Genomic DNA, 144,179 nt, shown 5'->3' on the forward strand with positions numbered 1-144,179 from the left:
GGGAAAAATCCCACATTGTCAGAGTAATGCCAAACTCTTTTTGAGTGGGATGAGCAGAGCAGATGCCGCAATGAGATGCCAAAGCGGCTCCCCTTCCTCTGCGCCTTGGGTGCCTATAAATTGCTCCGGCGCGCGTTTGTCAGCCTCCTCTTCTCCTGGCAGGTGGTACCCAGGCAGAATTCTGCGTTCAGTCTCTCTCTCGCTCCGCTCCCGGCCGTGAGGCGCTCGCCACTGCTCGCCAGCTCCTCGATCCAGCCCGGAGCCTCTCCGAGCCGCCACTGGTGCCCAGCGCCGCCGCTCCGCTCACCCGGGGGGCGCCTGGCCCGAGCTCGTGCGGCCGGTGCGCGGGGTTTTGGGGATGCGCATCTATTAGAGTTCTGGTGGTTGCCGAGGAGGGAAAAAAAAAAAAGGCAGGAGAAGGGCGATCCCAGCGAGCGAAAGAAGAGAAGGAGGCAGAAAAAGGCAACTTCAGACGGAAAGTTGGTGCGAACTGGCGCAGTCGGCAAAAACGGAAAAGTCGATCGCAGGCGGCGGCATAAAAGTGTGAGCGGCCCGGGCGAGCGCGGGAGGCGGCGGCTGCTCTGCGCTCAGGGCGGCCGCGCCGGCGCCCCGGCAGCCACAGGTGCGAGGGCCTCGCGGGAGGCGAGAGGGCGCCCTGCGCACCCCTCCCCCGGCCCCCACCCCCAGCCGCACCCCCAGCTCGGGACTTCAGCTCAAGTCACTTGGCGTCCGAGCTCCCTCCCCAGCCGCAGCTGGGGGCAGAGCAAGAGCCCGCGAGGAGCTGCCGGCGCCCGCCCGCCCGGGGGACTTGGGGTTCGCAGGGGGTTGTTTTCGGCTCTGAGGAGGTCCCCGCCCAACCTTCAAAATTTTGTCCAAAAGCAGACAAGAGGATCGCCCCGCGCTGAGCCGGCTGGTGGGCAGCAGGAGGCGCCTGATCGCAGCCGGGGCGCTGGGGGTGGTGATGGTGCTGCTGCTGGTGATCCTCATCCCCGTGCTGGTGAGCTCGGCCGGCACGTCGGCGCACTACGAGATGCTGGGCACCTGCCGCATGGTCTGCGACCCCTACGGGGGCACCAAGGCGCCCAGCACAGCCGCCACGCCCGACCGCGGCCTCATGCAGTCCCTGCCCACCTTCATCCAGGGCCCCAAAGGCGAGGCCGGCAGGCCGGGGAAGGCGGGCCCGCGGGGGCCCCCGGGTGAGCCCGGGCCGCCGGGCCCCGTGGGCCCCCCGGGCGAGAAGGGCGAGCCCGGCCGCCAAGGCCTGCCGGGCCCGCCGGGGGCGCCGGGCCTGAACGCGGCCGGGGCCATCACCGCCGCCACCTACAGCACGGTGCCCAAGATCGCCTTCTACGCCGGCCTCAAGCGGCAGCACGAAGGCTACGAGGTGCTGAAGTTCGACGACGTGGTCACCAACCTCGGGAACCATTACGATCCCACCACGGGCAAGTTCACCTGCTCCATCCCGGGTATCTACTTCTTCACCTACCACGTTCTGATGCGCGGAGGGGATGGCACCAGCATGTGGGCTGATCTCTGCAAAAACAACCAGGTGAGAGCAGGCGGAGGGCGGGGAGGGCGCGCGGGAAGGTGCCGGCGAGAGGGAGGAGACCCCGGAAATGGGGGGTGGGAGCCCGCGGAGGAAGGGCGCGGCAGCTCCCGCTCCCGGGAGCTGCGAGCGAGGGGGGACGCTGTCCCCACCCTGGGGAGGCGGGAGTCGTATGCCGAAGAGCGCCCGGCGGCCTGGCGAGGGTGGCTCCCGAGCCCGGGCACCTGCGCTCGGTGCGCGAGACCCTAAGAAGCGGGAAGCAGGATTCGGTCCCGGGACAGTTCGTGCATCTCGGGCAGTCCCAGAGGAGAAAGCGACCCCCCGGCTGTGGGATGCTCACCAGCCGTGGGGTCACTGTCAGGTTTTGCCAGGAATTGGGAGGGCTGGGGGAGCCAGAAGTGGGCGTGCCAGCGTGACAAACCTGAGGGAGAAAGACCTGGGCCCAAAGGAAAAAATAGAAGGGGCGCTGAGCAGTGAGTCCGAGCGGAGGGCGCACCCGGGTCCAAGGCAGGACCACGGGCTCCGCGGTCGCCAGGCCTGGATAAACTCATAAGTAGTCAAATTCGAGATGCAAAAACTCTGGTTTAGATTTCAGCTGAAGAAGGGGGAGAGGCAACGAGTGCTGCTAACAAAAGGAAAAGTTGAGAATCCTGGGTTTGTGCCATAAAACACGCTCCCAAACACAGAGCCCAAACTCCTCTGGCTGGAGCCGGAGGACGCACAGGCGGGTGGTCTGGAAGCTGGCGGCCCAACCCAACCCAGGGGCAATGAGCCTCCCTGCCAGCGAGCCCCAGGGCGCCTTCGTGAGGGTCTCTCCAACCCAACCTTTTCCTCACAAGCAGCGGTGGCCTTGGCCTGGACTGTGAAATAGCCTCAGGTTAGCCCTCGGCCAGACGACTTGATCCCCTGAGCCAAGCCGTTGCGCGCTGCTCCAAGGGCCACTGGTCTGCGGTGTTAGGCTGGGGCCACTTTTACGTTGCATGAGAAATTCGCGGTCATTGCAAAACCGAAATGTGTCTGATCTCTTAGTCAGGGAAGGAGAATCATATTTGTATCTACCTCAAAGTGTAATCAGACCCTCTGCACACGTTAAATCAGCAGCCGCTGAGGGAGGCCTTGCAGCCTGCAGTCTGGGCTGAGTTCTTGGGTTTACCTTTGCTTCTCGGGTGGCACAAAGAGTCCCCCCTCCACCCCGCTCCCCATGACCCTGAGAGGGCCAACTGTGATGTAACAAGGATTCTCAGGCTTCAGGTTGCTTGTCCCTTGAATTGAGACCTTTCTAGCTATAACCCTGGTTTCTGTTAAGCCACATTAAAGCAGAATTTATTCCAAACACACAATTCACAGTGTCAGAATTCTTCCAAAGTGAAACACAAATGCTCTAAATAAATAAGAGAAAGGGCAAAATATCCTGTCCGTTCTGTTTCCTATCACCCCTCACTTCTAAAGGAATTCAGAAGTAAATGGCTTCAGGGACCCTAAGGTCGGATAGAACAAAAAAGAGGAAAAATGACCACCAGGAGGCACTGACAGGGTTGTTTATTATAGTTATTATGCATGAAAATAATATTAAGATAAATAAAAATTATTCACAGGGCAGTGGCTTCCTTATAGGTAAATGGCTAAAAAGGGCATGACTCATTGTACCAAAATAGAGCTATTGTGTCACCCTAACAAAATGATTTGTGAACAGCCCCTCAGTAGGCAGTGATGAGGCACCCATTTATTTACAAATTGGCTGCCTTCTGACTCAAAGATTAAGTCTAGCAAATACTGTCAGGCTGAAGAGATTGTTTTTAGAGGTATTAATTCAAATTAAAAAAAAAAGATTCAAGTTGTCTCAGCCAGAGTATAAAAACACACATCTTTAAGTCTCTGAAAATTGCAATTGCATGAAAAGCTGGGGAGCAGTACATTTAAATTAGTTTAAATGTTGATGCTGAGGCCAGATTTAGATTCCAGGAAAACCATGCCATATTTGTGTTCCATGTGCATTTTGTTTTTAAAATTATTTCATTGTTTGGAGTGTAGAAGGCTTCTTTGTATCAGCCTAGGATATGCATTCTGTGAGGCTCAGAAAAAAAAAAAAAGGCAAAACAGCTGACCAGATAATGTATAATGCTTTTCATTGGCATTATTAAGCTGCTGCTTCTATAAAAGGTGAGCAACAAGTTATTCAGAAAAACAAACACCGTAGCAAACAATATATTTTCGAATTCAGCAAGGACTGTTTTGCAAAATGGTTATTACAATATTAGTGTTAAGAAATTCTATCTCCAGAAGAAAACTATTTTGTAAAGTCTGGTCTGCAGGCATTATAAATGACAAATCTTACAAAATCTTTTTTTAATTAATATTAAAGAAAGAGTTGATCCTTGATTTTCAATTTTACTCTTGTCTGATCACTTCTTAGACAGCAGTTCCCTCTTCTGAGCTGACCTAATTTGTTTTCATAAAACAGAAACTCAAGAGATCCATGTCAGTGTAATGTTCTATGGATTAAGTAGATTTGAGAATCACAAAAAATTAAACTAAAAAAGCAGTTCGCTCTAGGATAGAGGAATGCCTCTGGACCGTAACCATACGAGAACCATTTTATTTATGCTTTGTGTTTGAATGCAGAATCACAGATGGAAACATCAAAGGCCAGTAAATTAACCTGATGCACCACTTAACCTTTTGTTTATGATTCCACAGAAGTACAATGAAAATGAAATTATGAGAGCATCAGTAGCAATTAATTAAATTAGCAAATGTTACCATAAATATTGTCTCTAATGATAAACCCTCACTAATAAGATAATGCTAAGGCAACATAACCTATTATATCCTCACAAACAGAGAACTAAAAGGACCATGATTCTCATATTCCCCATGAAACCATCAACCTAAATTTAATCTTACCATGTGTTAAAAGCCCATGACAGTGCATATTAAAGGCAAAAGTTGGACTCAAATAGCTTTAACAGAGACAGGAATTTTTTTTTTTTTAAGTTTGTATACTTTTAGCAGGAAACCTGAATAAAAAAATAGCTATTTGAGTCCAGTCACTGTAATACCACTATAATAAGCTACTCTAATTTTCTGGAAAGAAAAAAAAAGCTACTGTAATAAAAAATAAAACTGGCATAATATTAGAACTATAAAATAATTAAAGATCCATTTTTACTTTAAGAATTTATTAGTCATGGCACCAATAAATATGAGATATATTGGAAATAATGGACAGTTTGTGGGCTGGTATTAATTTATTAGCAAGATTCATGAAATGTCAAATTAATTATCTTTTTGGGGCTGTGAAACATGTAGTAAAGATCAGCAGAATCTAAATAGTTAATTTATAAGATGAAAAGATATTAGAGTACATTTAGGTAGAAATGGATATATGGGGCAAAGGAAAGAATGCATCAACCTCTCAGAGAAAATGCTGAAATCGGTGTACATTTTGGAACCTGAAAATAGTCTCCAGGGTAGATACATTACTTTCCTCAATAGTTTGATGGCTTAAAGGAAGAATTGTTGGAAGTTACTGGGCTGGATACTAGAGCTTGAAATTTCAAGTTCCATTATACCTTTATAGTATGATCAGGTGAGCAGGCATACAAAAATCATGCAGAGTACACTAGAATATGGCACATATTTAATTGGGACAGTATTATGGTACAGTGCAGGTTAAAATCTTAGAGAATCACTTTCATTAAAAAGCAATCACACTAGCTTTATCCAACAAAGGAAGTGAAAACTGTAAGGGTAACCTTCCAGTCTGTGGGATCACCCTAATGCATTTGCAGATTTTCATGGTAACACCTACTGAATAAAAATGGTAACATTTACATGGGTTTGTGGTTAGACCCCATAATGCAACAGAATAAAAATTGCATTATATATGTGTTTTTAAGACTGTTATCTCTAAATCAACTGATTTCGATAATCCCAGTTCTCAAATGCCCTCATGTAGAAAACAGTGTTAAAGCACAATACCCATAGAATTTCATACTAAATACCTAAAGGGCTAAAAAAAAATGTGTGGCTGATTATTAGGTGAGAAACCTATTATAGATTGATAATTCATATATTACTAATATGGCTAACTATTATTTTGTATTTTAATTTTTCTCACTCATTAAAAATCTACACATTAAAAAAAAAATTAAGTCCTAAGAATGCTGTCCTCCTTGTAGATTATTTTCCCCTGGAAATGTAATGACTAGATGAAATTAGTGAATCCAAGCATCCAACTCCTATAATCTAATGGATTAATTCCTAAGAAATATTATAACATTAAGTTGTATTTTTATTAATGTTCAAAACAGATCACTTCACTAAAGTGGTGTATACATTTGAATCAGTGCTTCTCAGCATAATTATATATTGCTTTTACTATATTAGTGTCAATTAGCACACTGTTGAACGATTCTAAATCTTTAAGCCCTTTTCTCCTTTTGCCATATGATATCCAGAAAGAAATGCTTAAAATACTACTCGAATTACAAGTTCAGCAGTGTCAAAGAGCCTTCTCCTTTTTTAACATTTCAGCATTACTGTGAGAACATACCACATGAAAATTTAATTTGAAAACCTATCATTTAAATTTTGAAAGAAAGGAATGGAAATGCTTGACTTATGTCTCATTTCTCTCATTTTGCCAAGTGATAAAATCCCACATATTGCACCCCAAGTCATGCATTATTACATAGCACAGGTTTACAAAACCACTAAATCACTCGCTGTGTTATTTGGGGAAATATCATTACAGTGGAATAGAAACAAGCCACAAAGTAGATGTTTTACTGAAATAAATCAAGTACAAGTCTGCCTATTGAAAAAAAATGTTTCCAAGGTAGACTCAAAATACAACTAAATGAATGTGAAGCCTACTTGGAGTTGAGAATGTGACAGAATGTCCATATTACTTGATATTATGGGGAACTGGACTGTTTGCAAGTGTCTGTCAGCTTTCTAATGAGATCACAGGCTCAACCTGAGTGGATTATAAGCAAAGCTCCATCCTCAGAGCAAACCACACATTTAGCATCACCTGAATATAAAAGGGTATTCCATGAGATCATTCAAAAATTCTAGAAATTTTAGAGACATCAAATCATGGGAATGTTGTTCCTTCTATAAGTTTTAGATGTATTGAAATTAAATAGTTTAAGTGCACACAAGTAAGTGATAAAAAGGCACAAATAGAAGTAAGAGCTATGAAAACTTTTAAACCGAAGATGTTTGATTTGGGTACAGGGGCTTTTCCTTGAATTAGATTTTGAAAGTCCCAAATCAAAAAGATTTCTTCTTTTTTTCTTTCTGTATAGTACAGTTAGAGGAGTCAGATTTCTCTGAGTCTGTACATACCATGGATCTCAATTTTCTAATCATCAGAGGGACCAACTGAAGTTTGGTTTGAACTTCTGTACTCATAGGCAACTGGTTATACTGCTGCTTGGTTTAAATTAAAATGCAAAAAACAATGGCCATTTCAGGAAGTGATTGGGCATAGAGATACAAGGAATTAGAAAAGTCCTGATTTAGGAAGAGAAGAGATTGGTATGCATTGTTTACCACATATAGTTGAAAAAAAAAATACTGCTACAATGACCGTCAGAAAAGCGCTATGTTCTGTTTTCCAATACCTAGTTGAAACCCTTGCAAAGATATCCTCATAAAGCCCCAAGGCCAAGGTGGACTTGGCTGTGCTAAATTCAGGGCCCTGACGGCCAGTCTATTTATGGTGCTGTGTGAATGGGAAAAAAAAAAAAGAAAAGAAAATCTTTTTTGCAGATTCTAATTCTTGTTTGTTTCACACAGGTGCGCGCCAGCGCGATTGCCCAAGATGCGGATCAGAATTACGACTACGCGAGTAACAGTGTGGTTCTTCACCTGGAGCCAGGAGATGAAGTCTACATCAAGTTAGATGGCGGGAAAGCCCATGGAGGCAACAACAACAAATACAGCACATTTTCTGGATTTATTATCTATGCTGACTGATCGTGCAAAAACTAAGCTTCTTGCTCTGAGTTCAGGCCTTGGATTCATGTGGCTAACGTCAGTGAACCGAGGACCCCGGGGGATGCCGGATGCAGGGCACCTCAGCTGTGTATATGATGTGGGGGATTCAAATGCTACCTGACTCACATCTGTGTACTCAGAACATGATGTAAAAAAAATATATATTAAAATCAAGATAAGCAGATGTGTGATCCACTACCGCCAAAGCAAATACTCCTTATTGTTAGTGTCCATGTGAATGAAGTCCTATATATAGATCACAAATTTTTATAGAAAAATCTAAGACACTGAATTATTTCTTCGATATATATGATACTTTGGTGTACTGTGATCTCGCTGCTTTTATCCATATGTCAGCTTTGGTTCCTGTGAGTTTATCTGCTAATTATGAAACTCGGGGTCCATTTACAGTGTCGAGAAGAATGAATTTTACCCTGCAGGAGAGGGTCTCATTGACACAATGCTGCTTTGTCCCCAAAGAAATCGTTTGCCTTGTATTCTTGTTAACTTTAGCTTAGACCTGGGAATGATTCAACTTCAAGCCTTAACCTGGAATTTTCTGGATTTGAGGGAATTCCTAAGCCTATGGTCATTTTCCACATTTCCTTTGACTTAGGAATCTTCTTTTCCTTTTGGGTGATAGTCCTTAAAAATAGAGATTGAACTTGTATCATAGGATTACCCTCTAAGTGTGTAAACGTGTAATTATGTGTGGTATTTAGAAAAATCCTCTGTGTCCGGTTTGTCAGTAGAATGTGTTTAGGTTTACTTGGACAAGTCAGAGAAATTTATTCTTTGGTGTTAATTCAGACAGAGGCTTCCGCCTTCTTTGAAACAAAAGATTATCCATAACCCAATGCACATAGGTTTAATTTGCACTGCTGCATGCGTCACCGAGGGGACACTAAATAAGGCCTTCAAATAGTTACAACAGGTCATGGCCTGAGGTTATTTCAAAACAAACCACTTCACATATAATCAATATGACAACAAAGTGTATATATTTTATACAAATACTGGCTACATATATATATGTGTATGTATATATATATATGTTAGATGAAATATATATATGGCTTCAGACCATAGGTACAGTGGCTGTATAGACCCAAAAATTTAATTTAAAAATATGTACATGTAGGCACAAACACAAACGTGCATAAATTACTTGACTTATTTTGGATTGAAATATATTTTGGAAGACAAAAATATATGGAGTAGCAAAATCATTCAGATGACTTCTAAGAGTGATCCAGAAAATTAAATTTTATCAGGTTAAAATGCCCCAGAAATCACATGTCTGTAAATTAAGCCTGTGGCTTCTTTATTACCATACGCCAATCAATACTTCCACTGCCTCCTGTGACTGTTACTGTTAGGATTGCAGAGACGAAGTAGCTGTCCTTTGCAATGTTTATGAATCATATGCATTTGAATGATCAATTTTTTCTTTTTTCTCAGGTGGCCTGAAGCTGACAGTAAGGTAGATTTTGAGAGTAGTGCAAATCCTTCCTCTCAGTTTAAAATACACTGCCAAAAGCCATCTCTTTATTCTAAGAAAACGATTTGAAATGCATGTTGATATATCCTAACTATCAGACTACTTCCACTATTACAATGAAAAATCTGTTCCACTCTCAGTTGCCTTTGAAGACTCTTTGACAACTAAATTTCAAAAACAGAGACTGAAAAATCTGTCTCTTTTACTGGTGAAGGGAATTTGCATTTTTTCATTTAAAGGAATTAGTTTGTTCTGGCTCCTTCCTCTTGGGTGCTTTCTGTTCTAATACACAGAAAGCTTGATCATCCTTGATCCACAGAAATATCTTTTATTTCACAAACCTCAACTTTCTGAATGAGTTACGCCTGGTGTTCCCATCTGAAGGTGCTGTTTGCTTGGTTTAAATGCCTTGGTCCGAGTAACTCTCGTGATTTACATGATTAGCAACACTTAGCCCCTTTATCAAGACTAATGACTAACTCTATTTGGCCTTTCTAATATGTAAGATAAATCATAAAGGAGTTGCAGTGGATTTTTTTTCCATTTAACAATATGTATTTATCGAAGCAGAATTAGCAGTAAGGGTTTGGAGACTTTTCTTTTTTAGGTAGAAAATAGCATAGTGAAGGATCCAACCAAAAGATTAGTTTATAAACAGCAGTATACATCAACTAAGAGTTTCAAAAACTGTTTTATTTACACTAAGCATCAGGTCTGGGTACCTTTTAAAAATTTGGCTCTAGAATCAGACTGTCATTTCTAATAGATCTGACCTTTTCTTCAGATAAATAAGCATTATTTTCTGTTCAGGCCGAAGGAAAGACAAATGAAAGGTAAAGAAAATAAAGGGAATATATATATATATAAGGCAAACATTTCTCTTTTTTTGCATTCTATATTATTAATTAAATTGTGGCCTTTGTTATTATAAATGTAATGATTCATTAAACTATATTATGTAATATGTTTTGACTTCTATGATTGAATTTTTATAATAGAATACTATGCTGTGTGTTCATATCCCCTTATATAAAATTTTCAAATCACAAGAAAATATAGGAAAACTGGATACCAGAAAGGCACAGGCAACAAAACTGATTTAAGTATATGAAGATAGGTAAACAGATATAATTAACCTTCCACAATATTTTTACTGTTGTGAATTGGTTATTGTATTACAGTATCCTTAAAATAAATGTCTCAAAATTTAGCTTCCTTTGCTGCAGAAGCTATTTTAAAGTGGGATATTATTCATTAAGCATTAATTAAAGAACAGCAGGATAATTAGTAGAATCATCAATATTACAAGAAACATTAGATAGCTCCAGAAGGGGGTAATTTAACTAAAAACAGTTTAAATTTTCTCAAGGAGTGCCTCTGATGGATTAAGAAAACAAAACAAAAGGAAGCAAAATTCTACTCAGGGGATCTAAACTGTAAATCATCATTTGGAAATGGCTACTTTTGTATTTATTTTGTGAAGGAAAAACAATAGGGCTTAATTAGTCTCTGCAACTCCCTAAAGGTACAGATGTAATAGCCAGTTTCTGAGAAGGCAAAAGTCTTCTACTTCTCATAAAAAGGAAATATTCTGTCATTAGCCCTCTGTGGCTCTGATTAATATCTCACAGTGGGTTTGAAATCACTCTCTGTTCCCTGGCAAGCTTTACACTCAAGGTGTGAATTCGTAACAACCATCCTATTTGAAAGTTAGCCATTGCTTGGGGTTCTCGATCAGTATCTTATCAAGTGCACCCTCAGTTATCCCCCTCAGCAACATTTTAGGAACAATGTTGGTGAGGATATGGGAATAGCCGTGACCTCCATATTTCATCAGCCGATTCTTTGTATGTATGTCATGTGCCATCAGAATTCGATCCTCGTAGCCCTCATCCACCAGAAGTCGCACCCTGTGAAAAAATGGTAATTCATTATATGGCACTGGTTTCACGTTTACAACATTCAGAATGCTTTAAACTTTTTCCAACTCATAAACCTATTGTGTTGTCGTAAAGATACCATCTTCCATTTCGAAGACACCCTTAATAAATATTGCGTGCTGATGCTAAAGATATTATCCTGTCGTACTAGGAAGAGGATCTTTATTCCATGCACACAGAAATTCCTAGCCTGTGATATTTATGATGATGCCTGGCAAGCCTGCATTAAAGATAACTTCTAATCAGATGTGCCAGTTTGAATAAATGGCCACTTTAGCATTTCCTTAAATAACTTTATCCTGAATTTGTATCCAGCTCTCCATTCTAAAATACCTCATCTAGTGAACCCATTCTTCAGATCTCAGTCTCTCTGTCTCCTAGTTTTGTTTTCTAGCAAGTAAAATCAATGACTATTTGGGATTAAAATAGCAAAATGATAGGAATCTTCGTACAAGTAAAATGTTCTGAAACTAAAATTGGTTGGTTTTAAAATGAAAAGCGTGTGATGCAGTAGACATCTTTAAAAAATATTTATTTATTTTATTATTTATTTGGCTGCACTGGGTCTTAATTGTAGCATGTAGGATCTTTAGTTGTGGCATGGGGGATCTAGTTTCCTGACCAGGGATCAAACCTGGGCCTCCTGCACTGGGAGCACGGAGTCTTAGCCACTGGACCAGGGGAAATCCCTTCGTTGTTATTTTTCTAAATTAATTTTATTGAAGTAGAGTTGATTTACAATTTGTGTTACAATTTGTGTTCATTTCTGCTGTATAGCAAAGTGACTCCATTATACATACATATTCTTTTTCACATTCCTTTCCATGATGGTTTATCACAGGATATTGAGTATAGTTAGTTCCCAGTGTTACACAGCAGACCTTGTTGTTTATTTATCCTGTTTCGAAAAGTTTGCCTATCTGCTAATCCCAAACTCCCAGTCCTCCCCTGCCCCAGCTCCCCTCCCCTTGGCAACCACAAGTCTGTTCTCCATGTCTGTGAGTCTGTTTCTGTTTTGTAGCTATAGTTCATTCGTGTCATATTTCAGATCAGTCATCATTTTTAAAAGGTCAGTTTCAGTCCCTCTGCGTTAGTCCTTTTGAAGCTGATGGGTATTTTGACTTAGTAGTAGTGTGGGAGCGTTGGATTAAATTGACCAATAAAAATTTACTCTGTCTTCCTTCTATGTCGAGGAGATTGCTATAAATAATGAACTGTTCCTTTAAATTTATAGTCAGTGAACTATATATAGAACAGCTTCCTGCCTATTGTCTAAACATCCAATCCTATTTGCTTTGTTAAGTGCTGTAATCCATAGTGTGAGTCAGTCCCCTCGTGACAGCCACCATCTGTGGATGTCTGGACGCTGGTCAGTGTCTGCCATGACTTCCATGGGTCTCTTAGGGCAGGACATGCAGCTTGGAGACCCTGGCTGTTCTTTGACCTTTTCTATATTATCTTGTTGGCCCCTAAATTCCCCAGTGGATCTAGATAGATGGGCAGCTCTTTCCTCCAAGGGCTAATTATTTGAAAGGTATCCTTTTTGCTTCGATAGTACTTCTTGGCATTCTAATGCATGAGTCATATTTAATAAATACTACAGTAAGCAAAGGGCTTCCCTGGTGGCTCAGTGGTAAAGAATCTGCCTGCTAGTACAGGAGATGGGGGTTTGATCCCTGGTCTCAGAAGAGCCCCTGGAGAAGGAGATGGCAACCCACTGTAGTATTCTTGCTTGGAAAATCCCATGGCTCCATGCCAGGAGCCTGGCAGACTAGAGCCCATTGGGTCTCAAAAGAGTCCGACATGACTTAACAGCTAACCAGCAACAGCAGTAAGCAAAATGTGGGTCGCTACAACAACACACTTAAACACAAAGCTTTGCCTTCTGAGAATGCTCATTTTATTTTATTCTTATTAATTTTTTCTTGGAGTATAGTAGCTTTACAATGCTGTGTTAGTTTCTGTTGTACAGCAAAGTGAATCAGCCACATGTATACATATATCCCCTCTTTTTTGGATTTCCTTCCCATTTAGGTCACCACAGAGCTTTCGGTATGGTTCCCTGAGCTATACTGTAGGTTCTCATTAGTTACCTATTCTATATGAAAACATACATTTTAAAACAAATTATATTTAAAGAGATGCCAGAAAAGAGCCAACCTGGGTGTTTCATGTAGAAATCTTCAGTCATACCACATGTACCCCAAGTGTGTTCTAAAAATACTTGGAGTGTTATCTGTGCTACCATCATTATTTGCTTCTTTATTTTTTATTGAAGAATAGTTGATGTACAATGGTATGTAAGTTACAGGTATACAGTACAGTGATTCACAAGTTTTAAAGGTTATACTCTGTGTATAGTTACTATAAAATATTGACTATATTCCCTACATTGTACAATATATCCTTGTAGTTTATTTTATAGTTAATACTTGTACCTCTTAATCCCCCACCTCTGTATTCCATGTACCCTTACCTCCCCCTATATAGGGGTAGGACATTGGTTTGTTGCTCTTTAAAATTTATATAATGTCCAAAAGTTCTGATCTAAAGTTGCTTTTGGAACAACCTCTCTTTAAGGGAATTACCTAATACAGCTATATCATCATTTATGAAGGAAGAGAAATATTTCACAGATGCATGCATAATGCTGGAACTTCGGATGACAAACCCTGCTGCACAATTAAAAAGGAATTTCCCATTACAGGAAATTTTAAGGTATACTTTCCCCCATGTGTTTTCTGAGCGTTTCTCAACATTTTTGTCTCTTTTCCTTGTCTGTGAAAAAATGATATCTTATTACTACAGAGGCATATCGTATAGATAAACAGGTACCTGTAAGAGGCCTGAGTCATATCCTGGAACACAAAGTTACTAAATTTTGCAGTAGCAAGAAAAGATACTCATTTGCAAATGAGAACCGCTAGAACTCAGTAAGTCAAGAAACTGAAGACTAGTTATCTCATGAGAAAGAGAATGTTCTGGTTCTAGAAACATAATTTTATCTTGACTAGCAAGAAAGCTGCCTGGCTGCTCCTAAGATAAGGGATCATCTCACATGCTGTGCCATCGTGTACAAGAACAGTAGTTAGAGGCTGCCAGAAGGAAGGAACCACTACAGATGAGAAGACAAAAAATCACGGTAATTATAGAAATACAAATGAGTTAGTGTTTTGCAAACAAATATTAGAGAGAGACTACAAAGTGTGAAAAGGCAGAGATATAATAAGATTTGAGAAATGGAGCAGAAGATTGAAAACAGGTGTTAGACACAGAATTTCTGGTGCTGAAAACCAGAGGTAGGCAGAAGCATGCTTCTCTGTTCACTTCAAAGCTTTACGATTCCTGAAGCTCGGAGAAGGACTGCTGAGGGGTGATGAAAACCAAGCACCCGAGAGGAGGGGACAAGGGAGTAAACTAGGGCATACACAATCCGAAAGGTCATTTCATAATCACCATGAGTTGTACTGGAGTCCAGTGACTTCATGCATGGCATTTTTTAAAATTAATTTTTGGTGGAGTATAATTGCTTTACAATGTATTAATTTCTACTGTACAGCAAAGTAAATCAGCCATACCTGTACATTTATCCCCTCTTCTTTGGACTTCCTTCCCATTTAGGTCACCACAGAGCATTGGGTAGAGTTCCATGTGCTATACAGTAGGGTTTCATTATTTATCTATTTTATGCATAGTAGTGTACGTACGTCAATCCCAATCTCCCACTTCATGCCATCCTCCCTTCCCCCCTTGGTGTTCATACATTTGTTCTCTACATCTGTGTCTCTATTTCTGCTTTGCAAATAATATTATCTATACCATTTTTCTAGATTTCAGATGTATGTGTTAATATGTGACGTTTGTTTTTCTGACTTCACTCTGTATGACTTATAATTTACAAAAGATTAAAGATACATACATATACAGACACATAGATATACACAAACACAGATGTGTATATATACATAAAATTTTTATGTAGTTCCATACATCTAGAATGTTTACATTTGGCACAATGAAAGCTCATATCTCCATCGATCTCCCTCTATGGATCCCCTCTTTTATTCCAGAAAGTCTAGGAGCCTTATGCAAAGCATAGGGGTAGAAAAGATACACCTCACTGCCACAAGGGGGCTTAGAGAAAGGAAGCGAACCCCGGGAGCAAGCTTCCTATTTCCAAGATGAATTGTAAAATATGTGCTTAGGGCATTCATCAGGAAGTCATGATTTTGAGATCATGAAAGATAAGAAAGATCTACCACACAGGCTTATCTTAAATTCTAGAGAATATTCACCTCTGAGTATGGTTCAAGCTAGTACGGTTTGCCAATATTGAATGGAACTTCTGGGCAAGTAAATTTAAATTATAAAACAAACAAACAATAAATCTGTTAATCAAAGAATTGGTTTGAGTAGTTGAAGAAAAAAAAAAAGACCGAGTGATACTAGTCAGGGCACTCAAGGCAGTTAAAAGATGTAGAGTGTCTCATATTTTTGTAATTACTGTGACATTGCTCAACTATCTTTCTCTAATGATATTAAACTGGAAGGTATTTTAATTAATGAGCTCATCAAGGAGGTATGTCAGTTCACGGGACAGCAGAAGACATACATGTAAAGATCAGCTGCCCAGGGGAAAGCCCCTAAAGCTGTTAGACCTTCCCCATACCCCAGGGTACATATGTACATATGGTCATAGAGGTATATGTGCTGCCCAAGCCTCACATTTTCTGAACATCACTTCTTACTACAATTTGGCTTACTCCCATTCCAACGAGTTTTCTATGCTCAAAACGCTATTCTGCTTTTGTCATCATGGAGAACTATAGGAGCCCGGCAGTGACCACAAGAGAGAATGGTTAAGGAAGCGGGGATGTGCCTGCAAACAGGACTCTCTGCTTGGGCAAAGCATGCTTGCAAACAGGATGTTCTGCCAAGAAGCCTGCACACAATATCCAAGGTTAATGGTCCGCTCGCGTACGAGGGAACATGCCCTCCTTAAAAATAAGGAAGAGGCTGGAGTTCTGGGCAGGCTTCTTAGTGAACATGCTGTGGTCACTTTCCCCCTTTGTTCCTCCCGTGCTTGAACTGTGCTTGGCTCTTTGTCCTTATTTGGTAGAAGAATGCATTGCTTAGATTTTGGTATGTGTCCAGCTACCTGGGTATAAAAATAAACCGCAAGGGGGCTTGCGCAGAGTTTTTTCCTCCGGCTGGAGTTGTGTGTTTGTCTGTCTTTTGTCTGTCCTGTCTTTGTGTCATTTCGCTCGCAACAGAGAACTACATCTCTGCTCAACCTTCTGTTTTCCACCCTGACCACAAGTTGCATCTTTCTACTTTTTTGCTCACCCTCTTGCACGTTCTGTATTCACTCACTTCCTTAAAGCATCCAGGGATTTACCCCTGCTATGTTACTGCTAGACATCTCTCCATCTTTCTCTATACTTTCTTCCCTCCAGCTTGGACCTCATGACCCTCATCTTAACCCTGCCCTTGTCCCCTTTGGATATCAAGCGTGTTCTTCAGACAGAATCCCAACCTTCTCTCTGTTTACATCTATAACTTCTACTCACAAAACTTTTTTGGCCCTACTACCAAAACACAAAACATTATTTTAGGAAAATAACCACCAAATTATGCAGCTTGGTGCTAACAGACAGTCATGCAGTAATGATCTCTGGCCTCCACTGGGTCTTCCATACAACATGTCCTGAGTCAGTACCTCTCTCAGTCACTCTTCATCCACTCCCAGCCTTCATCCTCTTATACAAGGTCCTGCCCTGAATCTATTCCTTCCTTCACAGGAGATGACCCTGTCTCTTTCATAGGCACTTTCGAGATCAAGTAGGACCATCTGTCCTCCATGTTCTGTTCCTTTCACCAAGACATTGATCTGCACTCACGCCATTACCTGCCTCGCCTCCTCTCATTTCTGTGGAAATAGCATACCTCCTTTTTTAAAAAATTGGTTTATTTTTAATTGAAGGATAATTGCTTTACAATGTTGTGTTGGTTTCTGCCATACATCCCCATGAATCAGCCATTACTATGGCTGATTTAACCAACCTTCTATTTGCTGCCCAAATTCCATCTCTTTGTCTCCTCAGGAGTCTTGCTCTATATCTCTTATCTGTCCAGATTTTTTTAAGTTAACATTGACTGATCACTTCCATAGTATACCCCAGACACTCAGCTAAAAACTGCATCCTTTATTTCATATAAATCTTATAACAACCCTATAGAATAAGCGCTAAGTCCCTGGATTCATTCTCTCGGTCTCCTAACAAAACCTTTCTTTGGCCCTGTCTGGTCTTCTTTTTATTTCATATTTATTTACTTATCTATTTGACTGTGCCAGGCCTTAGTTGTCGCATGCAAATTCTTAGTTGCAACATGTGGGATCTAGTTCTCCGACCAGGAATTGAACTGGGCCCTCTGCATTGACAGCATGTAATCTTAGACACTGGACCACTATGGAAGTCTCCGGTCTGGTCTTCTAGCTCTAGCTGTACAACCCTGCTTCACTTTACTACCAAGTTTCTTGAAAGAGTAGCTTCCATATTCTCTGTCCTCTTCCTCACCTTCTAGTCTTTCCTCAAGCCTTTTCTGCCAAGGCTGCACTTACTGACTGTGAAATGAAAACTTCCTGATTGTGAAATCCAATGAATACTTTTCCGTCTTTATCTCTCTTGGTATCTGCCACTTAGTACAAGGGTTCAAGTCCTTCTGCTTTAAGTATTCTTCTCCACCAACTTCCATAACAATGCATTTCCCTGATATTCTTAATGCTTTGAAGATTTCTCAACCTGTCCTTGAGGGACTGTTTCTGAGTGCATCCCTTAAATGTGGGTGGTCACCAGAGTTCTGTCCTCATTTGCTTCTTGGAGTGATCTCATTCATTCCCACGCTACCGACTGTTACATGCAAACCAACAATGTCTAGCTGCATGTCCAAGTCTCTGTTCTGAGCCTTACACCCTTTTCCCATGGCCCCCTGGGATAGCAACACTATATTCCCAAACTAAAGTCACCCTGCCGATCCCAAATCTATTTCACCTCCCAGGTTCCCTAACTTGGTGCATTCATTCTTCATATCACCAGGTAACCAAGGCAAACCAGGTAACCATCTAGTCTTGACTCTCAAAAATTTCCACTTGAGTGCAGAGAATGACTTGTACAATTATTTGTTTTCCCTCACAAATATTGAAAAATTTTGAGAGGCTGGACTTTATATAATGTTTGACCTTATAGCCTTTCAGTTGCAATTACCTCTTTAGTGAATATTTTTAATAAATATTTCAAAAATTCATTGCCGGAGGTTAGGACTTTGGTGTGATCAACCTGAGAAAGAAACAGCTTACTTCATTAGGAATAAAAACAGGGAAATGTCTTTTGTTCTTTTACTGTCAGAGTAGAGATTGAGTATTATCTATGTTTCTTATCAGCTGCCCATCTGCACTGAACTTCTAAGGCTCTGCTAAGCTTTTACCTACTTAGCTTGACTCATTTTCTCCTTGAAATAATATATAGAGATTTGCCTTCCTGAAACAGCATTGATATATTTTCCCTTGCAAGTCTCTGGTTCCGCCTGCTTATTGTTTTCTGAATCTTTACTAATTCCTACCCAGATATGAAAGTCCGGAAGAAATGGTAAAAGGAAATGCTGTGAGAGATTTCATCATATTTACCTTTTAATTCTTTTATTATCATTGGGCATGTCAATATCTGGGTTGAACTGATAATGAAAAAGTTCAGTACCAAAGAGATCATATTCCAAGTAACAGCCAAGTTGAGCAAACTCCAGTAGTTCCTTCTTATCAAGGATAGTCCTACAGACAAGAAGACAGACATATTGTTACTATCAAGACCATGTTTTCCACACATACAGATTAAAAGTGTTAAGCACACTATGTACTGGAATATAGTTGAAATCAAGTAAAAGAATTTTGGAGTTGGCTTTTAGGATGTAACTATAAAATATTAAGTTCAATTGTTACTAGAAATTAGGAAAAGTGAAGTAAAAGTGCTAGTTGCTCAGCTGTGTCCAACCCTTTGCAACCTGATGGAATGTGACCACCGGGCTCCTCTGTTGAAATTCTCCAGGCAAGAATATTGGAGTGGGTTGCCATTCCCTTCTCCAGGGGATCTTCCCAATCCAATCCAGGGATTGAATCTGGGTCTCCTGCATTGCAGGCAGTTATTTTTTTTTTTTCCCCCTCACTGTCTGAGCCACCAGGGAAGCCCAGAAATAAGGGAACATTCTCATCCAAAAGGGAGTTTTCTCGTCTCAAGGACTTCAAAACTATAGACATTTTAATTATGCTGCCATCTCAAAAACAATGTTGTAATTCTTTTCCAGAATTGTCTTCAGGGTAGGCTCTATATTCTTTTGAAAATCCTTAGTGGGACTGATGTGAACCATGAAAACTATCAGAAAGGAAATTTGGCCAGGACTGGAGAATTAGGTGAGTAATACTGATTTAGATAAAACATGAAGCCAAGGTAAGGCAACAGGGTGATTTTCTTGTGGCGATCATAAAGTGGTTCTAAAATTAATCCCAAAGCCTATGTGAATATCAGTGCAATTTTTTTAAAGGGGCAATGCTCCTATAGATATTTATGTTCTGGTGTGTTTATTTTTTAGATAGAATTTATTATTTTATACTAATTTTATGGGTATCTTCTCACTTCAGTAGAGATCATAGCAAAAATATCACTCTTTGTAAGACTATGTAAATGAACGGAAAAGGAGAAAAATATAGGATAAGTGCAGGCTTCAGACAGAAAAGTCAAGTCTGGAACAAGAGTAGATTATTTCAAGAAATTAAACTATAACATATAAAAAGGATACATAAAGTTAACCCCTGGAATGCAACAGTAGGAAGTCAAGAGATACCTGTAGTAACAGGCAAATTTGGCCTTGGAGTACAAAATTAAGCAGCGCAAAGGCTAATAGTGTTTTGCCAAGAGAATGCACTGGTCATAGCAAACACCCTCTTCCAAAAACACAAGTGAAGACTATCTGGATATCACCAGATGGTCAATACCGAAATCAGATTGATTATATTCTTTGCAGCCAAAGATGGTGAAGCTGTATACAGTCAGCAAAAACAAGACCTGGAGCTGACTGTGGCTCAGATCATGAGCTCCTTATTGACAAATTCAGACTTAAATTGAAGAAAGTAGGGAAACCACTAGACCATTCAGGTATGACCTAAATCAAATCCCTTATGATTATTCAGTGGAAGTGACAAATAGATTCAAGAGATTAGATATGATAGAGTGCCTGAAGAACTATGGACAGAGAAGTTCATGACATTGCATAGGAAGCCATGATCAAGACAATCCCCAAGTAAAAGAAATGCAAAAAGGTAAAGTGGTTGTCTAAGGAGGCCTTACAAATAGCTGAGAAAAGAAGAGAAGCTAAAGGCAAAGGAGAAAAGGAAAGATATACCCATCTGAATGCAGAGTTCCAAAGAATAGCAAGGAGAGAAAAGAATGCCTTCCTGAGTGATCAATGCAAAGAAATAGAAGAAAACAATAGAATGGGAAAAACTAGAGATCTCTTCAAGAAAATTAGAGATACCAAAGGAACATTTCAGGCAAAGATGGGCACAATAAAGGACCAAAATGGTGTGGACCTAACAGAAGCAGAAGATATTTAGAAGAGATGGCAAGAATACACAGAAGAACTGTACAAAAAAGATATTTACAGCCTAGATAACCATGAAGGTGTGATCATTCACCTAGAGTCAGACATCCTGGAATGTGAAGTTAAGTGGGCCTTAGGAAGAATCAATACGAACAAAGCTAGTGGAGGTGACAGAATGCCAGTTGAGCTATTTCAAATCCTAAAAGATGATGCTGTGAAAGTGCTGCACTCAATATGCCAGCAAATTTGGAAAACTCATCAGTGATCACAAGACTAGAAAAGGTCAGTTTTCATTCCAATCCCAAAGAAAGGCAATGCCAAAGAGTGTTCAAACTACTGCACAATTGCACTCATCTCACAGGCTAGGAAAGTAATGTTCAAACTTCTCCAAGCCAGGCTTCAACAGTACATGAACCATGAACTTTCACATGTTCAAGCTGGATTTAGAAAAGGCAGAGGAACCAGAGATCAAATTGCCAACATCCTTTGGATCATCAAAAAAGCAAGAGAGTCCCAGAAAAACATCTACTTCTGCTTTATTGACTATGTCATAGCCTTTGACTGTGTGGATCACAACAGACTGTGGAAAATTCTGAAAGAGATGGAAATACCAGACCACCTGACCTGCCTCCTGAGAAATCTGTATGCAGGTCAAGAATCAACAGTTAGAACTGGACATGGAACAACAGACTGGTTTTAAATTGGGAAAGGAGTACGTCAAGGCTGCATATTATCACCCTGCTTATCCCTGGTGGCCCAGAGGGTAAAGCATCTGCCTGCAATGCGGGAGACCTGGGTTCGATCCCTGGGTCGGGAAGATCCCCTGGAGAAGAAGAGTCCCACTCTGGTACTCTTGCATGGAAAATCCCATGGACAGAGAAGCCTGGTAGGCTACAGTCCATAGGGTTGCAAAGAGTCGGACATGACTGAGCGACTTCACTTCACTATTTAACTTATATGCAGAGTACATCATGCAAAATGCCAGGTTGGATGAAGCACATGCTGGAGTCAAGATTGCCAGGAGAAATATCAACTTCAGATATGCAGATGACACCACCCTTATGGCAGAAAGCTAAGAAGAACTAAAGAGCTTCTTGATGAAAGTGAAAGAGGAGAGTGAAAAAGTTGGCTTAAAACTCAACATTCAGAAAACTATGATCATGGCATCCGGTCCCATCACTTCATGGCAAATTGATGGGGAAATGATGGAAACAGTGACAGACTTTATCTTTTTGGGCTCCAAAATCACTGCAGATGGTGACTGCACCCATGAAATTAAAAGATGCTTGCTCCTTGGAAGAAAATCTATGACCAACCTCAACAGCATATTAAAAAGCAGAGACTTTACTTTTCTGACAAAGGGCTGTCTAATGAAAGCTATGGTTTTTCCAGTAGTCATGTATGGATGTGAGAGTTGGACTATAAAGAAAACTGAGCGCTGAAGAATTGATGCTTTTGAATTGTGGTGTTGGAGAAGACTCTTGAGAATCCCTTGGACTGCAAGGAGATCCAACCAGTCCATCCTAAAGGAAATCAGTCCTGAATATTCATTGGAAGGACTGATGCTGAGGCTGAAACTCCAATACTTTGGCCACCTGATGCGAAGAACTGACTCATTGGAAAAGACTGTGATGCTGGGAAAGATTGAAGGTGGGAGGAGAAGGGGACAACACAGGTTGAAATGGTTGTATGGCATCACCGACTCAATGGACATGAATTTGAGTAAGCTCCGGGAATTGGTAATGGACAGGGAAGCCTGGTGTTCTGCAGTCCATAGCATCGCAAAGAGTTGGACACAACTGAGCGAATGAATTGAGCTGAAAGTTAACCCCTATAGTATCACTGTAGAGATTCAAAAACAGAAAGAAGAAAGAGAGAAAAGAAGGAAGGAAAGAAGGGAGGAAGGGAAGAAGGATGAAGAAAGGAAGGATCCTACCAGAAGACCATATGGGAAAAAATAAGCAGGGAAAATAAGCCTTGTTAAGTATTGCGTGAAGTGAGTTAAGAGAAAAGAATAGATTGTTCAGATCCAAAGCTGGCCTGGAGAAGAAGTGGAACATCAGATAATCATTATCTTATTAGACTTTTTTCCATTATGATATTCTATTACTTTGGCAACATCAGGATGCCAGGATTAAAGCACTATTATATGTCTATAAATCTGCTTTTAAGAGTTCAGAAGTATTTTCAGAGCCTCTCTTCCAAACCCTGGGAGGACCAGTTAAGCCTCTTGTGTCCATGAGTGAGAGGATTCTGCTGTCCCGGGCTGCTTCCTGGGAGCTGGCTCTTGACTCTGATTCTGAGCAATCATACGGTAGCTGCAGCTGCTGCTGCTGCTAAGTCACTTCAGTCGTGTCCGACTCTGTGTGACCCCATAGACAGCAGCCCACCAGGCTCCCCCGTCCCTGGGATTCTCCAGGCAAGAACACTGGAGTGGGTTGCCATTTCCTTCTCCAATGTGTGAAAGTGAAAAGTGAAAGTGAAGTCGCTCAGTCGTGTCCGACCCTTAGCGACCCCACGGACTGCAGCCCACCAGGCTCCTCCATCCATGGGATTTTCTAGGCAAGAGTACTGGAGTGGCTTGCCATTGCCTTCTCCGCATACTGTAGCTGGTTCCTTTTTATTCTCTTCACCAATTTAGCATAACTTCTAGTTCATGATGTTGTTTTAGGCAGGGAGGCTAAAAAAACTCTTTCCTTTATACTATAAAATGCACATTAGCTCGGTGCCACCTTCTATTAATACTACTCCTTTTCTTCTTACCATGGAGACCATTTTTGCTTCCAAAATTACTCGGCTAAAAGAATATGTGTTTTTCTATAGTAAACATATTCTGTTTTCCCCAAAGAATCATGCTTAAAAATGAAATATACACAATTAACATAAGAGGGAAGAGATAAGTTTAGTAATTTTTTTTTCCTTTTGAGGCAGTTCATTTGGTTTGTTAACTACCAATTGTTAATTACCAATATGGGCAAAATACCAGGGTGGGTCAGGGTGGGGAGTCAAGAAAAGCAATGAAGTTGCCCATAACAGGTTGGATCAGACTCTTATTTCTGATTGCAATGTCTTTTTCTTCTTTAGGCCTAAATTCCTTGAGACTCAGTTTTCTAAGTATTTAAGTGATATAGTGAGTCTATATCCATGGTAAATAGAAAACTATAAGAAAATCTTTCAGTCTTAGTTCCAACTGAAAACAAAAATAAATTTGCTTATCATCATTATAGCCAACAAGTATAAGAACTTACTATGCTTCTGGCATTGTGCTATGTGCTTTTTATTTATTATCTCACTTAATATTCTCTATAATCCCATCTGGTCTCAGGTTTATAGATGAGGAAACTGGGGCATAGAAATTAGATATGCAAGGTGATGTGCTGGAATGTAAATTCATTTCGAAACTAGAGTCTACTTCCTTAATCATCATACTATATGATATCTCCTAAATAGTTTATCCTCAAAGGACATTTTCCAGAATTGCATTGACTTTGTATGTGCATCATGTTTTTTAATTTTTATTTTGAAATGTAATTCCCTCCCCACTGTACCTTCAAACTGCACTTGAAAAATGAGAAATTTACTCCCCAAATAAGAAAGGATTATTTTGTGCATATAAAATATGCATCACTGCATATAATAGACAGGATTTGACCATTATGTCATTCTGGATATTTCCAGTGCTGTGGTCAGAGAAGGAGAAGAAGCTCTACTAATCATGATTGTTGCTTAGAACCTGAGGTTGGTCTAAGCCTCTCACAAATATTAAGGGTCATATATTAAGGGTCTTCTATGGTGAGGTCCTTTTCTAAAACCTGCTTGAACATCTGGGACTTCACGGTTCACATATTGCTGAAGCCTGGCTTGGAGAATTTTGAGCATGACTTTACTAGCGTGTGAGATGAGTGCAATTGTGCAGTGGTTGGAGCATTCTTTGGCATTGCCTTTCTTTGGGATTGGAATGAAGACTGACCTTTTCCAGTCCTGTGGCCACTGCTGAGTTTTCCAAATTTGCTGGCATATTGAGTGCAGCACTTTCACAGCATCATCTTTCAAGATTTGAAATAGTTCAACTGGAATTCCATCACCTCCACTAGCTTTGTTTGTAGTGATGCTTTCTAAGGCCCACTTGACTTCACATTCCAAGATGTCTGGCTCTAGGTCAGTGATCACGTTATCGTGACTATCTTGGTCGTGAAGATCTTTTTTGTACAGTTCTTCTGTGTATTCTTGCCACCTCTTCTTAATATCTTCTGCTTCTGTTAGGTTCAAGCAGGTTTTAGAAAAGGCAGAGGCACCAGAGATCAAATTACCAACATCCGCTGGATCATGGAGAAAGCAAGAGAGTTCCAGAAAAACATCTATTTCTGCTTCATTGACTATGCCAAAGCCTTTGACTGTGTGGATCACAATAAACTGTGGAACATTCTGAAAGAGATGGGAATACCAGACCACCTGACCTGCCTCTTGAGAAACCTGTATGCAGGTCAGGAAGCAACTGTTAGAACTGGACATGGAACAACAGACTGGTTCCAAATATTAAAAGGAGTAAGTCAAGGCTGTCTATTGTCACCTTGCTTATTTAACTTATATACAGAGTACATCATGAGGAATGCTGGGCTGGAAGAAGCACAAGCTGGAATCAAGATTGCCGGGAGAAATATCAATAACCTCAGATATGCAGATGACACTACCCTTATGGCAGAAAGTGAAGAGGAACTCAAAAGCCTCTTGATGAAAGTGAAAGAGGAGAGTGAAAAGGTTGGCTTGAAGCTCAACATTCAGAAAACAAAGATCATGGCATCTGGTCCCATCACTTCATGGGAAATAGATGGAAAAACAGTGGAAACAGTGTCAGACTTTATTTTTGGGGGCTCCAAAATCACTGCGGATGCTGATTGCAGCCATGAAATTAAAAGATGCTTACTCCTTGGAAGGAAAGTTATGACCAACCTTGATAGTATATTAAAAAGCAGAGACATTACTTTGCCAACAAAGGTCCATCTAGTCAAGGCTATGGTTTTTCCCGTGGTCATGTATGGATGTGAGAGTTGGACTGTGAAGAAAGCTGATCGCCAAAGAATTGATGCTTTTGAACTGTGGTGCTGGAGAAGACTCTTGAGAGTCCCTTGGACTGCAAGGAGATCCAACCAGTCCATTCTAAAGGAGATCAGTCCTGGGTGTTCCTTGGAAGGACTGATGCTAAAGCTGAAACTCCAATACTTTGGCGACCTCATGCAAAGAGTTGACTCACTGGAAAAGACTCTGATGCTGGGAAAGGTTGGGGGCGGGAGGAGAAGGGGACGACAGAGAATGAGATGGCTGGATGGCATCACCGACTCTGTGGACGTGAGTTTGAGTGAACTCCGGGAGTTGGTGATGGACAGGGAGGCCTGGCGTGCTGTGATTCATGGGGTCGCGGAGAGTCGGACACGACTGAGCAACTTAACTGAACTGAACTGAACTGATGGTGAGGTCCTTTCTTACAAAGTTCAGACTTGCATGTCTAATTGCCTGCTTGCCATCTCTACTTGGATGTCTAATAGACAACTCCAGTTTAACATGCCTTGAACTAAACCCCTCATGTCCCACCCCAAACCAGCTGCTGCAGCACCCTCCCCTGTCTAAGTTGATAGCAACTGCATCCATCCACTGCTCAGACCAACAACCCTGGAGTTTTCTCCTCCTTCTTCCTGTAAAACCCTCTACATATAGCCAATCAAATAGATTTATGGCCTGACTTTCATATTTCAAAATATGACCAGAATCCAGATACGTCACAACCTTCCCTACTGCCCTCCTGGTCCACAGCTCCATCATCTTTTGCAGGATCCCTGCAAGAGATGTTCAAACACTCTCCTTGTTTCTCTTCCTTTGCTCTGTTACTGTCCATTGAATTATAGCCACCAAAGTCTGTCTTCACAGCTAAGTCAAATCAGGTCTCTCTTCTGCTCACAACCCACCAATAGCTCCTCATTTTCCTCAAGAAAGAGCCAAGGCCTTACAGTGGCCCATGAGACCCTGCATGATCCTCCTGTATGTGGTCTTCCAAAACCTTTATCTCAGCGAGGGATGGGGAATGCAGGCGTCCCGACCTCCAGACACCAGTTACATATAAATCCTGCCTGGATTGTAAATGTCATCTGAAAAATGCCATGGTTAGTTTCTAGAGGAAGATGAACATGTTCAGTAAGATTCATCTACACGTGTAAGTGTCAAATGTAATTCCTGGGAATTAGAAAGGAGTGCGACTTGAGGGAAATGGTCCTTCTGTAAAATACTGTTAAAAATTTCACAGTAATGTATAGGAGAGAAGATTTCAGAAAAGAAGCAGTTAGGCTCATGTTGTAGACATTGGGTAAATGAAGTTAAAAAAGGAGACAGACAAATTTGCTGTCATTAAAAAGCCAGGAGATATATATATACACACACACATATGTCTCTAGTTTAGTCTAGTCGCTAAGTTGCGTCCGACTCTTTTGCAAACCCTGGACTGTAGCCCACCAGACTCTTCTGTCCATGGGATTTCCCAGGCAAGAATACTGGAATGGGTTGCCATTTCCTCCTCCAGGGGATCTTCCCGACCCAAGGATCAAACCTGAGTCTCCTGCATTGGCAGATGGGTTCTTTGCCACTGAGCCATCGGGGAAGTCTTGCACATACATATACATGCATATATTGAGTTGGCCAAAAAGTTCGTTCCACAAGATATTATGGAAAAAATCACAAACAAAGTTTTTGGCCAACCCAATATTATTATTAGTGACATTTGGTGATGTGACACAGCCTAGATAACTGAACATTAGTGTGATGACAACTAAGAAATGAGTTCACTTAAATTCTCCCTATTAAAGAAGGGAACACAGTATAAAAATCTATGGGAAAAAATAGTGTCGGTGGTCATACATACTTTTCAGAAGAGAGCCCTGCAAAAAAAAAAAGAAAAAAAGAGTTTGGGATTAGATATTAATGAGGTGGTAGAATGGAGAAGCAGGTGAAGCAAGCAAATAAAACACTTAATAATCCTTAGGCATTTCAGATGGCCCCATATCATTTAATTCTTACAAAAACTACATGAGAAAAGTATGAGCACCCCATTTTATTTTTATTCTTTTTTGGCTTACACAATAGACATATATTGTTTTTTATAGTTTGGAGGCTGGAAATCTGAGATCAGGGTATCAGCAATGGTCAGGTCTGGTGAGAGCTATCTTTCTGGTTTCCAGGCAGCCACATTCTAACAAGTTTTCTGGTGTCTCTTCTTAGAAGAGCATTAATCCCATCATGAAGGCCCCACCCTCAATGACTGTCCTCATTTTATAGATGAAGAAACTAAGTCTCAGAAAAGTTTGGGAGTCCTTAACTTCTGAAATGAACAGCTGGTGAATAAGAGCAATTTGTATTCGTCTTCAGATGTCCCGGTCTTATACCCCACTGCTCCTTTTGTGATGAAAGCATCCACCCACTTCCACCGCCACATTCCTTACGACAGCACTTCCCTATGGAGAAATACACCCCATCACAAAAGCATCTCACCCAGCATACAGAATGGCTAAGAAGGTGACTTAACTACACTCAACTGACAATCAGCTGGATGACTTCCAGGGACTGTCAAGATGCTACTGAAGTTGCATTTATGCATGTGACTTTTTTTTCCGCTTGGAGAAAGGATTGACCCCAGATGTCAAAATGGTACCAGGGAAAAATATACTCTGCTTGACGTCTTTCAGATGAGGCTTAAACAGAGGTCCTGCCCCTCCCGGTCATCAGTGATCTCATAGCACTTCTTGTAAGAGCCAAGGTGTCAACCTCGGCCAGTTTTCCTCATTCCATATTCTATGCGTGTTAGTCGCTCAGTCATGTCAGACTCTTTGTGACCCCGTGGACTATAGCCCGCCAGGCTCCTCTGTCCATGGGATTCTCCAGGCAAGAATACTGGAATGGGTTGCTGTATAGTTTATTTCCATGAATAATTACATTATTTCTTATTCCAGTCTTCCCCAACCTTTGAGGTAAATATCTTTCGCCTCTTGCCCTAAATAGTGTGGTGATTGTGAGATGCAGAAGAGCTTCTGTGTTTCACACTGGAGAAAGTCCCTTCTTCAAGGTCAATAATGTTGATCACAATGTTATCTGTAAAATATCCTGGAATTTCCCAAGAGGAAGATGAGATATTCATATCAAGTATTTATTCTTGTTATTTATATCATTTCTTCTGTTTGCTCCTCAACCAGTAAACAGATTCTCTCTTTAATAAGGAACAGGAATACATTGATGACAAATATATCGCTATTAGCTAAGAAAACAGTTCTCTGACACCATCTGGCTGTCTTCACTTTCAGAATATGGTTATCACGTACGTACATTTTTAAGGCCAGTACTGAAACGCAAGACGATTGATTCTGTTTTTCAAACCTCTTTATATTCTAGATCTTTATCCAAGAGCTGAGGGGTTTAGTTTAATGTCAAAATGCACTCTGAGTGGGAGCAAGGAAATCTGTGTGAAGTGATAATTTAGACAAGGGCCTGTGAGCTCTCTGGGAAGAAAGAACTAAGAAGCAGAGGAAAGGATATGATACGTGGGTGTGATCCAGATGATAACATTACCTAACATTTGTCTTGGGCTTTTCCGGTTTCAAAGAACTTGCAAAATATATGATTTCATCTCATACATTCAAGCACACCTTCATGAATTAATTCAGCAAACATTTACTGTCTTGTACTGCTACCTACCCCGTGCTAGCTTTTGTATTGGGAATACTCCTATGAATAAGAAATTTAAGCAGCAGTCTCAAAGAACTGAAAGTCAGGGAAAGAAACACATATTTAAATTAATAATTACAGTTAAATATGTTGAAAGCTTTTTATAGTACAATATATACAAAATATTGTGAAAGGATAATGAAAGAGGCAACTCATTTGACTTGAGTCTTGAAGAAAACTATTCAGATGTAGGTTGGTGGGGTTCAAGTGTCAGATGAAGGATGGATAATCCAGAAGAACACCTATTGAGAGGTAAAAGAGCTTGTTGTTTCTGGAAGATAAGGCTGAATTTATCAGCGCTAACATGCATGAGAGGAGATGCATCCATCTATCCATCCATTCATCCATCTAATAAGAAATTGTTGATCATTTATTTACTATGATGTATGAGCTGGGGAAACAAAGACAAATAATACGAAATCCTGTCCTTCAAGAAGATCACTGTCCAATAGGAAAAATAGACATGGAAATAGATCATTGCTTTTCAGACCTTACCGAGTCTAAGAAAGTACTCCTAGGATCTGTGTTGACACAGAGGAGATACCAAACACTGCTTGGCTCATTCAAGAAAGGCTTGATAGAGAAAAACATCTCTGATGAGATGTATATTGAAGAAAGGATCTGCCTAGTAGATCAGAGAATACCATATTCACATCAGAGGGATGAGGTCATGTGAGAAGCAGGTAGGAACACTCAGCATATGTTACTCAAAATCGTGGTCAGTGTGGCTTTAGCCCAGCTTCTGCCTGTTTATCTAGAAAGGATGGAAGATGAGTTGAAAAGATTGGTAGGGACCAAATGACCAGGATGTTTGGATTTTGTGCTGCAGGTGACATGGAACCTCTGAAGAGCTTTAAATCAGGATGGAGATACATAAAGCAGATTTGTGTTTGGAAAGATTCAAATGGTAGCAACATGGAGGCTAGATTAGGGAGCAAAACTAAGACAGTGATATCCTGTTTGGAGATAATTACAGTGGTTTAGGGGACAAATGAAGATCTGAATTAAGATAACAACAGAAGAATGGATAGGAGGGGCTGTATTTGGAGATCTTAGTGGGGTAGACAGTTATTTTGTGGGGGTGCAAAGGGAAGGGGAATTTAGGTTAGCATCTGGGTGAATCATGCTGTCATAGACCAGAAGAGGGCAAGAAGGAAGAGTAAAGTGATGGGACTTGGTCCCCATCATGACAGAGGTGGAGGAGAAACCAGGGCCTGCTGTGGGCACTTCATTAGATGTTGGCATCATTAAATGCTACCAAGAACATGGAAAGGGCAGGTTCTGAAACTCATAATGAACTGGTGAAATACAGATGCTGGATATTAACACGAATGCAGAAATGAAGAAACCAAAGCTTGGGTCTCTTAACTGATCAGGAATCCAGGAATTCTAGCTCCTAGGCTAGTGCACTTTCCATTTTATTGTGCAGTGACTTTTTTGGGATTCATCAGCCATCCAACCTGTGACTTCCTGGGCCTGGAGGGTAAGCACTGTGTGTTGGTCTATTTTGAGACTTGAGTTCAGAGCCTGACACATCCAGAAACACAGAATATATTCAGTGCCAAAACCTATGAACTTGACCAAGTAATTAAAATTTTATTTAATTTAAAAATACAATAATAAGGGGATGCTTATAGACAACTGATTTATTTAAAACAATGTTGAATTTCAATGACTGGTGATTATAAAAATTGTTTACAATGAAAGAAATGTCCCCGAAAATTCTGTCTCCCTCATCACTGAATTTTTTAATTTAAAACCAATGAATATTTATGCAGATCATACCTTGTTGGATTCTTTACAATTTTATGAGAGTTCTTCAACAGCTACTTAAAAGAATTATTAAACTCACCTAGAACTATTGATTTAATAACTAAAATATTTTTAAATATAATATATAATATATATATTATATATTTTATAATAATATATAAAAGAAATTAATATATAAAGTACTATAATAAATTCATTGTTAATATAATTCTACAACATTAGTCACATGTATTCCTATATTTCTAGTGGCAATTACAGCTTAATTACAAAATCTGAAAAATTCTTAATTGATGAATTTCAATTAATTTATTTTTAATGTCAAAAACAGAAACTGAATAGAATGGTGTAAGTTTTAAATGTAAGACTATTCCCTCAACAATGTCTAAACATTGTCTATAGCTAGAAAGTATAATTTCTTACTTCAAGTAAATATTTACTGGGAACTTTGGTTTCACACAAACTCAAAACCATCAATTCACATGGTGCATTCACATTAATATACTAGTTTATTCACATACATGTAGGTATTTTAAAGATTCTTCTTTCTTTAGAGAATTCTTTTTTTGATAAAGGATTACTTTTACGCTTCTCAACTATGGAGAGTAACTGGGAATAAAAAGCAATAGAGAAATAATTTAGATTGCCATGTATTTATTTTGCATATTCCCCATTATCTATATATTTGAACACACATGATTCAATTGTCAGCTTGGGCCCATTATCCTACAGAGATGTTTAATGACGTCATAGGAGAGAATGACGTCACATTTTCAATATTATGACATAAGTGTAAGCTTAAGGAAAAGGAACAGATGGCTGCAAGAGAGAAAAACCCTTGTTTAAATTACACTAAACCCAGAAGTTGGCTCTGAATTGCAAAACGTAATTAAAACTTCATTTTAAAATGCATTTCACAGTTTATCCACCCTAGGAAGAGCTTTTTACCATATGAACTTTGCAGCTGCCACAGAGCACAAAAGAGGTTGCGTTTTTCATGTAAAGCGATACATAGTTCATGGAATGATGGTATTGAGGAGAGTGAAGATAAATCTCATAGACATGGCAATCCTATTTGTTAAAATGTCACATTTCTTGGGAATGGTGTCAGAGTCATGAAAAATGGCTTTAGAAGAAAATATTACTTGTGGGAGGTTTTGGTGGCTATAATGTGTTGGCGAGAAGACGGGACCAGTGTCTTCATTTGCTGTTGACATTGGGCTGATTCGCCCAAGTGTCTGTGTTAAAGAGTGCAACTGGGGATAATTAACACATACCAATTACCAGAATAAGTTAATTAATTATATTTTATTCAGCACTTTTAGGTATAATAAGAAGAGTTGACTCACTAGAAAAGATTCTGATGCTGGGAGGGATTGGGGGCAGGAGGAGAAGGGGATGACAGAGAATGAGATGGCTGGATGGCATCACCGACTCGATGGAGGTGGGTTTGAGTGAACTCCGGGAGTTGGTGATGGACAGGGAGACCTGGCGTGCTGTGATTCATGGGGTCGCAGAGAGTTGGACACAACTGAGCGACTGAACTGAACTGAACTGAAGTAGTTTTGCTCCATTTCAGTTTGTCCAATATTTATCTGGATTTTCTATTTCTTTTTAAATAGGTCTTTTTACTTTACTTCTCTTAAATAGTAAAAGGCAAACTATGACAAGCAATACTTGGGGAAATTTGTCTAACACTTTAAGGGTTAAAAAATAATTTTTCTTAACCCCTTTTGACAGATGAGTAAAAGACTCGGAGGCTTCAGTGACTTGCTCAAGGTCACTCAGAAAGTAAGTGCTGTTGTCAGACATAGGATCAGACACTGTGTCCCCAGCACCCTCTCTTTCTGCATTGTCCCAGACGCATAGAATATGCACTGCATTCGTGAAGGGATAGCTGTGGCCAGTGTCACTACACAACATCACACTGAAATGTGCCCATGTTTTGTGTGTGTTTCTGTCTCACTGAGTACTCTCTACAAACAAATGTAGATTTCTTAAAAAATTTTATTGGGATATAGTTGATTTGACAATATAGTGTTAGTTTCTACTATACAGCAAAGCAAATCAGTTATACATATAAAATATCCACTCTTTTTTAGATTCTTTTCCCGTACAGGTCATTACATAGTATTGAGTAGCGTTCCCTGTACTATACACTTGGTTCTTTTTAGCTATCTATTTTATATATAGTTATATAGTGGTGTGCATATGTCAATCCCAATCTCCCAATTTATCCCTTCCCTCCTTTCACCCCTGATAACCATATATTTGCTTTATATGTCTGTGATTCCACTTCTATTTTGTAATAAGTTCATTTTTACCATTTTTTTTAGATTCCACATATAAGTGATATCATATGATATTTGTCTTTCTCTGAGACAGAGATTGTTAGGTCCATCCATGTTACTGCAAATGGCATTATTTTGTTTGTTTTTACGGCTTAGTAATATTCCATTGAAAATATGTGTCACATCTTGTTTATCCATTCCTCTGTCAGTGGGTATCTAGGTTGCTTCCATATCCTGGCTATTGTAAATAGTGCTGTAATGAACACTGGGATACATGTATCTTTTTGAATTATGATTTTTTTATATATATATATGCCCAGGATTGGAATTTCTGGATCATATGGTAGCTTTATTTTTAGCTTTTAAGGAACCTCCATATTTTTCTCCATAATGGTTGTATCCACTTATATTCCCATCAACAGTGTAGGAGGTTTCCCTTTTCTCCACACCCTTTCCAGCATTTGTTGTTTGAAGAGATTTTTTCCTTTTCTTTTTTAATTGGAGGATGATTGCTTTACAATGTTGTGTTGGTTTCTGCTATACAACAATGCAGATCAGCCATATATATATATATACACTCATACACTCCCCTCTTGAGCCTCCCCCCACCTCCACCACCCCACCCATCTAGGTTATCACAGAGCATCATGCTGAGCTCCCTGGGTTATATAGCAGCTTCCTACTAGCTAGCTGTTTTACACATGATAGTGTATATATAGGGCTTCCCAGGTAGCTCAGCTGGTAAAGAATCTGCCTGCAGTGAGGAAGACCTGGGTTCAGTCCCTGGGTTGGGAAGATCCCCTGGAGGAGGGCATGGCAGCCCTCTCCAGTATTCTTGCCTGGAGAATTCCTATGGACAGAGGAGCCTGGTGGACTGCAGTCCATGGGTTGAAAAAAGTCGGACATGACTGAGTGACTAAGCACAGCACTGTGTATTTATGTAATGCTACTTTCTCAACTGTCCTTCCCAACTTGATGATAGCCTTTCTGATTGGTGTGAGGTGATACCTCATTGTCGTTTTGATTTGAGTTTCTCTAATAAGTAGTGATGCTGAACATCTTTTCATATGCCTCTTAGCCATCCAAGAGTCTTCCTTGGAGTAGTGTCTATTTAGATCTTCCGTCCATTTTTGATTTTTTTTTTTAATTGAGCTGCATTAGCTGTTTGTTGGAGAAGGCAATGGCACCCCACTCCAGTACTCCTGCCTGGAAAATCCCATGGACGGAGGAGCCTGGCAGGCTGCAGTCCCTGGGGTCGCTGGGAGTCAGAGACGACTGAGCTATTTCACTTTCACTTTTCACTTTCACGCATTGGAGAAGGAAATGGCAACCCACTCCAGTGTTCTTGCCTGGAGAATCCCAGGGACGGGGGAGCCTGGTGGGCTGCCGTATATAGGGTCCCACAGAGTCGGACATGACTGAAGCGACTTAGCAGCAGCAGCTGTTTGTATATTTTGGAAATTAATCCCTTGTTGTTTGATTCATTTGCAAATATTTTCTCCCATTCTGCAGGTTGCAATGTAGATTCTTATGTAAAATTTAACTGAAGAAATAACTAAGTTTATACAGTAGCCATGATGACATGTTTAAAAGCATCTAGTTTTTCTTATATTTTTCTATTGTCTGCAATAGTGGTAACAGAAGAAATGTCAGTGGACATTAGGAAATGGGAAAGAAGCAGTGTCATTAGTAAATATTTGCTTTTAAAAATTCTCACATGCTTATCAGGCCCTTACTTTGTTCCTGATTAATTTTTTTGCTTGTTTGTTTTTGGCTTTTAAAAATATTTGACTGCATCAGGTCTTAGTTTTGGCACAGGGGATCTTTGTTGCATCTCTGGGATCTTTCATTGTGGTGCACGGATTCTCCAGTTGTGGTGCACGGGCTTAGTTGCCCTGCAGCATGTGGGATCTCAGTTCCCTCAAGAGGGATTGAACCTATGTCCCCTGCATTACAAGGTGGATTCGTAACCACTGGACTACCAGGAAAGTGCCTGCATTTCTCATTCAGTAGTTAGATCTGAGCCAATTTGACTAAATAAGTTGCATATACTCTACAATGCATACTCATTCCTGTCCCCACATACATTTCATACATAATGCATGCATAAGCATAGTCCTAACAATAAACTATTAAGAAACACAGCACTGTATACAGAGAATTCTAAATGTTATAAACCATTTCACGTGCAAGACATTCCAATAGTTTTTTTTAAAGTATTTCCATTCTATTTACATATATTAAAATATTTTGGTCAAGTTTAAGTTTGCTAAATTTCTGCCTGAAATTATTTTTGAATGGTTTCACATTAATTCAGTAGTATTCATAGGAATTAAAAGGATGCAGTTCTAAGGATCCCAAATGATTATTTTGGAGTGGCTTTACACAAACACCCTTAAGGTTAAGCCACCATAATTATAATGGAACACTCATGTTGAAGCCAGAAAGTGGGTCTTGCTCCTTGCTACATCCTAGTGTCTGATATATGGCACTTAGACACTTAACAAATATTTGGTGAATGAAAGAATAAATGAGATTATTCTTCATTCCATTACTTCATCTAATTAACAGCATGAAAAAATGTATCAAAATTGCATCCTTTAAAGAGGTGGGTAAATTTGGCATGAATCAGTTCAGTTCAGTCGCTCAGTCGTGTCCGACTCTCCGCGACCCCATGAATCACAGCACGCCAGGCCTCCCTGTCCATCACCATATATATCAGGGCTAAAAAGAATAACGTGTTGATAGTCCATCCCCTGTGCTCTGCCTTCTCTTTCAGAAACCCTCAGGTAAAATTCCTCTGCCTTCCATGGGGAGAAATTTTCAGAGAGATGTGCCATGTTCCTGCACTTAATTATCACTGCCCCTAATCAAACTCTAGGCTCTGGGTTTCCATCAAAGCCCTCTGTTTTGTTAAATACATAATTAAGTAGAAAAAGACTGAGGCACAGCACCTGTCTGTTGCCCTCCCGGGGGCTTGGAGTTTGATCAGTAAATAGCTAGTGCCCAAATACCTTCCAATGATGTCTCTCTACCCCACCTTCCTTGGTAATGAAAGAATTTTATTGTCATAAAAATACCTACAGCTACTCTATAGTCCAGGGCAGATCAAACTTCCTTGGAGGCAGGTGGCAACAAGACTCTCCCTGGGTTGTCTTCTTCCATCACATATATTCTGTATTAGACCAGGCCCAGAGGCAGGGCTATGATGACATGCCACCTGAAAATGTGGCTGGAGTTTGAACAGATAGTCAAGTTTTAGTAAGTGATTAAAAGGCACAAAGCCTTTGTGGATTAAAAACCCAGACAGCAACACGAACGGAAGTGCTACGGAAGTGCTAGTGTTATTTTCTGACAAATGTTGACTTTGGGTGGCTGTAACTGTCACGGGCACCCCCCTGTGATGTTCCCTAGGGTTACACCCGCTGCGTTCCTGGGCACTTCCACCAGCCTGCATTTCCTAAAGAGAACAGATGGTTAGGGGAGGGGACTAGACACAGAAGCAGATTTATCTTGTCAGGCTGTTGTCTCCAGGCAAATGACCTGAAGCAGGTCACAAATGGTCACGTGACAACAGTGTGGTTTAGAGTGTCCTAAGGTGATGGCCATTCATTAACCCTTCCCTCTCAGGGTCCCAACTGCTTCTTTTGGCTAGGGCTATCACAGTTTTGTTGTTGCTGTTTTATGTTATGTGCATGTATTTTAAGATAAAATGCCTTATATCTGAATGTGAGTGAAGAGTTACATATCTTCAAAAATATTTATTGCTTTAATAGATTATGGACACCCTGAAGTATTTTATTTTTTATCATATATCATTTATTTACTTATATTTCCCTATCATTAAGTACTCAGAAGTAATTGTATTTTGTATTCTCAAATGACAGAAATCCTACCTTTGAAGAGAGGAATGAACAGTTTTATGGGGATTGAAAGTCTGTAAAAAGCTAGAAAGCCAAGTGTCTAAAAAAGGGTCACAGGACAGAGCCAGCATCTTAACTTGCTACCGGCAACCACAACAGCCTGTGGGTTCAGAACCTTCTCCTTTATGCCCCAAAATTTCTGTTGTTGTTTTCCTGGAAGGCTTGTTTTGAGGATTCTCTTCTTTTTGTGTGTGTTGTCTGTGCATTTTGTTACACAAAATACATGTTCTTTTGTGATGTGTCCCCATTATAGAAGCTGAAGTCCTTGCCCTTTCAATACATATCAGACTGTGTGTGCAGCCCAGTGGACCTCGGAGAGTCTGTGAAAAGATGACCTAGTCAAACGTTAGCCTGGCAACTGTCTTGCTGTGAACACTCACATCAAAAAGCTAAAGTGCCTGCCTCTGTCCCCCTGGATTTTTTCTTCTGTTACTTTATTTGGTTTGTTTTTCCCAGTACACTCCTTTTTGTGAGGCCATTTCCCCTAATTTGCCTGTGCTCTGAAATATTCATACTTATAGGTACAGTACTGTGTTTTTAGACACTGGAACCCTGAATCATCCCTGTATGGTTACAGAATGGGTGGGTGACTGTTCTCAGATTGGTCTCAGGATTTTCTAGGATGCTCTGAGTTTGGCTGATGTCAGGTCAAGCTCTACTTTCCATCCCAGGCCATTTTTAAAAGAGGCAATGAAATGGCAGTCAATGAAACTGAGATAGTGTAGCTTTATCGTTCAAAAGAAAATACGTATACAAGTGTGTGTACACATATATGTATACCTATACATGTTGATTTTACGAGCAAAAAATAAACAGATATATATATACATGCATATATATGTATGCATATATATATTTATATATTTTTTGATTTATTAAAATATTTTTAAAGATTCAATTTAATTTAATTTAATTATTTTTTAAAACTTTTGGCTGCATGGCATGTAGGATCTTAGTTCCCTGATCAAGGGTATGATTTGATTTTCTGAACAGAGAAGTCCTACTGTTTTAGAAGTTAAGGTTTATCTCACAATTTCCAGTGAAAGGTTATGTTTTATTAAGGCCAAGCATCATTTTCTAGGGCTTCCCTGATGGCTCAGTGGTAAAGAATCTGTCTGCCAATGCAGGAGACGTGAGTTGAATTTCTGGCTTGGAGAAGGGAATGGCAACTCACTCTTCTTACCTGGGCAATCCCATGGACAGAAGAACCTGATGGGCTATAGTCCATGGCATTGCAAAGAGTCAGGCATGACTGAGCAACTGAGCAAGCATCATTTTATAACTTGCTTACATGTCTAGCTGTAAACAGATAGATTCTTTAAGAATTAGCTGGAGCCAGTTTAAGCAGTAGGGCAGGCTGAACATTCACAGGAAAACTTCCAAGCAGAGTACATGTAAAATAATTAATAAAATGAAAGGGGTCAAAAGATCATATTTTAAAATGCCTATCTGAGCTGGTAGGAAAGCAAAAGACTTGCTCGGGGCGGGGGGGGGGGGGCAGAAACAAAAGAGAGAGCAGAGAAATGAGGTGTAGGGGTGACCCAGAGCTGCCATTTGGGATGTATACTATTATGTAACTTTCTAGTGTACAACATAGTGATTCACAACTTTTAAAGCTTGTATTCCATTTATTAGTTATAAAATATTGACTATATTCCCTGTGTGGTATAGACTATCATTGTGGCTTATTTATTTTATACATAGTAGTTTATACCTCTTGGAGAAGGAAATGGCAACCCACTCCAGTATTCTTGCCTGGAGAATCCCATGGACTGAGGAGCCTGGTAAGCTACAGTCCATGGGGTCGCAGAGTCAGACATGACTAAGCAACTTCACTTCACTTTCACTTTATACCTCTTAATCCCCTTCTGCTACCTTGTCCCTCCCCCTACCCCCTCCCCACTGGTAACCACTAGTTTGTTTTCTTTATCTGTGAGCTTACTTCTTTTTTGTTATATTCATGTTTGTTGTATTTTTTTAGATTCCACACATAAGTGATATCATATAGTGTTTGTCTTTCTCTAGTTGTACACTATCTATCCATGTAGTTGCAAATGGCAAAATTTCATTCCTTTTTATGGCTGAGTAGTATTCCATTATATATAATGGAGTACTGTATATCACTTCTTGTTTATCCAGTCATCTGTTGATGGGCACTGAGGTTACGTCCATATCTTGTCAATTGTAGATGATGCTACTGTGAGCACTGGGGGTGCATGTGTCTTTTCGAATCATTGTTTTTGGCTTTTGGGGCTTTATATCCAGGAGTGAAATTTCTGGGTCACATACTACGTCTATCTTTAGTTTTCTGAGAAACCTTCATACTGTTTTCCATGTGACTGTACCAACTTACACTCCCACCAACACTGTACAAAGGTTTCCTTGTCTCCACATCCTTGCCAATGTTTGTTATTTGTGTTCTTTTTGATGATGGCCATTCTGACAGGTGTGAGATGACATCTCACTGTGGTTTAATTTGCCTGATGATTAATGATATTGAGCATCTTTTCATGTGCCTGTTCATCATCTCTATGTCTTCTTTGGAGAAATATATATTCAGATCTTCTGCCCATTTTTTAATCAAATTGCTGTTTTTCTGTTACCTGGAGGGTTTTAAAAGGTGAAGTGAGAAAGTGCTGGGGCTGAACAAAGATAAATCAGAGATAAAGCCTCCACCAGCACATAAAGGGAGTACTCCTTTCACTCCCCCAAAAAACACCCATGTGGGTGGACTCAGTAAAAACCTGGCCCACAGAAGGAGTCTTTAGAGATTTTATTTCTTCCTCAGTCTTGTCTTCTGGTGGAATGAAGGTAGTCAGGAAGAGTCTTCCACGAGAATCAATAACCACAAACCTGTTCTTACTGAATTTAGGGGCCAAAATTCACAGCATCTGTGTGGTTCTAAAACCCTCAAACATTTAAGCTGTCACAAAAAGACAAATACGGTACAATTCTACATATATGAGATGCCTGCGGTAGTCACATTCATAGAGACAGTAGAATGGTGGTTGCCATGGACTGGGGGTGGGGTGAGGGGAGGGGAGAGGGGATATTGTTGTTTCATGGGCATAGAGTTTTGGTTGTGCAAGATGAAGAGAGTTCTAGAGATTAGTTGCCAAACAATGTGAATGTACCAAAAACAACCGAACTTGACACTTCAAAATGGTTAAGGTGGTAAATTTTATGTTATATGTATTTTAAGTTCATTTTGGTCACTCAGTCATGTCCGACTCTTTGCAACCCCATGGACATGAAGCATGCCAGGCCTCCCTGTCCATTGCCAACTTCTGGAGTTTACTCATGTCCATTGAGTTGGTGATACCACCCAACCATCTCATCCTCTGTTGTCCCCTTCTCTTCCTGCCTTCAATCTTTCCCAGCATCAGGGTCTTTTCTAATGAGTTAGTTCTTCACATCAGGTGGCCAAAGTATTGGAGTTTCAACTTCAGCATCAGTCCTTCCAATGAATATTCAGGACTGATTTCCTTTAGGATGGACTGGTTGGATCTCCTTGCAGTCCAAGGGACTCTCAAGAGTTCTCTAACACCACAGTTCAGAAGCATCAATTCTTCAGCAGTATGTATTTTACCACAGTAAAAATTGGTTTATAATTTTTAAAAATTGAGTTTAAAGTAGTCTCAAGTTAGTAATGCCCCCTAACTACCTATAAGAAACAAACAAAACAAAAAAACAGGAAAATACCCTCTAACCTGGGACTCAGAATAATTTCCAAGCAATCTAAGATCACAGTAATATTTTACAAGGAAATAATGAATGAGGGCCAAAATGAACTATAAAGTCAGAGTAAAAAGACAGTGGAAATTAGGTTTATTGACTACAAAGTTAAGATTGTATTTTTGATAATTTTTAAAAGATGAAGCTGAAAATACGATGAAGGAAAAATAAATTATTGAAATTAACCAAGAAGAATTGAACAGTAACCAAATGGAACTTATAGAAGAAAAAATCTATAGTTCTTAATATTATAAACCAAACTGATGGACTAAGCCGCAGATTGATTCCACTGGAGAGAGAAGTAGTAAATAGGAAGATGAGAATGAAGAAATTACAGCTCAAAGACACACATGGATAATTCAGGACAGGTATTAAGATCCTACATGTATCAACTTACAGTTTACAATGCAAATAATAAGGAAATAGAAAGCAATATTTGAAGAGACAATGGCTGAAGTTTTTCAGAAACAATGGAAAATACCTTCCTCCCCAGGAATTCCAAGCAACAAAATAAAAAAGAAATTCACACTGAGCTAGCTCATAGGGAAAAATACAGAACAGGTGACAAAGATGCTACAAGTAATCTGAAAAGGACAGATAACTTAAAAGGAAACACAATTACTTAAAGCTGATATAATAGCAACAATACATGTCAGTTGAAAATGGAATATCTTTAAAGGACTTAGGGAGAATAACTTTTAAATAGAATTATCCATTCTAATTCATTATTATAAATTATCTATTATATTAAATCATTCCTTATGAATAAAGGAATAAAGTCATTTTCAGACACATGAAACCTAAGTATTTATAACCAAAACAGACCCTCAGTAAAGGAACCTCAAATGATGTACCTCAGGAAATAAGTAATATTTCAAGGATAAAGATCTGATGTGAGGAAAAAAATGGTAAGCAAAGGAAAAAAGCAAAAACATTAATCTAAAAATACACTGACCATGTTTTTAATAACAAAATAATATCTAATCACTGGGTTTTAAAAAATCAAGTAGACCCCACATCCTGAAAAATTTAGCCTATAACTTAGATTATAATTGAGGCTGAAGGATTTTAAAGTCATTGTATTACTAGGAAGGAAGGAAGGTAAAAATATTTACTGTATTCAAAACTTTTAAAATTCTATGCGTTAAATATATATGTTGCATTTTCTACTGTAATCACTAATAGAATATAAATAGTATACATACCTTCCAAAGAAGGGAAAATAGAATATGGAGATGAAAATGAAACAATAAAAATAAATCAAGAAATTTTAACAGTAACTACAACAAAAAAATCAGTAAACATAGTGAATGTAAAAAATTGGGTTTACCATATAAAAAAAATATGGCTGGGTAAAACTCCAAACCCAGCCATATGCTTTTTACATAAGACACACATAAACTATAAAGACAAACATGTAAAGATTGGTATAGGCACATTAACACTGTCTAAAATAGCTTTTAAAACCAAAAAACCCCCCTAGTATTCACATTACAATGTAGAGCAGCTCAATACATGTTGATATATTTCACTTCACCAGGAAAAATAATAATTTGTATGCATGTGATAACATAACTTCAAAATATATGATGCAAAAATTGAAATATGTACAATCAGAAACTAAAAATCCACCATGATGGATTTTAACATACTTCTCATGGTAACCAATAGATTGAGAAATAAAAAAATCAGTAGAAATGTAGAATATTTGAACACCACCATTAACAACTGTAGTCTGATGGATATATAGAGAGCATTTCTATGATAACAGCAGAACACAATGTTTTCAAGAACCTAATAAAATTTTTAAATTTTAAAAATATATATTATCTATACACTTTTGCATGTCTGATATATTTCACACTGTTTAAAAAGAATTAAAAATCATCTTATTGATTAAATGTGCTATATATATTCAAAATCATAAAAAATATGATTAAAAAATACATTATTTCAATTCAAATGAAGCTACCCAAGACCTCAGATTTAAAAGAAGGTGTCTCTGGGTCCAAAGATTCTATTCTTCACACTGTGATGTATTACCTCAATGACCATTATTGAGAAGCATCCTTGTACTTTATCAGTACGACCAGAAGATTCCTGAAGATCGCCAAGTATTGGTCTGGATACCAGCTGCCAGAACAACTGCCTTTACTTCGATGTCCCTCAGTTTTCCCATTAACACTGGCTTCTCTGTTCTGCCACAACTGTAACATGTTTAATACTTTTTCTGCACAAGATTTTACAGTGCTTTTATCAAGATGAAGCATTTTGCTAATACATTCCATAGGAACATTAATTTATTAAATAGCAGACTGTCAGGTGTCATGATCAGGATTTATCAGTCTGCTAACATGGCTTTATTCCACTTTGCAAGATAGAAGTAATTGTAATGTATTATTAGTCTCATTGGTACTATGTTAATTCCTTCATCAATTCAGTGTAAGGACCAGTGTCTAGCCTTTGCAACATTGTTGGACTTTTTCATTCCGATAACTGTAGCTAATGTCTGTTTATACAGTCAGTTATTTTACTGACCTTACAAGGAGATCCAACCAGTCCATTCTAAAGGAGATCAGTCCTGGGTGTTCATTGGAAGGACTGATGCTAAAGCTGAAGCTCCAATACTTTGGCTACCTCATGCAAAGAGTTGACTCACTGGAAAAGACTCTGATGCTGGGAGGGGTTGGGGGCAGGAGGAGAAGGGGACGACAGAGAATGAGATGGCTGGATGGCATCACTGACTCGATGGAGGTGAGTTTGAGTGAACTCCAGGATTTGGTGACGGACAGGGAGGTCCGGCGTGCTGTGATTCATGGGGTCGCAAAGAGTCGGACCCGACTGAGCAAATGAACTGAACTGACACATCTAATATAATATGAGGAGGCTGAGTGGTAGACCTCAAAAAGACATGTCCATATTGCAACTCTCTGAATCTTTGAAAGTGACCCTATTTGGAAAGAGGGTCTTTTCAGATGTAATTAAGTTGACGATTTTGAGATGAGGTCATTCTGGATGATCTGGGTGGGCAGTAAGGCTAATGACGGATGTCCTCATAAGAAACAAAAGAGGAAACACAGACCGGCTTGGGAAGCCATCTGAAGACAGAGCAGAAACTGAATTTAGGCAGCTATAAGCCAAAGAAAGCCTGGAACCACCCGACGGTGAAAACAGCAAAGAAGGCTCCTCCTTGTAGGTCCTTGGAGGAAGCATGGCCTTGCCAACATCTTAATTTCAGACTGCTGGCCTCCAGAGCTGTCAGAGAATACATTTCTATTGTTTGAAGCCTCCCAGTTTCTTATAATTTGTTACAGAACCATAAGAAACTATGATATAATACCACCAAATAATATACATATTACTATTGTTTTTTTAGCATTGCATTTTCCAAAATTCTGATGATTCAAACCATCAGTCACAACAGCAAACCTCAACATTTATGTGTGTGTTTTTATTCTCAGAATGAAACCAATTTGCCTTCCCTTTATATTTGCAGATAAAGTCATCACTCTAACTACTGGTAAACACTAAGCAGTTGGTATTAACACCAACTATGACATCATACCTTGAGGCAACGCAGTGATACCTACCATGAAGGGTTATGAAGGATTAACTAAATTAAAAGAAATGACTTATGCAAAATATCTAGGGTACTGACACAGAGTAGGGACACAAAAATGGCATTAGTGACTTTTATTAATGTATATGGTAAAACTTTCTAAATACTATCTAACATGTAGTTAGTAGTTTTCTCTAGTGTTTCATTGATCTGATGATTCTATTTATTTGATCATCCATGAATCATGGGATGGTTGACATTAATTGGTAGATGTTCTGCTTACCTATCGAGGTGTGACATAACTGTTTTGGAGATGTCTGCTCCAGCTTCTTGCAACACTCGGATTATCTGAAATGGTGCACTTTGATTCCTTCCGGGATGAATAATAACAGGACAGCCAAGCTGAGTCTGGGCATGAGCTGTTGCCTGCAGAACCTTTCTTTCACTGTCAGTCAGAGGCCAGGAGCAACCAATTTCCCCAATAACGCCACATTTGATACTGGTTCCATCAGCTCCACAGAGAATTTCATTAACAAGGACGTGAGTAAGCTAAGGAAGAGTGAGAATGAAAATTTATAAACTGGATTTCATCAACAGAGAGTCAATACAGTATGTGAATGAATTTATTCATTGAGTCACTCATTCTTTTAAAAATGTATAAATTTATTCAACATTCATTCAGTTAATATTGGCAAATGAGAAAGGCATTTTACGGCAAAATCTCAAATTCAACAAATTACTCTAAAAGAATTTTAGAGTAGTGCAGTGGTTAAGACTCTGCTCCCAATGTAGGTGGCCCGGGTTCAATCCCTCGTTGGGGAATGAAGATGACATATGCTGCACAGTGTGGGGAAAAAAAAAAGAATTTGAAAAGTTATACATGTATATGTATAACTGAATCACTTTGCTGGACACCTGAAACTAACACAACATTGGTAATCTAATATACTCCAAAGAAAATTTAAACAATTTTTTAATTAAAAAAAAACACAAAAAACACAAGTTACTCTAAATCAAAGATTTAATAGTATCTTACTGTGATTATTTAAAAAGAAATTCATGGATTTAGGAAGCTACATGGGGAAAAGTGACTTAAGAGTACATACATTGTACATTCATTTATTCATTGAGATAAAAATCCATAATTTAATCTCAGGGGCATGTAGGATGTAAAAAGACTGTCTTTGAGTCTGTGTCAACCATAGCAAGTAATTCTTTAATTCTCTATTATTTATTCTGTCCTTTGCTCTACTGTTTTTGTTGTTTAGTTGCTAAGTTGTATCTCACCCATTGTGACTCCATGGACTGTAGCCTGTCAGGCTTCTCTATCCATGGGATTTCCCAGGTGAAAATACTGGAGTGGATTGCCATTTCCTTCTCCAGGAGATCTTCCTGACCCAGGGATTGACCTTGTGTCTCCTGTATTGGCAAGTGGATTCTTTACCATTGAGCCTCCTGGGCAGTTCCCTTTACACTATGAAAAAGAAAGTGTAGTCATTCAGTCATGTCCTACTCTTTGCAACCCATGGACTATAGTCCTCCAGATTCCTCTGTTCATGGAGTTCTCCAGGCAAGAATACTGGAGTGGATTGCCATTCCCTTCTTCAGGAAATTTTCCCGACCCAGTGATCGAACCTGGGTCAGGCAGATTCTTTACCGTCTGAGCCACCAGGGAAGCTACACTATGCAGCAAAGCAAATTCACAGCATACAATTCTAAGATGACATTTTGGGGGAGTTCCTATTTATATTTACTGCTAAGTGTGGTTAGAAGAATGTGTAAACCCTGATATCAGGATAGTCTTCAAATAATATCAATGTATAAAAAGGGACCAATTAAAAAATATATACATATTTGAGTATGTCCCTGGGCTTCCCTGGTGGTTCAGTGGTAAAGAATCCATCTGCCAATGCAGGAGATACAAGAGACTCGGGTTCAAATCCTGGGAAAATCCCCTGGAATAGAAAATGGCAACCTACTCCAGTATCCTTGCCTGGAGAATCCCATGGACAGAGGAGCGTGGCAGGCTTTAGTTCAAGGGTTGGCAAAGAGTTGGACACGACTGAGCACATACACAGACTGGCAGTCCATGAATGCAGGGGGCCTGGATTCAATCCCTGGTCAAGGAACTAGGATCCTGCATGCTGCACGGTGTGGTCAAAAATAAATTAATAAATAAGACACCAATTAAAAAGAGAAAGGCCTGATTGGAAAAAATGCAGATAAAAATCTGAAATATAAAGTATTTTAAAGATTAACTGATTCTTTGCAAAGGCTGCAGCTGACATTCTATGCCCATGAAACAGATAATGGAAGATACACATGAATATATACATACACATGTAAAACATATACATTTGTATTATGTGTATATATAGAAAGAGCACACACACACATGCAAAAAAGCTTTGTGGCTTATTCTTCCTCTTTAATCCCTGAAAGATTTACTTTTCCTTCTGCCCATTCTTGCTTAAGATCCTATTTAAACAAAAACAGGAAAGTGGATTTTCTTCTACCCCTCTTGTTTTGTAAAAGGAGAAGGAAACATATTTGCAAAAGTGCCAAGTCTCTGCCTGCCAAGTTTCACCCTACAGTGAATTTTTATTGCTGGTTACATTATAAAATCCAGAAAGAAAACTGAGGTTGCATAACTGAAGCTTACAATGGAAAGCTGAGGTTTACACAAAGCCTGTGCCACCACTACTGAGCAGATATCATATACGTGAATCTAAGTATGAACATATCAGGTTTTTCGGTGACCCATGCATTAAGATCTTCTTCCAGGACACTGTTTCTTTGTAAAATGAAATGTTTCTAATTTAGGTCCCAGTGACAGATGTCTTTGCTAGTTGGCAAATTTCCATAGCATTCCTCTGAGCCAATGACATTTCCAAATGTAGATGACGTGTAGGGATAATCCAAGGTCTGAAGGGCTACCTGTTCTGAATTTACACACAAATATTGTCCAAGAAGGGCTTCCCTGGTGGCTCAGTGGTAAAGAACCCATCTGCCAAGCAGGAGACAAGGGTTCGATCCCTGGTTCGGGAAGATGCCCTGGAGAAGGAAATGGCAACCCATTCCAGTATCCTTGCCTGGGAAATCCCATGGACAGAGGAGCCTGGTGGGCTATAGTCTATGGGGTTGCAAAAGAGTTGGACATGACTTAGAGACTAAAGAACAACAAGAACAATTGTCCAAGAAATTAAGGCTTTTATTGATACCTGCTCCACTGACATGGCTCTGGTCTCTGAGGAGTGAGTCGCATCCACATAAAAGCCAGCTCCAGCTATGATGTGGACACCAGTCTCTTCCGCAAGCCACTTCAAGGTCCGCACGTCTCGGCTGATCCCAGTGGTTGTGTTTTCCACCAAAGCTCCTCCACCTTTGGCTTTAAAATCCAACAGTTCTTCCTTGATGGCTTCCGTCTCCTGATTCAGCTGCAGATTCTCTTTATGGGAATAAGGGTTTTTCTGGATCCAAAATAAATTTTTCATTATAATAGGCTCCTTGGAGATAACTTCGTGGCTTGGAGGAGGTGGGTAGTAACAGCAGTCGAAGGTCATTGTCAAATGTTCGTGGGTCAGGGTGCGACCCAGTGTGCCAGGCTCCACAAGGCCCAGGACGGTTTGAACTTTCCCACTTAAGGAAGACATTTCTGATGGGACCAGGCGATGCTCTAAAAAGAGTGTTTCCTGGAAAAAAGAAAACGATAATCAGAAAATTTAACACACACATAAATTCTGTCCATAGGGGATGTGAGGCTGTGAATGTATACCAGGGTAAGAGACTCAATGAAACTAGAGATATGATCTCACTCATCATCCTGCCAAAGTCTGTCGCTTATAAATTGTTTAAGTTCACTGCAGCTCAAAGTGACATGCATGGTGTTAAATGTCCCCCAACCACTTCCACTGGGACTTCTCTGTCTGATTTAATCCCAGGCTCATCTACTGGAAGTTATTTCTTGATATTCAGTTCACATTTTTCTTTTGCTTAATTTTATCTCATTAGTCAGAGCTATGCTTCCTTGGATAATTCAACAATAATGTCCATTAAAAAAATTTCATAATCAATAACTTGTATCAGAAGTAGCCATATATCAGAACTGTTTCATTTGTAATTTTTCAGCTAAATTAAATATATTGTGATGACTGATCATTCCATGACTCACTTACTAGCCACATGATGCCAGGTCCACTGTGTCAAAACTGGAAATATAAAAAGGAATACAGCAAAATTGACTATGACGATTTCACAGATTATTCCCCCAAAAACAGCTAGGAAGAGCATGTCTAGGCCTAATAATGAAAAAACAAAAACAAACAAACCTCTCCATTCTAGGTGTTTTATTTTGTCTAGAGCACACAGTCAGAAATACACTTCAAAAATACTTAAAAGCAAAAATTCTTAGGCTTAGTGAAAGCAACTGTGCATTCTCAAACGGAAATCAATTGTCTCTAAAAAGAACAAATGCCACTCTGTTTATCCTCTGTTTACTTTCATTTGTAACACAAATAAATCTGCACCACGTTTCTATCAGTGACAGCAAAGATCCCAATTCCACAGCTTTTCATTTCATAAGTGAAGGGGTTTCACTTGGAAAAAAGAAAGGATATCCTGAAAGTGATGCAGGTACACGGGCAAGGACAAAGCCACGGCCAGAGACAGAGTCCCACTGGAGCATCAACTAGACACATCCAAGGGATGGCAGAAAAAATCTACTGGGAACTGAGTAAAACGGAGTGTCCTTTGAAGCTCTCACATTGTTGCTTTTTTTTTTTCTCCTCTCCCATCTTTTTTTATTATAGTAAAATATATATGTTGTTGTTTAGTTGCTAAGTCATGTCTGACTCTCTTGCGATCACATGGACGACAGCCCACCAGGCTCCTCCATCCATGGGATTTCCTAGGCAAGAATACTGGAGTGGGTTGCCATTTCCTTCTCCAGGGGATATTCCTGACCCAGGGAATGAATTCCAGTCTCCTACATTGGCAGTCGGATTCTTCACCACTGAGCCACCTTTACTGTGCTTAGTCACTTGGTCATGTCGGACTCTCTGTGACCCCATGGACTGTAGCTCGCCAGGTTCCTCTGTCCATAGGGATTCTCCTGGCAAGAATACTGGAGTGGATTGCCAAGCCCTCCTTCAGGGGATCTTCCCAACCCAGGGATCGAACCCAGGGATCAAACCCAGGTCTCCCGCATTGCAGGTAGATTCTTTACCATTTGAGTCACCTGGAAAGCAGAAAATATATATAGCATACAATTTGCCATTTTAACAGTTTTGTGGGGTTTTTTTAATTTGTCTGTGTGGAGTCTTCATTGCGGCATGTAGGCTTTTTCTCTAGTTGCGGTACACTCAAGCTTCTCTAGTTGCAGCTCTTGAGTTGCAATCTTAGCTCCCCAAACAGGAATTGAACCCACATCTCCAGCATTGGAAGGTGGATTCTTAACCACTGGAACATAATTTTTAAATGTACAGTTCAGTGGCATTAATTACATTCACAATGTTTTGCAACCATCATCAGCTTCTGTTTCCAAAACTTTTTCATCACTCCAGACCAAACCTCTGTAAACATTAAGCAATAATTCCCCATTTTCTCTTTCCCCAAGACTCTGATAACTACTAACTGACTTTGTGTCCCAATGAGTTTAACTACTTTAAATATTTCATTAAATATTTGTTCTTTCACTTTGTTCCTTTAAATGAAATTCTGAAACCGTTTCCCCCCTTTGCCAGGAAACCACATCCCTTTGAGGATGGTCCTTTGTGACTTTCTGAGCATCAGTTTTCCCATCTGTAAATTACAGCAACAGTGCACATTTCATAGGCTGTCATTAGAATGAAATTAAATTATATAGCACGGGTAAAACGACCTGTCCAAGTGTCTGGCACCTTTGTTATGCTGACTTTGGAAACTCTTATATATGTCCTGCATTATTCCTTTTTAGAGTGGGAGGGGGGGTTCAGAAAGGGGAACTCATATACACCCGAGGTGGATTCATGTCAATGTATGGCAAAACCAACCAATATAATACTGTAAAATAATTAGCCTCCAATAAAAAAAAAAGTTATCATTTGGGGGCGCAGTGGGTATAGGACAAATTTGTAATGGGTACAGCGCATATGTAAGACAAGGTGAAAATAAAGATAGAGAAAGAGTAATACTGAGTTATGGGGCCACTTTATATCAAGCCACTGCAATCATCTGGAATCCAAGTGTTTGACATATATTTGTGTGCAATGCATAAAGGATTGATTTAGACTGTTTGACAGAGAACTTTAGGACTTGTGGCTAGCATGGCCATTAATTTTTGCTTGAGAATGCTCTTCTGCAAGTCAGGCTTCCAACAGCTAAATATTTCACATGGCGGTCATAACAGAAGATGTTTGTCTATTTATACAATCACTCTGTAGCTGCCAGTCACTACAGAGGGCAATATTTTCCACTGATGATGTCCAAGAACCCACTGTTCAATGCTTTATTCCTTGTGACTGGAGCTAGTTCCTTCAGCTGATGGAATCAAAGTACCATTTAATAATAGACTCAACGTTCCATATGGGTTCATTGGCTCTTTCCCTCCTTCCAGCTGGTGATCTTACAGATGTGTTCCTGGAGTATCTCTGGAGGCCAGAAACTTGGATAAATTGACAAAACACTGTTGCTTTTACTAGAAAAGTGCCAAACCACATATTTAATTGATATAGATTTGAAAGAGCAATGTTGGTAAGTTTCAAGCTCACAAACTGTGAGTCTTCATGAAAAAATAGCACTTAAGAAATGTCATCTCCTCCAGGAAATTCCTCTAACACTCTCAGGCAGAACTAGTTGGTTCTTCCTATGATCACATACAATGTAGCCATACTTAAAAGATAAGAAAAGATTAAAGAACAAAGTAGACTCAATACCACTTTAAGCTAGAATGTGTCTTTCAATGCAGTGATCCCCATCCTTGTTGGCACCAGGGACTGGTTTTGCAGAAGACAATTTTTCCATGGATGAAGGGGTGGGGTGGTGAGGTGGAAGGGATGGTTTGGGGATGATTCAAGTGCATTACATTTATTGGGCACTTTATTTCTGTTACTATTACATTGTGATACATAATGAAATAATTATACAACACCATAACACAGAATCAGATCATCAGGCCTTAGATTCTCATAAGGAGCCCTCAGCCTAGATGCTTTGCATGCATAGTTCACAGCAGGGTTTGGTCTGCTACCAGAGTCTAATGCTGACAGGCTAATCTGACAGGAGGTGGAGCTCAACTGGTAATGCGAGTGATGGGGAGTGGCTGTAAATGCAGAGAAACTTCACTTACTCACCCACTGCTCACCTCCTGATATGTGGCCCGGTTCCTAACCCTGCTGGTACAGGTCCATGGCCCAGGGGTTGAGGACCCCTGTTTTAGTGAGATTAAAGTATGCAGGTAGATTTCATAGTTTCTGTGCAGAAACTATGGGGATTCTATCTGGCAGCACTTTGGGGTCTATTTTCAGCCTGGAACTTGTTCTCTTCTTAATCGGCAGGCAAGGGGCTATTAATGGCCTTCTGCACAGAACACAGAAGACAATAAGTGCACGATAAAAGCTGCAGTGCACACCTGTGCAAATAGGAGTGATCTCCCCACCCCCCCAACCCCCCCGCACCACCCCCAACCTCCCCGCATCCCTCCAGCCCCAACCCCAGCCCCAACACAAAAAGTAGGCTTCTGGCATTTTACGGAAGACTTGCAAACGTCAGCGCTGCATACACCTGCCCAGAAGGTACTGGGGAAAGGGTTGTTGTTGGTGGTGGTGGTTTAGTCGATAAGTTGTCTCCAATTCTTGTGACCCCATGGACTGTAGCCTGCCAGGCTCCTCTGTCCATGGAATTCTCCAGGCAAGAATACTGAAGTGGGTTGCCATTTCCTTCTCTGGGAGGGGAGAGGGTTAGCCAGAGCTATAAACACAATTGCCACAGGATTTTTGTACTTCACATATGAAATCTGAACAGTCAGAGAGACTGAGAAAAGGCTGCACTTACTATTAGAGCCCAGTCAAAGGAAATAGCACTACCATTTCCAATGGGTATGGAGTCGAGAGAGAGAGAGAGAGATAAAAAGAGCATAGAACATTAAAGAAAAAAAAAAAAAAAGAACAGACTCAGAGAACGGCACTACACCATTGAGCTGGAAACTAGAGACAATATGTAGGCTCAGTCTTCTTTGAAAATATATGCGTCAATGAACTTTTATAAAATATAGAGTAAATAGGCCTAATTATTAGACTTGGGAGGTAAGTTGGTAGTTTGGGAGCAATTTAGTTTTGTTTCATTGAAATTGTGCCACATGCTTTCACCCTTGTCATTATGCTTAAGATTTTCTGTCTACCTAGAGTGAGATCCATTTCAGTTATATTTCATATTTCAAAGTAGGACTTCTAGAACTCTGAATATTTTACATATGCCTGAGTGGAATTTCTTTAATGGCAATGCACTGCCCTTATGTCTTCTGTGCCAGGTACTAGACTAAATTGGAGATACACAATTATAATTCTAGAAGCAATGGTGAAATTGGAAAGTTGATGTTTGGTGAATTGATTTTCAGTTCACTTCTTCAACAACTTTTTAAGTTTTAAGCTCTGCCTTCCTCAGTGATCAATGCAAAGAAATAAAGGAAAACAACAGAATGGGAAAGACTAGAGATCTCTTCAAGAAAATTAGAGATACCAAGGGAACATTTCATGCAAAGATGGGCACAATAAAGGACAGAAATGGTATGGACCCGAAAGAAACAGAAGATATTAAGAAGAAGTGGCAAGAATACACAGAAGCACTGTACAAAAAAGATCTTCATTCCCCAGAAAATCACAATGGTGTGATCACTCACCTAGAGCCAGACATCCTGAAATGCAAAGTCAAGTGGGCCTTAGGAAGCATCACTATGAGCAAAGCTACTGGAAGTGATGGAATGTCAGTTGAGCTAATTGAAATCCTAAAAGATGATACTGTTAAAGTGCTGCACTCAATAATGCCAGCAAATTTGGAAAACTCAGCAGTGGCCACAGGACTGGAAAAGGTCAGTTTTCATTCCAATCCCAAAGAAACGCCATGCCAAAGAATGCTCAAACTACTGCACATTTGCACTCATCTCACACGCTAGGAAAGTAATGCTCAAAATTCTCCAAGCCAGGCTGCTTCAACTCTACATGAACCATGAACTTCCAGATGTTCAAGCTAGATTTAGAAAAGGCAGAGGAACCAGAGATCAAATTACCAACACCCTTTGGATCACTGAAAAAGCAACAGAGTTCCAGAAAAACATCTATTTCTGCTTAATTGACTATATCAAAACCTTTGACTGTGTGGATCACAACAACCTGTGAAAAATTCTTCAAGAGATGGGAATACCAGACCACCTGACCTGCCTCTTGAGAAACCTGTATGCAGGTCAGGAAGCAACAGTCAGAACTGGACATGGAACAATAGACTTGTTCCAAATCAGGAAAGGAGTATGTCAAGGCTGTATATTGTCACCCTGCTTATTTAACTTATATGCAGAGTACATCATGCGAAATTCTGGGCTGGATGAAGCACAAGCTGGAATCAAGATTGCTGGGAGAAATATCAATAACCTCAGATATGCAGATGACACCACCCTTATGGCAGAAAGTGAAGAGGAACTCAAAAGCCTCTTGATGAAAGTGAAAGAGGAGAGTGAAAAAGTTGGTTTAAAACTCAACATTCAGGAAACGAAGATTATGGCATCTGGTCCCATCACTTCATGGCAAATAGATGGGGAAACAATAGAAACCATGACAGACTTTATTTTTTTGGGCTCCAAAATCACTGCAGATGGTGTCTTCAGCCATGAAATTAAAAGACTCATCCTCCTTGAAAGAAAAGCTATGACCAACTTAGACAGCATATTAAAAAGCAAAGACATTACTTTGCCAACAAAGGTCTAGTCAAAAGCTATGGTTTTTCCAGTAGTCATGTATGGATGTGAGAGTTGTAGTATAAAGCTGAGCGCCGAAGAATTGATGCTTTTGAACTGTGGTGTTGGAGAAGACTCTTGAGAGTCCCTTGGACTGCAAGGAGGTCCAACCAGTCCATCTTAAAGAAATCAGTCCTGAATATTCATTGGAAGGACTGATGCTAAAGCTGAAACTGGAATATTTGGCCACCTGATGCGAAGAACTGACTCATTGGAAAAGACCCTGATGCTGGGGAAGATTGAAAGCAGAAGGGGACGACAAAGATGGAAATGGTTGGATGGCATCACTGACTCAATGGACATGAGTTTGAGCAAACTCTGGGAATTGGTGATGGACAGGGAAGCCTCGTGTGCTGTAGTCCATGGGATCACAAAGAGTCAGACAGGACTGGGCAACTGAACTGAACTGACTGAATAAATCTCTTGGTCCATCTCACTTAGAGTTGTTTCCTTTCCCTAATCAAACCCTAACAGATTAAAAAAAAAAAAAAGGGAAATCATTTCAGAGTTTTGTGGGAGAAGATATGATCTGAATAACCTGGCAACTATGTGGAGAATGGACAGAAGGGTGGCCAGTGTGCCTGCAGAGACCAGTGGGGTGTTGGTAGAATCTGGAAAAAATGAGGTAGTGGCTTTGTCTGAGCTTGACACCAATGGAGATGGTGAGACAGCAGAAGCAGAAAGAAGTACAGCAGATGAAAGTTTCTCACTGGCCTTGCTGATGCTATAAAAGAATCCCCCAAATAAATGGGCTCCTTAGAGAAAAGTGCCGTCTGATGGAAATGTGTGGGCACTTCTATTTTTTATGGGTGACATCATACAGAGCAGCAGTGCTCCATAAAAACTGCACTTACAGCTGACATTTGATTTGTGACTAAAATATTTTGAACATCACCTAATACTTTTTCAAGCTTGTTTGAATACTTCCATCATGTGCAAGTTCAAGCCTTTGACACACCTCCTCTCAGACAGCATCGGTCGGGTGGCTGAACAATAGTGACACAAGGAATCTCTCTTCACACACGTCACTGCATGTCCACTTACCCAAATATTTATGGTTAAGTGGCTCTACTGTGTGGAGATTTATAAGTTTTCCTATTAAACGCTGTCCAAAGATCAATAGCCATGCCTGAATAAAGAAAAAGAAATCTGACAACCTCAGTACGCACAGCAGTAACCGGACCCAGTAAGCTCTTCAAACTGTGACATAAATAAAACAAAGCCATGGACTTCCTTTGGTGGTCCAGGGGTTGGGACTCTGGGCTTCCACTGCAGGGGGCACAGGTTCAATGCCACATGCTGTGCAGTGAGGCCAAAAAATAGAAATGGAAAAAAAAAAACAGGGATACAAATGAGCAACTTGTATCTGGAATTCAAAGGAAAATGGTGGGTTTCATCCCCCAATTTCTTTTTTCTATTTGACTAAGAAAGTAAAAGAGACAAATTGGAGATATTTCCACATCTGAAACAACAGATATGAAGATGGCAGCAGAGATGTACCCAAGGTGTGTGACATTCCTAGAAAAATTTGGTCACAGACGGGTGTGCTTGGCAAAGGGACCCTTCTCTAGGTCAGCTCCGCCCTTCCGGATCCTGTGCTCCTTAATGCGAACAGTTCCTCTAAACTGATAAATCATTCACGTGATTATTAAACTCAGAAATTACATGGGGCTCTTGACTAAAGGGATAGAGCCTGTAGCTTTATTGATTCTAATTTAGTCAGACATGTGCTAACTGGTCAACTCTTCAAGTCACACACACTATAGCTATGATAAATCATACCACTGGTTTCTTGAATCTATTACCTGTTTAGGCAAGAAATAGAAAATATATTCCCCTCAACTGGAAAAGACCCTGATGCTAGGAAGGATTGAAGGCAGCAGGAGAAGGGGGCAACAGAGGATGAGATAGTTGGATGCTATCACCAACTCAAGGGGCATGGGTTTGAGCAAACTCCAGGAGATAGTGAAGGACAGGGAAGCCTGGTGTCCTGCAGTCCATGGGGTCGCAAAGAGTTGGACACAACTTAGCAACTGAACAGCAACAATATAAGAAAGGGAGAGAGGAGGGGTGTATGGGAGAGGGAGGAAGAGAGGAAAAAAGTAGTTCTTTCTACTGAGGCCAAAATACAATATTGCTTAGTACTTATTGTTGTAATATAATAGTTGTGCAATGTTGGCAAAATGCTGTCTGCAGAACTGAACGGATCTTCGTGTTTTTCTTCATTTGAAAAACAAAGATCTTAACTCATCTTAGCCCTTCTCATTCACAGAAGAAGTTTCCACATTCAGTGCTGAGAATGTTTGATGTAAACTTTTTGATTTTGCTAACATATACTCTTGGAAGTGAAACATAGGACACTGGATGCAATAGTTAGAACTTCTTTTTCTTTGTAATGAACTTTCTGAGGTGAAGTTAGTGCTCAGCTTATTATAGAGGATTTTTTTTTTTTCTTCTGTGGATTCCCAGCACTAGGTTGTCTCTTGGAAACAGCAATATTTTGAGCAAATTGCACAGCTGGTCCTTAACTGGATTTAGTCATTAGGAGTCTTAAAATTTGTGTTACTTTTAATTCCTGGCAAATTAATGTCTTAACCACAAAACATCTCTATTCCTCACACAATTTCATCTGGGAGGCTGTGTTTGAGGTGGCTTGATTTAATTGGAAGAACAGTTTGGTTAGTGTCAAAGCTCTTGGCTCTGCCACTAAACAGCTGTGTGACTTTGGGCAGATAACTTCACACTCTTGAGTCTGTTTCCCCATCTGTGAAATGAAGGGGTTGACTAGATGACTTCTAGATGACATCCATATTTTGGTGATAGCCCTGAACTTGAAATGGATATTACTGACTTTCTAGAGATCATTATCCATGAAGATAGTACTTTTTTAAACATTTTGTAACATTTAAAAAAATGTATGTTTTACATAGATATGCATGCGCTAAGCCACTCAGCCATGTCCAGCTCTTTACTACCCCATGGACTGTAGCCTGCCAGGCTTCTCTGTCCATGGGACTCTCCAGGCAAGAATACTGGAGTGGATATATATGCAAACATGCATACATATAATAAGAAAGTGAAAGAATGAACTTCATTAAATATCAGTGCAATTCATTCTCTATGAATAAAGGCTGTATTTTAAGAATGATTTTTCAAATGTACATTTTAGGGAGTTCCCTGGAAGTCTAGAGGTTAGGACTTGTCACTGACATGAGCCTGGGTTCAGTCCCTGGCTGGGGAAGTAAGATACCACAAACCTTGTTGCCAAAACCAAAAAATGTACATTTTATATACATGTGAATACTTACATACATGAGAGAGAGTCAGAGACAGAGAATTAATTAATTTCAGTTTCATCTACTGTTCAGCTTAAGAGAGGACTCTCCAGGAGGCTAGGAGGGATGGATGATTTGAAAGGACCCCAAACTTGAAGTTCTGGCTCCAATGTTTCCTACCTGTGTAATTGTGAAAAATTTTAAAGCTTACAGTGAGCTAATATTTTGGTCTCCTCACTTGAAAACTGTGGTGGATCTGCCTGATCTACTGCTTAATATTTGAAACGAAAAGCAAATAAGATGGTACCCAAAAGCATTATGTAAATTATAAAGCACCAGACAAATGTCGCGAATTATTATTATTATTTGCCCAACTGTATCTTTTCCAAATAGTTGCTGAGTATCCTTAGGCAAATGAACCTAAACTTGCTCTCTTAAAAAAAAAAACACTAACAATAAGATTGGAGTTGATGAATCAAACTGAGACTAATTTGCTTATAAAGGAATTCCTTCACTTGAGGCCCATGATTGTTAAAAGCAGATTGACTGTTGGAATTGACATCACAACTCACTGGGCTTTTGGAAATGACTGACTGAAGTGATTACAGCTACAGGAGGTCATCATTATCCACGGATAACTGGTCCCAGAAATGCCTCTTTAAATGAAGGCACTGCACACTGTGTGTTAGCTGGTCTCCATAGCTGGCTTTCAGTGAACTGTGTTTTCCAATATTCACACACTTGTGCAGCCTGTTTCTAGGCTCAACCTGAGCTGGTCTGAGATTGGCTTTAACCAACAGAATGTGGCAGTAATGATGCTATATCAGTTGGGGACTCACATTTTTGGAAGTAGCTTCTGTTTTTGTGATTTGGGAAATCTTGAGCTACAATGTAAGAAGTCTGGCTACCCTCTCGTGTGGAGAAGGAGAGACCCTAAGGCTACATATATAGTGCAAGAGGCTTACCCCACCCCATCATCCCACTGAGCTCAGCCTTGTGGCTGTCTCTGGAAGGTACCAGATGAATGAGTTGTCTTGAAACTTCTAACCCAGCTAAGATCCCACCTGACTGCTGGCCCAGCTGTAGCCAACCCAGCACAGTCTGGCTAACCCACAGGGTTATGATTATGCAAGATAATCAAACGGCTGTTATTTAAAACCTGTGTTTTGGGGGGATGGTTTGTTACACAGCAGTGGGTAATCAAAATACACAGAGACCAACATTGAATAACAAGTCATATTTAAAGGACTTGATTAAAATTTCAAATTAGAAACACAAAAAATTATTTAAAAAATTCAATATTATAGATAGGTCCTAGTTCTTAGAATGAAAAAATTAATTGAATGTTGGATTTGGGGAAAGAAGGCATGTAATTTTTTTGATGAAATTCAGTTCAGTTCAGTTGCTCAGTCGTGTCTGACTCTCTGCGACCCCATAGACTGCAGCATGCCAGGCTTCCCTGTACATCACCAACTCCTAGAGAAACTCAAACTCAAGTTCCTTGAGTCAGTGATGCCATCCAACCATCTCATCCTCTGTCGTCCCCTTCTCCTCCTGCCTTCAATCATTCCCAGCATCAGGGTCTTTTCAAATCAATCAGTTCTTCACATCAGGTGGCCAAAGTATTGCAGTTTCAGCTTCAGCATCAGTCCTTCCAATGAATATTCAGTACTGATCTCCTTTAGAATGGACTGGTTGGACCTCCTTGCAGTCCAAGGGACTCTCAAGAGTCTTCTCCAACACCACAGTTCAAAAGCATCAATTCTTCAGCGCTCAGCTTTCTTTATAGTCCAAATCTCACATCCATACATGACTACTGGAAAAACCATAGCCTTGACTAGACGGACTTTTGTTGGCAAAGTAATGTCTCTGCTTTTTAATATGCTGTCTAGGTTGGTCATAACTTTTCTTCCAAGGAGAAAGTCTCTTTTAATTTCATGGGTACAGTCACCATCTGCAGTGATTTTGGAGCCCCCAAAAATAAAGTCTATCATAGTTTCCATTGTTTCCCCACCTATTTGCCATGAAATGATGGGACCAGATGCCATGATCTTAGTTTTCTGAATGTTGAGCTTTAAGCCAACTTTTTCACTCTCCTCTTTCACTTTTATCAAGAGGCTCTTTAGTTCTTCTCCATTTTATGCAATAAGTGTGGTGTCATCTGCATATCTGAGGTTACTGAGGTTTCTCCCAGCAATCTTGATTCCAGCCTGTGCTTCATCCAGCCCAGAATTTCTCATGATGTACTCTGTATATAAGTTAAATAAGCAGGGTGACAATATACAGACTTGGCGTACTCATTTCCCAATTTGGAACAAGCCTGTTGTTCCATGTCCAGTTCTGACTGTTGCTTCTTGACCTTCAGATTTCTCAAGAGGCAGGTCAAGTGGTCTGGTATTTTCATCTCTTTAAGAATTTTCCACAGTTTTTTGTGGTCCACACAGTCAAAGGCTTTGACATAGTCAATGAAGCAGAAGTAGATGTTTTTCTGGAATTCTCTTGCTTTTTCAGTGATCCAAAGGGTGTTGGAAATTTGATCTCTGGTTCCTCTGCCTTTCCTAAATCTAGCTTGAACATCTGGAAGTTCATGGTTCATGTACAGTTGAAGCCTGGCTTGGAGAATTTTGAGCATTACTTTCCTAGCGTGTGAGATGAGTGCAATTGTGCAGTAGTTTGAACATTCTTTGGCATGGCGTTTCTTTGGGATTGGAATGAAAACTGACCTTTTCCAGTCCTGTGGCCACTGCTGAGTTTTCCAAATTTGCTGGCATATTGAGTGCAGCACTGTCACAGCATCATCTTTTACGATATGAAAGAGCTCAACTGGCATTCCATCCCTTCCACTAGTTTTGTTCATAGTGATGCTTCCTAGGCCCACTTGATTTGCATTCCAGGATGTCTGGCTCTAGGTGAGTGATCACACCATCTTGTTTTTCTGAGTCATGAAGATCTTTTTCATATAATTCTTCTGTGTATTCTTGCCACCTCTTCTTAATATCTTCTACTTCTGTTATACCATTCTCCATACCATTTCTGTCCTTTATTTTGCCCATCTTTGCATGAAATGTTCCCTTGGTATATCTCATTTTCTTGAAGAGATCTCTAGACTTTCCCATTCTGTTTTCGGAATGCATTTTTTTTTTTCTTTCCCTTGCTATTCTTTGGAATTTAGGATTCAGATGGGTATATCTTTCCTATTCTCCTTTGCCTTTTGCTTCTCTTCTTTTTACAGCTATCTGTAAGGCCTCCTCAGACAAATATTTTGCCTTTTTGCATTTCTTTTTCTTGGAGAAGGTCTTGATCACTGCCTCCTGTACAATGTCACGAACCTCTGTCTATAGTGTTTTAGGCACTCTATCAGATCTAATCCCTTGAATCTATTTGTCACTTCCACTGTATACTCGTAAGGGGATATGATGATATTCTTTACATTTGCACCCCAGTGATGAAAAAGGTTATTTTTGCAAACATATTTCTGAAGATGGTTTCATTTTCTTTTTTTACCACAATCCTCCATTAACCAGTTTTATGCTTCATATTCTCTTTTGAAGCAGTCATCCTGATACTGAAAAAGGTCTAATTCTGTCACATCCTCATTTGTGTGGGTTTGTATATATCATAGGATTTGTGTGGGTATATATCGTAGGATTTCTCCAGTATCACTTTCCTCAACTTCATGATATAATGGCATCTCTTTTTTTTTTAACTTTCAATTTCAGTTTGCAATCTATTTGCATCTTATCCCTTGATATTTTTGACTATTTGTGCCAATCTACAGAGATGAAGAAAAAGATATTCAGATGCAAGGCAGGAACAGAAATTGGGATGATGGAAATAGGAATGCTTAAACGGGAACTAGTTTTTGAATGGTCAGTTCATTAGTGTATACATTTGGTTTATCTAAACCTGATAATGTTGGAGGGGGAGGGGTACTCATAGTGAATATATCACAGGATGAAATTCAAAAGTAGATCCCAGCAAATGTCACATTGCACTGAATTGACCTATGAAGGTAAGTGGCTCTATTTGACTATGTGCTGTGGGTGTGTGTGTAGTAGTAGCAGCAGTAGTAGTAGGGGAAAGGAGGAAATCTCTTTTCCTTAATAGCGTCAGTTCAGTTTAGTCACTCAGTCGTGTCCGACTCTTTGCAACCCCACGGACTGCAGCACGCCGGGCCTTCCTGTCCATCACCAGCTCCCGGAGTTTGCTCAAATTCATGTCCATTGAGTCGGTGATGCCACCCAACCATCTCATCCTCTGTTGTCCCCTTCTCCTCCCACCTTCAGGGTCTTTTCCAGTGAGTCAGCTCTTCACATTAGGTGGCCAAAGTATTGGTGCTTCAGCTTCAACATCAGTCCTTCCAATGAATATTCAGGACTGATTTCCTTTAGGATGGACTGGTTGGATCTCCTTGCAGTCCAAAGGACTCTCAAGAGTCTTCTCTAACACCACAGTTCAAAAGCATCAATTCTTCAGTGCTCAGCTTATTTTATAGTCCAAATCTCACATCCATACATGACTACTGGAAGAACCATAGCCTTGACCAGATGGACCTTTATTGGCAAAGTAATGTCTCTGCTTTTTAATATGCTGTCTAGGTTGGTCATCGGAGAAGGGAATGGCAACCCACTCCAGTACTCTTGGCTGGAAAATCCCATGGACGGAGGGGCCTGGTAGGCTGCTCCATGGGGTTGCTAGGAGTCGGACACAACTGAAGGGACTTCACAGCAGCAGCAGCAGGTTGGTTATAACTTTCCTTCCAAGGAGCAAGCGTCTTTTAACTTCACGGCTGCAGTTGCCATCTACAGTGATTTTGGAGCCCCCCAAAATAAAATCTGTCACTGTTTCCACTGTTTCCCCATCTATTTGCCATGAAATGATGGGACCAGATGCCATGATCTTCATTTTCTGAATGTTGAGCTTCAAGCGAACTTTTTCACTCTCCTCTTTCACTTTCATCAAGAGGCTCTTTAGTTCTTCTTCATTTTCTGCCATAAGGGTGGCGTCATCCGCATATTTGAGGTTATTGATATTTCTCCCGGCAATCTTGATTCCAACTTGTGCTTCATCATAGTGTAAACTTCCCTAAAAATCTGTTCCTGTCTTCCTTTTTTGGAGCATAATTGCCTGACAGTGTGGTATTAGTTTCTGTTGTACCACAAACGGAATCAGATGTATGTATACATACATCCCCTCGCTGTTAACTTCTCTCCCACCACTCTATGTCATCACAGAGCATGGAGCTGAGGTCCCTGTGCTACACAAATGAGTCAGAAAAACAAATATCGTATATTAACACTCACACACCCACACACATACACACACACACACTCACACACATGTGGAATCTAGACAAATGGTACATGTGAACCTATTTGTGGGGCAGGAATAGAGACACGGACATAGCGAACGGACTTGTGGACAGAGGGGGAAGGAGAGGGTGGGATGAACCGAGAGAGTACAGCTGACATACATACACACTAGCGTGTGTAAAATAGATGGTTGGTGGGAAGCTGCTGTACAGCACAGGGAATCTCTCTTTTATCCCCTGGACTTATATAGTATCTAGGATGTAATCTGCACCTGTGAAAGTAGACTGAACTGAATAGAGAGAAAATCATTTGTTTGTGCATTAAAGAATGAGTGAAACAGGAAAAAGTTTCATGAATAAAGGAAAATTTACTCTGTCTGTGATTCCAGTAAGATTCCCCCCTCCTCCACTTTTCATTTTACTTTGCAAAAGGAAAGGGCACATACTATGTAGAAATCCCAATGGATTATCCCACAAATAACTACTTTCCTTTTATATACAAACAAATGTGACAGTCTAGTTTCAATTATGCCTTCTTAGTGAGAAATGAAGACAGCAGTGGCTACATACATAAAATTCTCAAGCCTACAAACTAAACCTCAAGCATGTTATATTTTAAAAAAATAATTTCCAGTGAATACAGCATAATAGAAAACTGTCCAAATTTCAAATAGCTGTCCAAATATCAAATAGCTAAGATATTTATTTGAAATTACTACTGCCAGATAATCCCCAAAATGTGGTGGCAGAGAGGGGAGCTTGATTTCAATTTTTTTGCAAACAGTGCTTAATAATTAAAGTATGTAGGGACTTTTCTCGGAGAAGGCAACAGCAAGCCACTCCAGTACTATTGCCTGGAAAATCCCATGGATGGAGGAGCCTGGTGGGCTGCAGTCCATGGGGTCGCTGGGGGTCGGACACGACTGAGCGACTTCACTTTCACTTTTCACTTTCACACATTGGAGAAGGAAATGGCAACCCACTCCAGTGTTCTTGCCTGGAGAATCCCAGGGACGGGAGAGCCTGGTGGGCTTCCGTCTATGGGGTCGCACAGAGTCGGACACGACTGAAGTGACTCAGCAGGGACTTTTCTGGTGGTTCAGTGGTCAAGAATCCACCTTGCAATGCATGGGACGCAGGTTCAATCCCTTGTCAGTGACCTAAGATCTCACATGCCGCCGTCAACCAAGCCCACATGCCCCAACTAGAGAGTCCTCACACTGCAATGAAAGATCTCACATGCTACAACTAAGACTTGATGCAACAAATAACTAAATAAAAATATTTTTTTAAAAAAGTATTCAAAATATATACCACATTTAAGGAACATAACTTCCATCTGCAACGCAGGAAACACAGATAACCATTTGAAAATTTTCATAGAAATCTAGCATCACATTGGGAAAAAAAAAGCCTTCCAGTATAAATGACAACTGAGTCCTAAGAGTTAGCAGAAGTGCCACATTTTGGGGAACCCAGCAGAAAGCACCAGTTGGGAGATGGTTAAAACAAACCAAATGGTTTGTGAAAAATGAGTAATATGGTGAACATGGTGACACATGGCCCTCCTTTCTGTAACCTTGGCAGACTGAAAATTTGCCCAATTTTTCTGAGAAGTTTAGCAATATGCAGCTACGGTTTTTAAATGTTACAGTGTTTCTGGAGATCTGTCTTCAGGAAATATTTAGATACCTGTAAAAAATATTTATGCCCAAAGGTTTCTTTATGGCATTATTTTAAAGAGTGGTCAGAATAATAATATAGCAATGTTTCTCTATAATCTAGGCATATTTAATGATAGAATAAAATGCTCTTTTAACATGTGAAAAAAATACAAAACTGTAAATTTATGGCAAGTGTATATAGCCACATATATGTAGAGTTTAACTAGAAATACTAAAGTGTATTATGTATCTTTGGGCAGTAGATAGTGAAGATAAATTTTTTCTTTGCTGCAATTTAATGTTTTTTTCAAGCTATGAAAATAAAAAGCTCATCTGTTTTGTTAAGTTCATCTTACCCCCCCTTTTTTTTAGATCTCACATGTAAGCAATATCATATGATATTTGTCCTTCTCCGACTTACTTCACTCAGTATGATAATCTCTAGGTCCATCCATGTCACTGCAAATGGAAAATAGATTTGATAATGTCTCTTCCTCCTTTAAAAATCCCCTAAAAGTTTCCCATTGCCCTTAGGAAAAAATCCAAAATACTCGGCATGACCTGTAAAGCATGGTATGATCTAGTTCCTGTCTACCTCTCCAGTCATTTCACGCTACCCCACCCATTCACTCCAGCCATTCTCCCCCGTGGCCTTTCAGTTACTCAAAAAGGCCAAACTCTTCACCTCAAGATCTTCCTACAGCTCTAAGATTTGTGTTGTTTTCTCCCTCACTGATTTTGTGACATAACTCTCAACCCAATGTCATTTTCTTAGATGGCTTCTCTATTTTCAGGTTCGTGTGGTCCTGAGGGCGCCTGAGAATTCCTGAGGGTATTCTCCTCACCCCTTCCTTGCCACAGTGCACTTCAGGTACCTTCTCCCATCATCCACCTCTCTCCAGAAACCTCCACAAATTAACCTTTAGTTTCTCCATTCTTAAAAAAAAAAAAAAAGCCGGTTATCAGATTCCTTTAATATTTATTGCATATCCCTTAAGTGCAAACCCTGGTGCTTGGCAGGTAGAGCTTGTGAGAAGTACTCAAAATGCTTGCACCTATCTCAAAGTCTTTGATTGTGTGTCTGCCTCTATTTTTCCTGAGATGACAAACCCAGCCTACTCCCCCTCACTTCCTTAATCCGTTTCCTCTCCTGACTAACTTGTACAAGGCCTTCAGGAGGCAGTTTTCACATCATTTCAGGCTGGAAGCTTTTCCTGATGTTCCTCCCTGTTGCTCAAGCAATCTGGGTAAGATGCCCACTTGAGGTGCCCTCATGTCTGAGGTTACCCTTGAAACTCACTGCTTGTCTCAGTGTCTGTCCATCAGACTTTGAGCTTCTTGAGGACACAGTCCATGTCTTATCTCTCAGTTTGCAGCCCCTGACAGTGTCTGGCACATAGAGGTACTTAATTAATAATTACATGCTTGCTGGTTTTAATCCAGCCTTTTTCCATTAAGGATTTGAGGTAACTTACACAAAAGACACATAACACAAAGAAAACAAATATTAAAGCCAAAACAAGGAAATAATAAGCAGAAGTAGAATTAGGACCAGAAGAGAACAACAGGTTTGTGGTTGTCAGAAAATGGCTAAAAAGTTTCTCCCTGGAATATTTATAAATACATATGTGATACAGGTAATTCTGAGATCATAGCATGTCCCTTTTACGACATATCACATTCAGTCAGTTCAGTCGCTCAGTCGTATCCGACTCTTTGCGACCCCATGAATCACTGCACGCCAGGCCTCCCTGTCCATCACCAACTCCCGGAGTTCACTCAAACTCATGTCCATCGAGTCGGTGATGCCATCCAGCCATCTCATTCTCTGTCGTCCCCGTCTCCTCCTGCCCCCAATCCCTCCTAGCATCAGAGTCTTTTCCAGTGAGTCAACTCGTCGCATGAGGTGGCCAAAGTATTGCAGTTTCAGCTTTAGCATCAGTCCTTCCAATGAACACCCAGGATTGATCTCCTTTAGAATGGACTGGTTGGATTTCCTTGCAGTCCAAGGGACTCTCAAGAGTCTTCTCCAGCACCACAGTTCAAAAGCATCAATTCTTCGGCAATCAGCTTTCTTCATGGTCCAACTCTCACATCCATACATGACCACGGGAAAAACCATAGCCTTGACTAGACGGACGTTGCTTGGCAAAGTAATGTCTCTGCTTTTTAATATACTATCTAGCTCAGTCATAACTTTCCTTCCAAGGAGCAAGCGTCTTTTAATTTCATGGCTGCAATCAGCATCTGCAGTGATTTTGGAGCCCAAAAAAATAAAGTCTGACCCTGTTTCCACTGTTTCCCCATCTCTTTCCCATGAAGTGATGGGACCAGATGCCATGATCTTTGTTTTCTGAACGTTGAGCTTCAAGCTAGCCTTTTCACTCTCCTCTTTCACTTTCATCAAGAGGCTTTTGAGTTCCTCTTCACTTTCTGCCATAAGGGTGGTGTCATCTGCATATCTGAGGTTATTGATATTTCCCCCAGCAATCTTGATTCCAGCTTGTGCTTCTTCCAGCCCAGCGCTCCTCATGATGTACTCTGCATAGAAGTTAAATAAGCAGAGGGACAATATACAACCTTGATGCACTACTCCTTTTCCTATTTGGAACCAGGCTGTTGTTCCATGTCCAGGTCTAACTGTTGCTTCCTGACCTGCATACAGGTTTCTCAAGACTGAAATTTATTTAAAAGTATGGGAAATGTTTTCCCCAAAGTTTGGGAGCTATGAATTTTGATGCCATGTTTGTTTTTCTAACATTCCTATATCTTTGCCTTCCAAGTTCTCAGAATATAGCAAATATGCCATTGTAGCTTAATCCTTCTGCACCCCATGCAATACTACATAGGAATACACGTACTTAAAAAATAACTTTCCCTTATGAAATAAAAGCAAGACTCTTGAACATACAAAAAAAAAAAATCAAGTGGCTTTATCTTCAAGGATGTTCCTGCCTGAATTGGTAGACACCAAATATAAATCAGGCAACTAAAAATACTTAGTAAAATTGCTACAAGTGATTCATAGTAGTAGCCACTCCTTTATAAGGACTAAAACTGGATAACATCTCTTACAACTATTTTTTTTTTTTAATACATAGGCCATCCACACTAATTTCTCTTTAGGACAGCTGAACTTCAAAATAATTTTCCTGGAATCCCAGAAAGTCTTTCTGTTGCACAAATACCTATCTATCTAAAAGGTATGACCCACAAAATCATCTCTGGCCATGTATTTTAAAGACAACACAGTAGACTGTCTTAGTATCTATGTCTTTAGACACAGAAGAGTCTTGAGTTTCACTATCCTGCTTAGCTAGTTCAGACTTAAAGACTCAGTACCAGGTACGTGCTTTTAGATTGTTAGGCTTAGCCTGTTTGGTGTAAAAAGGTAGTCTTGCAGAAAAAGGTCAAGGAGAGCCAGAGGACTCTTCACCTGAATCTAGCCTTGTCTTATTCTAGAGACTTCCTAAACACGATCTGTTGTCTACCTGGATACCTGTATGAGACAATGCCACCCATGCTTGAGGAAGAGGTACTGATGTGCTCAGTCATGGCTGACTCTTTGCAACCCCATGGACTGTAGTCTGCCAGGTTCCTCTGTCCATGGAATTTTCCAGGTAAGAATACTGGAATGAGTTGTACACATAACTACCTTGGCTTTGATAACTACTTTAATTCCATTCCCACACATGGAGAAGTAGATACCACCTCTGAGCAGTATTAGTTACAGGCAAGAAGCAGATGCCCAAAAAGTGTCTATACAGGGACTTCTCTGGCAGCCCAGAGGTTAGGAATCCATGCTTCCAATGCAGAGGGCATGGGTTCGATCCCTGATCGGGAACTAAGATCCCACATGCCGCATAGTGTGGCAAAAAATATATATATATATTTAAGTATCTGTTCAACCAATGAACAGTTTGAGCTCTACCCACCCTTCAGTTCCACCCTGATGGACTATAATTTCAGCCAAAAACAATCTGATGCTCTCATCAGCACTATGGCCTCTTTATCAGCTTGTGATCAGCTACTGTTATTTGTCTTGAAACAGTAAGAGAAGCAACTTTGATTTGTACGTTTGAGGGAATAATTTGAGCCTTTAGTTCTCAGAGCATTGAAAGGTGGCATAAAAGAGCTTGCTTTCCAAGCATCCACAAGTTTCACCTGCGTACATTTCAATTCAATGTCTGCTGAAGATGTTTGCTGAGGATCTACTATGTACAAAGGAGAAGGATACTGTGGCACACAAAGATGAAAAAGGAACACTTGTGCCTTAGGAAGCTGAAGCATTCCAACATAAGTGCGTGATACAGGGCGAGCTTCCAATGCCAGATTGCTATTTTCTGTGTATTAGTGGCACAGCTATGGTATAAAGCAGAGTGCAGTAAATGTTAGAAAAGAAGTACAGAGCAAGTGTCCTGGAGAGTACTGTCTGGACAATGTTCACCAGTGCTAGAGGGCCTGGAAGGGCTTCCTGGAGGAGGTGGCATTTAGGCAAGCCTGCAGAACATGAAGATTTTATCAAAAAGGTATTTGGGTAGCATGAGCAATGAAAGACATGTCTAGGAGTTTGTAAGCAATCTTTAGAGGCTCATACAAGGACTGAACAGCAGGTCTGTAGCCGAAAACACTACAGCATGGGCTAGCCTCAGAGGATGAGACTTGTATTAGGATGGTGATTAAATGGGCAGCGCAAGTAGGCTGAAATGCTGGAGACTGAAGGCTAGGATGAGTTAGGAAACAAAAGTGAATTTTCATTCTTCCTCAGAGATTTTAAGAGCAGGAGTACATTTCAGAGGAAAGGAATTCTGGATGAACATGGGCTTTTTTTTCTCCTCTAACTTGCAAAAGTGTTACAATGCTGCTGCTGCTGCTAAGTCACTTCAGTCGTGTCCGACTCTGTGTGACCCCATAGACGGAAGCCCACCAGGCTCCCCCATCCCTGGGATTCTCCAAGCAAGAACACTGAAGTGGGTTGCCATTTCCTTCTCCAATGTGTGAAAGTGAAGTCGCTCAGTCGTGTCCGACCCTTAGCGACCCCACGGACTGCAGCCTACCAGGCTCCTCCATCCATGGGATTTTCTAGGCAACAGTACTGGAGTGGCTTGCCATTGCCTTCTCCGGTTACAATGCTAGTTGCGTGGAAATACCTTTCCCAATCATAGTTTGAAAACACGATTGGAGATTTGAAAACCCGATTGGAAAGTCTTAAACACTGACTGAACACAGCATGACTTGAATACTCACTGACCTCTCAAACTTATTGATGGGAAAAATGAAATCAAAATACTTTGAACAATTAGAACATTCCCAGTAACTGAACTCTGAACTCTCAAACGACGATGACCACTACGAATATCACATGGTATGAATGTGTTTCCCTAAAACTGTGACTGTCTTGCAGTCCCAACTTTCTATATTGCTGGTTTCATTACCTTCAAGAGATTATGAAATATCAAAAGTATGATCTATAATGATAATGTCATGCATTTCTCTGAAAAGCTCAGGACTCTCTCAGCACTTTAATTAAACTCCTAATGTCCTTGTGACATTAACAAAGGATCACCGAGAAGACAAGAAGCCTGGACCACTGGACATTCTTTTAGCTGAAATCCACTCTTATTATTATTATTCCCATTTCACCAAGGAGGAAATGGGGTTTATTCAGATAAGAATGATGGGCTATCTTCCATTTTCACTGAAGGCAGAATGTACTGCTCTAGTCCCTGGAAGCATCCCCTAGGAGGCCTTTAAAAATAGTATGAGAGAAATCTCTCAGGGTTCTCCTTTGCAATTCAACCGGCACATTTTTCTTTCTTTTTTACTTATTTATTTTTAAATTGTAGTATAGTTTATTTACAGTGTTGTGTTAGTTTCTGCTGTACAGCAGAGTCAGTTATCAATATACATACAGTTACTCTTAGATTTGATTCCCACATAGTCAACCTGCACTTATTAACAAACACTTAAAATGGGCACCAAAAAAATAGAATCGCCCTTTTCTTGCAAAAGAAGACAAGACAAGAATCCAATGTATCGTGATATCCAATCTCTTAGCTTTGATTGGCAGGCTTGTCAGAAGCTTGGCTGCCTTACCCATATCCTCATCCTTCCCTTAGCAACATAGAGATTGGGTACCAGTCTTAAGGAGGTTGGTTATGTTAAACACACAATTACAAATAGCAAAAGCTAGGAAAAATGAAGACTAGAAAACTGAGTAAGTCTTGACTCTTGGTTCTACTCTTAGGATAGTGGTATGGATTCTAAAGCCAGACTCTAAAAAACAGACATGCAGTTATCATGTACTATCTAGTTTATAAACTAAATTCACTTCTTATGAAGGAAATTAAAGGGTCAAAACCACTTCACCAGACCATATCAACACTCTTTCGATCTTACCACCTCCTAACAAACTACTGGTTTTTCCAGGAGTCATGTATGGATGTGAGAGTTGGACTATAAAGAAAGCTGAACGCCGAAGAATTGATGCTTTTGAACTGTGGCATTGGAGAAGACTCTTGAGAGTTCCTTGGACTGCAAGGAGATCCAACCAGTCCATCCTAAAGGAGATCAGTCCTGAATATTCACTGGAAGGACTGATGTTGAAGCTGAAACTCTAATACTTTGGCCACCTGATGCGGAGAGTTGACTCATTTGAAAAGACCCTGATGCTGGGAAAGATTGAAGGCAGGAGGAGAAGGGGACGACAGAGGGTGAGATGGTTGGATAGCATCACCGACTCAATGGACATGGGTTTGGGTGGACTCTGGGAGTTGGTGATGGACAGGGAGGCCTGGCATGCTGCAGTCCATTGGTTGCAAAGAGTCGGACATGACTGAGAGACTGAAGTGAATTGAATTGAACATCCTACAAACCACAGTCATGGTTCCCAAGGAAACAAAGACAGTTTGGGGGTGGAGGAAGGAATCAGAAAAAAAGATAGATGCTGCCTGTGGTTTTTGGTAATAATTTCTTATCACTGAAGTCTAAAAAACAAATGGAGACACAAATAATGAAATCTTACAGCAATGATCAGTTGTAAGATGCTATTTTGATCCAGACCGTGCTTACAGTTATTTAGATTATCATAAAAATGGAAAGAAAAAAATCAAAAATTTTGTTGAGAATCTGTAGATCCTCAAGTTTGAGAAAAATGGTGTTAGAGATAATCTTCACTGATGGATCTAGGAAAGAGGCGAGATAACGAATTTTGCCTGGTCCTAAGAGAGGGTGCCATCTGACACAGAAACCTCTTTTGGGGAAAGACTGGTATTTAATGTACTAAAAATAAAGTAACAAGCAGCTTATTTCTACTCCTGAAAACTGATTTACTACAATGGGAGCCAGGGCAAGTCTGTAATAACTACGTGTGTCTTAGAGCAACAATCACTCTTTCTCAATCTTTGAGATGGCAGAAAAAGTGCTCTAATGGAATTCTAAATTCTCTAGATAATGTCTCACGAAACTAGGAAAATTCCCTACAACCAACTAACAAACTTAACTGATCCCTAGTCATGTGTATGCATTTAAATATAAAGGAAATGTATTATTTATTTATTTTCCTCCTAAAAGTAAGATACCCTAAAAGATTTAGAAAGTTTCTCTAGTATTATAATTTATTTGGTACCTCAAATCATTGCTGTTACTTGCTTTCTAAGAATTCACAGAAAATCATATATTTTACGTATTATTCAACACACTATTTCCTTTCATTTAGTTCTAACTGTACTTTAACAAGTATTTGTATGCCACAGCACTATAATTTTAATCTCTTTTTTGCGTTTGATTTACATCTTCAACTTTAGTCATTTCCATCAATTTCCTAAATAGAAAAGACTTTTGAACTCAAATTACAAGTCTGCTAAAACATGACAAATTAGTAGCTGCACCTAAATAAGGTAGGGTTTTGCATTTAGATGAATGGCTTTGAAGCAGGTAAAATAAACATTAAGATTAAATATTAAAATGCATAATATTTATAATTAAAATGTGAAAGCTTCAATTAATGTTACATATTATTTGATCTCAAAATTTTTGAGCTCAAAGGGACTACAGAGATTACTTAATTCAAAGACTTCATTTTTATTTATATTGTATTTTAAATATGAATTAATTTATTTGTCTGTGCTGGGCCTTAATTGTGGCATGCAGGATCTTTAGCTGTGATATGTAAACTCTTAGTTGAGGCATGCGGGATCTAGCTCCCTGACTAGGGATTGAACCCAGGCCCCTCCACACTGGGAGCATTGAGTCTTAGCCCCTGGACGACCAGGGAAGTCCCAGCAAAGGCTTCATTTTCAGATGTAAAAACTGAATCGTTTTTTTTCCTGGTAACTGTGACCAGAACCCAGCCTCCTAACTCATTAGTTCGGTGCTGCCTTTTTCCAACCACGTAGATATTTACTGTAAACACCACATTAAGTTATCCTGGTGTCCATTAATGTGGAAATACCATTCAGCGGGAACATCACTCACTGGCCTCAGGAAGAAGAAAATCTAATCCCAACTCAGCTGTGGCCTAGATGGCATGAAGCAAGCCATTAAGTGCAAGTTATAAAAATAAGGACTGGAGTAATTTACATGTATCTACCTAAATTGGTTGTTGCAAGTAGTGGTAATAAAAAATGACGATAAAGCATCCAGCATCTCTAAGTGCAAATGAAATACTTAATAACAAAAAACTCAACTATATTTAAACCAAGGAGTAATAACCTCTTTGAGTCATCACTGGGAGGGAGTATATATTAGCTGTTGCGTGTCCTTATGCCATCTGAACAAGCTAATGCAGGGGTTTATCTAACAAGTTCAGCAGCTCCTGAATTTTCCTAGTTTTTCATAATCTGTCTTTATGTTGACCGAAGTCATATAACTCTGTGACTTATCAAATGCACTCCTCATTACTAAACAGAGATAAATGTTAATGAAGCATTTGTAGTGTTGCCAAGAATCTGAAAATTTTACTATAGAACTATCCTGTATATATGCAAAGCATAGAGCCTGCCAAATACTATTCTGTAATAGCAAAATATAATTTCCTGGGTGACATGTAAAACCATCCAGTTTGAGCTGACCTTCAGAAAACAAAAACTTATCAACTAGATTCTCTTGGATAAGAAATAAATCTTGCAACTTCGAGGGATGGGAAGAATGAGTAAGTAGGTTTTTACAGTATTGTAAAAAAAAAACCAAACATATTTTGAGGGATAAATTGCATATGCAATGCATAGGAAATAGTCTGAAAGAGAGAAAATACCCAGAGGTGCTAATAGAGGTTATTTCTACAGGTAGAATTTTTTTAGTTAAATTTCTATTGGAGTATAGTTGATTTACAATGGTATTAGTTTCAGCTGTACAGCCAGGTGAGTCAGTTATACATAAACATATATCCACTCGTTTTTAGATTCTATCCCCATACAGGTCATTACAGAATATTGAGTAGAGGTCCCTGAGCTATACAGTAGGTTTTTTTTTTAAATTCTTATTGGCATATTGGAGAAGGCAATGGCAAGCCACTCCAGTACTATTGCCTGGAAAATCCCATGGATGGAGGAGCCTGGTGGGCTGCCGTCCGTGGGGTTGCTAAGGGTCAGACACGACTGAGCGACTTCACTTTCACTTTTCACTTTCACACATTGGAGAAGGAAATGGCAACCCACTCCAGTGTTCTTGCCTGGAGAATCCCAGGGACGGGGGAGCCTGGTGGGCTTCCGTCTATGGGGTCACACAGAGTCGGACACGACTGAAGTGACTTAGCAGCAGCAGCAGCAGCATTGGCATATAGAAGTTATAAGGGTTGAATTTTTTGTTGTTTTCTTTTTCTCCTTTGTGCTTATCTGTTTTGTCAGATTTTGAGTTTATCATATTTTTAAAAACATTACTTTTAATGGCAAAAAAAATTGCTTTAGTTTCTTGTGTTGAAGGAGGTAAGGTACTCTTATGCCCACTTCAAAATAAAACCAGAAAGCTTCAAATGTTAAATGATGGCAGTGATAGAAATGGGAGTTGCCTCCAGGGTTCTTGGGTCCTGATGTGGTTCTTGGTTACTTTAGGGGGCCAGCAGAGGGGGAGAAAGTCTCAGGAGGCCACTTCAAGGTGAGCTTTCACCCTGAGTAAGTACTAAAGGGCAGAACTGTAAATGGTTCTAACCATTCCGAAACCTCTACTTGGCATGCATTCCTTCCCACCATTTTCATTTCTGGCTTGTATGTCTCCGTCTTAAATTTAAACAAGCATTGCTTTCAGTGTTTAATTACAACTTAATGGAAACACTACTTGCATTCAAATTAGCTTTTCGTTTTCACAACACGAATGTGCATCCAAGTTATTGTGTCATTATAATCTCATGTTATAATGGCTTCATAACGCAAGTCCCTGCAGAGTTGAATTACTAGTTTCCTATGGTAATCACCCATCACTAGAATATCATAATCACATAAGCACAGTCCCCACATGCTTCCACTGCAATCATTTTGACATTGTAAGAGCATTTTAATAGTATTAGCATAGATTCTCCAGAGAAATCATCTCATTGTCACTATATTGCCATATAAGATTAATTGTGATGGAGTCCTGTCGTTGTGATATGAAAGCTTAAAAAATATTTTTTAAAAAAGTGATGCTTAGCAGTAAAGCATTTCACTTCTCAAAAGGTCAGTGCATTTTACAGTAAGGTTGGCCCTGAGACCTTTAATTGAAGAAATTTCCTTTCACAGGAGGTGAGGTTTTTGTTTTCGTTGTTTCTTTGTGTTTGTTCAGGATTCACTCAACAGTAAGAAAGGAGGTCAGTTCCCTCTCTGTGGTACAGAAAGGAAAAGCAGACTTTGTCCCTGTCTTTAAGGACTTTGTAATTTAGTCAGGTTTATGAGCAATTACATGCAGCATTAATACTCTTATGCTAATTTTTAAAAGAATTTTTTTTAATGTGGCCCATTTGAAAGTCTTTATTGAATTTGTTACAATATTCTTTACCAGCTGAGCCACCAGGGAAACCCAATGTTACAATATTGCTTCTGTTTTATGTTTTGGGTTTTATTGGCCATGAGGCATGTGGGATCTTAACTCACACCCCCTACATTGGAAGGTGAAGTCTTAACTACTGGACAGTCAGGGAAGGCCCCACATGCTAAATTTTGAAGTAACTGGTGTTACATACCTATGAGAACAACCACACCAGGTACTCCTGAAAAGAAAAGGTTTGCCAATTAATAAAGGGTCAGATAAAAACTGCATGGCAGGAATGGAATCCAGGTTATCAGCCTTCCTTACAGTCCAGCTGGCATCTTTGTAGCCATTAACCCCAGGAAAAAGGAAAGCCACCAAACACACTAGTAGGTTTCACAGCCACAGCCCCACCCAAGGATGAAGCAAAAAGAGGTTGTGGGCATGAAACCTCTCCTCTGCTGGGATCTGAGCAGAGCATGGAAGCTGGACCTTGATCTTTCTTACTAATAGAGGGATGAGCAGAGATGGTCTCCCTAAGCACCACATCAAGGCTCAGAAAAGCACCGCCCAGGCCCTGACACTCTCCTTGGTTTGAAGCCACAGGGTAAACTGACTATGTGTGTCAGTGACAAATGGCATGTGATGCAGAGCCTGGCAGGGCACTGTGTTCACTGGAGGAGCTCTGATCTTCTCTGGAGACATTGTCGGGGAATTGCAAATGGATTATCCTAACTCTCAAGGAATCCTCCTCTCTGCTCAATGTTCAGTGAGAGTCAGGTCACAGCCAGCATTGAGCATGGTGACAGGCCTGTGGCAGGCGTTCTAGAGATGCTGATGGATGGAGGAGTTCATTATTGTGGCTGGAGAGAACACGCAGGCTTCAGAGCTGCTGTGGGTCTGAAAACGCAGGGGGCAGATGTGGAATACGGTCTCTCCGGTCGCATTAATGGCAGAGGAATTACCAACTGGCCGTGTCTCTTACTTTATTAAAGATTGCCCGTTTTTTAGTGATGGCAAATATCAGCATTCAGAGGGCTCATGGTTGCTAATTTTGCCTTTCTTGAGTTATATGTGCCTGGGAAATCTCAGAACTACACCATGGCTCAGTTTCCCAAAAAAACTAATGACACTTTTAAAATTGGAGCCTAATGAGATACAGATGTGCTTTCTAAGTGCTCAAAGCTGCTTTTACTGACAGGCTGTGGAGCAATATTACTACATAAACGAAATTAGTTATCCTTCCTTTAGAAGAGATTTTTAATTTCATAGGTAAAGTCTGTGGCCCTCGATACCTAGTCTTCCTTGAATTCTTGCATGGGCATCACATGACATTCAGCTCTCACTTCTCCAGGCTCTTCCTCAGAGTAACTCATGTCATATACTTTTCATTATGAATTCATATCGAAAATTACTTTGATTACCTTTGGTTATCAGTTTTCTATTATTTTATTATCAGACATACTGAGATTAAAAAATCAGGAACTCAGGGAGATTTGAATCCAAGAGCACTAACCATAAGAACAGAAGTTTTATTTATCATGGGAAATATATTAAAATCTTGATGCTGCTTAAAAAATACCAGTCTCCCTCTCTTGTTCAAATGTATTAAAGGCAACAGACATCATTCATGATAATATGCAATAGGTTAATCTTTTGATGCAAACAAAAGTTAGAAGCTATATGATATCACTTATATGTGGAATCTAAAATATGAACATATCTGTGAAGCAGAAACAGACTCACAGACATAGAGAACAGACTTGTGGTAGCCAAGGGGGAGAAGGTGTGGCAGGTGGATGGACTAGGACTTTTGGATCAACAGATGCAAATTATTACATACAGAATGGGTAGATAATAAGAGCCTACTGTATAGCACAGAAAATTATATTCAATGTCCTAGGATAAACCATAATAGAGAATATGAGAAAGAATTTATATACATGTATGAAAACAAAGATCATGGCATCTGGTCCCATCACTTCATGGGAAATAGATGAGGAAACGGTGGATACGGTGTCAGACTTTATTTTTTTGGGCTCCAAAATCACTGTGAATGCTGACTGCAGCAATGAAATTAAAAGACGCTTACTCCTTGGAAGCAAAGTTATGACCAACCTTGATAGTATATTAAAAAGCAGAGACATTACTTTGCCAACCAAGGTCTGTCTAGTCAAGGCTATGGTTTTTCCAGTGGTCATGTATGGATGTGAGAGTTGGACTGTGAAGAAGGCTGATCACCGAAAAATTGATGCTTTTGAACTGTGGTGCTGGAGAAGACTCTTGAGAGTCCCCTGGACTGCAAGGAGATCCAACCAGTCCATTCTAAAGGAGATCAATCCTGGGTGTTCATTGGAAGGACTGATGCTAAAGCTGAAACTCCAATACTTTGACCACCTCATGCAACGAGTTGACTCACTGGAAAAGACTCTGATGCTGGGAGTGATTGGGGGCGGGAGGAGATGGGGACAACAGAGAATGAGATGGCTGGATGGCATCACCAGCTCGATGGACATGAATTTGAGTGAACTCCGGGAGTTGGTGATGGACAGGGAGGCCTGGCGTGCTGTGGTTCATGGGGTTGCAAAGAGTTGGACACGACTGAGTGACTGAACTGAACTGAACTGATGACTGATTCACTTGGCTGTACAGCAGAAAGTAACACAACATTATAAATCAACTATACACTGATTTTTTAAAAATCTAGAAGCTATATATTAAGTGCCATCAAAAGTTAATGCTAACTTGCTATATTCCAAAAAAACACACAGATGGGACAGCATACTACTTTATGAAAATATCACTATTTCCCAAAGAGAAAGACAAGCTAGAAATTTACCAACTACATCCATATTACCAAAAAAAAAGTTGACTTGCTCAGAGTGTGTCTTTGGATAAATCACTTAGGCTGTGGGCCTGTTTTCTCATTAATAAGACAAAGGAATATGCAAGGTGATTTCTAACATTCCTTTCAGATACAACTTCTCTGATTCTATGTGAAGTAACATTCAAAGACCTGTAAACTGGATTTGTAGCCACCCCTCCAAGAGTGCACTGTGTTTAGATGTTAAACAAATGGGGATATACATGTAGTAGAAAATCAGGCAAACATTGCTAAGCAAGGAACATAAAAAATATTGATCTTTCTAGATCTTTTTCTGATTTCCCACCAAGGCAAACCATCCTATAACAAACTATACTACAGTATTTACTGTTAACTTCAGATTATAACTAGCAAATGAAAGAAAAATATTTTGCTACCTGGATGATTCTTTTTCTATGGTCACCCTTTATACTGCTTACGACTAAGAGTAAATAGAGGCACTAGTATAAAGTAATGGTGGTGATTAACCCTCAGATAAATGATGCTGACTGTCTAAACTGGGACCCCCAGTTAAGAACTGGGCTGCAGAGCAGGAGATGTGAGGCAGGTGAGCAAGCAAAGCTTCATCTGTATTTATAGCCATTTCCCATCACTCACATTACCTCCTGAGCTCTGCCTCCTGTTAGATTAGGGGCAGCGTTAGACTCTCATAGGAGCATGAGCCCTACTGTATGTGAATCATCCTGAAACCATCCCCCACCTCACCCCACCCCACCTCCACCCTAGGTCTATGGAAAAATTGTCTTCCGTGAAACCAGTCCGTGGTGCCAAAAAGGTTGGGGACTACTGGTCTAAGCAACTGAAAACTTTTGGCTCTTTCCCAAGTACCAGCTAAAATGATCCATTATCTAAGTATATGTGTACACTGATACATATGCATACATAGGTAATTACATTTTCTATTGTTTTCAGAGTTTCTAATCATCACAGTACAGGTGCAGAAACTATTCTGAAAATGACTGTGTGCCAACTTTTCAACTAAGAATTATTTTACTTTTTAGTGGGCAGTGAGATAAGTATAAAAAGTCAATTTGCTTGTTTTTTGTCACTGTTTTCAGGAAGTGATATATACTCCACTGGTGTTCAAATTGATTTTAGGTGATATATGGACATTTAAAAATGTTTTTTAAAAAAGTATTTACTTATTTTAATGTATGTTAGGGGAGAAAGTAATAAACACTGCAAGCCTGTGATTTCAGACATTTTTGCTTAGGATGAGGCCAAAGAAAGGCAATGGATTGGTTTAAAGAAAAATATTGTCATTAGCAGTGAAGGTAGTACATAGGCATAGCAAACACTCTTATTTTTTTTAACTTTTTTATTAGACCTTTTATCTTATATTGGAGTATAGCCAATTAACAATGTTGTGATAGTTTCAGGTGAACAGTGAAGGGATTCAGCCATACAGATACATGGATCCATCTCCCCCAAACCCCTTCCCATCCAGGCTGCCACATAACATTAAGCAGAGTTCCGTGTGTTGTACATTCGGTCCTTGTTGGGCAAACACTCTTAAAGATGATATGAGAGTGAATCAAATTTGATGACTACCAATGAATGATGAATTTACTCATTCACTCTGATGAACATTATACACAGAGAGTTCAAATCAGGTACTCTGTAATAACCTAGACATGTGGGATAGGGTGGAAGAGAGGTTCTAGAGGGAGGGGACATATGTATACCTATGGCTGATTCCTGTTGGTGTATGGCAGAGACCAGCACAATACTGTAAAGCAATTATCCTCCAACTGAAAATGAATGAATTTTTAAAATGACATTTAACATCTCTGCAATGTCTTGTAACACATTTAATTTTTCTGGCCTACTAAGGAACTAACTCCTGTTCTGGAGGTAACATCCCCACAACACATCAGAAATATAATCTTGACTTCTAATTAGCTAGAGAAAGTTATTATCCAGTTTTAATTCTCAGACCTTTTCATTGTTCCTATAATTGACATTATTTTAAATGATGTGGATATAAAAATATAAATGTGATATTATATGGTGTAAAAAACTATAGATCGAGACATTGTGGTCAGACATAGTACAACTACTTAGTAAGTTTTCCAATTTTTATAGAGGAAAACTCTAAAGTTTTAATGGATCACTGTTTTTAGAGAAACAAGATATAAATAAACTCTCCTTTAGTGGCAGTGTTGTAAAATCATCATAATGTATGTAGGAATAATTCATGAAAACTTGGGCTTCCCTGGTGGCTCAGGCAGTAAAGAATCTGCCTGCAATGTGGGAGACCTGGGTTCTATCCCTGGGTTGGGAATATCCCTTGGAGAAGGGAATGGATATCCACTTCAGTGTTCTTCCCTGGAGAATCCCGTGAACAGAGGAGCCTGGCAAGCTACAGTCCATGGGGTAGCGAAGAGTCAGACATGACTAAACGACTAACACTTTCACTTTTCTTAATGAAAACTTATTTTAGCCAAAGTATTACTAAAAACAAAAATAAAAATAAGTAAGTGGAAACAGCTTCATGAGATAACACAATATCCTTACATAATACCTTATGAAAACTCCACATTAAAAAAAAATTGCAATTCTGATTTTTAAAAGCAAAATAATTTAGAAACTAATCATTTTGACCTCACTGTGGCAAGAATACGTAATTGCAAAGGCCCATGAAATATCCCTAATGCTAGAAACTGTATATGTTCTTGTACATATTTTAAATCTAACAATTAAATGACATTCAGTAGGCAAGAATATACAGAACTATGTAGAATCTTCATGAAGACCGTTTAAACTTGAATCTCTTAGCTTGACATATTTTAATTTTTCCATTGAAATACTCTGATAGACAAAAAGTTAAAAAGGCAATACCTGGGAGGAATGAAGAAGGTCAAAAAGGAACACTGCAACTGGATCTGCTGGAATCTCCTACCTCCCTGGACACGTAGCAGGGCAGATACGGCTGTAAGGTCAAAGTCTCCGTCATGTCTGTACTTAAAACAGCAGAACCTTCACTACTTATGCACTCAGCTGTTCCCAGATATTTAGTTCCACAGGAGAAAGAGCAATACTTGGAAACTATCCTTTCCTGGTTGCTACTGGGGCAAGTTCAAAAGAACACAGAAGCCAAAGGGAATCAGTGTTAGGCCTTAGATCTGCACTGGAGGCCAGCGGCCCCTTCTGAAATTCCTCTGTTATGTGAATTTGTGCAGTGGCAAATGGATGTGCTGAAGTTAAAAACTGAACTTGGAGAAACTGCAGCCTGGGAAACTCTATAACTTGTAGAAAAGCACTGACTCATGACATGATAGACGTGCCATAGACCAGGGAGTGATAAATAAGAACATGTGTCAAATAATCTAGGCTAAAACTAGCAAAGACGTCCTTGTAGCCTTTCCTGGGTAAAGGTTTCAACAATGCTTTTCTATTGAATGACTGGTAGTGAAAACCACATTCTACCTATGTGTATATTCTCTTATGTAAACATGCATACATTACTGTTCAAATTTAATCTGTCCCTCTAAATGTGATGGTATCAAATTTTGTATTACAGGAGATATATATATATATATATAATTATATATAAAGAAGAAATGAATTGTATATTCATATGATTATATTATGTGATTACATAATTATATACATAATTCATTTCTTCTTTGAAGAAATAATTCTCTTGTTTGAACTTATTAATATGGACATTTAAAAAGTTTACAAAGGAGAAAGAGCACTGTAATGAACCCCTATGTATCATCACGCAGCTTCAACAGTAATTCCAACTACAGTTTTTGAAGGGAAAAATAATGTTTCACAGCTCATGCAAAACCATTCAACCAATTATCCCAAATATTACTAACAAACTCTTATAAACCCACATAACAATCCTCTAAGGATTTCTGGCTATCTGTTTATTGCAAAAGGCATTTTTTAAAAAGAGCTTTAAAAAAAAAACTACAATTCTGTTCTGAAGCTGAACATGAAGTTTTCCAGTATCAACTCTAGTATGCGTGGTTGATGCAGACAGGGCACATCGACGTCTTTCAGGTTTTCACGTTCCCAGTATTTCTTCAAATATAAGAGCTTATCTAACTTCCTCTTGGTTCATCATCTTTCTACAGAGACTCTTCTGCTTTCATGGACATTTTCAGCCTGATAATAAGGAGGCAGAGATTCAGAACACATCTTACAGCAGGAGCACAAGATCTCACCCGCTAGGAAAAAGATGTGCGATAGGACCAAAGTGTATTTTATATCCTGTTACCCTTTTTGATGCCAGACTAGTCAAGGCATGTTTTTGATTCAGAGAGGATATTTTAGGTTAAAAATATGTGCTAGTTGTCATCACAAATATCTGGATGGTGATAGTTCAGACAGCAAGATATACTTGTTTTCATGCATTTTATGGTTAACAGCTTAATACACTATGTAGAATTCATCTAATCATGTTGCTTTGATTTTCATCAGTTCAGTCTTTTAAGTCACAAACATAAAGCTCTCCTCCAAGTAATGTTAAGAGGTTCCTGAACTGAGTAGACTCTCCAGAAATTTGTAGTTATCACTTGATTGCTCAAATTTGATAATTTTTTAAAAACCCTCCAAAAATGGTAGTTTTTGGATTGGGTTTCCCTGGAGGCTCAGACAGTAAAGAATCCACCTGCAATGCAGGAGACCCAAGTTTGATCCCTGGGTCAAGAAGACCCCCTGGAGAAGGGAATGGCTATCCACTCCAGTATTCTTGCCTGGAAAATGCCATGGATATAGGAGCCTCGCAGGCTACAGTCCATGGGGTCACAAAGAGTTGGACACAACTAATCACACACACACACACAGAGACCATTATTACTGTAGGCTAGTCTGATGGGCTGAATTGTACCCCCTCTGAACATTTTTAGGTTCAAGTCCTAACCCCCACTATCTCAGGATGTGACCATATTTGGACACAGGGGCTTTAAAAAAAGTAACTATATTAAAAAGAGTTTGTTACAGTAGGGCCTAATCTAACAGACTATTTCCTGTAGTTGGAAGAAAAGATTAGGACACAGAGAGAAGACCTTGTGACAATACAGGGAGGAGGGGGTAACGAACAAGCCAAAAAGAGAAACTTCAAAAGAAACCAAATCTACCTGCAACCTTGATCTCGGACTTCTAGCCTCCAGAAAAATGAAAAAATCAATTTCTTTTGTTTAAGTCACCCAGCCTGTGATATTTTGTTATGCAGCCCTAGCAAACCAATACAGTCAGTAATAGAGGTCATGTAGTCCAAGCCATGGAAGTGGCCTTTAATTACACCAGGGGGCTCTGGGTCTATCAAGTGAGTAGAAAATTTGTCAAGAGTCTGGCCAGGCATATGCAGTATAATCTAATCCTTTTTGACAAATGTTGATGCCAATGAGGTGACAGCTCAGTGTATAGACTGAGAGGAAATAAATCATTATTGCAGTTATTTGTCAGGGCTTAATAGAAAAGCTTGCTGAAAAGTTAAGCAGATACCACACACAACAGATGTGGCAGCTGTATAATGTGAAATACCCCTGAACCAGGGAATCTACTTCATATTTCCTGCAAACCTTCACAGACCAAGAATATGACGTCTAACTTTTCAGAGACATAAGGAATGTAGTAGATGAGACCTACAAATGTGACAGAATAAACATGATAACTTTGAGATTGTATGAAAGAAAATATTTTAAATATTTCAAAAATCAATAATATACGAGTTTGAAAATAGTAAGCAATATTAAGAAAGACGTCTTTTTTGATTCACAAAAATACTAAGGATTTTGTGGTTGCAGTGGACTTTCAATTGCACACGGAGCATTAAATTCATAATAATATTTACCAATAGAGTCTTCAAAGTGTTTTTCAAACACTAAATAATTACCCAATTAAGCCATTGCAAGATAAGCTGTCATTACTCTGGATTTAGTGGAAAGGACTAATAATTATTATTTTAACAGTTTCTGTGAAGAAAGACTCACTGTTTACTGAACACAACCGTGAAACACAGACCAGCCTTTTAGTGAAGAGGGAACAGAAAAAGCAAAAGGTTGATTAGCTAAGTGAATTCAGAGGAAGACAGAGACGATTAAGAACTAAAAACCATGACCAGTGAGAACAGAGAATTTAATATGCAAAACAGAGACCAAAATTGGCAGAAAGCTACTTATGAAAACTGCCAATATTCAGTGTGGCCGACTGACAGTGGAGGATCTTTGGTCATGCCCTGAACAACATAATTCATCACACCAGTGCTCAGGGCAGTCATGTCCAAGCAATTTATCATCATCATATCATTCGTCTGAGTAAGAGAGGGGGAAAACTTTGGTTGTTAACCTCTAGGGAGACTGGATTTATAGCCAACATCCCTAAGAAGGCAGCATGGTTCTGCCCTAAGCAAAATGCTCCCTGCTTCACTTCTGGTTAAGTCAGAGGAAAAGAGGGAACATATTGCTTCCTGCATGGGAAGAGCAAAATCTAGGTCTGATCCTCTTAGATCCGAAATAAGGAAGCAAGGAAATGATATTTAAAGTATTGTTTGAGGCTGCTTTAAAAAAAATTAGAAAGTAGTCAATGGTAAGTATGGATGATTCATTTCAAGTGTCCCTTGGTGACAAAATAATTTCTGCAATGCATCTATTGATATAACTATATTTGGAAAGAACTGTGTCTTAACAATGAATCTGTGAACCTTCCTCTATACTGGAAAACTTGGGAAGAATGCTGAAATTTTAAATACTGTATTTATATAGAAAAATACATTTATAATATATAAAATATATTTATATATTATAAATTTTTTATAGTATATATTTTAAGTATATAAAATATATTTATATTTTATGTATTTATAAATATATCTGTATCTATAGATATAAATATATTTATATATAAATTGCATTTTTCAAAATGAAAATGACAGCCTTGATTCCTATCCCTTATGGATATTGAACTTTTATGTACTTTACACTTTAACACCTGCTTCCCTTAGAGAATGTGATTAAACATCTAAATGCTACCTTCGTCACGTTTGATTAAAATCACAAAGTTGACTTGAGTGTTCTGGAAACAAGTCTACCTGCTATCTCATCTGATAGTTAAAGGAACACAGGTCACAGTAGCACACTTCTTACAGAACCTTTGCTCTTTAAGGCTCCCAAGATATCTGATAAACTGGAAACCAGTAATCCCGGGAGGCATGTGCCTCAGACCTTACCTGAATGTATTAATCAGGATAGGCTAGGTTATGCTGATTTAACAAACAAATCCCCAAACCCTGGGGCCTAAACCCAACAGAAGCTGATTTTTGGCTCACACTGTGTCTAACACAGAGTGATGGGGACTCTACTGGTTGTCTTCCTTCTATGTTCCAGGCTGACAGAACAGTCGCTGTCTAGAAAACCGGTGGTCACTCTGGCAGAGGGAAAGACAGTGGGGTATGCCTCTCATTGACTTTTAAAGCTTCCACCTGGGAGTGACACAGGTCACTCCACTTATATTTAATTAACCAAAGCAACTCCATGGCCATGCCTTATTGGAAGGGGACAGAGAAATGGATAACACTCCCATGCTGAGCAGGCAGAGACAGTTGTACTCAGAGAGATAATGATTTCATGAAACAGGTCGTAAGAACCACAGAGCCAGTTTATGCCAGATGACTAAGTGGGAGCAGATATTTTCTTTTTCATCTTCCTTTTTTTTTTTCTTAAGTGAGGGAGGAATGTCTATGAATGAGAAGGCTTTTTTTAAATGAAACATTTTTAGAAAAACACGAACCACTGAGAAACAGAACGATATCGTGTTCATTCTATGAAAAACATATTCGGCAACCATCTCAGGTTTTCCTATTAACAGTAATATTCATGGGAAGTACACAGCTTAAGGACTTCTCAGCAGTATTCCTGTTTGGTTCACTCTGGTATTTAAGATATGTAGAAGAAAGATTCCTCACATAGTAACTCTTTAAAGCATATGGTAACAAGAATGGATATTTTCCAAGGTCAGAAGCTCCTCCCATTCTCTGTAGTTCATTATTTTGTCTTCAGGCTTATTTCTGAGAACAACTTCTACAAGCCTTATATAGGGGTCCACTACCTACTACAATACCAGGGCTCTTAGGGCCAAGCGCAAGACTGCTGCTGCTGCTGCTAAGTCACTTCAGTCGTATCCGACTCTGTGCGACCCCATAGACGGCAGCCCACCAGGCTCCCCTGTCCCTGAGATTCTCTAGGCAAGAACACTGGAGTGGGTTGCCATTTCCTTCTCCAACATGTGAAAGGGAAAAGTGAAAGTGAAGTCGCTCAGTCGTGTCCGACCCTTAGCAACCCCATGGACTGCAGCCTACCAGGCTCCTCCATCCATGGGATTTTCTAGGCAAGAGTACTGGAGTGGCTTGCCATTGCCTTCTCCGAGCGCAAGACTAAGAAAGCATTAAATACATAGGGATAGACTTTTCAAGACTGTAAATGATCTGTTGTTCTTTGCTCCTATCTGGGTCAAATTTTAACTATGCGCACTGCAAAGTGTATAAGGAGATCAAACCAGTCAATCCTAAAGGAAATCAACCCTGAATATTCATTGGAAGGACTGATGCTGAAGCTGATGCTCTAGTACTTTGGCCATCTGAGGCAAAGAGCCAACTCACTGGAAAAGACCCTGATGTTGGGAAAGACTGAAGGCAAAAGAAGAGGGTAGCAGATGATGAGATGGTTGGATAGCATCACCAGCTCAATGGACATTAATCTGAGCAAACTCCAGGAGATAATGAAGGACAGGGAAGCCTGGCATGCTGCAATCTACGGGGTCGCAGAGTTGGACACGACTTAGCGACTGAACGACAGAATATTTATTTTAAAAAAATCTACATTACATATAGTTTAGTCACTTTTATAACAATAAAGCAGCATCTAGCCTCCACAGATGAACACAGCATTTCATAAAGTAGAACTCTTATCCTTTTTAAAATTAAGTTGCTATCTTGCTATCAGCAGTCAGTCAGCTGTCTGATCTCTTTTTCTTTGCCTCTTGCACTGAGATTTCTTTTCGAAGGGACTTGGTTATTTTTGGAATTACATCAGGCCTTCAGGATAAGAGCTGAACACCCCTCCTGCCAATGTAAAATAAAATGTAACTGGCCAAGGAGTAATTCTACTTCTCAGGGCTTTTTTCTTACTGATATTCATTCTATATGACAGTGACAGACGCTTTAGGATAGGAGTCAATGCTTGTCAGTTTTCTCCACTGGAGAAGTGATTTAAGGACGAATAGACTCGTGTGTCTACACATGGAGGAAGTTCTCTAAACGTCCCCCCACCCCAGGTGTTCCTGCACCTGAAGAGTCTTCAAAATATCACATCGCGGCTGTAAATACCATGATCATATCCGCACCTAAGTGTATCTGGAATATCTTTACAATGGAAAGACGACAACAGTAAAATAAAGCGGCAAGCTGAGGCCCAAGGCTTAGAGGTATGATTTCAAAGATTATATAGGAGAACAAGCGTGGAATAGATGACCCTGATGCCAGCACAGCTGCCCAGCTACGACCCCAGAGCACTTCTGCCCACCAACCCTGAGCTGGAGCCACCAGGGGCCCTCGGCCTCGCTCTGCGCGGGACTTTGAATCTCGGGTTTCAAGCTCGACTTTGCGGGACTTTAAACTTCGGGACTGAAGAAGAAAATGGAAACTCCAGTATTCCTGCCTGGAGAGTCCGATGGACAGAGAAGCCTGGCAGGCTATATACAGCCCATGGGATCCAAAGAGTCGGACACGACTTAGCGACTAAACCACCACCACCAGACTTCGGGGCAATAAGCCACCGGCAAGCTTAGACCAGCCTCCCAGGCCTCCCGGCAGCCTCAAGATCCCCGTCTTTGCAGCTTCCCCGAGAGCTATAGGAGAAAGGCAGCAAGAAGCCAAAGCCTTAGGGACTCCTTCCCCAGGCGGGACCTCCGCCGCGGTCCCTGCAGGAGTCCACGCGCCCAGCTGTGCAGCGACCGCACGCTTCCTACCGGGCCCACAGCTCCCGCGCCCTCTCCGGTTCCTGGGCGCCTTTCCTCCACTCGCTGCGCGCCGCCTTCTCCCTGGGGACCCTCTGCACGTCCAACTTTCCGGGTCTTTGACTTGTCCCCAGTCCCCGCCCACTTCACCCTCCGGTCTAGTCTTCTCCCTGCCCTCCGGCCCTGACCGCGCCCACCTGCCCTCGGCCACGCCCACTGGGCGCCCGCCGGCCCCGCCCCCAGACCTTAGACTACTCGCGATGGGCTCCTGTTGGGTTGCGCTCCAGACTGGGTCACGCCCAGCAGGTTCCTGCCAGGCCCCGCCTTCGGCCCCGGCAGCCCCCCTACTCCCCCCCCCCAACCGCCCCCACCCCCGCCTCCAGGCTATTTGAGCTCAAGTTCTGGACGCTGGGCCTTCCCCTGAGTAGTCAGAAGACTTAAAGCCTGAGAATCCGCTCAACTGCTGAGCCAAGAACCCACTTCCTCTGAGCAAGTCTGTTGTACCTGCCAGATATTCTGGAAGGAGAGGTTTCTCTTTCTAGTTCGGCTGAGTCTGAAGGATTAGGAACTAGAGCCCCCAGGCAGAAAGGAAGCAGTTGCATTTACCCTAGATCCCAGTTCTCCGTGGCAGAGTCTGGAACCTGGAGGCCCTGGAAGCTATTTTGAGTTTCCTGCAAGGACAGCAAGCCAGGGAGAGTGCACTAGCAGTTTGATGGCAAGAACAGAATTTGGATCAGCATCCTGAATAGGGACAGCGTTGAGTTTCTTTTTTTCTTTTTCCCTCCCAAATGATTTTTTAAATTGTGGTAAAATATACATAACATTTACTACTTTAAAGCATACAATTAGGTGGCATTTACTAAATTCACGATATTTGACATTAGTTTATTCCTTCATTGTTTCATGTCCTTGGGCCTGAGGCTTCTCATCTTTAAAATGAGAGTGATGCTGTGAGCACTGGCCCAGGCATTTGATGTGACCAGATAGGCTTCCTTCCTGGCTCAGATGGGAAAGAATCTTCCCGCAGTGCTGGAGACCAGGGTTCGATCCCTGGGTGGGGAAGATTCCCTGGAAAAGGAAATGAGAACCCACTCCAGTATTCTCACCTGGAGAACAGTATTCTTGCCTGGCAGGCTACTATCCATGGAGTGGCAAAGAGCCAGACACAACTGAACGATTCACATGAGCTCTGGCCACGCACTTGATATGACAAACAGGCTTCATGAATACTTATGAGTCAGTCTAGAAAACAGTGTGGAGAGCAGTTACCACTGGATAGAGTTTAAGTATTACTCTGTGGTAACTGCTCTTTGCACTGCTTTAATTTTATCCTGAATTCTGAGAAAAAAAAGGATGAGTACTCAGATGGGAAGAACCTCCAAGTGTCATTTGAAATGAAGGCAAACATTAATAATGATAATAATATTAATAGTAATAGATGTTTCCTGAGGCCACTTCTGCTACTCTAAGGACTGTCTGTTATCTTAACTTTTAGAACAGTCTATATAGTAGGATCTGGAGGGGGCAATGGCACCCCACTCCAGTACTCTTGCCTGGAAAATCCCATGGATGGAGGAGCCTGGTAGGCTGCAGTCCGTGGGGTCGCTAAGGGTCGGACACGACTGAGTGACTTCACTTTCACTTTTCACTTTCATGCATTGGAGAAGGAAATGGCAACCCACTCCAGTGTTCTTGCCTGGAGAATCCCAGGGACGGGGGAGCCTGGTGGGCTGCCATCTATGGGGTCGCACAGAGTCGGACACGACTGAAGTGACTTAACAGCAGCATATGGTAGGATCAATTTCTCCTCCAATTACAGTTAAGAAAGCAGACAGAAAAGTGCCTTGTGCAAGGTCAGGGCTAGAATCCAGTTTGGTGATGTCTTAGCACCTGCCCTCTTAGTAGAGGACCAAGAAATTCGATATGATGCTAGGAAATACATTAATATATTTAAGTGAGAAAGGACTTCTCTGGTGGTCCAGTAGCTAAGACTCCATGCTCCGAATGCAGGGGCCCAAGTTCAATCCCTGGTCAGGGAACTGGATCTGACACATGCTGCCTGCATGATCAATGAAGATCTTGCCTTCTTCAACTAAGACCTGGTGCATCCTATATAAATAACCAAAAAAATTTTTTTTAAAATATATATAATGAGAAAAAGAGGAGAAAAAAAATAAGGGTTTTGGCAAGGGGTGTTTTTGTTTTATCAAGAGGGTAAAAATATAAGAAGTTGGTTGGTGAGGGACAGGCAGAGAGAAAATACTGGGAAAGCAGTGGTCTTTAAAGTTGGGGTTTTCTTACATCCTAAGAACCAAGTCAGACATGACTGAAGCGACTTAGCACCAGCAGCAGCAAGAACCAAGAAGGGGGTAAAAATAGCACCCATGGGTGGCAGAAGAAAGAATAAAAATGTTGATGTTAAGAACTCCAGGGGTGTGAGTCTTGGAGAGGTGACTATTACCAGGAATGACGGGCTCGTATGAAGAGTATATGATGAATAGATGGATCACCGGAAGCTTCTGGAGTGATTTCAGTGCTGCCAGCCACTCTGATTGTACCATAGCCATGAAGCCCTATAAATGTGTACCTGACTGTGGTTGTTAAGGAGAGGCCTAAAAGTCCATTATTTGTAATGTTATGTATTTCACTAGTCCACGCTGCCAGACATGAAATTATACACAAGATTCATGTTTTAAAAAATGATTCCGGTTTTCCTTTATGGAAGTTACTAAATTCTCCACTGCCCACATTACACCCATGGTGGAAGATTTGTGATGGATTTCACATGCAGGCTCTTCCTTCTAGGACTTAACACCTTAAAAAGATAGTGTTAAAGAGAAACTGCTCTAGATTTTATTTCTTTTTGTTTTGAAAGAAGCAGCTTCAAAGAAACTTCAAATTAATAGGTAGGAGTTTTATTTCAGGAAATTTCTCAAACTATTGTGAACACGTGTGTTTGAACACGGGGAGCGAAATCATGCAAATTCAATGTACAGCCAGTGAAAAACCTTGATACCATGTATCATTTGAATTTATAGACTCTAATTCCATTTCATGTCACATGTGATGTAAGCACTATTGTTAGTGAAACACCAAATGTGGTCCTATTTAAAAATGAAAATAAACGTGCTCCAGAACTGGACCCCAGGTCTACTAGCCCTGATGACTGGTAGGCAAGAATGGATGAAAGAGGTCTTTCATGATGTCCTGCCATGACAAATCGTAATCTGCCATCAAGCCTTGTACCCAATGTCATTTTTTCCAGCCTTTCTTCCTGGAAAAGCTTAACTTGGAGATATTTTTTGAAACCTAGAATATCACTGTACTATCATTTCTCTGTGATGAAATAGTTGAGTTAAAAATCATATTATTAAGGAACCAAAGCTTCCCAAATCAATCTCTCTGTTAAGGGTTTAGTTCAAATACACTCTCATTTCCACAGTACATGCTTTTTATTTTTGTAGTATCTTTGAATTTTGACAGTACCTATACTCAGAAACACTAAATTGGCAAAGAGAATAAAATCCAACCCAAACATCCAGTACCCCTTGCTGTTTGGGTTCAATTTCCAGAAGACACTCAGGTTTTCATCACCCTAGTTAACTGTATTAAATATTTATGCAGAAATAGACTATAGGAAAAAAATCTGGAGAAGACAAAATATAAAGTAATCCAGATAATTATCATATGAGTGGCAGGGAAAAAGCACAGTTAATGATATCAATTCTTGAAGAGTGTTACTGTCAGGTTTTAATTGGTAATTAGAAGTTAAAACTTACACTGCTACAGAAATCTTTCTCAGTTTAATTTTTGGTCATGGTGTGATAAACTAATCCCATCATTTCTAGGAAATCTGTTAGATGCCAGGGTCACAAGAGAGATAGGACAGAGCTTTCCTCACAATTTTTCCATCAAACTCCTATTCTTTTCACCTCTCAGAGAATACAACTAATTATTCGATGTATTTTATTATTTAGAGGCAAATAAAAGTGAAATTAGAACTATTCTAGTTCTTAAAGAACTAGAGTAACATAACCCCACCCTCATCCCAGTCCAGGGAATTATTTTTACATTTTTTTAAATTATTCTTTTCCGTTATGGTTTACCCCAGGACATTGAATATAGTTCCCTGTGCTATACAGTAGGACCTTGGGTCTGTCCATCCTATATATGATATTTTACATCTGCTAATCCCAAGCCCCTAGTTCTTCCCTCCCCCTTGGCAACCACAAGTTTGTTCTCTATGTCTGTGAGGCTGTTTCTGTTTTGTAGTTAGGTTCATTTATGCCATATTTTAGATTATACATATAAGTGGTACTGTATGGTATTTGTCTTTCTCTTTCTGACTTCATGTAGTATGATAATCTCTAGTTGAATCCATATTGCTGCAAATGACATTGTTTTGTTCTTTTTTATGGCTGAGTAGTATTCCATTGTATATATATACCACATCTTCTTTATCCATTCATCTATGGATGAACATTTGGGTTGTTTCCATGTCTTGGCTATTGTGAATATTGCTACTGTGAACATAGGGGTACATGTATCTATTTGAATCATAGTATTATCTCAGTGAGGCTTCCCAGGTGGTGCTTCTGGTAAAGAACCCACCTGCCAATGCAGGAGACTTAAGAGAGCAGGTTTGACCCCTGGGTCAGGAAGATCCCCTAGAGAAGGAAGTGACAACCCACTCCAGTATTCTTGCCTAAAGAATCCCTTGGACAGAGGAGCCTGGTGTGCTACAGTCCATGGGGTCCACACAGAGTCAGACACAACTAAAGCAACTTGGCATGGTGTGACATTATCTTGGTATATGCCCAAGAGTGGTATTGGGATTGCTGGATCTTATGGTAATTCTATTTTTAGTTTTCTGAGGAACCTCCACACTGTTTTCCATAGGGGCTACACCAACTTACATCAGAAAACTTTTTAATAGGGACTGTACTTTTACAAAGGAGTCATTACAACCATTTGTAGAAGCCAATCACAAATTTGTCTTCAAAAATGATTGTGATTTACAACTACTTTGGAGAAGTGGAGCATTTCCTCAAAAACTAGTGTTAACAAATGATCCAGCAACTCCACTACTGGGTGTAAATCCAAGAAGTGAAAGCAAAGAACTGAAAAGATGTTTGTATGCCTGTGTTGACAAGAGTGTTATTCACAATAGCCAAAAGGTGGAAACAACCTACATGTTCATTGATGGATGGATGGATAAACAAAATATAGTCTGTATATACAATGGAATATTATTTAGCATTAAAAAGGAATGAAATTCTGATAATGCTCCAGCTTGGATGAACCTTAAAGGCATTATGTTAAGTGAAATAAGCCAGACACACAAAATGACAAATATTGTATGCTGCTAAATATTGTATAATTTCACTTATATAAAGTGCCTGGGAATAGTCTAATTCATAAAGACAGGAAGTAGAATAGAGGCTGGGGTAAGGAGGATGGGGAGTTAGTGTTTAATGAGTGCTGGGTTTCAACTTGGAGAAGATGAAAAAATTGTAAAGATGGATAGTGAGCATATTTGATCCCACTGAACTAGACACTTAAAAATAGTTAAAATTATAAATTGTATGTTTTAAATATTTTAACACAATAAAATATATTTGACTTTAGGTAACTGTTTGTCAAGGCTATGGTTTTTCCATTGGTCATGTATGGATGTGAGAGTTGGACTGTGAAGAAAGCTGATCGCCGAAGAATTGATGCTTTTGAACTGTGGTGCTGGAGAAGACTCTTGAGAGTCCCTTGGACTGCAAGGAGATCCAACCAGTCCATTCTAAAGGAGATCAACCCTGGGTGTTCATTGGAAGGACTGATGCTAAAGCTGAAACTCCAATACTTTGGCCACCTCATGCAACGAGTTGACTCACTGGAAAGGACTCTGATGCTGGGAAGGATTGGGGGCAGAAGGGGAAGGGGACGACAGAGGATGAGATGGCTAGATGACATCACTGACTCGATGGACATGAGTTTGATTGAACTCCGGGAGTTGGTGATGGACAGGGAGGCCTGGCGTGCTGTGATTCATGGGGTCGCAAAGAGTCGGACACGACTGAGCGACTGAACTGAACTGAACTGTTTGTAAATAACTTATGAAAGTTGACTTGAATTTCGAACACCAATTACTCACACTAGATTTGCTAGTATAAGCAAAGGTCATAATTTTTTTTTTTTGCTAGTATAAGTAAAAGGTCATAATTTTTAATTATATCATCATTAACTTGAAACAACTTTTAAAGTGAATTGTCTGGGTTTTTTTGTCTGATTGGTTGGGTTTTACTTGTTTGTTTTTGTTTTTTTCTGGCCTAGCAATTTCTTTTGGTATTTGCAACAGAGACTCAGTGGTATTTGTGGTTTGTTGTTGTTTTTATTTAATTGCTAAGTCATGTCCGACACTTTCATGATTCCATGGACTGTAGCCTGCCAGGCTCCTCTGTCCATGGATTTCCCAGGCAAGAATACTAAGTGGGTTGCCATTTCCTTCTCTATGGAATCTTCCCAACCTGACCTAAGTATCAAACCCGTGTCTCTTGTCTCTTGCCATTGGCAAGTGAATTCTTTACCACGTAGCCACATGGGAAGCCTAGGTGCTCACCAAACCTATGTTCTTCTCTTTCTCCTCCTTCTCTTTATGGGCACATAAAGACACTGCATTTCCCAAGCTCTTTAGCAGTGAGATATGGTCCTGCCCCTGAGTGCCAGCCAACAGAATGTAGAAGAAGTGCCTTTGTGAACTGACCTATCGAAGAGCCTCCCCACCCGCCCACACATCCTCCACTCCTTCTCCACTCTTTGACAGGAGAAGACAATTCCTCGAATGTGGGTCATGGAGCCACAGGAGAGAAGTAGGCTGTATCTGAATCGCCATGTGAAGGAAAGCCCTCCTTACCAACCTTAACTACCAGAAAATATGAGTGAAAAAATGTACTTTTAATGTCTTAAACCACTGAGATGGGATTATATGTTACCACAGAGAGCCTTCCCTGATTAATACCAGTATTTGTCCTGGTAGAAGAATGAGGTGGTTCCATGTGCAAATTGAAGATGACCCTCTTTAGCCAGTTGTTAATAACTAATACAAAATGCCTTTTGTGATGGCTTCTGAATTCTTGAGAGAATTACTTAAGTGTTAGAGGCATCTGTCAGCACATGATAGCATAATTATTGGTTTCTAATATTAAATACAGTGTTGAAAGATACCGAATGAGAAACAGAATGATATTAAACAACCCCCCCCAAAAAAACTCTGCAAGGAAGTTATTTGTTAACTCTGAGTACAAGCATGTGTGTCTGTTAAGAATGCCAAATGGTAGTTTTCTCAGTGTTGAAAAACAAAACAATGTGAATTTGAAGCAAACATTAAAAGGATGACTTGAATGTATAATTCAAATAACTTGACTATTTTTTAAAGTAATATGGATAATTTCTTTGTTTTCATTTCAGGAGCTTGAAAATGTGTGTGTGTGTGTTTTACCACGGAGTTAGTTTAAATTGCTTTTCTGAAACCTTGTTTAAGTACTGGTTTTAAATATTTTGTGCTATGTAAGGAACACAGCCTGTGCAACCTTACGCTAAAGAACTCTTTCCTGTGAGTAGTTGGCAAAATTGTGTCTGACTTTAGTAAATATTGTTAAGAGAAGTAACGGTATACTGGGGTATGTAAAAATCATGTTGTAGCTAAAATAACTGAAGAGAGGAGTTTGCTTCCATTTCTAGATAAAATCAGAGGGGCGGGGGGATGTCAGGCCTTCTGTTAGAATGAATCTCCAGAGTGTGCTGGAGGCAGCTCTATCCTCCGTGAACACAGAAAACCAGGTAGAACCAACCGGTATCTTCAGAAGCAGCTCTGGAGTCTGATAAACCTGACTTCAGTTCTGGGACCTCTTCATATCCCTGAGCCACGCTGTCCTCATATGAAACGGAAACATGATCACCTCCCTCTGGCAGCCTGGTGGTTGTCCTGAAGATCCTTTCTCCTTTGCTTTCACACTAATATTTTAGCAGGGTTCATGGACACCTTTTTAAGTAACTTATGCCTCTTTTGCAGCTAAGCTTGGCCATGTGACTTAGCAGATTTGATTTGTGACCCCTCCCACTGGGAGAAAATGGAAATTAAAGGAACTGTCTTGAGACTAGAGATAGAATTTCTGTGTTGAGGATGGCAGAGACCTCGTGTCTTCATAAGTTGCTGTGTGAATTAAGTTCTGCTCTGTATGAAGTTGTCTTTCCTGGAGGCTTCACAGCAAGACTGGGAGGTTTGCTAGACAGGAGAGGTAATTATGGTTTAAGAATAGAGAAGTAGTGTTGTAGGTCAATGATACTTCAAGAACAAACAAAGTCATAGAAAAAGAGGTCAGAATTGTAGTTACCAGGGGCAAGGGGTTGGGGAGAGGAGGAATCAGATGAAGGCAGTCAAAGGTACAAACTTTCAGTTATAAAATAGGTAAGTACTAGGGATAGAATATATGACATGATTAACATAATGGACATTGCTGTATGTTACATATGAATGAGTGAATGATAGTCGCTCAGTTGTGTCCAACTCTTTGTGACCCCATAGACTGTGGCCCGCCAGGCTCCTCAGTCCATGGAATTCTCCAGGCAAGAATACTGGAGTGGCTTGCCATTTCCTTCTCCATGTTATATATGAATGTTGTTAAAAGAGTGAATCTTGAGTTCTCTTCACAAGGAAAATATTTTTTCCTGTTTCTTTAATTTTGTATCTATATGTGATGATAGATGTTCACTAAACTTCTTGTGATCATCATGATATATGTAAGTCAAATCATTATGCTGTACATCTTAGACATATTCCGTGCTGTATGTCAGTTATACCTCAATAAAAGTGGAGAAAGCAGGGAGGGGAAGGCAGTAAATAGAATGAAATTAATAGTATGTTTTCAGGTAAGAGGGTAGGTGGGGGCTTAGGGTACAGTCCTCTATGAAACAACCATGTAAGGAGCATCAGACAGAGGCTCAGAAACCAGAATCAGGACAGGGGATTTGAAACCCAGGCTAAAGGCAGGAAAATCAAGCATCAAATCCTTGGGTGAGAAGCTGAGGAGCAAGAACATAGAAACAGTGGCCCTGGCAATAAAGCTAATAATAGTTACAAAAATAGCTATCATTTATTGACACTTGGTGTGCCAGTCTCTATTCTGGTAGCCCTTAGTAACCATTTGTAAGATTTTATATTTGCATAATCCCCATTTTACAGATGTGGAAACTAAGGCTCATAAATGTGATATCTTTTTGCTCAAGGTCTCATAACTATTGAAGGGCTATGCTGAGATTCAAATCTAGGACTCGCTGGCTCCAAAACCCAAAGGCTAAGAATTAACTACCTGGTCATTCAATTCAGATCCTTAGCACAGGGCTTAGCAAAGGGATCAATAAATGTTTGCTGTTATCATTCAGACAAGGAAATGAGTACACACTGGCACAGATCAGCAGAAGCAGGATTAGAGGTGAGCTGGAGAGACTGTGAGCCTAGGTGCCCGGTATACAGTGTGTTTGCGTGTGTGTGTGTCTGTGTGTGTGTGTGTGTGTGTGTGTGTATAGGAGAGAGCACTGGGGAGGTGGAAGAACCTATAGGGTATTCTGTAGGTAAATCACATGGAAGGTAAAGAAGTGAGAAGTCAGGGAACAAAGTAATTCCCAATTCCAAGCACTCTTCTTTTTCTTCAGTCATATGGGGAAAGGAACCTGATTTTTCGAGAACAGAGAAGCTGGAAAAGAAAAGCTAATGCTTCCTCTGATTGTCCCAGAATCAGAGATGTTTAGAGCCAGAGAAGAAGGGAGGGGATATATGTATACAGATGGCTGATTCATGTTGAGGTTTGACAGAAAACAGCAAAATTCTGTAAAGCAATTATCCTTCAATAAAAAATAAATAATTTTTTTTAAAAAAAGCCTAGTATCTACTCCTCTGTTTTGGAAGGAGGTAAGGGACATTCTGTGGGATTTTTTTTTAAATCATGCACTGCTGAGAAAGATGCAAACTCAAAAGGGCTTTTAACTCCAAGAATCTGAAGTCCCAGAGGAAGGTTTTAACTTGAGAGAAGCAGAGCAAGTCAGAAAGCACTCTGTAATCACAGCATATGTGTGAGATTAATGTTAGAATATGGGTTAATAGTAACAGATGTCATCAGAAAACTTCTATTTTAGGTGCTGACATTCTTATTCTTGCTGTGCTGGGCTTAATTGCTCAGTCGTGTCCAACTCTTTGTGACCCTTTGGACTATAGTCCTCCAGTCTCCTCTCTCCAAGGGATTTTTCTGGCAGGAATACTGGAGTGGGTTGCCATTTCCTTCTCCAGGGCATCCTCCTAACCCAAAGATAGAACCCACATCTCCTCTGTCTGCTGTATTGCAGGTGAATTCTTTACCTGCTGAGTCATCGGGCAAGCATTTGATTATTCTGATGTTTAGGTGGTAATAGGGTATGAGGATGGTGTGGTCATTTTAATAAAACTATTTTTAAACAAAAGTTACATAGAGTATTCAGGAGGTCAATCCTGACTATTCACTGGAAGGACGGATACTAAAGCTGAAGCTCCAATATTTTGGTCACCTGATGCAAGCGGATGACTCAGTGGGAAAGTCCCTAATGCTGGGAAAGATTGACGGCAGAAGGAGAAGAGGACGAAAAGGATGAGATGGCTGGACGGCATCACCAACATGATGAACATGAACTTGGGCAAACTCCGGGAGATGGTGAGGGACAGGGAGGCTTGGCGTGCTGCAGTCCATGCGATCCCAAAGAGTCGGACACAACTGGGTGACTGAGCAACAGTGACAGAGTTGCGTGGAAGCGTATTTGAATATCAGGCTCACAGTATTTTTAATTGACACAGAATATAATAAGGACTTCCCTGGTAGCTCAGCTGGTAAAGTATCTGCCTGCAATGCGGGAGGTCTGGGTTTGATCCCTGTGATGGGAAGTCCCCTGGAGAAGGAGAGGGCTACCCACTCCAGTGTTCTGGCTGGAGAATTCCATAGACTGTAAGGGTTCACAGAATCAGACGCAACTGAGCAACTTTCACTTCACATACTCAATAAAAATTACGGAAAGTAAAAAGTGTAGTAATAAAATATACATCTGTGAACCTACCATCCAGCATTGCTGATACCATAGATGCCCCTTGCAATCTCTTCTTTGGTATTATTACCCACCACCCCCAACCAGGGACAACCACTTTCCAGAATTTAAGGTTAATTACTCCCTTGCTATTCTCAGAGATGCCCAGCATTTCTGGCACCTCCACCATCACCATTTCCTGGATATAGGATTCCAAAGAGTAGGAAAAGTATTACTGTTAAAAATCAGAGTTGTGAAGTGACAACAAATGTCACGTTTCTTAACAGCTTTGCCCAAATTTAGCTTGTCTTTAAAATTAGTTAATAATGGTACTAGCTTCTCACAGACATAAAAAATCAGGCAGACATGACTTTAAAAATTCTCTCCACCAGCCAATTCTGTTACCCATTAATGAGCTTGACTTGGTCTCAGTCTTAGGGGAATTAGAATTCTCCAAGAAATAATGTCCACAATAGTTACATATAGAGAAGACTGTTTTAACATAGTTGTTGATGTTCAGTCAATAAGTCATGTCTGACTCTTTGCGACCCCATGGACTGTAGCCTGCCAGGCTCCTCTATCCTTGGGATTTCCCAGGCAAGAGTACTGGAGTGGGTTGCCATTTCCTTCTCCAGGGGATCTCCAAACCCAGAGATCGAACCTGGGTCTCCTGCATTGCAGGTAGATTCTTTACTGTCTGAGCCACCAGGGAAGCCCGAACTCATGTCCATTGAGTCAGAGATGCCATCCAACTGTCTCATCCTCTGTTTCCCCCTTCTCCTTAACACTCAAAATTCTCTAACGTTCAGAGCAAGTGTGTACAGAGGCTTAACAGAGTCACAAAATAGGTATTTGCAAGAAGGACTGTTTTGTATTTGGCAGATTTTGGGTGAGGGTGAAGACATACTGGCTTACTTTTTTGCTCTTTAAATCAGAGGTCCCAAGCTTTTCCTGGTGAATATGTACATGGTTGTTCTCACAGGCTCCCTTTTGTAGGTGCAGTGTGGAGCAGGGAAGCTGGACAGAGATGATGAGAAGTTGATAAGAGCGGTTCTGCCGATATTAGGGCAGGGACAGCTCTGGAGAGGCTGGAGAGGCAACCAGGAAGGACTTTGGATCCACCACAGGGAACGTTGGACTAATTCTGTGGTACCCAAGCAATAGCACAGATGGTAGGTGCTCCATCTCCATGCTGCCTGGACTGTCCCGATTAAATGTCCTAAACTGTGTCATCCAACAGAAAGGAACTTGTAACCAGAGATTTGGACTCAATGATGATACGAGATGAGAAGGCTGTGACTTTGTCAGGAATGGAGTGGGAATAGAGGTGAGAAGACATGTAAGACAGTGCTCCTGGCTTTGATTTTTCTTAAAAAAAAAAAAGGCGATGAGGGGGAAAAAACGGATTGGGAAACAATGCAGTATCTAGGAACTTTCTAAGATAAAGTCACCACATATGCTTTTGAACTGTGGTGCTGCAGAAGACTCTTGAGAGTCCCTTGGACTGCAAGGAGATCCAACCAGTCCATTCTAAAGGAGATCAATCCTGGGTGTTCGTTGGAAGGGCTGATGCTAAAGCTGAAACTCCAATACTTTGGCCACCTCATGTGACGAGTTGACTCACTGGAAAAGAGTCTGATGCTGGGAAGGATTGGAGGCAGGAGGAGAAGGGGACGACAGAGAATGAGATGGCTGGATGGCATCACCGACTCGATGGACATGAGTTTGAGTGAACTCTGGGAGTTGGTGATGGACAGGGAGGCCTGGCATGCTGTGATTCATGGGGTCGCAAAGAGTCGGACATGACTGAGCGACTGAACTGAACTGAACTGAACTGATACACAAAAGGCAACAGTGTTGATGAGCTTGTTTCATAATTTTGATTGGAGCTGTATTTTGTTATCAGTGCTCTGAAAGATGCTGTTGTTTTTTAGTTGCTGTGTCTGACTCTTTGCAACCCCATAGACTGTAGCCCACCAGGCTCCTCTGTCCATGGGATTTGCCAGGCAAGAATACTGGAGTGGACTGCCATTTCATTTTCCAGGGGATCTTCCCAACCTAGGGATCAAACCTGTGTCTCCTGCATTGGCAAGTGGGTTCTTTACTATTGAGTCACCAGGGAAGCCTAAAAAGGTAATGTTGGTTGTATCTTATTTTGTAGGACACATTTGTACCTTTCTATGTGATTTCAATTGTGTGCTCTGGAAATCATATTCCAGTGATGACACTGGCAAAGCTTTCAGAATGGAGATGCAGGGATTTCTATGCACCGGCCCTAAGACAGTTGTTTAAGTCGCGCTTTGCATAAAAGTAGCCTAGCACTACTGAGAATGTGCTGTTCCTCTGCCTGGTCAGCAGGTTGCATAGAACTCCTTTGCTTTGTTCTGGAGTTGTTTCTTGCCCACAGATTGCTTGAGAACACAGTCTGGCTCTTCACTGATCACACCTGACCTAGTAGATGCACCGGCCCTGTGGTTCTGCTGAGATTCATGATCCTAAAGCAGCCTTATTTCAGTGAGGGATAGAGAGACAGGCAAAGAGAGAAAAAGTGGACAAGATGGAGTTGGAGACTTACTTAAAAGGACGAGCTACTTTCTGTCTGTCTCTCTCTCTTATTTTTTTGGCTGTGCTAGGTCTTTGTTGCTGCATGGGCTTTCTCTAGTTGTGTTAGCAGGGGCTACTCCTCTTTGCACTGTGCCGGTTTCTCATTGTGGTGGCTTCTTTTGTTGTGGAGCACGGGCTGCAGGGTGCGTGGGCTTCAGTAGTTGTGGCTCCTGGACTCTAGAGCATAGGCTCAGTAGTTGTGGCGCACGGGTTAAGTTGTCCTGCAGCATGTAGGATCTTCCTGGGTTAGGGATCGAACCCATATCTCCTGCATTGGTAGGCAGATGCTTAACCACTAGACCATCAGGGAAACCCAGGCGAGCTACTCTTCATCACATCATTTATTGTAGTAATAGAAAACACAGGGAGCTCAGCTTGGTGCTCTGTGATGCCCCAGAGGGGTGGGATCGGGGTTGGGGAGGGAGGGAGGCTCATGAGGAAGGTGATATATGTACACTTACGACCAATTCATATTGTTGTATGGCAGAAACCAACACAACAATGTAAAACAATTATCCTCCAATTAAAAATAAATTAAAAAAGAAAACAACATACTGTTTTATAAAACATCAGGCAAATTCAATATTTTAAAATAAATTAAAAAATAATAAAATAAATCATATGGGAATGAGATTTCACATAGACCTCTCAGAGATGAGATTATTCCTTTCCTTCTGACCTGGGTGAAATCATGGAAATGTTCATTTCCCTAACTTTTTTGCTTGCCTTCTTTCCTCTTTCAGATAACAGGACAGCCTGACTTATCAGTATAAAAAGTATTTCTGTCAGTTTCCAGAGAACACAGAGTAAGTGTAAAAGGAGAGCAGTTATGTCAGCCTGCTCTTTTAACCTAAGCCTAGACACCCCAGAACTGCACTGAATTAAAAAAAAAAAATGTTGCAGGCTATCACACTAATTAACAGTTGATAAGATACAAATATCTTAGCACATCATATAACAGGCAGATTGTACCTTTTGACAGGCAGTAGAAACCTCACATAAAAATATTTCATTGAATGTATTAAGATAGAAAACATGACATTTGGTGGGTGAAAGAAAAATACTTGCTATGGCAAGACAGTTTTCCTTCAGTAGGAAAAGTCTGCAGTTCAAAGTAACAGTCCCAACAGATATCATGTCTTCATTGAATGTGGTGCTAACGTGATATACTCCTTTCCCCAAATAAAACCTCCATCACCACTGGCTTTTGGACTATTTTCAGTTATAAAAAGGGGCAACATAGAAGAGTTTTTAGGCACAAGCAAAATCTTCATCATTTCAAATGTTTGAGAAATTTAATTCTAAAATTAGAATGGTGTTCAAGTGTTAATTCAGAGTCTTGAACAGAATTTTACAGTAGAAATTAACATCCCACTGGGAGCCACGATAGATGCTTCTGGTATGAGGTGAATCTTCAACTCTGGTTATAGGAGACTAAATACAGAATTTAAAATTATGTGGTTTTGAGGAATGATTTTAAAATAGTAAGTTAACCCATTTTCCGTAGAAGTGGGGCATTCAGATGTAGGTGATGTTAAACTTCAGAGCCTTAGAGAGTCTCAGCATATTGACTGTTAGGCATTAACTTTGTATTCTTTAAGGTCTCCACTCCTCTGCTCACTGTAATTATAATTATTGATAGATGACAGCAGGAAGAATTACATTCAGAGGGCTTATAGGCAGAGGGACCTCACATAGCTGGCTGCCTCTGGAAATCAGAAATAGTGACATGCTTGTTCCTACTAAGGGTAGTTAGGCAAAAGATTTCTGTGAGCAAACATCACTTTTAATGTCACCCACTGTTTCCCCTATTCCTTCTGTTTTAGTCTGTCTGGTGACTCTTGCTCATGCTCCCTGGACCCCTCATGCTTTCTTTGCTCACTCTGGGATTTGGAATAATCTCAGGTATCTGAGATTACCTGCCCGGCAAAACTCCTCCCTTGCCGCCAGACCTCTAGGTGCTACCTGCTCTTTTTCAACCACTTCAAAATGTAAATTCCTCGTTACTGCAAGTTACTATTGCCTGTATCCAATTATGAATGTTGTTTTACATTATCCTCACTTCTTATGTTTTTAAAAAAATTTTTATTGGGATATAGTTACTTTACAATGTTGTGTTAGTTTCTGCTGTACAACAGTGTGAATCAACTATATGTATACATACATCCCCTTCCTCTTGAGCCTTCCCCCCACATCTCTAGGTCATCACAGAGAACCGAGCTGATCTCCCTGTGCTATACAACGGTTCCCAGTTGCTGTTTTATACATGATAGTGTATATATGTCAATCCCAGTATCTGGATTTATCCCACCCTCTTCTTCCCTGCCTCTCTGTGTCCACAAGTCCATTCTCTATGTCTGCATTTCTATTCCTTCCCTGCAAATAGATTCATCTGTACCATTTTTCTAGATTCTACATATATCTGTTAACAAATGCCCTAACTAGATGGACAATGTATGAACCCATAACATTCATGAACATTTGAGCCTGGATTAGCAGAGCAGCTAATTATTTTAATGGGAAAAAAATCCAGGCTCAGATATTCATGAATAGTGTGGGTTCATATGTTGTCCATCTAGTTAGGGCATTCACATGCTATTAGCAGTCAGCTAGGGAAGATGCATTTTCTAATCTAAGGGGGAAAAATAGTAATCTAATAAAGATATATTGTAAAAAAAAAAAAAGTGTCCCATGGTCAGGTCAGTTCATTTCAGTCACTCAGTCGTGTCCGACTCTTTGCGACCCCATGAATCACAGCATGCCAGGCCTCCCTGTCCATCACCAACTCCCGGAGTTCACTCAAACTCATGTCCATCGAGCTGGTGATGCCATCCAGCCATCTCATTCTCTGTAGTCCCCGTCTCCTCCCACCCCCAATCACTCCCAGCATCAGAGTCTTTTCCAGTGAGTCAACTCGTTGCATGAGGTGGCCAAGTATTGGAGTTTCAGCTTTAGCATCAGCCCTTCCAATGAACACCCAGGACTGATCTCCTCTAGAATGGACTGGTTGGATCTCCTTGCAGTATAAGGGACTCTCAAGAGTCTTCTCCAACACCACAGTTCAAAAGCATCGATTCTTCGGCGATCAGCTTTCTTCACAGTCCAACTCTCACATCCATACATGACCACGGGAAAAACCATAGCCTTGACTAGACGGACCTTGGTGGGCAAAGTAAAAAATACTACTTATTTATGTCCCATTATTGGAGATTCAGAAGTTTGTAGTTTCTCCCAGCACAGGTAAGTTCTATAGTAAAGAGCTATGTATGAGATTTTTTTTCTACACTTATGAACATTAATGAACATATAAGTCTATGTGCATTTTTTCCCTCACTACAACACCTCTTAATGCTCCATGGAAAACACACTTAGGGATCAAACCTGGGTCTCCTGCATTGCAGACAGATTCTTTACTGTCTGAGCCACCAGGGAAGCCCACTTAGAGATACACTTCCTTAAACCAAAGTAGTGATTCATTTGATGGTGTAAATTTCAGATACCACGGCAGCACCTTGTATGAATGTTTTGGAATTAGAGTCTTTCAATACTTCTAAAGTCACACTGTGAATTTCTATCTTCTCCACCCATAGGTAGTAGTTGGTTTTCTTATCCAGTTGAGTTTAATAACTGGCCAATTCTGATTTAAGTCTATTCAAATGAATCATTCACATGTCCTTTATATCATCACAGATCTTCAAAACCGTCTGTAGCAGCTTATCCAAGACATGGAATGGATCAAGTGTATAGCCAGGAAGGCAGCTTCATCTAGTCTCCTCCTGCTGAACACTGACTGTTTCTGTTCATTTGGTTAAAGGAATCTGTGATAGCAAGAATCCTTGCTTTGAGCATAAAACTCCCACCCAATCAGACTCTGTAGAACCAGCAATCATTGCTGTAAATGGAAAACTGAGGTATGTAATGTGTTTTCCTTGCCATACATTGTGTCTGTTGGAGAAGCTGTGTAAGTGGTGGGGTGATAGCTTCTCAAGGAATCGAGTTGCATTTCAAAGCTAAACTGTCCAAGTCTGTGTGGGTATGAAATGGCTTACTTTTGGTTGGAACAATTTCCTTAATGATCTAGGGATGGAGGCTGTGCACAGGAAATCACATCTCTCTTCCATGCTTTTTGGAAGATTAGGGACAGAGCCACTTGTCACCTAGGACACATTTGTCTGTCTAGAAAATTCCCCCTCTGTCTGGAATACACTGGAACTCTTTACCTAAGGGATTGGTGTCACCTGGTGAATCTGAACCTTCCTTGAGGTAGTGTCAGTAATTTTACTCTTCTGTAAGTTAAGTTGGAAAGAAGTTGGATAAAGAAACATTAATAGAAGCATAAACGCTTTAAGTTACTATAGGATGTATCGTTTCTACTGAAAAGTGAGTATACATTGTCTTATAAATGGAATAATCCTATAGTAATTTACTGAAGAAAGGCATTCACCATCTAACAGTACTTGTTTTGAACATTATTTGAGAATTTGGGGGGAAAGATACTGTCCTCCAAAAGCAAACCAGAACCAAAACAAGTGAAAAACGAATAAGAATGAGAGAGAGATACACGTTAGAATCTTAGTAGTTGTCCTACATCAATGGAAAAATTATATTTATTTGTATTTCCTTAGCCTTTAGCATGATTAAAAAAAATATTGTTCAGAAATTTCAAATATTACTAATAAAAAAAGATTGGAGAAAGAGCTTAACTTTTAAAACATAGTTTTTATAAATTAAAATTAAATTTTAACATGTATAGAACCCAGTTAAAAGTTTTAATGAACTCCACTGAATCTCACTTTACCCTCCCAAGTGACTCAGTGGCCAAAAATCTGCCTGCCAATGCAGGAGACAAGGGTTCAATCCCTGGGTCAGGAAGGTCCTCTGAAGGAGGAAATGGCAACCCACTCCAGTAGTCTTGCCTGGAGAAGCCCATGGACAGAGGAACCTTGTGGGCTACAGTCCATGGGGTTGTAAAGAATCGGACACAACTGAGCATGCATGCAGATGGGAATATATTCTGGGCATATAGTAAGTTTTATGGATTATAAGAATATGAAAAAAGAAAGAAAGTGAAAGTGAAGTCTGTCAGTCATGTCCGACTCTTTGCAACCCCATGGACTGTAGCCTACCAGGCTCCTCCGGCCATGGGATTTTCCAAGCAAGAATACTGGAATGGATTGCCATTTCCTTCTCCAGGAGATCTTCCTGACTCAAGGACTGAACCCGGGTCTCCTGCATTGTAGGCAGACGCTTTACTATCTGAGCCAACAGGGACGGGAATGTGAAATTATTTTAAATAGGAAAAATACAAGGTGGGTCAAGTTACTATTATTCTAATTCAAATTGTTCTTAGGGGAAAATTATAAGAGAGAAAGCTATTCTATTTAGAAAATCTTAGCAGAATAAAACCACAGCTCCCTGCCAGGATACCACCAACCCATCTTTGTCTTCTACAGTCATATTCCAGCTTAAGAACTGGAGTTCTGGGACTTCCCTGTGGTGCAATGGTTAGGACTCCTTGCTTTCACTGCCAGGGCATAGCTTCAACCCCTGATCAGGGAACTAAGATCCCACAAGCCACGTGCTACAGCCAAAAAAAAAAAAAAAAAAGAGGAATCTGAGTTCTAAACACCTGTCCTGAAACACTGGCAGAACTTGGATTAATAAGAACTAAAGGATATTTTGTTCACCTTCTAAGAAAAGAAGTTGCTACATTTTGGAAAGATGGCCAATAATAGGATTGAAATATAAAGGTTTCCTGCTTAACCTGGAGTTACACACATGTAAGTTATCAGTGGTTTATTGTTAAAAATTACCAACCACATTGAAACTGACCACAATGACTTTTCGTGAACATTCATTCCAATACAGGCAAATAGTGACCTTTCAGAAAAGGAGTATAGAAGTTTTTAATCCTTTTGTTTGACAATAGAAAGTGACGAGGTGACAGAGTATAGGCAGACCTCAAAAATATTTTGGGTTTGGTTCCAAAATGTCCTAATAAAGTTAATATTGCAATCAAGCAAGTCACAGGAATTTCTTGGTTTCCTAGTATATAAAAGAGTTATGATGTTTACACTGTACTGTGGTCTATTAAGTATACAATAGCATTATGTCCAAGAAAACAATGTACTTACCTTAATTAAAATGTAATACTGTTGGAAAAATGACAGTGATAGACTTGCAAGGTTCTCACAACCCATGAATTTATAAAAAATGTACTATGTATGAAGTGAAATAAAATGAGGTCTGCCTGTTCCCCACTGGCATTAAACAATTCTAATTTGCAAAGTGTTTCCCCAGTATATTTACGATTTAAAAGCTCACTGTGTTCAGCTAACCTGAGTGCAAACGCCTTCGGGCTAGGATGAACCTCTAGGTCCAACACAGCCTAGAAGTGTGGTTCTTAAACATTTATTTGTCTTGGACTCATTTACATTCTTAAATGTTACTGAAGGCTCCGACATGCCTTTATTAATGTTGCTATTTGTCTCATACTGAAGAAATTAAAACTGGGGATTTTTTAGGACACGGGAATGCTTAACACATTTTCTGTGAGCTGTCAGGGCAGTGACGCCATCACACAGCAGGTGGTCCCTGAAAAGCTCCACTGTAGTCTTGTAAGAGAATAAGAGTGGAAAAGGCAAAAAGTATCAAAATATTTTTATCAGAAGAGTTCTGACCTCATGAACTTGCAGAAAGGGACCCAGGGAACACCAAGTGTCCCAGATCGCAGGTTGAGAACCACTGTCTTCATATAAACTTTTTCTTAAAAGTCTTGTCCCTCTAGCATTTTGCGGGGTGGGGGAAGGGTGCAAAGGAATTGCTGGGAAAGCAGGTGAGTATTGGTTGAAATGCATATTTCAGGGTCCCCTACCAAGAAATTCTGATTGATTTGAGATAAGGTTCAAAATGCTCCTAATTAAATATCATGACTCCTACTCCTCTTATCCTTCACCTCCACCCCTACTCCTTGTGATTTTGATGTAGGGGGTCTGAAAAGGCATGTCACAGATGCTGCCTGGATCTTGTGGTTCGGTTGTTAATATTCATCCTTATCTAATTTATCCTGCATAAACATACTGGGTGTTCTGAATCAGAGAGAAATTTCATATTAAATACCTCATAGTAAATAGTGACTTCATCCATCCTTCTTGCTGCAGTCTCATCCGTGAGGGGATGTGATGAGCGATGAGAGGTCCCTGGTCTCACTCCACCCCATCCCCCCTCCACCTGCTCCATCCTTTTGTATGTTAATAAATTTCTCCAGAAACCTGAGAGACTAGGTGTCCTGGCTTTTGTGACCTTGAGAATTCTCCATGTTCTGGGGGCCATTCCTCTTTTTTCTTTAACTGAAGTATAGTTGATTTACAGTAATGTGTTAATTACTGCTATACAAACAAAGTAACTCAGTATAGATATCCTTTTTTGTGTATTCTTTTTCATTATGGCCTATCACAAAATATTGAATATAGTTCTCTGTGTTGTACAGTAGGACCTTGTTTATCTGTTTTATATTATGAAAGCTTTCATCTGCTAATCCCGGCCTCCCACTCCAGCCCTCACCCAACCCCCTCTCCCTTGGAAACCACAAATCTGTTCTCTCTGTCTGTGATTCTGTTTCTGTTTCATAGATAGGTTCATTTGTGTCATATTCGAAATCCCACATATAAGTGATATCATTGTCATTCTCTTTCTGACTTATTTCACTTAGTATGATAATCTCTGGTTGCATCCATATTGCTAAAAATGGCATAATTTTATTCTTTTTTATGGCAGTTCTTTTTGTGATATATATGTAACACATCTGTATATCCATTCGTCTGTTCAGATGGTAAAGAATCTGCCTGCAATGCAGGAGAGCTGGGTTTGATCCCTGGGTTAAGAAGATCCCCTGGAGAAGGGAACAGCTACTCACTCCAGTGTTCTTGCCTGGAGAATTCCATGGACAGAGGAGCCCGGCGGGCTACACCTGGGTTCACAAAGAGCCGGACACGGCTGAGTGACTTTCGCTTTCTGCTGATGGACATTTAGGTTGCTTCCGTGTCTTGGCTATTGTGAATAGTGCTGCTCTGAATGTAGAGGTGCTTGCATATTTCTTGAATTACAGTTTCATCCAGATATATGAAACTGTATATATATATCTAGGAGCAGGATTGCTGGATCATATGGTAGCTCTATTTTTAGTTTTCTGAGGAACCTTCATACTGTTCTCCACAGTGGCTGTACCAACTTACATTCCCACCAATAGGATAGGAGGGTTCCCTTTTCTCCACACCCTCTCCAGCATTTGTTATTTGTAGACTTTTTAATGACGACCATTCTAACTGGTATGAGGTGGTATCTCACTATAGTTTTGTTTTCGATTCCTCTAATAATTAGCGATGTTGAGCATCTTTCCAAAGGCCTTCTGGGGGCCATTTCTCTTTGAAATGCAAAAATATAGGAACCTGTCTTCAAGACATCTTGGGCTTAGCCTGGGGACCTACTAGAGTTGTAACTATTTGTTCCACCTGAGATGGTAAGAGAAGTTAGTACTCTTTCAGATCAGGGAAATTAACTAGACAAATGGCTATGTTTCAGAAATCCCCTGAAGAACCTTGAAAGACTATGGAAACAAAGAAAAATTCCAGGGAAGTTTTCTTTCTCCACACCTATTTACCAGGAGGAAAAAGAAACTTTCTAGCTAGTCTAACCTGCAATACAAGTAATCCTGTTGCTTGGACCTTGTGATCTAGACATTCAAAAGTACATCTAGCATCTGCAAAATATTGGGATTTTATCAAATCTGTGCAAAACCCTGGTGGATTTCAGCATTGGGTTGGCGAGAAAGTTCGTTTGGGTTTTCTGTAAGCTGTGCCAAAAAACCTGAACGAACTTTTGGCCAACCCCATAGAAAAGTATCCATGTTTATGAAATGGATATCCATCCACAAGGAAGGTGGGGGTAAGACCATAAATAAAGGGTAAAGGGAGACTGAGCAGTGAGCAGGACCACAGAGCCAGTCTGGGAAGGGCATCACAGTCATCCTGCTTCTTAGGTCAAAGTTGCAGGGCGTGATGACTGCTCTCTGTTTGCAGTGTGCGGGCCTCTCATTGCAGTGGCTTCTCTTGTTGAGGAGCACGGGCTCTAGAGGACAGGCTTAATAGTCGTGGTACACAGGCTTAGTGACTCCATGGCGTGTGGGATTTTCCTGCACCAGGGATCGAACCCTTGTCCCCTGCATTGGTAGGAGGGTTCTTTACCACTGAGCCACCAGGGAAGCTCCAGGCATTGGGAGTATGCTGCCATACTCTCAACAATGTTGTGAATAGTGCTGCCTTCACATCCAGCCAGAGCAACAGAGCAACCCCTGCCCCAGGTCCTGCCCTTTAGAGGGCTCCATTTCTTTCCCCCCACCCCCCACCACACACACACACGTGTAAGAGTGTCCAGGGACCCCTGATATATGGGATCTGGTGCTCAGGGCTGGCAGTGTAGGAGTCATAAACATCCATTCTTGAATCTGACGCTCTTTAGGTCCTGGGAAAATACTTGTTCACATCTCTTGCTCTCCATCTTTGAAACAAAAGGTGCCTGTTCCCAAGGCTGTGGAATGTTTGTGTGTTGCATCCCTGCCAACATGAGACATTGCTTCAGAGCCCAGGGACAACTGGGGAAGCCAAAGAACTTAGGTGTAAGAATAGAGAAATTAACACATCCAAGAGTTCTCAGATACTATCAGGGAAATATAGCATTACATCAGGAAATACCATTTCTTAGTAATGCTGAACATCCTTTTCCTTGCTGCTCTTCAAGTGCTAATTTGTGGCCCTAAAGATACTCATGAATTCATGTGGAACTTGAGATAGTTGTCCATGACAGATGACAGCTAATATGGAAATTTTTGCCACATTAGCTCATGTTTCTCTTTTATTTGTGTATATGTAGGGCTAATCTCAGAGAAGGCAATGGCACCCCACTCCAGTACTCTTGCCTGGAAAATCTCATGGACGGAGGAGCCTGCTGGGCTGCAGTCCATGGGGTTGCTAAGAGTCGGACACGACTGAGCAACTTCACTTTCATTTTTCACTTTCATGCATTGGAGAAGGAAATGGCAACCCACTCCAGTGTTCTTGCCTAGAGAATCCCAGGGACGGGGCAGCCTGATGGGCTGCCGTCTATGGGATCGCACAGGGTCGGACACAACTGAAGCGACTTAGCATCAGCAGCAGGGCTAATCTGCCATTGGGCTTCCCAGGTGGCTCAGTGGTTAAGAACCTGCCTGCCAATACAGGAGATGTGGGTTTGATCCCTGGGTGGGAAAGATCCCTGGAGAAGGAAATGGCAACCCACTCCAGTATTCTTGCCTTGGAAATCCCGTGGACAGTGGAACCTGGTGGGCTACAGTCCATGGGGTTGCAAAGAGTCAAACAAAACAGCAAATTCTCAACAACAACAAAAATCTGCCCTTACCACTTCTGAAAGTTAGATGTTGTTGCCACCAATAATAAAGGATTTAAGGTATTTTCTCCCAATTCAAAGTTAAGAGTTTAGGTATTGACAGATTAAAGATGCCTGTGTACCAAGGCTTGGCTGCAAGGGAGGTGCTGAAAGTGAATATTTAATATTTGGGCTCCTGTGGTATCGAGTGGGCTTTGTGTCCTACCAATTTCCACACTGTGAAGATTAGCCAAGTGTAGAAAAATCATTGTATTTTTTCTGAAAATCAGGATTTGTGATCACATAGATACAATCTCGCTTTTAGTATCTTGATGAATTATTCCTGAAGAAAAGAGAAGGTAAAAGAGAAGGGCAGAGGGTAAGTCCTTTTTTCTTTTGAGGAGATATGAAATGGAGGTTAAGGTTAGATGCCTAAACCCCCAAGTGTTCTATAATCTTGCACGGGTCCCTTCATCTACCTAAAGTTCAGGTACCTCATACAAAAAGTGAGATACTGAGCAAAATGATTTCTAATTCTCTGTGATCAGTAATAAATAATGTATCCTTCCTTTTTCTCCAAGGGAAGTATAAAGTTGAGTCAATGGCTAAATGGAAATAAAGCTAGCAGTTCTCTAAACATCAGATATTGAAGATGTATTTTTTCACAGCCAATTTTCCATCTTATATGTTGTTTTAAAAATATTAGTAATGTAACAGTACCAACCAGTCTATTCTAAAGGAGATCAATCCTGGGTGTTCATTGGAAGGACTGATGCTAAAGCTGAAACTCCAATACTTTGGCCATCTCATGCAAAGAGTTGACTCACTGGAAAAGACTCTGATGCTGGGAGCGATTGGGGGCGGGAGGAGACGGGGACGACAGAGAATGAGATGGCTGGATGGCATCACCAGCTCGATGGACATGAGTTTGAGTGAACTCTGGGAGTTGGTGATAGATAGGGAGGCCCGGTGTACTGTGACTCATGGGGTCGCAAAGAGTCGGACACGACTGGACTGAACTGAACTGAATACATCAGTGAAAAGAATATTTTATCACTGCACACATCAAGTTGGATGCATCTCAGAAGATATTACTGAGTGAAAAAATCAAGTTGCAGAAGAATTCAGACAGTGATTCCATTTATATCAACTCAGAACATTCGAGACTAAATCACCCACTGTGTGAGAATATCGACATGTGTGTCAAAGCATGGTAAGGATAATCCAAAATTCAGGATGGTGGTTCCCTCTAAGAACAGTATGACATCATGCAGTGATGCATAGAGGCCCTTAAGGTGCCCCAAACACTCCATATTCCTTATTTTGAGTGGTGGGCACATGATGATCGGTTTTATTGCAATTTGCTCTACCTTATGCACATATTGTAATTAAATGTTTGTATCCATTCAGTGTTTCATAAAAACAGCTAAAACTAAGTTGAGAACATGCATATCTGTGTAGCATAAAATGTTCTCCCCTATTGTATGGTGTTTCCATGTTCTTTCTCTCTTTCCTAACAGACTTTCATGTTTAAGTAAACAGATATTTCATGAGAAACGTGAAACAGAACCTTGTACTTTGGGAGTCCTTCATAAAAAAACAAAACAGCATCAACAACACAAGGTAAGGAAGCATCAACAAATATGTAATAGGCACCTTGGCCAAACCAGAACTGTATAAACGTGGATTGTGGAAGGTATGCATTTCTGCAAACACAGAAATTTGGTGCCAGATTTCTAAAGCATCATTCTCTAGAGATATTATTAGCTTCTTACCTTGGAGTAACACACATTTCTTTGATTCACAAATATTGAAAATTAGGGCTTATTCTTTCCCATCTCCTTGATAATAAGTACAACTACTCATTTTTAAAATATCGTTTTCCAGGCCCTGCATTTCGAGAATTTTCCAAAGAACACCAGGTTGTATGAGCGTTGAATCTGGATTTCTTGGCCGCACTGTTGAACCCAGGAGTCTACAGGTAGTTGATAGGTGACTTTTCAGGCTTTTGTTGTTGTTTAGTAGCTAAATTGATGGACAGGTGATTCAGTAATTAAAATTTCCCTAGTGGTACAATTGGAGAAGACAATGGCAAGCCACTCCAGCACTCTTGCCTGGAAAATCCCATGGACAGAGGAGCCTAGTAGGCTGCAGTCCATGGGGTCGCTACGAGTCAGACATGACTGAGTGACTTCACTTTCACTTTTCACTTTCACACATTGGAGAAGGAAATGGCAACCCACTCCAGTGTTCTTGCCTGGAGAATCCCAGGGACGGGGGAGCCTGATGGGCTGCCGTCTATGGGGTCATACAGAGTCAGACACGACTGAAGTGACTTAGCAGCAGCAGCAGCAGTAGCTAAATTGTGTCTGACTCTTTTGCTACCTTATGGACTACAGCCCACCAGGCTCCTCTGTCCATGGGATTTTCCAGGCCAAAGTACTGGAGTGGGTTGCCATTTTCTTCTCCAAGGGATCTTTTCAACCCATGGATTGAATCCATGTCTCCTGCATTCACAGGTGGATTCTTTACCACTGAGCCACCAGAGAAGCCCTTTCAGACTTTAAAAAATGCTTAATTAGTCATTTTCCCCTTACTATAGTTGGTGAGGCTTCTCAGCTCATAGGAGATAAAATGTCTAACGAGGGAGGGAAAATAACCCAACAGTAGTGAGGTCTGAGATTTTAGAACTTGTGACCTTTATCCCAGCGTGGGAAATCAACTTGGCTCAACAGTGGCCTCTGTTTTCCCTGACATACACACAGTCTACCTCACTGCTTCCTTTACTCACCAAATTACAGAATGGTTCAAATCCTGGGGGCCATATAGGTGTACGTGTGTGAGAGAGAGACAGAGAAACTGACACACAGAGAGAGAGAGAGAGATTAGCTTCCTTAATCACACTGCATTTCTCTAAGTATTGGAGCTTCTGCTTCAGCATCAATCCTTCCAATGAATATTCAGGGTTGATATCCTTTAGGATTGACTGGTTAGATCCCCTTGCAGTCTAACACTGGTTGTAATTAAAATATAGTTTGAAAATAAAAATAATTGAATCGGTTGATTTAGAGGCAGACGCAATAAATTTGGGGTGTTGTCTCTTCTGTGAATGTTGCAGGGGTGCATTTAAAAGGCCAGAATCCAAGTAGCTCATACCCATTTAGCCTAGAAAATGCAAAAGAAAGCTATGGCCTTTCTTATATCTTGTTGCTATGGAAAGCTTCCCAGTCGGGATATGTACCCTCAACTGTTTTCAATAGCTGAAGAGACAGTGCAGTAAAAGTGAAATTCATCTTTGTCCTAAACATTTAAAACAGAGGTAGCATATGATAGGAAAAGTCATAGGATTTCTCTTCTGTTCAGATGGAAAATATGTTGTCCCCATTTGTAATTTTTATAGAGGAAAGATTTCTTTCAGGGCCTTTGAAAAGGTCCATCTGGTCAAAGCTATGGTTTTTCCAGTGGTCATGTATGGATGTGAGAGTTGGACTATAAAGAAAGCTGAGCGCTGAAAAATTGATGCTTTTGAACTTTGGAGTTGGAGAAGACTCTTGAGAGTCCCTTGGACAGCAAGGAGATCCAACCAGTTAATCCTAAAGGAAATCAGACCTGAATATTCATTGGAAGGACTGATGCTGAAGCTGAAGCTCCAATACTTTGGCCACCTGGTGTAAAGAACCAACTCATTAGAAAAGACCCTGAGGAGGTGAAAGGTTGAAGGCAGGGGAAGGGGACAACAGAGGATGACATTGTTGGATGTTATGACTGACTCAATGGACATGAGTCTGAGCAAGCTCCAGGAGATGGTGAAGGACAGCGAAGCCTGGCATGCTGCAGTCCGCGGGGTTGCAAAGAGTTGGACATGACTGAGTGACTGAACAAGAACAACAGCATTAACATACATGGCACCTAAAAATGGATACAGAGAGACATACAAAGTAACTGAAAAGACATGCCTGAACAGAGGTGCACAGAACACCAACTTGAGGAACCCTCTTATTTCATTGGTTTTTTGCCACATGTGCATTTGTTTAGACTGAAATAAAAGCAGAGAATCATTAAAGTATGTAGAGAACCAAGATAATACCTGGTAGGAACCCAGCCTCTGTGTAAGTCAGATTAAAGGACCCCATGACCAACATGGTCAAAAGCAACTGATGATTCTAACACAAATAAGATCTGAACAGTTTGGTGGAACTGTTTATGTTTCTATTCAGACTCCCTGAAACAGACCCTATTAAGTCACACTAAATTGTACCAAGTGCCTTAAAGAGGTGCCTGTCTGTTTTAATTTTTCTGACACTGCTAGCTAGAGCTTGGTCTAATAGTGGTTGTATACAGAGCTATTAGGATTGTATCTGATAGAAAAATGCAATTGTCAGCTACTGCTGTATTTTTTTTTGATCCTATATAATAATCTCTCTCATGACTATTGCTACATAAAAGGAAATATTGGCCTACCAGCTCAGCCTCTAATTGAGCAACAGTGAAATTTTCTACTTATATTGGATTTAAAGGGAAGATTGTGAATGTATTTATCTTCAAACCTTCCTAATTATTGCTAGTGTACTATTTGGTACATAAAGAAACTACAAATGAGGTTTACAGTGCAATTCATTTTGTGTTATTTTTATGAAATTCTTTTAACTAGTTGGGTTTTTGAAACTTACTTTCCTTTTAAAATTAAGACTCCCAATGCTGGGGACCTGGGTTCAATCCCTGTTGGGGAACTAGACCCCACAAGGTACAACTGAAAGATCCCACATGCCACAACTAAGATCTGGTGCAGCCAAATAAATAAGCACTTTTTAAATAAAAAAATATAGACTAGAATTACTTTATATGCAAGTACAGCATTTTCAGGCACTTTTTTTGGCATGTATTAGAAAAGTAGGTTCTATAGAAATGTCATATTTCATGAATAACATGTTTTGATTTTGATGTGAGGAATCAATCAGAGAAACACTGAGCAGGTAAAAGTTAATCTAAGGGAAATAGGGATTTCTTTTACAAACAGGCAACAACTTCCATTCTAAAGGAGATCAATCCTGGGTGTTCATTGGAAGGACTGATGCTAAAGCTGAAACTCCAATACTTTGGCCACCTCATGTGACGAGTTGACTCACTGGAAAAGACTGATGCTGGGAGGGATTGGGGGCAGGAGGAGACGGGGATGACAGAGAATGAGATGGCTGGATGGCATCACCGACTCGATGGACATGAGTTTGAGTGAACTCCAGGAGTTGGTAACGGACAGGGAGGCCTGGTGTGCTGTGATTCATGGGGTCACAAAGAGTCGGACACAACTGAGTGACTGAACTGAACTGAACAATTTCCAAATTATCTGGAAAATCAGTGAGATGAAAATAGTTGGCTAGTGAAACACAAGGAAACAAACAAACAAAAAGGACCGATCACCAATGTATGCCTTGATTTGTTTGTATCAATTTTAGGCACGTGTAGTATTTTCTCTCCACAACAGCTATTTTCATTTCCATGTTTGTACACCATAATTTTATATTTCCTGGCCCTGACCTTCATAATCATTAAGTTGCTTGCAAATGCCCAGGTGATCTGTACCCATCCCTGTTCCTGCCTATTATTCTGATCACTCCTTCATTCCCAAGACACTGATGTTCATTCTTGTGCTGTGTGTGTGTGCTCAGTTGTGTCCAACTCTTTGTTACCCCATGGATTGTAGCCCCCACGGACTGTAGCCCACCAGGCTCCTCTGATATGGGATTTCCCAGACAAGAATAGTGGAGTGGGTTACCATTTCCTTCTCCAGGGCATCTTCCTGGCCAAGGGATCAAATCCCAATCTCCTGCATTGGTAGGCAGATTCTTTACCACTGTGCTACCTGGGAAGTTCAAATACTGTGTCAGCTCCAGCTGGCCTCCAATTGTTACCCTCAGATTGTTTCTTTATGTCTGAGCAGTGTATTTCCAGTTTTGTGAGCTATCATAAGATAAGTACATCCAGATGCTGATGGGGGCTTCACATATAATATCATTTAATCAGCAGCATTGCTATCAGGTAGATATAATTTTGTTGAGTATGTGTGTGTGTGTGTGTGTGTGTGTGTGTGTGTGTGTAGAGAGAGAGAGAGAGAGAGCCAAGATTCAGAAGACAAAATGACTTGTCGAAGTTCTCACAGCTTCTAAGTGGCAGAGGCAGACTTTGAACCCAGTGCTCACCAGCTTTGCAACAAGTGCCTTTAAAGGCCTTAAAACGATTTAGCCCAGTGCCTAAGAAAGCAATGTGGTCTGCACAAGGGCCCTCTAAAGAGGAAATAAAGGGTAGAGAGCTGAGGATAGAGTAGGCTAGCATATTTTGAAATGAGGTCTGTGTCTACTTGAAAAATATTCACAGCCTAAAAGTTGAGAGCTTATTCTGCAAGAATTTTTAGGACTTCAAGCCTGGGAGACAACATCTCAGGTAACCCTGAGAGAACTGCTCCAAGGAAGTGAGAGGTTGGGTTGGGGAGCCAGGTTATATAGAAGTTTTACAACAAAGAGCATGTCGTCTGAACATCAAAAGATTATTGTTAATGAAAGGAAAATCAGATATCTCAAGTTAAGAATTTAGCACTTTTCTATGTATGGGAAGATGCAAGAGTCTGAGCTCACTGAAATTATTCCTTCAATGTGCACCTCAGCTGTCTGAGGCCAGTATCCTGTGTTTTCAAATCCAGAGTTTCCTCAGGGTTCACTGTAGGGAGTGGCTGCAGCCTGTTGGCTGCTAGATGACAGGTATTCCTTTCTTCCTGAATTCCCTCAGGCTTACCAGCTCACCAGCCATTCATGGTGGCTCAATCACTGATGACTGTGACATCCTTTTTTTTTTTTTTAACTGATATGGCAGGGAATATTCCACTTCTCACCTGTGATGTTTGAGAAATTGGTGATGATGTCAGATGAGTCTTATGTGGATATCTGAGTGGAGAGCAAACTATGGATCAATTAAAAAACAGATTGGGTTTAGGGCAGTGGTTTTCTACTGGGATGATTTACCTTGCTCTATTCCCCCTGCCCTGGGACCATTTGGCAAACGTCTACAGACATGGAGTGGGGGGGCTTCCTACTTGCATTTACTGGTTAGAGGCCAGGCATGCAGCAGAGCATCCCATGGAGCACAGGGCAGCCCCCCAAAACAAAGAATTATCTGGTCCCAAATCTCAATAGTGAGAACCTTGGGCTGGGGTACTTTGAAGGTAACAGAGTGTGAGATACAGCTTCACTAGCTCATTTCACTTACACTGGTTTTTCTTTGTGAAGCCAACAGTTTTCACTGAATTACTTCCAGTGAGTTTGATTTCAATTATTTCAAACTGAATGAAACAATTTTCAGCTTGTTCATTTCTGACGGGTTGATAGCTGATTCACTATTATGCTATAGGTGCAAAGTCTCCAGTGATCTCTCTTCCCTGGATGTCCTTCGACTCTAATGACTTTGGACTAACTACAACTTAAAAACAGCCCTCGGCTATGTGATGGTGGAAACACTCCATTGTTTTTAAACCAGAGGTAAAAGAGGGGGTGCTTTCTCTGCAAACCCCCTCCCCTTTGTGTCAAACCCTATAGAAATCTGGGATTCTATTCTAGCTAGTGACAGGAGACAAGTTCTCAGAATCTGATACACACCATTCAGTCTTTGAGTGGAGACACCTCCTCTTCATTCTCTGTATGTTTCTTTTCAAAACACCACAATGAAATCATTCTTCTTCCCTCCAAGATAGAAACTCAGATATAGTGAAGTATTAGCAGCTTACATATTCATCAGGCTTTTTGGGGGGGAAGATAAGATTTCTTCTGTGCCGAATATGAAAAGGCATTTAATGCTATCTCTCTGACTATTCTCCCATGTGTTTCCCTTTACGTGTCCCCATTATTTGTAGCAATGCCCGCTCTTCTTTCTTTTAAATAGTGCGGCTTTGAAGCTGTGCAGACCCTGGTGGAAATAATCAGGGAGGATTTCATAGAAATATTGCTTCTAAGGCAGCATCTTAGTTTCCTTCCTAACAGACTGAAGGAGAGCAGTGTTTGTTGAGAATGTTTACCTCTCTTCTTTATCAAAATCCCCTCCACTGCAGTTCTTGAGAGATGAATCAGGAATAAAGTTCATTTTTTTTTCTCTCCATTTCAACCATGGATAGGCTATTCACTGCTAAAGGATATTGATTATGATCTTGGATGGAGAATAGAGCAGAAGGACAAGGCACGAGGCATATGTCTCACGTGACAGTGGGGTGGGGAGGCTCAGTGCCCTCATTTGCCAGAAAGAATGTTAGGCACCCTCTGACCCCCACCATCTCCATACAAGGTACTTGATACTCTGCAGTTACAGTGCAGAACAGTTACAAGGTTATCAGGAAAACTAGCTACTCAACAAACATCTGTCAAGTGCTCACTAATAGCCAGAGTAAGGAGAATTCTAAGAGGGTTGCCAGGAGTCGGACACCACTGAGCAACTGAACTGAACCGAAGGAGGATTGTGTCCAGTGGTTCACATGCAAAGGGTGTGGTCTGCTCTGGATATTTAGCCATCATTATTGTGGTCGTAATTAAGTTCAAAAGGCCAGAAGCAGTGAACAACATTTTAAGGATCAAAGGTCAAAGAGGAAATGCAAGGCATTTAAGTCAAGACCAAACCCCAGGAACTGTAATTTACAAGAAGGAGCCAGAATTCACTGATGAGGTGTGCTCTTCCTTTCAACTACTGAAAAGTCACCTCTCTACGCTCTCCTCCACCAAAGACTAAAGACTTGCTCTAATCCAAACAAACCCCTCTCGCTATTTTTGTGGGGTGGGGGGTGGGGCAGGCATGCTTTGCAGCATGTGGTATCTTAGTTTTGCTGGCCCAGGTTGAATCTCATGCCCCGGCAGTGGAAGTGTGGAGTCTTAACCACTAGAACACCAAGGAAGTCCCAGGCACTCTCTTCCTATATAATGTCTCCCCTTTGCTTCATTTTTCTCTAGCAGTGTTTTACCTTTGTTATTCTATTTATTGAGCACTAACAGCACACCTGGCTTAAACATTCTGACAATTCCAGAAAGTAGGTACTGTGATTAGCTCTCATCAGCTGGCGCTAATGGTAAAGAACCTACATGCCAATGCAGGAGACGTAAGTGATGCGGGTTCGATCCCTGGGTCAGGGAGATCCTTTGGAAGTAGGCATGGCAACTCACCCCAGTATTCTTGCCTAGAGAATCCCATGGACAAAGGAACCTGGCAGGCTATAGTCCATGGGGTCACAAAGAGTCAGACAAGACTGAAGCTACTTAGCACCCACCCATGCACACAGGTTAAGAGACTGTGATTTGGACAGTTAGCCACTTGCACAGGGTCACACGGAATAAGTGGTAGTAGGTGGTACTCCACTTTGAATCCCTGTAGTTTAACTTCAGACTCAATTGTGTCTGCTGGCAGCCTGGCTTATGTGCTACCCAGCCAGAGATGTGAGTCAGTCTTTGATGGACATCTGGCTCCCAAACCATCCTGGTCATTTTTGCTATGGGGACCTAGAATTTAGTACAAGCCACATCCCTACCTTCATGGATTGTTGACCTATTACCCTACCTATTAGAGTCAATGGCTAGTTCTTTGGTTTTTAGTAAAAAAGAACTGAGCCCTGATTTAGAGTAAGGAGTCATGAAATTAGAATCAGAGTCAAAATTTAGGAAAAACACTAGTTTCTTTCTTTTTAAATATTTACTTTTATTTAGTTCATTTTTTTGACTGCACCAGATATTAGTTGCAGCACATGGGATCATCAATCGTGGTTGTGGCAATGGGATCTTTAGCTGTAGCATGCAAAATCTTAGTTGTGGCATGCAGGATCTAGTTCCCCGACCAAGGATGCAACCCAGGTCCTCTGCATTGGGAGTGGGAGTCAAAGCCACTGGGCCATCAGGGAGGTCCCATGAGGTTCTTTTCTAAAACAGAGTCCACCATTAATAAATTAGGGATAATTCCATTTATTTACAAATTCACATTTAACGTTAGGTGTAAAAGAGGAACACAGGGGTAGTTAACAGAAGTCCAACTCCTTTGCTATTCCCATCTCTAAGAAAGAGTACAAGATAGCTTTCTTCCCTACTCCCTAAGATGCCTTTTCAGTGGTTTCAACTTGTTATTTTCCAGGAATTTTATTGGAAATGTCTATTGTTTTTTATACATGTTAGTTTCCCCATGGTGCTTAAATTAAATGACTTTTTTCTTCTTATTTGGTCCCTGGATAAGCCCTCATTGTGTTTAAAGAAAATTGAAGGCCCCTGTTGCTAAAAATAAGAGAGATGAATCGATAGTTAAACGTATTAAGTAAAAACATTATGCTTGGCTGAATGTGAGAATAGCAAAACATAAAAAGCACCATTATAATATATTCCACTTCCCATAATTTGACACTAAGCTGCTTCCTTGCCTTTATCCATAGTCAACATCAGCTTACCAGAAGGTTGGTAGTTAAGAAACAAGCTGTTAAATATTAAAGCTGTATCTATGTAATTGAATGTTTTGGTATGGCTGCATTCTAAATATATGCTATTAAGATACTGTTCAGCAAAGATATTTAATTACTGACATCTAATCATGTTACTGCTGTTTCTTTAACCGAGCAAAAATATGAAGTGCTGGAAAGAAAACAGTTTCATTTTAAACAACAATGTTTTATTAATCTCAACAATAAAACCAAACTCAAATCTCCAAATGAAATCACCCCATTTTTAAAGATAGCACTTCTCAGCTTGGTAATCCTTGGGTAATGCTGAGATAGATGGCTATACTTAACGTGTTAAAACATTCCCACAAATAATGTGCACAATAAAAGTTAATTATGCTCATTTATTACATCAAAATAAAATCTAAACTATGAAATTCACAAGGAGAATTATTTCATAGTCAACTGTGGAGCACCGTTATAGATGTTTATGACCACAACATTTTTACTATCAGGGACAATTTGGGAAGATGTTAAGGTGATAATCAGATAATGATAATATCTTTCATTTGTATAGAGTTTGTTCAAATTCACCAACATTACCTCATTTTATCATAACAGCAGTACTATGAATTAAGTGAGGAAGATAGTATTATAATGATTTTGCATACAGGAAAGCTGAGGCCATGGAAATGTATGTAACTTGTAGTTTGCATGGCAAGTTAATGGCAAAACTGAAATCATGACCTAAGACTCCCAATTTCAGTTCCTGAGAATGAGATAGTAGGTTAAATATTAGTAGTTTTATAATAGTGCTTGCTGATGTTCAGTCTTAATTTTTTTTAATTAAAGGGTTATCATTTAAAATGATACAGCAAAAATGGCCAATAAATATATTTTCTCAGACCAAATATATGAAAAAATCTAATTTCATACAAATACCACAAATAGTGGCTTGTTTATTTGTTTGTTTAAAACTATAAAGCCATCTTTGTTAAAAGGTAATATTTTAGAAAAATATTTTTTTAGCTTCCTGAGTTTTCTTCTCATCCTCATTCTTTTTCTCTTAAAACAGGTTAATTTTTATCAAAGAGAATTGAGTGGCTATTTCTTCTTATTGCCTGTGAATGCATTCAAAAGAGGCGAGTAGGAAGTAGAAATGATGCATATTAAATATTTAATTTTCTAAGGATGCCTCTGTTAAGCATGGGTAAGACAGTTTGATCCACATTTATACAAGGATGGAAGTTTGATCATTGGATAAAAAATTGGATATAACATTATCTTATCTTGGCTGTCATTAAGATATTAAAAATATATCAACTGACCAGCTTTATAATGTCATGATTGGATTAGAATGTCAGTCTAATAAGATGGCGTCCAGCTCAACAGCGGGATGTTCAACTGCCATGGTAGTTGAATGGGTGAATCTGGCTTTCAAAATTCCAACCTGCCTGGAACAAAATTCTGATTTAACCTTTCTCATTATCTAGCTCAGAAGTCAGCAAACATTTTCAATAAAAGGCCAAATACTAAATCTTTTCAGCTCGCAGGGCATATAGTGTCTGTAGCAACCGCTCACTTCTGCCACCGACTCACAAAATCAGCCTCAACCAATATATAAACAAGTGGACACAGCTGCATCCCAATAAAACTTTATTTACAAATAAAGAGACCTTTTGGGTTTTGTTCTGTGATTACCTATGAGACACTATGCCAAAATGCTGAATTGATTGTGTTTTCCCAATCATTTATTTTGGCATCCTGTCAATGCAAAAATTTGCTTATTATATTTTCTTGTCAAATAATAACCTTACAGTTAAATTGTCCTTACTATTTTTTTCCACCGAGTTTCTTCTCTACGAACATTCAATTCAATTTATTGAACAACTGCTAAGTAATAAGCAACATTCTAGGCATTGGAGAAACAACTTAAAAGACCAAAGCACCTTGCAGGAGACTGTTGCTGCTGCTGCTAAGTCACTTCAGTCATGTCCGACTCTGTGCAACCGACCCCATAGATGGAAGCCCACCAGGCTCCCCCATCCCTGGGATTCTCCAGGCAAGAACACTGGAGTGGGTTGCCATTTCCTTCTCCAATGTGTGAAAGTGAAAAGTGAAAGTGAAGTCGCTCAGTCGTGTCCGATTAGGGTGAATTTTATCAACAAAATATGCTGGAATATAATGCAGCTAATGTGGACATTTTGAACAGGAGAGTGAGGCTTTGAAAGGAGGTGCTGTAAGCAGAATAACTGCACCCCCAAAGATGTTTAAGTCCTGATCCCCAGAACCTGGGAATATATTGTTGTTCACTCTCTCAGTCATGAACAACTAACTCTTAGCAACCCCATGGACTGCAGCATGCCAGGCTTTCCTGCCCACCACCATCTCCTGGAGCTCACTCAAACTCGTGTCCATTGAATCAGTGAAGCCATCTAACCATCTCGGCCTCTGTTTGCATGTAAGCGAGTACATTACCTTATGTGCAAAAGGGTCTTTGCCGTCATGATTATATTAAGGATCTTTTTCATTATGGTTTATCTCAGGATATTGAATATAGTTTCCTGTGCTACACAGCAGGACCTTGTTGTTAATCCAGCCTATACCATACTAGTTTGATTTGCTAATGCCACACACCCAGGAACATTTTAAATCAACTACAATTAAAAAAAAATTTTTTTTAAATTTTATATTAAGGATCTTGAGCTGAGGAGAGTAGACTAGCTTATCTAGGTGGGTTGCATGTAATTAGATCCTAATGAGAATCAGGTGCTTTAAGAGTTCTCCTGAGAGAGTGGGGGATGGGAGGGAAGCAGAGAGTGGAGTGCCTGGGGGAGCGGCCACGAGCCAGAAAGTGCAAGCAACTCTAGAAGGTGGAGAAAGAGAAGAAACGAATTCTCCCCTCCAGCCTGCAGAAGGAAGATAGTCTGGCTGACACCTTGATGTTTAGAACTTCTGACCTGCAGAACGGTAAGATCATCAGTTTGGCTTAAGTCCCTCCATTGATGGTAACTGGTTTCAGCAACAATTGGCAACCAACAGGAGGGAAGAGTTCATTCCTCTGTGGTTAGAAAGATGGTAGAATGGGGCTCGAGGAAGTGGTTCCTGAACTGGGTTTTTTAATTTTGTTTACTTACTTTGGGTTGTGCTGGGTCCTCGTCACTGTGCAGGCTTTCTGTAGTTGTAGCGAACAGGGATCACTCTCTAGTTGTGGAGTGTGGGCTTCTCACTGTGGTGGCTTGTCTTGTGGTGGAGCACGGACTCAGTAGTTGTGGCAAATGGACCTAGTTGCTCCATGGCACGTGGGATCTTCCCGGACCAGGGATTGAACCCATATCTCCTGCATGGGCAGGTGGAGTCTTATCCACTGTGCCACCAGGGAAGTCCCTGATCTGGGTTTTGAAGGATAAGTTGGTATTCTGGAGGCAGAAGAGGGTTGGGGAAGGAAAGGCCAGGCGAGGCAGAGAGAGGAGTGCAGGAACTGACTCAGAGGCGCAGAAGTGCTTGATGCATTTTGGGCAATGTTGAGAATTTGCTGATTCACTTGTTAATCCAATGTGGAGGTTCTGTTGAAGCAGGGTAATGGAGAGAATGGGGTGGAATGTGTGTGGAGGAGAAGAGGATAGGTTTGTAAGCCACTACCATCACTAGAAGGCTTCCTGGTGGCTCAGACGGTAAAAGCATCTGCCCACAATGTGGGAGACCCGGGTTCGATCCCTGGGTTGGGAAGATCCCCTGGAGAAGGAAATGGCAACCCACTTCAGTACTCATGCCTGGAAAATTCCATGGACAGAGGAGCCTGGTAGGTACAGGCCAAAGGGTGCAAAGAGTCAAATGTGACTGAGCATTAAGTTGGACATGACTGAGCGACTTCACTTTCTCTCACCGTCACTAGAAGAGGGGACTAGCCCAGCACCTCTGCTCACTGTTTCCAAAATTTGGTAGCTCATGGCAGCACTGGTCCCTTGGTTTTCCCACCTTGGTTGTCTCTCAAGTGTGGCTTGCAGAAAAGTGGGGATTTAGAGAAAGGTTGCCAAAAAATGTATCTTTTTTTTTTTTTTTTAATGTGGACCATATGGCTCAGCGGTGAAAGACTACCTGCAAGGCAGAAGACTTGGGCTCAATCCCAGGGTTGGGAAGATCCCCTGGGGGAGGAAATGGCAACCCACTCAAGTATTCTTGTCTGGAGAATCCCGTGGACAGAGGAGCCTGGAGGGCTATAGTCCAAAGGGTGCAAAGAGTCAAATGTGACTGAGCAACTGAGCACATTTTTAAAGTCTTTATTGAATTTGTTATAATGTTGCTTCTGTTTCTTTTCTTTTTTTTTTTTTTGGTCATGAGGCATGTGGGATCTTAGCCCCCTGACCAGGGATCAAACCCACACACTCCCTGCATTGGAAGACAGTCTTAACCACTGGACCACCAGGGAAGTGCCCCAAAATGTATTCTGATGTTAGTGTTAGTTTATTTAATAAACTTTTTTGGACCAGAAAATGAATCCTGGGAGCTAACTCTGAAAGAAGAGCCAGATACCAGGTGAGGAGGATTCACACAGGTGAACTGCTACTCTCATTCCAAGCAGAAAAATGTGAAAGGGACAGGTGTTTTAAATCAAACACATGATCAGAAATCATTCTGTACCTTACACTGTGCTCATTGGTGAGATATATCCCACCCCCCCAAAAAAAGTTTTAAAGTCTGATTGATTCTTTGAGAAATGACTTTGTTCTGATTACCCTATTTAGGAAATACAAGTATATTTGAACTTTTGCATTTCAAACCAGGGACCTGGTTCCAGGAGAAAGCTTTTCAAGAGTAAGCAGCTCTGGTTTAGGCACACGTGCTCAGTCACTTAGTCGTGTAGCCCGCCAGCCTCCTCTGTCCATGGGATTTTTAGGCAAGAATATTGGAGTGGGTTGTCATTTTCTTCTCCAGGGGATCTTCCCAAACCAGGGATTGAACCCATGCCTCCTGCATGGTCAGACAGGTTCTTTACCATTCATCCACCTGGCTGGTTTAGACAGTTACCATCAAAATAGAAGAATGATGAAAAAGATAATATATTAGTGTTTAGTTCAGAAATACACTCACTTCTTCTTTATAAAGGTGGAGTTCTGCTTCCCACAAGGGTTATTCCAGAATGTTGTATCTGAGTCTAAAGTACTTACAGGTGAGAATCATATCTATTCTTTACTGTTACCTCTTCCATGATTCTTATTAATATTACAGTATCTTGCACACTCTTGAGTGTTTAAGAAAGTGAATGAATGCGTGAAGAAATGAATTAATAAAGGTAAACTCGGAATGAAGAATGGAAACACTATGGCATCTTAGCATTAATACTTAGTGCCGTATTTTCTTATCTATTACAGATTATCTTGTTAAGTTGGATTTCTTTTTTTCCTTGTTTTAAGACTAGCACCCTTGTTTCTAGGGACCGGTGAAAACAAAATGAATCAGGTTCACACCAGGTTCGTAGGGCTTTAAACCAGAATTCCATCTGACCCTGGCCCACACTATTGAAATTCTGCTCTCTGTCTATCCATGTCTGTGCTGTCTGGGAGGATATCATATTGCTGAGCTTGTAATAAGATTCAGTCATTCTGATAAATATAAATTATTTATCACTTCCCATTTTATGGCCTTGATGGTATTTAGAATTATATTACTCAGCATCATAATGCTCCCTTTTCCACTGCTGACAGTATTGAGCCCCTCTGCTAAAGGGACAAGCTGGTACATGCAGCAGAAGAGTGACAGGCTTTTGAACAGATAGATGACGTGATTATATAATTTAATCCCGGCCACTTATTGCATAGAAGCCTTCGGGAAGGAGAGAATCACATTAGCTACTTTCCCTCCCTTCAAGGATAGAAGCAGAGAGACATTCATCTTCCATGATGGAGGTACTGGGTGGATTGGTTGGTCAGGTTGCAGCAGTTCCCTCGGAGTGGAGCACTAGCATGAGCTATGTGGGTTGTTACTCTCCCTGAACAGCTTGACGAGGAGTCTTTGGATAGTTCAAATCTGAGACCGTCTGGCAAGAGGCACCCTGGCAGACAGCTGCGTGTCTAATTCCAGGGAGAGAAATATGAGTGCACTCAGAGCCTGCAGATCAATGCATCGTGGCTTGCTGAGGTTATTAGTCAAACACCCTCACCGTTGACCTCCAGAGCCCAATAACTAACACTGTTCCTGATGGTGAACAGAACTGAGCAGACACCAGAAACCAAAGCAGAGAGCAAATAGGGGGTCAATCTGATTATGGAAGACTCTGAGAATCCAAGTCATTCACTGCCAATGATGCCCTGGGTCATGAAGGGAGACTCTACCATAGAAGATAGGCGAGTACACTGAAGCAGTCCTGGATTTGGAATTAGATAAGATGCAAGGCAAGCAGAGCCAGGGTTCAAGAAGATCACTAAGCCAGAGATGGAGAAATGGCAGTTATAAGAGTGAAGCAGCTGGTGATGCAGGTAGCCAGTAGGGTCTTGGGGACATCACATATGTACACATTGATGGAACCGAGAATACATTAATTAGAAGGGAGGTTCTGACCAAAAGACCAGAAAAATGAAATAGTCAATATGTCAAGCTGAACTTGTTTGTAGTGATGGATGTAATATCTGGTAGGTGGTGACCTCCTGTAAAGAAATCAATATTGATAGAGTCAGATGGTCATTTGGGGCTGTTTCAAAGGTGAGTGCGGGAAGCCAGTGTGCCCTCTCTAAATGAACAGACTACCGTGCTTCAGAGAAGCCAATAAAATCTTAATATGGGATAGATTTCATTGATAAGCAATCTTGGGATTTATTTAGACTGAAAAGCATTCATTCAAGTAAGTCCCTCGTAGCACAACCATGCTTCCCAGTCCTTTTTACTGTATTCTGTGTTCTAATAGCAGGAGGAAATTACTGAACACCTCTCATACATACATTCTGTCCTTAATAGAATATAAGCTCTATGAAGGCAGGAATTGAGGTTGGAATGTTTCTCCTGCTGTATCCCCATTGCCTGGAGTAAGGTATGGCACTTAGTGTGTGCCCATACATACCTACTGAATGTCTGTATTCCGCTGTTTTTTGTTTTTTTTCCCCTGCTCCTAGTTGTTTTCTGCTCATTCTCCAGTCTTAGCTTGTAGCCCAAACACTGAGCTAGCTAAGCAAATGATAGAAACTTTGCTATGGAGTTGGAAACCTTTTGGATTTATCCACTCTCCTTTCCAAACAGTATCAAGAGAAAGAAACCTTTTTTTTTTTTTTTTTCTACCAGTTCTGGCTCAGTCATTGCTTAGTCTGTTTTTGATTACCTTCACAACAGGGAACTTACTTCCATTCTGGATTCTCCATTGCATTTTTGGGAGATACTTAACTGTTTCATTGTGTTTTCCTAAACTTAATATGTCTTCTTTTTTATAAAGAATATTTTTATTTATCCATTTATTTATTTTTGCTGTCCTGGGTCTTCCTTGCTGCATGGACTTTTCTCTAGTTGCAGCAAGTGGGGGCTACTCTCTAGTTTGGTGCACAGACTTCTCATTGCAGTGACTTCTCTTGTGGAGCCCAGGTTCTAGGCACGTGAGCCTTCAGCGGGCTCTAGAGCATCGGTTCAATAGCTGTGGCATGTGAGCTTAGGTGTTCTGTGATACTTGGGATCTTCCCAGACCAGGTATAGAACCCTTGTCTCCTGAATTGGCAGATGGATTCTTAACCACTGAGTTAGCACAGAAATTCTATTAATATGCCTTCTTACATCCATCACAGAGTCATGATTTTGGAAGCACCAACAGTGTAAGTCTGCAGAAGGAAATGGCAACCCACTCCCGTATTCTTGCCTGAAGACTCCAATGGACAGAGGAGCCTGGTGGGTTTCAGTCCATGGGGTTGCAAAGAGTCAGATACAACTGAGTGACTAAAAGAGTAAGTCTACAGACAGTATATTATTTGAAGAAAGACAAGCGTTTTCCCTTCAAACTATCACATGGAGTGTACATTAGGTGCTAGACTTCACCATCCTAGCCAACCCCCTTCTGCCTGCATAGTAATTTGAAAATTTCTCCTTCTAAAATATTACGCCCAGAAATGAATCTGTTCCAAAAAACAGTCTGACCATCACAGAATAAAGTAGAACTATTTTCTTCCAAACACTAAAAATACATGCACATAGAAGAGTAGCAGCAACAGCCTTAAATTAATGGCATTTTCCTGTTGACTTGAACAGAATTTGTATTCAAAATACCCTCCTGAGACAGTCCTGGCTTTCTTTTCCTTTCACTCGTGCTGGCATCCGTTCCATGATCTGATCTGTTTTTGCTTCACATTCCGTCCTGTTTGGATTGTTTTGTAGCTTGATCATTATCCCATCCCAGGCATTTATTCCTTCCATATTTTTGTGTTGTCTAACTATTTGTAAGCATGCTTCTTAGGTTTCCATCCATTATTGATAGCAAGGTTGAAACAGAACAACCCCAGAGAGCAGACATTTTGTCCAGCCACTAGAAATTTTGTTTCAGGCTTTTGTGGCTGTTAATCTGCCATCTTCAGGAAGATTCTATTCCTCTGGGCAGTAGATCCATATTTCAGCTAACATTAAACCATCTTAGTATATAGATACCTAATCTTACCAAAATCATGATTTATATCTGAATGGCATGCTCTTTAAAAAAAAATCTTTTGACTTCAGTTTATTTCAGGGAAAACAGCTTTTACATCCTGTTAGATTATGGAGTTAGGAAAGTTTCGCTTTTAACATGGTGTCTTTCAGCAATGACAAGTTCAGGGCCACATCCTCTAGGGGCTAAAACCAGAGTTTCTCAACTTTGGCACTGTTATCATTTCGGACTGATAGTTGTTTCTTTGGGGAAGGGTCCTCTTAGCAACATTCCTGTCCTCTACCTGTTGCTGGATGACAATGGCTAACTTCCCATGCTCTTTATCTACAATTATAGACCTGTGAAAAGAGAGGGCTTCCCAGGTGGCTCAGTGGTAAAGAGTCTGCCTGCTAATGTAGGAGCCACAGGAGACACAGGTTCAGTCTCGGAGTTGGGAAGATCCCCTGGAGGAGGAAATGGCAACCCACTCCAGTATTCTTGCCTGGAAAATGCCATGGACAGAGGAGCCTGGCAAGCTACAGTCCATGGGGTCACAAAGAGTTGGATAGGACCGAGCACACCCAAAGGCAATGCATCAAGAGAGAAAAAGTACAAACCACTCGCCTCTTACTGTGGAAGAGAAGGATTATACTGTCAGTAGAAAATTTCTTGTCTTCTGGGCCAGGCAGAAACATATACGGACTCCTGAAAAATATCCATCAGTTTTCTATTTTATGTTTAATCTGTAAGCAAGTGTTGTCAAACTAACTGGAATTCAGAATCACCGGGGTGCGGTCAGTCAGTCAGTCAGTCAGCTCAGTCGCTCAGTCGTGTCCGACTCTCCGTGACCCCATGAATCACAGCACGCCAGGCCTCCCTGTCCATCACCAACTCCCGGAGTTCACTCAAACTCATGTCCACAGAGTCGGTGATGCCATCCAGGCATCTCATTCTCTGCCGTCCCCTTCTCCTCCTGTCCGCAACCTTTCCCAGCATCAGAGTCTTTTCCAGTGAGTCAACTCGTCACATGAGGTGGCCAAAGTATTGGAGTTTCAGCTTTAGCATCAGTCCTTCCAATGAACACCCAGGATTGATCTCCTTTAGAATGGACTGGTTGGATCTCCTTGCAGTCCAAGGGACTCTCGAGAGTCTTCTCCAGCACCACAGTTCAAAAGCATCAATTCTTCGGCGATCAGCTTTCTTCACAGTCCAACTCTCACATCCATACATGACCACGGGAAAAACCATAGCCTGGACTAGACGGACCTTGGTTGGCAAAGTAATGTCTCTGCTTTTTAATATACTATCGGTAGCTGGTTAAGAAAAGCAGACTCCTGATGAAGAACTGATATCTGCCACACGGTGAATGAACCTCTAAAACATTGTGTTAAATAAGAGAAGCTAGACACTAAAGGCCGCATATTGTATGTTTCCATTTACACAAAGTATCTAAAATATGCAAGTCCACAGAGAGAGAGCAGTTTGAATGATGTTGTGAGATAGGAGAGGAGGTGGAGGGACAGTGCTTACTGGGTGAAGGGTTTTACTTTGAAGTGATGGAAATGGTTTAGAACAATGTAGAAGTAAGAGTTCTCTACACTGGGAATGGACTAAATGCCACTGAACTGTTCACTTTTAAAATGGTTAATTTGGGGACTTCCCTGGCAGTCCATTGGCTTAGACTCCACCTTCCAATGCAGGGGGCACAGGTTGGATCCCTGGTCAAGGAACTAAGATCCCACATGTTTCACAGTGGGGGCAAAAATTTAAAAAAGAAACAAAAAGGCAGAATCCTGAACTTCTCCCACAGAGGTCCTGATTTCATGGGTAATGCTGGAGTCGAGGAAGTTGTGTTTTGATTGAGATTCCGTAGAATGTTATAATGCAAATGGATGACAGACCATGTGTGGACAAACCATGTCATACTGAGTCCCTGGAGAGTCATAGTTCGGGCTCCCCCACCTAGAACACTGTTAATCATTTACTCAAGACTTTTATGTTTGCTTCCTCATCATTTAAATTGAACATACTCCAGTATTGTTGCCTGGAGAATCCCATGGACAAAGGAGCCTGGTGGGTCAAAAAGAATCAGGCGTAACTGAAGTGACTTAGCACATACATCCTGTGACGTATTAACTTAAAGCCTGACTTCCTAATATACCCAAATATGGTTACACACTTAATATTAGTGTTTAACCCAAGCATGTTACTAGAACTTGGTTCCAGCATCTCACCAGGTTTGGTGTGACATATTTTAAGATGAGTTAATTTTTTTTTCTTCAGTTTTGTTTTATTTTGTATTTGCTTTTATTGTACTAAATTTTGGTACACAGTAAATGTTTGGGAAATGACTCTTGAATCAATGAACATTCTTTTGAATTTACTGATCCTTTTTAAATTTTATACCCCTTTATGTTATACCCCTTTATATTTAAAACTATACCCCTTTATTTTGGGGTATGGTTGATGATCAATGTTGTGTTAGTTTCAGATGTACAGCAAAGTGATTCAGTTATACATATACATGTATCTATTCTTTTTCAAATTCTTTTCCCATTTAGGTTATTAGGTTAAACTTTGTGTAACCTGTAAGCAATATAATTATGTGATAACCTATGCATTGACTTAATATCAAATCCAGTCACTTGGCCTGTGAGTCTGATGACAATAATACCATTTATTGGATAATTGCAAAGGACCAGTTACTGTATGTTTATTATCCTGTTTAACCATCATGCAAGGGTAGATTCAGGATTTGTGGAGCCTGATGTTTACACAAATTGAGAAGATTTGCTTAAGAAAAGGAATAAAAAGTAGAAATACATTATTAGGTAGAGGGCCTTAAAGACACCCATGCATGTAAACAGTCCTGAAAGTTGAGCTTTATTAGCTCTACCATAAGTCCACCTGAGTCTTTGACGACACTTACAAATAGCTGGGTATCACTCATGGCACCATTGAGGAAACTGAGACTTAGCAAGTTGGAACACTTTGCTGGTGATCAACCAGCCAAATACAGTAGAACTGGAATTTGAACCTGCTCTGCCCCATGCCAAAGGTTACACCCCGCCCCTAAGGAACTAAGTAACAGTGGACCTCTTCAAATGAAATGCACCCCTGGCTCCCAGCTTGGTTTTGGTGAAATCTTATTTTAGGAGGTCTCTGCACACCCTGAATTGAGGACTATAAAAAGAATGAAGGCATTTGAAGTGAGAAAGGACACTTAGTTGATTTGAAAGAAATTTATGATGAGGTTTACGTATGAGTATGTTATGCCTCGGCTCCTCCAATTAATTTCCCAAAGATTCACAAAATTATGCTTCAGAGGTTTTCAAATCTACTTTTTAGAATTTTCTTTTTACGAAATAGCAAGTAGAATGAACATAGAACTTTATTATTTAAGGATATTTAACATAAAGTCTTCCCTGGTAGCTCAGATTGTAGTCTGCCTGCAATGTGGGAGACCTGGGTTTCATCCCTGGGTCAGGAAGGTCCCCTGGAGGAGGGCATGGCAACCCACTTTAGTATTCTTGCCTGAAAATCCCATGGATGGAGAAGGCTGGTAGGCTACAGTCCATGGGGTCACAAAAAGTCAGACACGACTGAGCAACTAACACGTTCACTTTCAACATAAAGTCTTGACAAAAAGATGATTAGTAAATGGGAGAGAATAGTAACTTGTTATTTTGAGAAAGTGTTACATGCCAAGTATGTAATCTTCACCACAAACCCATGGGATAGACACAGAAATCTCAATTTTTTCACCAATTGAGGAAACGGAGACTCAGAGATAAATAGGTTAACTGTTTACTACTATCCCAGCAAAGAAGAGGCTGCTATTTATTTTAAATGGCAGCAGTTTAAAGAAACTTTGTACAAAACGCCATGTCAAATCTCCATTTATTTTAACACAGATTAATGCAAGATAGTGGTTTCTTGAACAAGAAAAAAAAAGATGAGTTTTCACAGATCTGAAATATGATTTATCTCTATGGTACGGCATCACTGAGATTCTTTAATTGCAGCCTATTTAAGGGGTTAGTCAAAAAGAATATGAAGGACCTATTAACACCCAGTTGAAAAATGTGACAGAAAAGTAGGAGAACAGATAATTCCAACTTCTAGTTGTGGAATCCTTTGGTGTTTGGGTTCAGTGCGATTTTCAGCAAGCTCATTAAAGTCCTTCAAGGGCCCATCTTTCTCCCCAGAACTGATAGCAGGCAGTCCCCTGAGAAGCAGTCTGACTGTTAGCTCACATCTCCCTTGTCAAAGGGAGCTAGGTGTTAGCCTCTGACCTCACAAGGAGGGGAACTTTCCATGAGGGCTTCACAAGTATTTCTCTTGCTCGATTACCTATAGAGAACTGTCCCTAGAGTGTCTCAACACTAAAGAAAATAAAGGTTGTGCATGCATGTTTTGAAGGCCTTGGAATGCTCAGAGTAAGAAGGAAAAGTCTGTATGTGCCTTACAATAGGTAATTTAAAAAATACATACATTAACTTCTTTTTAAACTTTTTATTTTGTGTTGGGGTATAGTCAATATATTATGATAGTTTCAAGTGAACAGTGAAGGGACTCAGCCATGCATGTACATGTATCCATTCTCCCGCAAACTCCCCTCCCATCCAGGCTGCCACGTAACACCGAGCAGAGTTCCTTGTGCTACGCAGTAGGTCCTTGTTGGTTATCCATTTTAAAAACAGCAGTGTGGACATGTCCATCCCAAACTCCCTAAGTATCCCTTCCCCTCATCCTTCTGCCACCACAGCCATAATTCTATATACGTTAACTTCTCCTTGGAACAGTTTTTTCCCAGCTTTGTGCAGTGCAAACACACCAATTTCACATAAGAGTAGAGAACGAGATTTTTGGTCTTGTTTGGCCCACTAGGCATTTGTTACACTAGATTGGCCAAAAAGTTCATTCGAGTTCACCTGTAACATTTTATGGAAAGACCTGAACAAACTTTTTGGCCAAACCCATACAACAGAATTTATGCAGTACTTGTGTATACTTTCTTTTACATTTTTCTCTTCATTTATACTTCAGCAACCATTCTTTTCAGAGGATGTCTCCACTAAAGATGCAAATCTATTTGAAGGCAATATAGCAGAAAATGTATTGGATTTAGATATAGTTCCTCTTGTAATAATTATAGTCTCGGCAAAGGACTTGTAAAATCAAACAGTTTTTAATTATCAGAGGGTTTTGGTGTAGGCTTGCGTTACTTTTTCAAACGTTCTCATGGGATCACATTTCCTGACTGTTTCTCCTCCTCCTGTATCGTTGGTACAGTGGTTTCCGGATTCAGTCCAGTTCTATTTCTGCAAATATCTATCAGAGCTCTTTCCTGGGGCTGAGCAGATCTTCTGCACAGAGAGCTGACCCAGACCACCTGAACAGAGGATGCTGGGCTGCATCAGAAGTTGGCGTGTTTCCCCCACTCAGTTTCCAACCATATGCCTGCTTCCACATTCTGGCAGGGGTTGTGTGTATGTGTGTGTGTGTGTGTGTGTGTGTGTGTGTGTGTGTAGTGTAATTGGCAGCAGCAGCCTACTCCAAGGAGGCAGCCTTTCTGAAATAATCAGGTCTGCCTCCTCCATGACACTGTGGATTTTACCTTGCCCTGCTATAGGGTGAGAGCCTCTGATTATTGCCATGGTGATCAATTTGTCCCCCAGGAATCAGCCAGAGACCATCCAACTGATTCTATGCAGGCCATTAGGTAATGCTGAGACTCTGGGAGAGAACTGCATTTTTGTATGAAAGGAATCCCTGTGGACAACCACCGCGAGGTTTAATTGGACTGTATCGTTAATACTGACTGAGAAGGGGACAAAGGGGCTGCAGAAATAGTCACAGGAGTGACCTGACGGATGGGTTAGTCACACTCTGCTCCATTGTTCTCTTCCTGCCTTTTGAGATATTCAGCAGGAAGGGGGTGAATCGCAGGGTTTTAGGCCAAAAGCGATAGGCTCTTTGCCAGTAATGGATTTGCAGATAACACATAGTTGGGACATTTTTAGAGTGCAGCATGTATTTAGGGCTTCATTGACAGGACACCTGAAAAGTAATTGTTGCTTCTTAGAGACCAATTATGGGACATCAGCCCAGCTGGAGAGCATATTCCCTCCCTCCCTCAGTTCTGCTGGTGGGAACACACCATTCAAGAGGCTCATTCTGGACCTTTGGAAACTGGGCCCTTTCTTTGCAGACCAACCCTGTTCCAGAAAGTTTGTTGTGGATTTGGGCACCACAGCCCTCCTTGAGCTCCTACAACAATCTTCAGAGAGTGATATCAGGGTGGATTCAAGACCTGATTGATTGATTAATTTCTCTGCTGTTAGGGTGCACGCTGTTCTGTGCTGAACTTAAGGGCCTTGAAGGAAAAGTTGTCAGTGACTTGCCCTGAGCGGTCATATTAGAGTTGGGGCAGGGGGGTAAGTAAGTAATATTCAAGTTTTTTGACTTCACACAAATACACTTTTGATGATCAGCAGTAGTTGCTATTCTTTTCTGCTCAGATTTTCCAAATGCAATGTGGATTGGGCTAGTCTTAACATAGTTCTCACTATGCTGATTTCTATGTTCACATGTTTTTTTTTTTTTTTCTGCCACTGAGATTTCAATGCAAAAGAAACTATTATTTTCAGCAAGGAAGAAGAGCATCACACTCCAATATTTTAACCTACCATGCCAAAGCATCCTTTCTCCTCATTGTGGATTTTTGCAGTCATCTTAAATCTTATCTCCATCTTACCTAATAGTTTTCCTTTCATTGTACATTCTTTTTATTGATGTATATATAGTTGTTTTGCAATGTTGTGCCAATTTGCACTGTACAACAAAGTGCGCTGATAACTTTCTATACTTCAGCCCATGCATGGCTTCTGCTTGTCTCAGACACATATCAATATATACATCGGGAGTCAGTCATTCACATACCTACTTAAACTGGCCAAGGCTCTGCCTCGAGCCTCCTCTCCAGACTAGCCCCCTCTCCTGGGCGCTGAGCTGTTTCATCCATCACTAGAAATGCTCTTTAATTCCCTCTTCTCTTCAGGCCTCCCAGAGATGAGAACTGAGCTCACCATTTCATCTCAAACTCAGTGGCTGTTTGATGCCGTCTTGATTATATATGCTAAAATTCTTGTTGCCAAGATGCAGTGACATTTGGACCATTTCTAATTTTTTCCCTATTCTATATTCTTATACATGACCATTTTTGTCAGTGTAACACAACAACCAGCAAACTTTTGTGCACTTAATGTGCTCCAAAGTGATTTGGTAGGTTAAAAACTAAGAATATGAAAATTTCTTGCCAAAAAGCCCCAAGTCATGCACAATTTACATTTACTAGATGCTTCTGGAAGATGATGGTGATGGTTTATGACATTCATGATTAATAAATCACAGCTGCTCACATGTGATTGAGAAATTACCTAATTTTAGTTGATGGCCTCAAAACTCTTTGAGTTGTGGATTCTATCGCTATTACTTATTCTCTTTTACCCAGAAAATTTTTCTCATTTTGTTTCATGTCTGTAAAGCTTTATTCTTCTTTCTGAAGGTCTAGATTTCTTGAGTCGTCCCTCTGTTTTCATTCTGTTTATTTTTTTCCTTCCCAAGACTTCATTTTTGTTTCATATTCATTTACCCATAGCTTCAGTACTCCCAGCAAAATGCTTTTCTTATTACTCGGCAACATCCTTCCATCACTGCTCTATTTTCTGGTTGCCATAGCATTCCGTCCAGGTGCAGACACTTTGAGTAGCAGAGGGAAAAACATTTTTCACTCATTAGTCATTTGCTCAGTCTCCAAGTCAACTGAGCCCATAGCAGGGGTTAATCATGAAGCTGGGGTCCGTCCATACGGGACAGTGTTTGTGGACTGTGGACACCAGTGAGTCATTTCTGAATCAAGAACTTCTGTAGACAATTATTTACTTTTCAAATAAAGGTCAATCGTGTGATCTGGGTTAAACCACTGGTTGTGTCAAATTGCAGAAAGTGATGTACAGGTCAAAAAAATGGATCAACAATTAAGTCAAATTAGTTTGCTGAGGTCTTGAAAGTTTCCACTTCCCGGTAAAGTTTTTTTCTTTCAGTGTGATTTTCTATTTCTTTGCAAAGGATTCTCTGGATGAGGGTAGTTTCAGATAGCCCTGAAGTTTCACTTCTAGTAATTCGTTAAATCATATTTGTTTGTTTCATACTTTATGAGAATCTCCATTTGATGAAAATTTCATTACCTTAAAGTGAATTCCATTAATCTTCCAAGTCATTCCTTGGCTTTCTTAGGATGTGAACTATTATGAGTGCGTTTCTGTAGAGAAATATGTTTACACCTCTGTTTTAAATTCTTGGTTAATTTCCATTGATGTATACTGAAAATGTTAGGATGTAGAAAGAGATCATTATTTATTTTGAAATAGCAGTCTATATCAGACAGAAAGCTATATTTGTTTGAACATACAGGCTTCAACATTGTAGTCAAATTAAAAATTGCAAAAAATAATCTGAATGGATGAAGAGTTGAAATAGAAAGGTACTAATAGAAACTTTGAGGAGAAAACAGAAGGCTCATATAAGTCCAACAAGCCAAAAAAAAGGCAGGGGGTGGAGTGGAGATTGAGCTCTGGAATCTAGCAGATATGATCTGGAGTCTTGGTGAAATCATTTACTAGGTGGGTGGCCCTGGGCAGTTGAGTGAACTGGTCCTTTTCTCTGGTCCTTCTCACTTATGAAATGGAGGTGATGGTAACAATACTCACAGGCTCTGTAGGGTGGTTCTGAGAAATAACACAGTAGGACATTTTAGCAGTATGCTTGGCATGTACCATTACTAAATATTTCATTTTGGAGGGTGGTTATTATTCACTGTCTGCTTTTGTTGATATTTAAAATCTAGATGAAAGCCTATTGATTGTTTAGGGTGCTTATTAGCTGTCAAGGGTATAACTCAAGATCTTCTCAGAGGTGGGGGAAAAAATGTAATAGGTACAACTCAGTCCCAAGCTGTAGCAGAAGCACCATTTTCATCAACACTAAGTGAAATTTAATCTAAGCTAAATCTTGATTATCCTTGAATAAAGAAGTTTTAAAGTAAATCAGAAAAGGAATTTCCCCCTATGTCTGGAAATAGAAACAGAGTCAATACATGCAGAACTTGCTAAGAGTCCAAAAATATATTTTTTAATTTAAATTTTAGCCTAAATAGTGCCTTCTGCTATGTTAGATGAACTGAGGGTCATTGAAATTCCAAAAGATCTTATATTTTCTCTGTTGTGCTGTTTGGAACATGGGGTCCTAAGCTGGACGTTCTTGCCCACCTGATAGTAACCTTCCTGAATTTCAGGGACAGTGACTATGAGAGGTAATAGACCCTGGATAATGCCCTTAAAGTCAAATATATCAAATGATTTAAAAGATCCACTTTTTAAAAAAAATTTTCTGGAGTTAATTATCTAGATATACAATTTATAAATTATATGTGTATATAATTAGTTCCAGAAAAAAGTAAATCTCTGTGTGTGATATATATAAATCTGTTGAGACAAAGAAGGAAACTCTTTTCTCAAAATTTAAGCTTCAGGGTTTACTTGAACTGTGCTTTTTCAGTTGGGATTGCGTGGGGGCTGGAAGTCATTTCCTGAGTAGCACCTATAAGCGTTGCATCTGTAACATACATATTTGTTGTTGTAGAACAAATTATTTCGTATAATTTGCTGTAGTCTCATAGGATGGATCACAGTGGTTTCAAATTTGGCCCCGAATTCTGTGTTTCTAGCTTTATTGAGTTATGATTGACAGATTAAAAAGTATATATATTTAGCTTGTACAATGTGATATTTTTAAGGTGCACAATATGATGATTTAAAAAACGTATACATTGTGAAATGCTTATCACAATCAAGTTTATTATACATCTATAATCTCACATAGGGCTTCCCAGGTGATTCAGACAGTAAAGAATCCACCTGCAATGTGGGAAACCTGGGTTTGTTCCCTGTGTCAGGAAGATTTCCTGGAGAAGGGAACAGCTACCCACTCCAGGATTCTTATCTGGAAAATTCCATGGAGAGAGGAGCCTGGTTGGCTACAGTCCATGGTGTTGCATAAGAGTCAGACATGACTTAGCAGCTAAACAATAACAACAACAAATCTCAATAGTGACCTTGTGTGTGTGTTTGTGGGTGTCTGTTGGTATGTGTTGAGAATAATTTATAGTAAATCTTGAAGTGTTTACAAATTGCCTTTGAGTTTGAATACCTACTTTATGTAGTCCTGTCCTTTCTAGTTTCTCACAGGTTCCACCTTTCCTACTGGATTAGCCTTTACCCAACACCCACGTATCTCTGATCTTTCATACAAAAATAAGTTGTGAATTTAGTGAAACAAAACAGTTTCAACTTTTCTGGTGGGGTAGTAGGATGGAGTCCTCTAGTCTTAATCCTTGCCCTGAGCGTTAGGGGGCCCCATACAATCACAAACTAAGATCATGGCATATGGTCCCATCACTTCATGGGAAATAGATGGAGAAACAGTAGAAACAGTGTCAGACTTTATTTTTTTGGGCTCCAAAATCACTGCGGAAGCTGATTTCAGCCATGAAATTAAAAGATGCTTACTCCTTGGAAGGAAAGTTATGACCAACCTAGATAGCATATTCAAAAGCAGAGACATTATTTTGCCAACCAAGGTCCGTCTAGTCAAGGCTGTGGTTTTTCCAGTGGTCATGTATGGATGTGAGAGTTGGACTGTGAAGAAAGCTGATCGCCGAAGAATTAATGCTTTTGAACTGTGGTGTTGGAGAAGACTCTTGAGAGTCCCTTGGACTGCAAGGAGATCCAACCAGTCCATTTTAAAGATCAATCCTGGGTGTTCATTGGAAGGACTGATGCTAAAGCTGAAACTGCAATACTTTGGCCATCTCATGCGACGAGCTGACTCACTGGAAAAGACTCTGATGCTGGGAGGGATTGGGGGCAGGAGGAGAAGGGGATGACAGAGAATGAGATGGCTGGATGGCATCACCGACTTGATGGACGTGAGTTTGAGTGAACTCTGGGATTTGGTGATGGACAGGGAGGCCTGGCATGCTGTGATTTATGGGGTCACAAAGAGTCAGACACGACTGAGCGACTGAACTGAACTGAATTGAACAGGTGATCTCCTGATGAGCTTTGAAGTTATCAAACTGTGACCTCTCTAGGTCTTCTCTTTGGTGGGAGTTTTACTTTTGCTGCTGCTGCTGCTAAGTCACTTCAGTCGTGTCTGACTCTGTGTGACCCCATAGACGGAAGCCCACCAGGCTCCCCCTTCCCTGGGATTCTCCAGGCAAGAACACTGGAGTGGGTTGCCATTTCCTTCTCCAATGTGTGAAAGTGGAAAGTGAAAAGTGAAAGTGAAGTCGCTCAGTCGTGTCCGACCCTTAGCGACCCCACGGACTGCAGCCTACCAGGCTCCTCCATCCATGGGATTTTCTAGGCAAGAGTACTGGAGTGGCTTGCCATTGCCTTCTCCGTGCAGAAGAGTTTAAAGATATTGTGCATATCTTTTGAGGGGGACTTTGCCCTAAGGCTATAGTGTTGTTCTCCACTGCTCCTCCCTTATCTCTGCCTTCCCTTCCTCTCCTGATTAGCAACTATTTGAAAGACTTCCCTGCCTGGGAGCCCCTGGGTATCCTGCTCAGTTTCAATTTTCCCCTTCCTTTTCCAGTCCCTGGTTTTGGAAGTACTCACAGTTTTGTAATATTCATAATAGCTATAGGTATTGGCAGAGGAAAATTTGGTGACATCAAATAGTTCATGTGTGGTGCTTAGTTGCTCAGTTGTGTTCGACTCTTTGCGACCCTGTGGAGTATGGCCTACCAGGCCATATTGGGCCTCCTCCTCCTCCTTCCTTCCCACGGAATTCTGGCAAGAATACTAGAGTTGGTTGCCATGCCCTCCTCCAGGGGATCTTCCCAACCCAGGGATTGAACCCATGTCTCCCAAGTTGCAGGTGGATTCTTTACTGTCTGAGTCACCAAGGAAGCCCACTCTTATTTGTAAATATGTAGGTCTAGGTGTGTGAAGCATGGTATCAATTCTTTACGTTGGCAATTAGATGAACATTGAGCCCTGGATTTACAAATAGTTTTATTTCTATACTAGTTAAATTTTCAAAAAATAAATGGATGTCCAATTTTAGTTAAAATCAGCAACTTAAATTGATAAAAGTTTTGGTAAATCTTAAATGTAATTTGTATTTTACTTTTGTTTTAATTAATAACTCTATTATGGAAGAAAATATCTTTAAAAAAGTAAATAAAATGATTTTGTATTTTTTGT

At 40.4% G+C, this 144,179-nt stretch overlaps 2 protein-coding genes across 4 annotated transcripts; one reads left to right on the forward strand and one right to left on the reverse strand.

The window, feature by feature from the left end:
- The first annotated feature begins 827 nt into the window (after nt 1-827).
- C1QL3 (complement C1q like 3) lies at nt 828-8,521 on the forward strand. The gene is made up of 2 exons (XM_055429341.2): nt 828-1,549; nt 7,355-8,521. Exons 1-2 carry the CDS (start codon nt 962-964, stop codon nt 7,532-7,534), a joined length of 768 nt encoding a protein of 255 aa, XP_055285316.2. The 5' UTR covers nt 828-961; the 3' UTR covers nt 7,535-8,521.
- A 142-nt stretch (nt 8,522-8,663) lies between these two features.
- PTER (phosphotriesterase related) lies at nt 8,664-88,838 on the reverse strand. Of its 3 annotated transcripts, XM_055429320.2 has the most exons (6): nt 88,712-88,823; nt 81,575-81,665; nt 47,904-48,374; nt 44,966-45,231; nt 18,681-18,821; nt 8,664-10,966 (listed from the first exon to the last, which is right to left on the reverse strand). In XM_055429320.2, the coding sequence occupies exons 3-6, from the start codon at nt 48,333-48,335 to the stop codon at nt 10,756-10,758; spliced, it is 1,050 nt and encodes a 349-aa protein (XP_055285295.1). In that variant the 5' UTR covers nt 48,336-48,374; nt 81,575-81,665; nt 88,712-88,823; the 3' UTR covers nt 8,664-10,755. The 3 variants fall into 3 exon arrangements, with proteins under 3 accessions (XP_055285295.1, XP_055285286.1, XP_055285304.1); XM_055429311.2 differs by lacking the exon at nt 81,575-81,665 and having other exon boundaries at nt 88,712-88,838; XM_055429329.2 differs by lacking the exons at nt 18,681-18,821; nt 81,575-81,665 and having other exon boundaries at nt 88,712-88,838.
- Between the last annotated feature and the right edge of the window lie 55,341 nt (nt 88,839-144,179).

This window comes from Moschus berezovskii, chromosome 15 (assembly GCF_049115385.1).
Source record: "Moschus berezovskii isolate FMDL1 chromosome 15, NW_MosBer_1.0, whole genome shotgun sequence".
Classification (NCBI taxonomy): Eukaryota; Metazoa; Chordata; class Mammalia; order Artiodactyla; family Moschidae; genus Moschus; species Moschus berezovskii.

What these genes read in the sequence shown, in the direction of transcription:
- C1QL3 (XM_055429341.2), top strand. Translation starts at nt 962, where the DNA reads ATGGTGCTGCTGCTGGTGATCCTCATCCCCGTGCTGGTGAGCTCGGCC. An exon ending in ATCTCTGCAAAAACAACCAG is followed by an intron (nt 1,550 to 7,354) that starts GTGAGAGCAGGC and finishes TGTTTCACACAG; the next exon opens with GTGCGCGCCAGCGCGATTGC.
- PTER (XM_055429311.2), bottom strand. Translation starts at nt 48,335, where the DNA reads ATGTCTTCCTTAAGTGGGAAAGTTCAAACCGTCCTGGGCCTTGTGGAG. An exon ending in GTTATGTCACACCTCGATAG is followed by an intron (nt 18,822 to 44,965) that starts GTAAGCAGAACA and finishes TCTTGTCTGTAG; the next exon opens with GACTATCCTTGATAAGAAGG. An exon ending in GATAATAAAAGAATTAAAAG is followed by an intron (nt 10,967 to 18,680) that starts GTAAATATGATG and finishes ATTTTTTCACAG; the next exon opens with GGTGCGACTTCTGGTGGATG.